Source organism: Solea solea, chromosome 9 (genome assembly GCF_958295425.1).
Source record: "Solea solea chromosome 9, fSolSol10.1, whole genome shotgun sequence".
Classification (NCBI taxonomy): Eukaryota; Metazoa; Chordata; class Actinopteri; order Pleuronectiformes; family Soleidae; genus Solea; species Solea solea.
The window spans coordinates 17,391,284-17,523,757 of NC_081142.1; the positions used below are offsets into that span (position 1 = coordinate 17,391,284).

The 132,474-nt window shown below is 39.9% G+C and overlaps 6 protein-coding genes across 30 annotated transcripts in view; 2 read left to right on the top strand and 4 right to left on the bottom strand.

Annotated features, from left to right (window-relative positions):
• Positions 1-37,437: 37,437 nt before the first annotated feature.
• Positions 37,438-47,481, bottom strand: atg4c (autophagy related 4C, cysteine peptidase). The gene is made up of 11 exons (XM_058639306.1): positions 47,278-47,481; positions 47,021-47,142; positions 46,154-46,237; positions 45,196-45,426; positions 43,791-44,130; positions 43,384-43,454; positions 41,700-41,914; positions 41,390-41,468; positions 40,525-40,601; positions 39,856-39,975; positions 37,438-39,265 (listed from the first exon to the last, which is right to left on the bottom strand). Exons 2-11 carry the CDS (start codon positions 47,094-47,096, stop codon positions 39,098-39,100), a joined length of 1,461 nt encoding a protein of 486 aa, XP_058495289.1. The 5' UTR covers positions 47,097-47,142; positions 47,278-47,481; the 3' UTR covers positions 37,438-39,097.
• A 1,270-nt stretch (positions 47,482-48,751) lies between these two features.
• On the top strand, positions 48,752-90,888 carry dock7 (dedicator of cytokinesis 7). 20 transcript variants are annotated; one of them, XM_058638741.1, is made up of 52 exons: positions 48,752-48,883; positions 52,216-52,315; positions 53,159-53,334; positions 53,683-53,751; positions 53,871-54,000; positions 54,162-54,374; positions 54,616-54,701; positions 54,802-54,868; positions 55,475-55,624; positions 56,017-56,097; positions 56,280-56,442; positions 57,536-57,678; positions 57,804-57,897; positions 58,398-58,560; positions 67,304-67,421; positions 67,684-67,754; positions 69,167-69,305; positions 69,433-69,534; positions 69,729-69,815; positions 70,414-70,645; positions 71,167-71,331; positions 72,200-72,369; positions 73,398-73,490; positions 75,249-75,338; positions 76,276-76,371; positions 76,476-76,616; positions 76,807-76,920; positions 77,206-77,373; positions 77,489-77,628; positions 78,000-78,169; positions 78,270-78,451; positions 78,613-78,795; positions 79,201-79,360; positions 79,557-79,653; positions 80,034-80,051; positions 80,865-80,961; positions 81,049-81,183; positions 81,278-81,430; positions 81,953-82,111; positions 82,364-82,464; positions 82,576-82,768; positions 82,893-83,036; positions 83,306-83,437; positions 84,021-84,035; positions 86,852-86,977; positions 87,686-87,775; positions 87,875-88,111; positions 88,185-88,328; positions 88,463-88,569; positions 89,265-89,432; positions 89,547-89,566; positions 90,079-90,888. In XM_058638741.1, the coding sequence occupies exons 1-51, from the start codon at positions 48,846-48,848 to the stop codon at positions 89,560-89,562; spliced, it is 6,426 nt and encodes a 2,141-aa protein (XP_058494724.1). In that variant the 5' UTR covers positions 48,752-48,845; the 3' UTR covers positions 89,563-89,566; positions 90,079-90,888. The 20 variants fall into 20 exon arrangements, with proteins under 20 accessions (XP_058494724.1, XP_058494715.1, XP_058494721.1 ...); XM_058638732.1 differs by lacking the exon at positions 89,547-89,566; XM_058638738.1 differs by lacking the exon at positions 89,547-89,566 and having other exon boundaries at positions 79,225-79,360.
• On the bottom strand, positions 60,546-63,673 carry angptl3 (angiopoietin-like 3). Its single transcript, XM_058638757.1, has 7 exons — positions 63,023-63,673; positions 62,654-62,764; positions 62,408-62,519; positions 62,195-62,308; positions 61,826-61,921; positions 60,965-61,237; positions 60,546-60,854 (listed from the first exon to the last, which is right to left on the bottom strand). The coding sequence occupies exons 1-7, from the start codon at positions 63,548-63,550 to the stop codon at positions 60,670-60,672; spliced, it is 1,419 nt and encodes a 472-aa protein (XP_058494740.1). The 5' UTR covers positions 63,551-63,673; the 3' UTR covers positions 60,546-60,669.
• Positions 90,889-91,772: 884 nt separating the features above from the next.
• usp1 (ubiquitin specific peptidase 1) lies at positions 91,773-99,427 on the bottom strand. Of its 2 annotated transcripts, none has more exons than XM_058638755.1 (9): positions 99,322-99,427; positions 98,145-98,373; positions 96,776-96,920; positions 96,502-96,603; positions 96,148-96,317; positions 95,082-95,794; positions 94,472-94,633; positions 94,087-94,288; positions 91,773-93,959 (listed from the first exon to the last, which is right to left on the bottom strand). In XM_058638755.1, the coding sequence occupies exons 2-9, from the start codon at positions 98,312-98,314 to the stop codon at positions 93,170-93,172; spliced, it is 2,454 nt and encodes an 817-aa protein (XP_058494738.1). In that variant the 5' UTR covers positions 98,315-98,373; positions 99,322-99,427; the 3' UTR covers positions 91,773-93,169. The 2 variants fall into 2 exon arrangements, with proteins under 2 accessions (XP_058494738.1, XP_058494737.1); XM_058638754.1 differs by lacking the exon at positions 99,322-99,427 and adding an exon at positions 98,895-99,031.
• Positions 99,428-99,563: 136 nt separating this feature from the next.
• Positions 99,564-102,332, bottom strand: LOC131465823 (endoplasmic reticulum membrane adapter protein XK-like). Its single transcript, XM_058638756.1, has one exon. The coding sequence runs from the start codon at positions 101,974-101,976 to the stop codon at positions 100,525-100,527; it is 1,452 nt and encodes a 483-aa protein (XP_058494739.1). The 5' UTR covers positions 101,977-102,332; the 3' UTR covers positions 99,564-100,524.
• A 1,862-nt stretch (positions 102,333-104,194) lies between these two features.
• kank4 (KN motif and ankyrin repeat domains 4) overlaps positions 104,195-132,474 on the top strand; it is a 77,348-nt gene continuing 49,068 nt past the window's right edge. For 3 of the 5 annotated variants that reach the window (XM_058638398.1, XM_058638397.1, XM_058638394.1), the window contains exon 1: positions 107,257-107,567. The gene's annotated coding sequence lies outside the window, so the exon portion shown is untranslated. Of the gene's footprint in view, positions 104,284-104,393; positions 104,488-107,256; positions 107,568-132,474 lie in introns of those variants that run through there. The other 2 variants (XM_058638396.1, XM_058638400.1) reach the window with 2 other exon arrangements.

The window sequence follows — 132,474 nt, forward strand, 5'->3', positions numbered from 1 at the left end:
TGGGTTTGGTTCGAAATAAGGAAAAAGATCGAACAGCAGCAGCACATTTTGTGTTTAAAACGTCACTCAATGCTGTAAATAATTTCAACAATAAAATAGCTATAAATATACTGTCACACAAACCTTCCAAAAAAAGATGATAGCTACTTAGAGAGGGAGTCAAATCTTAGCTTTTGATGTCAATATGTTCAAATAGCACTGTCAGCTGTCGGTGTATTTGCATTTAAACCAGAGCGATGGAAATCCAAACAGCCTGGCAGGCTCTCCAACATCAGACATACATGTGTAACTACTGCTGCCTGTCTTTGCTTAAAGCAGATGCAAAGCAACCTGGGTAGAGACTATACCAACTAACTGAGGAGTGAAAGACCCAGAATGATTTTTAAAATGACAGGGGAGGAAAAAAAGAAAATTAGAGCACATGACAAAGAGAGAGAGAGAGAGCGAGAGGGAGGGAGAGAGAGAAGTAAGGCAAAGGAGAGAGAAATCGAGCCAAAGAGAGAAACAGCAGAATGGCTCTTGTCAGCCGAGGCCCACTGCAGTGAAACACTAACTGTAGCGACAGGCTGATGAGTCAGTGTCTGTTTAAATGGCAGGTTGTCAGGCCTCCAGCTCTGAGGTGGGCTGCCGACCTGTCAGGGCCCTGGCCACATTAACCAGCTGACCCTATCATCCTTAACATTGCTTCACCGCTGAGCTGCCTGTCACTAACTCTGCCATTTGGCTTTCCAGAGATCTGCCAGAGAGGGCAGGCACAGCCACCTCTTAGTGTTGTTTATTGATTTCTGACTCGCCGCTTAATAGTTTTCCCAGTCCCCCTGAATGGCTTTTGTAAGCAATAGGGTTTGTACATCTCGCAGATCAATACCTTTTATATTTACAATAAAATTGAAATGGCTTCTTGGTGGGGCTCGCGGCGCCCCGGCATTTGTCATCCTTCTGCAAGGGAAAACTATGTCATTATCTGAATTAAAACATTTATTTCTGATTAAGAGAGTGTCCTATCTCATTAATTTTCCCCTTTCCAATACGAGGGGAATAGATTCCTATTGATTTTTGTACTTTTTACACGTCTCCACTACTGGGAAGATAATTGAGAAGTTAGCCAGAATAAATGAAGTTTCTAGTCTTGCAGTGCAGCCAATACCTTGGAAATGTGAGGTGTTTTTGTGGGAGCAGGCCTTTAATTTTGTGCCAGCAGTAGACAAGGGGACTGAACAAATTGGATTAAGGCTGGGGATTCAGGGGTCTGAGGAGTCAGCGGGCGGGGTGGTTGGGGGGTGGGGTGTACCAACACTGTGAGTGTGTATGTGTGGGGGAGTAAACTCACTATTTTAGCTATAATAATTCTTTTTACAACAAGGCAGCACAGGAAGCGCAGATTAAAGAATCTTAAGGCCAATAATGATAAGTTGCCTCGTCTCCTCTGCCCCACCCCAGCTTATTGTTGAGGAAGAAATGAAAGACAGTAATCAATGCTTGAACTAGACCTTTTAACACAGCGACGCTCATTGATTAAGCATTATCAAATTAATGAGATTGAATTAAGTTGTGGCTGTTTTTTTCCCCCGTGCTGCAGGATAGGATCCCAGTTTTACAAACATAAAGTTGTTGTTTTCTTAATTTGAAAGTCTCTAAATCATGTGATATATCAATCAATTATTTGAATTTGTGTTATTAATGAGAATAAATGGCTAAACATATTTAAGTCTGCATATAATATATATGTAATATATATATATATATTATATATTATATATAAAATAATAAATAATAGTAATTCTGAATCTGTTTTCAATCTGAAGGAGGAAATCTTATTTTGTGACAGGCCCTGATGTCCTTATATTTAGCGTCCGTTTTTTCTTCTACCTGTTTTGCTCCTGGAGACAAAGAGAAAGAGAGAAAAGTCACAGAGTTGAAATGTGCTTAAATGTTGTTTCGCTCGCCGTGGCACGGCCAGTGTGCAGATTTTGAGGAGGCAGGGCCGTGTGGTCAGCTCCAGTTTGCACAAGCCCAGCACAGCTGATATGGGGGTCGTGAGAGGGGTGACTGAACACAGCAATTGGACCTCACAAACAGTCAAAGAGGCTAACACCGGCCTGCTTATGATCCTGCCCGATCCTGCTTCAGGGACTGAGAGAAAATGTTGTCGGACTCAGAGAGGGCATCGTCCATCATAGCCCCAGTCCACCTGTCAGCTGGCTGATTGTGGAGGAAAAGAGAGTGAAGAGAGAGAGATGAAGAAGAGGGAGGAAAGAAGCCTGGGGGGAGCGTCCACCAGGAAGGCAATTGTAAAAGATACAGGAGGAGAGGAAGAAACAAGAATGGAGAAAGAGAGGAAGACAACCAGAGTATAGCCTTTGCGCTCTTCCACTGACTCACTACCTGGCTTTTGGCCACAGGGTCCCTGAACGGAAACACTCCTCTACTCCGTCTGTCCATTCTTCGGCCTCCTCTCCCCTCCCTCCCCGAGAAAAGAGGGATGTGTACTTGATATTCCCATCCTCTCTATCACTACATCCCTCCATCCCTCCATCCCTTGGTCCTCTGAAGCTTGATCTCTCTCTCTCTTTCTGTCCGGCGAGCCCTCTGTCCTTCTATCTTTCTCTTATGGACAGATGAATGTGAGGCTGATAAGCTGTGGAGTGAGTGGGGCAGCTGCCAGCACCCTGCAGCAGAACCATCTCTGACAGGCCACTAATTCAACCGACAGAAGAGAAACCTCAACCAAACACTCAGATTATTGGTCCAAAGAGGGGAAGAAAAGTTTAGAAAATGAACTAAGAGAGATGGAGTTGGTGGGTAAATGTCTGGGGGAAAATATTCTCTTGTTTTGAAGGGAAACAAGAAAGAAGTGAAGATAATTAGACGCCGCGAAAGAAGAGGAGCAGAGATGGGGAGTAAAATTTCATTTTGTATCTGTTATTTGTTCAGAGTTTTGTTTGTAGGAGTGAACAAAACAACAAAACACCTAAATAATTCAATCAAATCCAAAATCCAATTAAGTTCAGCACAACAACAGCCCTGGGTATTTGAGCAATTATCTTTGAAAGAGAGTTGAGGTGATAATTGATGGGTAGCATCTCAAAACATTTATACTAAATGGACTGTGGTACAAGCTGTGCGTTCACAAATGTGTGCATGAAGCTGGAAAATCACCGTTACTCTCTTCCAGAGCTAAAATATCAACACATAATATTATACTTTTATTAGCAGGTTTTTTTGAGCTAATGCAAAGACAAAATAAAATCATTCCATTTTAATACTTTAGTCTACAGGCTCATGAAGTACATGTAACATGTAAAACATAAAAAAAAAAAAACACAAAAATACAATGTACATACCTCCGCTGGCCAGGCATTAAGAACCACTGCATCACCTCTTTCCATTTGTTTATCTGTATAAACGTACTCATGGCCAGCCACAAGCAGTGTTCAATGAACAGCTTAATTTGTGGATGCATTTCTATGCCTAGAGTAATCCGAGGAGGGATGCAGAAAGGTTGGGTACATTCATCACCAACGCAAGCTTAACATAAGTGAAAAATTACAGGATTCTCAATGACCTTCCAACCAATCAGGCCTGGTAATTACACTCATTCATTACGGAAGGAAGGGAGAGATGGAAGAATACATAGATGACCCTTCAGGACAACAAAAATGTTTATAGATGGGAACAAAGAGGGAAATGCTAATGGCTTGGCTACGTGGCTGGATGGGCCTAAGACGATGCAGAATAATAAGAATTTCCAAGCATAACCTCTGCAGAATTTTACACTCGTATATCAACAGTGTGTGACAGCCTGTCACCATACAACAGATATTTTATACCATGTTACTATCGTAGTATTTCCTCTATATGCTGAACAGCTTAATAATCTTACCACGTTTGAGCTTTTTCATCTTCATCTCATCACCATGAAGATGCCGCCACAATATGTGCTTCACATCCCTTTTGTACCGCCATGACACTGTTGGTTTATCCCTGCATGTTTTAGCACATCTGAATACAATGCCATCATGCTTTTATGTACTATAGAAACTTTGTCAATGTGATCAACAACCAGTCATTCACGAAGCTTCACAATCAAGGCGGCACCTCCTTGGTTTCTCACGAACACATCCCACAAAGTCTGAAGTCTTGAATCCAGTGAACAGATTCTTTATTATCATTAGTATTATTACATCACATCTTAATATGTGTTTTAATCACATGTTGTTCAAAAGTCCAAACAACGCAGACAACATGAGAAATGGTCTGCAATTATGTAATCATGCTTATGTGCGGTTGATTTATATATTCTAATTATGCGGCTGCAGCAAAGCGATGCCAACTATTTAGTACCTGATAGATGAGCGTCAACACTTGATTGGGTAAATAAAGTTAAATTTAATAGCGCAATCGTTGCATTTGATGTGCTTATGTGCTTTAATGGACTGTGATTGTATGTGAGCGCCGCTGCCTCGTCTCATACATAATTTCATGTAAACCATACTTGCGTCGGGGCAGTAAACTTCTCGCTTAATAGCCGAAGCAACCCGCGATACATGTATTTCCCATGGACCAACGTGTTGATTCTTTGCTGACTTTAAATTGAATCACTGTCACTTGTAAATAGCACAATGCTCCGGCACTGAACTTTTAGATTCGTTCCATTTCCTCGACGATGGTGTCTGACTGCATTCCTCTGATTATGCAGATGATATTACTTTTTCTTTTTTTCTTTTCTTCTTTTTTTTACCCGTCGATATGTGTTTAGATGTCATTTGCGGTGGATGATGTTCTCATTCCTCAGTTTACCGCGCCCATAATAAGATCACCTGTGGTACGAATACATTTTCCCACTCTGCTCGTGTATTTGGATTTGTAGGGTAAATGAGTTTCTCTCAGCCTCGGAGAGAGCGGGAGAGACAGAAGGAGAGAGAACACATCAAGCACGTTCTTAGATTCACTTTAGTGCTTGACACCTTGGCGGTCGGTCAGTAAATGGCTTTTCTACAAGAGGAGGTGGGATAGGTCTTGTGTGTGCCCGCTTGCATCAACATCTGTGAAAATCTCTGCGTGCAATTGCAGTGCTGCACACGTGTTTTCTCATGTTTGTGTGTGTTTTTTGTGTCAATGTGTATGTCTTATCTAAATCTAAATCTTACAAGGATTGCAGCTCAACGGGCTTCACAATAAAACACAACACAGGGTGAAATGAAAAGGAAAAGTCTATTGTCAAAAAGTAAAACAACCCAACCTGTTTTAACTGTGAAACAAAACAAAAAGATGCAAATAAAGCAGTAAAATACAACACAGGGTGGAATAAAATAGCAGAAGACTTGAGTCAAGAGGTTAAAACCCTGTAAAATAAACTTAAAATGCAAATAAAACACAACAAAGAGCTAGTTGAAGGCTAGAGTAAAAAGCCAACAGAAAATAAGTCACAAAGACAGGTCCACATGGTGGTATAGTGGTTAGCACTGTTGCCTTGTACCTGTTTTTTCTGCATAGAGTTTGCATGTTGTCCCTGTGTGTGTGCGCGAGTGGGAATGGCGACCTGTCCAGGGTCTGACCGCCACCTTTCTTGGAATGGATGTCACAGACACACTTTGGTCAGTAAAGCCTCTGTGGCCTTCCCTCCCTTAAGGTAGAATTCATTTACCCCTTATCACAAAGGTACACTTTCCCATTTGTACGGAATTTGACAACGCGGCCCACCAGGCTCGTAAAGTTGGTCTAATAACAGATTTCCCGGAACTGGCTATGTTGTGTTTTGCTTGTAACAAGCTGAACAAAAGATTAACCTACTGTTTAGTTTTGTTTAATCCCTCGGAAAGAAATCCCAGGATAAACAATTTAAAGCATAATTTCATTTTCACACCTGTAATATTTAAAAGTACATTCATAACTTCTGTCCAGAAAGTCTGGGTCAGTCTCACAGGCGGTCAATTCATGTGCCCTTTGCTGCACATTGAACACAAACATCTGGGGTACTGAGATCAATTTATTCAACAAGGTTTGATGTTACATAAGTTCTCGTATTGGATTCATTTAAAATGAGAATGAATTGTGTCAGAGCTTTCAAACAAGCTTTCTGCCAGTCCTCACACCACACAAGCCTTTTATTTTCTGAGGATACTTGGGAACTGTGTATAATTGTAGTGTAAAAACATCGACCCCCTCTTGGAGTTGTGCTTCTTCCAGAGAGATGAGGGTAGGCATGGCTAAGGATTTTTGTGTCTTAAATGTAAAGCTTCTATAATCTTTAGATATACAGTATATATAGGAAATGTTTTGGTTGAATATCCTGTCTTTTATAGAGCTTTATCGTACAGTCACATCTGCATCCATTCACCCTCTTTGTATTCCAGTGTGCTGCCCAGGCTCAGGCCTCAGCTGTCATTATTCCCTTTCCATCCACAAAGAAGTTATAGTTGGCAAAAAACCCATCAGGTGGGCAGGACAATGGATAATTGAGGTGATGATCGGAGCTGCTCAAAGACAATTGATAGTGATGGAGACGAGGGAGCTCACTAGCTGACCGCGCTCTCTGGGGGCTCAAAGAGCACCAGATCAGAATGTGAAATAACAACCCCCCACACACCCCCCCCCCCCCACTACTCTTGGAGTCAGATTTTTACTTTTTTGTAAGCTAGAAATCTATCATATTTTTGCTCACAGTCAAATAAAATTATATTTTGCGATGTATTCAAAAAGGGTTATAGGTTTTTCCTTTGACAATAGGAGTCGCACTGGCCCCCAACACCACCTCGGGCTTTGTAAATGGTCCAAATCCATTCACCAACCCAACCTCAATCACACAGCAACGTATTGAACTAGCGGAGAGAGCCGTGACCTGAACATCATATTTCCACCAGCTCCAATCCAAGTGACAAGTTGCCAAACTTCAAAATCCCCCAGAAAACCCAGTTAAGGCAAAGCAAGTTGTAAAGGCGTTTTTCATAAGCCGAGGGACAAGGGGGAACAAATGGAGGTTATTACTTTCTTCCATTCCAAATAACCCCCTACTGTCTGGCTGAAATGGGCCTGGCAAAAAAAATGTCTTTATATTTCACACCCCTACCTGACACTGTACCTCTGGATTTTTCAATTACCCACGGGCAACTTTTTTTTCTCTCCCCCTTCATCTTTTTCAATTTTCTTTGCTCACATGCAAATGTTATCACCCACATGCCATCAATAGTGTACATATAAAATCAGTCCATAGCGACATAATACATAACACGTCAGCTGACTAAGTACTTTCTGAAACATGTATCTTCAAAGTCCTTGGACGCCTTTGCTGGAAACTTTGGATTCTGCCAGCAAACCTATCTGTCGTGTTTTTTTCTTTTTCTGAAACGCGCCACTTTTTATCTGACTTGCATGCGGGTGTCGTGTTTTCTGCGAATCGATGCGTATAGTTTGAGTCCAAGTACATAGTATCAATAACTCCATCACACATACAGTGACACCTCACGCACCGAACAGTCATAGACACACACACACACGCACACATTAATGCACACATTATGCTACACCGGCTCCGTATCAATAGCTCTCTCGTCCGTACAGTGACGCACACACATTGTCACACACTGTGTCACACCCACACAGTGTCTCAGTGAGACACTGTATCGATAACTCAATATTTCACGCGTCAGTCTTGCATGGTGTGCCATGCCCTCTGAGTGGTGGAGGGGGGGCAAGTTGGCAGCAGAGGACAGAGGGGGGACACTTCCTCTGACAAGGCCGTCACACCTTTCAATACCTCCACACTTCCTCTCATTAGCTTATGTGCGCATGTGTGCGTGTGTTTGAGGAAGCTGGAACTGGCAACATTAACAACTATCACTTATACTTGCCTTCCCCTACTTTTTATGCACACACACACATACCTCGTCTTCTCAACATTCTGCAGACTTCAAGTTAAAGCTGGCCTATATCTGAGCATGTGACCTGCTCTAACTCCCCTCTGTACCCCCCCCCCCCCCCCCCCTCTCACCACCACCCTCTACCAGCACCTCAGTATTGACCCAAGCTGTCACCCTGACCGGCACCCCTGACCCCCCTCAGCGGCAGTGGATCCATGGCAGGGACCGAAGGTTCAAATGATTTTCCTCTACCTCATGCGGTCCTGTTTTCCCAGTGAGCTGATTGCTAATGACAACATTAGAAAAGGGCATAATGGAGATTCCACAAACAATTTGCCCCTTGGATTTGCAAACCTAAATGTCTGCAGAAGTTACAAAAGGGAGTGATGGATGGATGATGGGTGTCTTGTTGCACATGCTGGAAAATTCAAACAGGGATAGGAAAGAGACGTGGGTTATTTAAAGGTGCATGTGTCTGCAGGCTTCATTGAGCAGTTTGTTCATATCAAAATAATAAACAATATTAAAATAATAAATAAAATGTTTCACCAGTGTGTAGATATGCAGATGTAGTGAGAAATTGGCACAAAGAAAGGTTAACAATTTATACTTAAAGCACAACAATTGGTGTTTACTTTATTTTAACAATAAGAACATGCAGAGGGCTAAAACAAAAAGCCTGTCTGATATAATAAAACTGTCCCCACAGTCTTCTGTTATGCACCTGGAGGATTAATGCTAATGTAAGTGTTTTTTCCCCTCAGTGCAACCAAGAACATCCTGACATAATACCCTCAAAGGATCCCCTGATGCTCCTCCATTACGGACCTTATAATACCTGAAATACATGTATTTATGTGGCAGGAAATAACATCAGAGTGTGTCGCCATAACAACTTTATAAATCAGGCTGGCACTGGGATACAAGATATAGGAGACAGCGAGAGTAGGAGAGGCAGTGCCAAGGTGGCGTTAATGCTGATGAGAGGTTTCTGAGATGGCATCCACCACCTCCATACGGCAACACATTGTCGGAGGGGTGACCCCCTTTTCATAAAAACAGTGAACGCCATCCTCGTGGAACCCACTGGCCCCGCAGGTCGTCCTGCTCCCCCCATCCACACGGAAAAACACTGCGTTATCTCCCCATTAATCAAAAGTTACAAACAGACTTTGCTGTGTCATAACTCTCGCGATGGGCTTTTCCGTTGATTGATTCCTATACACACATACTGTCTGATTACCATAATGTGTTCTTGTGGGCAAAAATCTGTCGGCAGGGGTGAGTGGGGGTGTAGGGGGGTGGCGGTGTTAGTAAGGGGTTGGGGGGTTGGTTGGGGGGGGTTGCCGTGAAGCGAGCTGCAAGTAAATAACAAATGGCCCAGACCCCACCTCATCCGGCGTGATTTCAATCCAATGTTCCATCATAGCTTGTGGAGAGAGGCGAGTGTTTGGGGTTTGGGCTATCAATTACAGATATGTGTAGGCAGGCAGACACTATCATTTCACTGATTGTCACCAGTCCACCGCAGTGACATCACAAAGTGATTCATCAGTCTATTTCCCGCGACAGCCAGAGAAAGATGACATGCTAGGGTCTGTGGAATTATGAGGGATCCTGAAAGAAGGGCTCTTTAACATGCTCGCGGGGGCAACGCATTCTAATGCAGACATTTAACCTCTCTCTGTCAGCGATTGCTCTTGACTGACTCGGACCATTCATTCATTCATTCCAGCCCCGGTCGGGAGTCTGGCTGTTGATTAAACTATCCGCACTATTTGTGCAGCAACATGTCATGTCAGATAATGTACAGTGGAGTGAATCTGTGGCACAGGGAAGTTGCTTTTTCATGAAAGTGTCAAGAAAGTGTTTACAATCAAAACGGATTACATGGGAAATTATATTAGATAATTACACAGCGAGTCATAATTGATCTTTATCACGGTCAAGTCTAAATAAATCTTCTGTGAAAATGATGTGAAGGCCAAGAAAATGTAAGGAGACACAATGTGGATTTATTATTTTTTATTCTGACCTCTAAACATACTGTTTAAGCTCTTTTTTTCCCCCCATATTCCAACTTATTATATTTTAGTTATAATGCAAAAAGACAAACTAGCCACTGATTTTCACAACATAATGTGGGTCAGACTTCTAGGATGCTTCATATGTAAAAAAAAAACAAACTACCAATAACTAATGACATCATCCAGTAATTTGGCATATGTTTAAATAATTTCATAATTCTTCAACACCCCCCAACCAATGGTAAAAAACTAAAAAATAGCACTTTACAGACACATTAAAGATCATGAATAAATATTCAAAATGAATAAGTTGCCTGTATAGTCATCAATTAATTTTCTGTCCATCAATGAAGCATTTCAACTCTTAAAAGAACATAACAAGGGGAGAAAACACTGTCGTGTGAAATATCATTAGAACAGAATACCACTGAAACTTTATAACCAGTCAATAATGCATGAAAATATGAATCTTAAATATTATTTCATTTATTCTTCTGGCATAGACACAACAACAAGGTCGTGACCATGGTGCCTCCTCACACCACTGCACACACACACATACACACACACACACACATACACAGGGGAAAGGGAAAAATAAAAATATCCCGCGCCTCGTCTTTCTCACAGGTCATCCGTCCTCAGAGATTCATACCAAGCCGGCAGTAAGCACAGATGATACCAGCAGGCCAAACTTTATTCCTCCCGTTACAATTGCGTCTGTGGAGAGTGACTCTATCAATCTGCTGCCTGTTGGGAAGATTTCCTAATCCTGTAGCCGAGGGACTCTTATCATCAGTCTGCCTCTTTGTGTGTGTGTGTGTGTGTGTGGGCCAGTGAGAGCCTCATTGGTGTGAAATGTACATATACAGCTCCTCTGCTTAACATTATCAACCTCATTTGTAAACACGGTCATCCATCAGGCGCCGACCCCCCACTTATCCAAACAGATGAAGGTGTATGTTCTTATAATTTGTGCTCATCTCAGATAGAGAGAGAGCGAGAGAGAGAGAGAGAGGGAATAATAATAATCTCTCCCTGATGTACAGTTGCCCCCCCCTCCCTTTATTCCCCCCCTCCATTTCCATTCTCTCTCTCCTTACGATCTCACTTGTGGATAGTGTATTAATGAAGCGGCCTAATTTGACACCAACCAATGCAATGTAATGGATTTAACACCACACTGCCATCCGTCTGCCAGCCCCAAATAAAACACGCACTCTAAATATTGTGATTCATACCTGTAATAAGAATCATGTTGCCAAATTGTACCTGATTGTGTGTTCACGCTTGTGCTAAAGTCAAAAGAGTCCATTAGAGGATAAACTTCCATTCTTCTTTCAAAACTATGCAGATGTTTTTTTTTTTTTGTGAGGCATTTCATTTGTGGAGCCACTGCTTCTGGGAAAGGTTTCGCCTCGTTCTATATTCTCATATTTAAACAGTGTTCTCGGCGAACTCGCTGTTTCCAACCACATGTTTTTATGTGCAATTCTAATTTCGATATGAAATAGAAATATTTATCTATTTGGAAAGTGGAAAAGTTGTGAAAAGGTGCAAAGAAAAGCCCCCAAAATTCACTCAAGCTTCCATTTAACTCAAAAATGAAGTTTGGCTAATAAAACATCTAAGAAGTGAGGCTGTGATGTGTGTTTTCCCCACATTAGTACTAACATGTTTTTACACATCATGTCTTTGTGTCCTCATCATTTGCAAGCGTGTAATGGCACCTTACTGGAACAATGTTGTTTGTTTTGATAAACCAGCTTTTAACATTAAGATTCACATGAATGCACCGGAGCCAGATTGTGCTAATCAGAGTGGTGGCGAATTGAACAAACATTGTTGAGTGAAAACAAACAAAGAAACTAATAACTTTTAACTGTAGTGGTTCGTCTGCCACGCTACTGGATTAACTGGGTCAAGCAAGGGTGCTTTCATACCTAGCTTTCTGTTCTAAAACCGGACACGTTCTCATCCAGATCAGTTCTGATGGTATATTTAAACAGTGTTGGTTAAGTGCAAGATTGGAACGTATGAGCACCCTGAGTAACGTACAGTACGTTGACTTTTACTTCTGGAGCCAAAGTGTGAGCAAAATAACACAAATCTAACCCCGCAACAACCATCACCACTTCTAGTGATCTCATCCCTCTTTCTTTTTTTTTCATAAAAATCATCTTCATCATCCGCGTCCTCCGTCTTCCTCAATCGCAGCAGGTGTCTTGACTTTAACAACACTTCTCTATAAGCCGCTCAGACAGTCAGCGCTTTAGTCACGCTCTCGCAAGGAGCTTTAGTTCCTCTCTCTTCTGATGAGAGCCGCACCATTGTCCCCTCAGCTTTGTCTGTATAGCCCCACGCGGTTGACACGCTCAGATAGTCATCTGTAACAACTTTATGAAAGGACGCATGACACGTGGCAAGCTGCATGGGAAAAGATCAGCAGGGCAGTTATGAGTGAAGATGTTAGTGCCATCTGGTCAGGCCTCTACAGTCCACAGACCCTTTACTACTGAAGTCTAGTAGAGTTTAGTTTATTAGTTTTACTACGAAATGGACGAATTTGAGCTTCTACTTCTCACCTTGAATGATAAGTTAACATTTTCCTGAGGAGTTATTGGTCTCAGTCTCTTGTTTCAGGTCTTCTTCATCAGCTCATGGTGTCAATTTTGTAACTTATGTTCCCATTAAGAGGAAAACCAATGTCATTGACAGCTGGTACCATGGTTGCAGGTGATGTCAGTGATTTTCTGGTTTCACAAAGTGACGTGGAACTTGTCAAATCACAAATCTAGAGTTCATTTTTCATGTGGGAACACTTGTATCTACAGTCTGTGGTTCTCCTTTATCTTTTTAGAATAAATAACGTGGCATCTGCTGCTGGTATTTGCATTCCTTATGTCTATGAAAGACTATCATATCCAACCGTTACTGCTCTATTTCTGTTCATGCGTTCCAGTTTGCTTATATATATTCTCGTATTACAGCGCCTCTCATGAGGAAATAAATTACTGTTTAACTGCTGAACTGAAACAAAATCAGCATATTCCCCCTCAACAATATGTTGAGATTGTTGTATGGAGACGTGAACCCCTTGTAATAAGTGCTCTTTCAAAGATGGCGTCTCCCAACCGATGCTCTCTGAATAGCAAACATCCCCGCGCCTCCATTTGCAATGTAGATGTGCGTTGTGTGTTCTCCCCTCTCTATTGAATTGTTTTCTTAATCGTTTCCTTTGTGCCAGGAAGTAAAGAAAACAGATTGTGTCTGAGGAGCATTAGAAGTGCCATTGACCTCTGGTCACGTCAGCAGCGTGAGGACTGCCAGGACAGCAGATTAAGAGCCACACAGGTCAACCCGCTCTGTCCTGCCATGATTGCTATCACCAACATTTTGTTAAAAGGTGGCGTATTTGAAATTCTGCTTAGCCTCCTGCATTTTTAAATAATGTGAATTCAACATTTCGTGCCATTAAGCGGCATTGTTTTTTAACATAAGTGCCTCATATCTCTGCTTTTCCTGACACTCTGGATGCTCTCAAAAAGAATACACATTAACGAACACATCTTCTCTTAAAGCCATGTTTCTCAAACCGTGGTACATGTACCACTAGTGGTACACAAGCTTTCTGTAGTTGGTAAGTGGAGGGAAATACTGTTCTATAACGTATATATCAGGGTATGTGACCGGAGTGCGTATAAAATTAACAAATAATAACATTAAATTAAATTATAATTACCCTTTAACACCTAAGCCTCAAAATGTCTGTCTGAACCTTTTTTTGCTTATTTTATCCATAAACGGGCCAGAAAATGTCAAGTGAGTAAGTGCTTTTATCCGTTTTTCCAGAATAACTTTCAATATCGTATTTACAATTTACTGCATGTTAGAATAGTGTGTTAATAATTTAAAATGAAGAACAACAAAAAGTTTTATTGAGAAAAAACACTATCATCCTCCACTGTAGAAATTTAAACAGTATAACTGTAACATATTTAAAATAACATTTGTTTTTATCTCAAAGTCCAAAAGCAGATCAAAAAAGGGTAACTTTGTACAAGCGTCTTTTCCAACTCTCTCCTCTCTGGCAACAAAGAAGCTGATTCACTGGTCAAATTATTGCAATAATACGTTGGAATTTTTCCAATGGCAATAAACCGTCATGTAGTTACGGTAAAGCAGTGTGCTTGTGCAAACGTGACGTCTGCAATATGCTGTTAAAGGGTTAAATTCACCTTATCTCTCGCTTGATCTTAATCTAATTTTGCTATACCAGTGTCTGAAGTATATGTGAGGAAGAGGAGGACGATGAGAGAGTACATTTTCTTAATGGGAATAAATCTGCCTCCTGTGAAAAGTCTGTCACTGAGTTTTCTCGGTCTATTTACGCCACTGTATTTTAACGTTGGCCATAACGGCGTTACTTCGAGAGCTCAGTATTTTCTCAGGTGGTACTGTCTTCACTCACTGTCGTGAAAGATTATTGAAACAGGAGCCAATATTAATGACAGCGCTCTTCTCGTCACAGAGGAAAAAACAAAAAGGCTAATTCCCAATTTATGAATGTACGCAGCCCCGCAGCAGTGATCAAAAGGCCAAATGGTTGTATGATTAGGGAGAAACCTAGTCTTCCTTTCAAACTTTTGTGGCACGTTCTATTTATTACTCTCAAAGTGGTTCCATATCTTGTGGATAATGAAAATCCCCTTTTATAAATATGTATGCAGCGAAGTCACAACATAATAGGGGGCCTGGTGAAAAACAGGAGGCAGCCTGGCGGCTGAAGGATGAGGCGCGAGCCCCGCGGAAAAGAATGTTCCCCGAGCAGAAATTGGTTTAATTAATAGGACATTTTACATAATGATTACATTATAATTGCACCGACTAGCAGAGTGTCATTAAATATATCCTTGCTCCTTTACAACACCCTCCAGCTAAAAATAATGAGTTACATTGGAAATCACTATGCAACAGGTTCATAAATAACATTTAAGCCCATACAAGGCAAGTACTTATAAATAATAAATATTTGCCTTTTGTAATTGAAGAAAAAAATGACTGCCTCTTTTTTTCCCCCCCAGTACATGCTGCTTTGTCCTGTTGTAGCTGCGGAGAGGAGATTTTTCCCCCCATTCCCCCCCTCATGTAAGTGCTGAATAATTTATTTGCCGGCTAATAGTCAACACTGTCAACACCCAGTGGTTAAAATATACCTGTGTCCGGATAAATGCAGCAGCCGGCTGGAAAGTGATTATTCCCTGCTTCCAGATATTTTGTTGGATGCAGTCCCTGTATACACTGCAGTAAATCACCAACTTCCAATTACCTTCCTCCATAAAACAAGGCTCATATTCAAATCAGGCCACAAAAAAAGAGACAGGGATGAGGATAACTGAGCGAATGCCTGGGGCTGCTGACTAAATGTGTACATGCATGAATATGTGTGTGTGTGTGCGTGTGTGTGTGTAATGCTTATTCCATTTTTACTGCAAAGTGGCACTGTTCTCTTTCCTGCGACAGGGGTTTTCTTCCTGGCCGGGTTCTCAATGGCTTAAAAAGTTGGCTCCTGAAATATTTGCATTAGTCTTTCTTGAAACCAAAAAAAAAACCCAAAAGTTTCTCTTGAATGAAATAGAGTGAAAGAGTTAGATCTGCCGTGATCAAGTGCCGTGATTGCAGTATTACCACAGTGGTGTGTAATTGTTCTCGGGGGGATTGTTGTGCTGTAAGTGGACCTATCAGTCATTTTTATGAATTCAGGCCTGGGGGGGGGCAGATATTGGAGGTCCCGCTTAAGTCCTCGCTACTGTTGGATGATTATCTTTCATCTTCAAAGTCAACCTTTCAGGACTTTTTTTTGCCTCAAGCAACTCCTCTCAACCAGTGTGGAACCTCTTCTGTGATCATTTTGAACTACAAAATAATTGATCAAAAACTCTTCTCTTCTGAAACAATGAAAATTAGCTTTGGAATACTTTTTGGAAATGCATAACTATCACTCTTTAGGGTTTATGGTTACATTCCTGCATCAGATGATCAACCAGTGATCACTAAGACCTCTGTGAACACATGATGTACAATGAGTCAGCTGTTTTGATCGCAAACATCTTTTGATTAAAGAGGCAATAGCAGCCCTAGCTCTTCCTGTTTGGTCACTGTCATTAAGACACAGCAGTAGCAAGAAGCCAGTGTTGTGTTGTGTCATAAAACGCACACCGGATATAAGTGAACACTGTTCTCTTCATGGTTTTTACGGAATAATGCAGTTTGCGCTGTCAATCGAGTCATTATTTTTACTCAAATACCTCGTCCTGATGGCCAGGAGAATAATATAGTAAAAGGAAACCTGACAGTGGACCAGTATTAACACTAATGGTGATGTTTTTCAATCGTCATTACACTGTAGAATTAGCTTTAACATCACAATGACAAGACGTTGTCTGTTTCAGCTTTAAACTCCTTAAGAAATGTTACATTTTAAACTGTATAGTAATAATAATAATGATAGATGTAATGCAGAAAAAACTTAATTCTGTTATATTATTTGCATCGCATACACTATAACACTGATATTAAGTCTTCTGGTGGTGTTGAAGGACTCACAGGTGTGGTATATTTGTATGTAAAAGCCATGTTGCTCCTGTTCACACACTTCCCTCTTTCAATGACCTCCTTCATGTTCCCTCATCACCAATCCCCATGGGTGTTTTGGCTCCTGATCTCCTCCCCCCCCCCCCGTTTCCTTGGAGGCAGCATATGGAATCTGATAAATGTCTAGCCAGGTATCATCATCACACATGTAAATTCCCCCTCAAACATGACTCACTTTTGATCAGCTCCCCTGTACGAAGGCGGATAAAAAACATTCAGGATGCTCTCTCCCCGCTGTTCGCCTCCCTGCCTCTTGAGTGTATTAAATACCTCATTTCCACACACACACATTTTCTCACAGCCACCCTTCATACCTATATTCCGGCAGCAGACACCATCACCATGGATTGAATTTATGCAGGATGCATCAATAACCGGAAAAACTAAGAGGCCTTGTCAGGGATGGGGAGTTGTCACAGGCGCAGGCAAACGATTCTACACAGTGCTCATCTGAGCTGCAATCAGCCCATAATCTGAGTATACATCAGGCCTCAGTGACATGGAAATTTCCTGCTCCTCCGCTCTCATTTTTAGAGGCAGTAATCACAGGGAGAGGCGCTCAACCTCACCGAAATGTATAAATAATTTTCATTCAAACATATTAACAGTCAAAATACCAGAATCCATCATGGCAGCGCGAGCAGCTTCTTAAGAAGCAATCAAGGCCTCTGCATGTGTTCTTTGTCTTTGGCAGCTGAGGGACAGGGTGCAGATTACTTGCGCGAGCCCTGTTTTGCATAATGGCCTACCCCCTTGGTGCTTTTAAACTTTCCTGCCGATCCATTACGTTTACCAAGCCCAGTTCCTGTCTTTAATATCATGCTTCCTTGGGAAGAAGATCTGGACGTGGGATTAAAGACCTTTTTATTAAGGCAGGCATGTAAGCCTCCATCCATCTTCCCCCAACTGGCAGGCACGTTTATGTTCCATGGACGGGTTATGTACCGCCATCTTAAAGAGCAAAAACTTGCCCTTTTTACCTCACTGGTAAAAAAAGGACTTTTGGAGACAAGTTGGTAGTTTTCAAGGATGCCTGGCCAGAAATATCCTGTGCAGTAGTGGACTTAAAATATGTCTCAAACTGTGCGGTATGTAAGCCATAAATCATCGTCCTTTAAGAAATTCATTTGGAACATCTGAATAGAGGCGCTGTGCGGCTGCATGGATAATATCATATGCCCAACGCATTTATGTATGAAGATGTAAAATGGCATAAACCAGGCATAACACCATCTCATTAAGGCACAGCAAAATATCCCTTTTTTCATGCCAGATGAGAGAGAGGATGTTAGCGCTATTCACAGGAGGTGAAAATTAAGGCAGTTTGAGCTCTGAAGCCACCCGAGCTTGACAGGACATGCGGCTGCAGTTTTATGTCACGTCGTTTATCTGCAGTTTATATTTTCTATGACCGCATTGTCTCTTTCAAGAACCTTTGGAAAATACACAGGCTGTAAAAAGAGCCACCTTTTGTCTGCAGTGTACCTCACAAATGCTAATGTTTTTGTAACAGTTGCAGCCTCTTAATGATCCACAAACACTTTTGGCAGGATATTTCTTTCTAATGTCGCTCTAAGTGCCTGTTCCTGGGCAGCAGATGTGGGGTCAGTGAAGGTGGAAGCCTTAGGAAAAATGAGAGATTAATGAAACACTTGGAAAACGGTGTAAAGCTAGTGAGGGATGCCCTCATCGTCAACGATAAAGCACACTGAGGCAAGGCAAACACCCATGGATCACAACCCTTTTCATTACAATAGTATAAAAGGATCCATACTTACCATTTCTCAACATCAGCTTAAACATTAAAACCAAAACTTTGATGTAAAGTTCCATAATAAAAAGAATAATAATGGCTTTCTGTGTGCTTACTGATTAATGGGTTGGATCTGAGCTGTGTGCAGACAGAGAGGAGGATGTATTTTCAAAATCCTTCTCTGGTTTTGAATTAAACTCAAAAGGAGTCATTATAGAGCATGTTTGTAGCAGTTGTTTTTATTCAAAAATATGTGGTGCACCCTGCACCCTGTGCCCTGACCACTAACAGATTACCACAACATCTCCTCCAGTACATCATCAGGCAGCTGTCACATTACTAGAAAACACTCCGTCAACATGTAAAACAACCAAGTATGATTCTTCAGAGTGGGAAAATGTCAAAATGTAACCCTTGTGTATACAACCAAAAAGCTATGTTTATGATAATATTAATTTCCTTTTCCTTTGTCCCCTAATCTTGGGTTGATCACTGTTTTTCCACATGTAGTATTTCTCTTTTCCCTCTTCTCTTGGACAAACCTCTGTTGTGTTTCTGTCTTCGGTGGCTTGAATCATTTCAGATTTGGATTAAATGTCCAGCATGCAGGAAATAAGACCTGGGTCTGCGATGCATCAGGTAGGCATCGACGGGTACCTGCAGGTCGTGGCTTTTGAATATTTCACACTTAGCGACTGCCGTCTTGCAAAACTGAAGTGGATAATCTGAATATCATGTCGTGTGAACTAGACACGGAGTGTAATTGATATTCTGTTAGGATACATAAGTGGTTGTCAAAAAAAATTAGAAGCAAAAACAATGAGGATTTGTCTACCAAGAAACAACTAGTCACCCTTTACCATAATAATAATACCAAGTTTATTTTGCCTCTACCTATGACACTCGACAATATATGTTTAGAATATTTTATTTAGCTCTTTTTGTTGTTGAACATAACGAAAGAAAACATTTCCTGCTATACACATCTATCGACAGCATTCATAATAGTAAGGATAACAAAAAACACATACAGTAAATTCAACAAGCAATAATTGTATATAGAATATATATATAAACACAAACACTGCTACGTACCCTCATAAACAAACATAATACACACCCACAACATCATTTCATACACCTACGTCCCTATATACAGTGGCATTAATAACCCAATAAATAATAAATAAATGGTTGAAATTGAAAATTGCCAATACCTACAGTGCATATACATCATATACATCCACATCCTCCTCATTCTTTATACCATTATATACCATACATATATATTTATTTATATATATTTAAATAAAAAATAAATTTTGCGACTTTTTCCATGTCAGTTTTTTGGGTTTTTTTGCTCCCCCTTCCTTTTTGCCCTCGTCCTCCTTCTCTCTGGCCCTGTAGCCTGTGAGGGCAACAAGGAATTATAGCTCAGTGAAGTGCAGTGGCAAAGCCCCAGGGATTCATATACAGTCTCAATGATAAAGTCCCGTCTGGGAGAATCGCTACTAGTGCAATAACAGCGAGAGAGGGTCACAATAAAGTTTAGTTTAATGACAAGAACAAATAACTTTAACATTTGGCCGGGGCACTGGACCCTTTGCTGGGGATCGCATCTGATATATCAGCAGGCAACTGGCCGTGACTGCTGGGCGATTGTGCTCGTCATTCTGGCACTAGTGATGCATGCGCGGTCTCGTGGCAGGTGTCCATTTTATAGAGTTATTCAGTTGGAAATGCCGGACTCTGGCTGAGGCTCCGGATGGGGTGGAGAGGCCTGGCTACATTATTGTTACTACACAGCTGACATCTCCCAGGCTCTTCTCTGGACTATCATTAGACTTTACCTAACTGTTAGGCCCTGAATAGCCAGAAGCCAGAGCCTGAGGCGATAGCAGGGCTACTTGGATAGAGTCCGGGTGACAGGGCCTGTTAGTCACTAATTGCCACACCAATGACGCAGAGCAGAAGAGGAATTATAGGTGACCAGCTGTTAGTCAGTTTATTCTCCTCTCTATGATGCTACCCGGCTATGTGTGTTATGCATTTTATGACTCGTATTAAGCCGTGTTTCATTCATTACTACCTCCTAAATTAATCATTTGATCAAACACAAAGAAGTAATTGATGTGTCTTCAACAACAAAAAAAAACCTGAAGAATATTTGGTACCCAGGTTTTTTTTTTTAACCCTTAGAACACAGAGCATTTTTCAAATACTATGTTAAAATGTACAATATCAACAGAGACTATAAGAGTGTGCAATATAGAGTGTGTTATATCCTTTTTTTTCATTTTCACCAACTATATAAACACACCTGAGCAAAAAGTACTCAAAATTTTTAAAATTGGATTGAATTTGTGAAATTCGGAAATACATCACAGTTCAAAGTTTACTTTTGCTCGTTTTTATGAACAAAAATAAAAGATCGAATTTTGTGACTTCTGCATACAAGTATTGCTACTTTATATCACTCCTAAAAATGCGATATGAAATGATTCATAACTTTGACTCAACAAACACATAATAAGACGAAAATAAACACATTTTTTAAAGCCTGAATATGTGATCTAAAACACACGCCCCCAGGATGTCCATTTAAGGAGTTACCAATTTACCATGGGTGCACCTGCGGCACATATCTGTGCCGCGTGAGCACTAAGGGTTAATGTTCTTAAAAATAACCCACAGGACAATTCTCTAAATAATAACTTGAATTGATATTAAAGTGTGTCATAGTAGCTTATTTCTCTCACGTCTATCACCTGAAAGTACAACTAAAAATCCAAGGCTAGATGTTTTGTCTTACATCAACATGCTGACAACGTGACCATGCACATACTATAGTGCGTTGATGGGAAAAACCTTTGGGTCCTAACAATATTCAATTTGCAGCCACAGCACCCCGTGACAGGCTACTTAGCCCCGGTGAGTGATGAGCACTGACGGCCCTGAGGTGTCGCTGATGGCTGCACGGGTCTGCTGGGCAGCTGCTGGTCTGTGGCTGGATCAGGGGGTTCAGGCTGGCAGCCATATTGTCAAAACCAGCAGGAGTAGAGGCCACGGGGAAAGCAGATAATGGGAGATAGATACTGCGCATCGGGTCATTTTCTCACACCTTAGGAATCAGGCACAGATACCACTGCGTATCTCATAAAGTGCTGGTGTATTTTTTAATGGAAAAGCAGCACCGAGAGAGTAAAAGAACCTCCTACTTTAACTCTAAGCACTCACCATCCCAGAAACCAGAGTGCCGATTATTTGTCGCCACATTTCTAGTTTACACAGAATGAAAAGGCTCATTCAGGACAGCTATTGTTGAACGCCCCGGCCTCAAATGTAGATCCACTCGAGGGTCTATTATCCACACAGAATGTGGGGTGGGGGGGAAGTGAAGACAGGCTAGTGACAAATGATCAACCTGGTAATAGGCTGCGAGACACACTTACCATGCTAACAACACGACGCGCAGAACGGACGCGCCCCCTGTTGAAGACAAACAATGTGCTTCCAATCTATCATCGTTGATCCGTGTCATCGTTACCCCTCGATGGCCATGGGGACATCAACATGACAATGCAACATGCAGCCGCCGCATTAGCGCGATAGATTATTATCGCAGAGAATGTGGCACAAATCTCTTACGGAGCATTACAGCCAGTGTGGAGAGTAACAAACAAACAGATTTATGTCGTGTTTCGCTCTGAGGGGGCAGTGTGGTGTATGTGTGGTGTGTGTGTGTGTTGTAAAGCTTTGTGGGTGAAATGTTGGGCTAATGTCTAGCCCCGTGGGTCCTGTTCTGTTGGCAAGCTGATTGGTGATTAGAGATATAATTAAGAGCAGCTTTGACACAGACACTGTCCTCCACCTCCTCAAGCTCCTTTGTCAACCCCTCCCAACACACACACTCACACACACTCACACACACGCACACACACTCCAGCCACCCAGCCCGCAACCCCCCCAGGCCACATCCCATCACTGTTTATGGTGCTTCCTCCATTATCCGACAACAAAAGGAGTCCTCAACACACAGAAGCCCAGCCAGCTGTGTGCCTGGCATGGTGGAGGATACACAGCCCTCTCTCCAGCGACAATAAAAAGAAACTTGAGTTTAAACAAAAAAAGTTACACCATATTTGCTCAGACTAACTATGATGAAAGGCAATGAAGACAAGGGCTCCTCGTGCAGGTATCAATATAAATATTACTGGAAGGTCAATTAATATGTAAATTAACTCCTCCATTTAATTAGCTATTTAACTATTTTCCAAGGCATGGACATATTAAATCATGCTTAAAGACCCCTCTAACTAGCCTCCTGACAATAGTGCCAGAGAGCCGTGGGCTCATAAACTACCGGCTTGACCTATAAAGAGCCCCGAGTCTGCTAATTCCATCTCAGCCTAATTTTATGACTTGCATAAAATAACCATAGTGCAGCTTTGTAGTTGTAAAGAGGATATGGGTAATAAAATGGAGCCAGGGAAAGCATCAGAAATCTCCTCTTCACTAGTGTCCTCATTTATTATTCTATTATTCTTTGCAGGGTGCCGGGCTCATGTGAAAGACAAATGACCTTATTATATTAAATAATTTGTGAGGATATTAACCGTTAATCACACATAAACAGCATTTAAAAGGTATTGATTTTCCCCGACCGCTCTCAACAGCTTGTTAAATTTACATCCAATAACATGATAATAGATAATCACGGGAATGATACTCATTTGCAGGGGACAAAGGAAAGGTAATGGGCATCAGTGACCCAGACTATGGACCATTCTCTGTCTGCACCTCTCTTTCATAACCTTTTAAGCAAGGTGTGTGTGACCTTGAACGTGTCTGAGAGCAGGTTTTGCGATGACTGACGGACAGGTGTCGGATATTATTAATTCAGCCCTGTTCTGAAAATAATAGACTGACCTTAGAAGTATTTTTTTAAGTGCTTAGCAGAAATTAAATTATTAATCTGGTAACTGATTTTTCACTTAATATTTGTATTTTTATGAAAAAAATTCTGCAGTTGGATTTTAAATAATAGCAAAATATTTTTGGACAGACATATTTGCTTAAACAGTTAATTATTCTGAATCAATCAGCAGAAGATGAGATATGACACCAAGTTGAGATGCCTAATAAATAGTATATTGTGACTTTACCTGCTGAGCTACTATAATGACTTGTGCAGTGTAGCTTTATCAGAGCCAACAAACTTTACAAAACGTAAAAAGTTGCTCACAGTTTTTTTTGTGTGTGTGTTTTTTTTCTTTCTGAAACTGTCTAACACTTCATCAGAGGCATCACTTTTTGTTTGGCACCGTTGACAGCTGTATTCTGATCTCCATGATTACTTTTTGATGCAGCTTTTCCTCTCCTCAATGTGTGTGACAGTCAGTGTGTGTGTGTGTGTGTGGGATTTCTGCGTGTCACCTGACCGCCTGCAGATACCATTTAGGTTTGAAAAGTCCTCCAAGTTGCTGTTGGGGGAAGCTGACTTGCCACAATAATAAATTTGAGGTAGCAGAGAATAGCGAGTGGCATGCAAATCCGTCTGGGTGTCCCTCTGGGGCCCTGATGCTCGCTGCGGGAGAAAATGAAGCCATGCCGCTCCAAACACTGTCTCTCTTTCTCTCCTGGGCCTAAAGTTAATTTCAGTGGCGAGAGCCAAATAGGTTGTCGACCGGTGTCTCTCTCTTCTGCAGCCATGTAGACACACCGAGACTTGTTCCAGAGATGGATATGTGAGAGGATAGACTCACACTACCTACCTGACACTGGCCTTCTTGATTCATTATGACAGGCCAATCTTTTATTAGCCTGGGCTTTATATTCAAACCCTATCAAGGAAAAAAAAAAAGGGAATTTTCTCTGGGTGAATACAGCAGATTTATTATGCAGTGCCTCCTCCCCGACCCCCGATACAGAGGCAGGTAATTATTAGCCTCATGTTTTTGACAGATCTGGTTAGCGGGCTGTTATTTGATATCCATGTTAACCGAGACACCTAGATTGACAGATGAAACCACAAGCGGCCTTACTGCTTTGCAAACGATTATTTTAAAAGAGATATGCCCTTTTTTTCAGCTTGCTCACTCTCTGCTGACTGGACAGGGATTTAAAAATTTAAAAATATCCACTTCTGCTATTACTAGCAACAGCAAATGGATAGAAAGGTGGACAGTGGGGTCATTAAATCACTCAGCTCAGCCACAACTAAATGAATATGACAGCCAGTGGTCATCTGTCACTGTTGTTACTAAACAGCTGGATTTCTTTTTCTATATAGATATGAATAAATCAATATATTTTATTTGCAACAATTGATTTAATGATTTAACTCGTTGTTTAACTTATTTTTCAGTTGTGAAGACTTGCTGTTTTTGTCTAATCAGAAAAAACGAGAAACATTTTTGGATTAAACAAGCCAATTAAAAATGTTACACTGGTCTATAGAGGACTAATGCTATTTTTTCACTTTTGACATTTGATAAATGATTCTAATATGCATTAATAACACATGGATTAATCAATAGAGAAATGCCACAGCAAAGATAGTCCCAGCTCTATTATGTTTATGTATAATATTATAATTTTTTTGATTCTGTGTAACTGCATATTATTGTTCGTATAAGTCTCTCATATGATAATGTAATGCACTTCCCTGTCTGTCCCTGTCTATAGACAGCGGCTACCTATTGTCAATTCTAACCAAATACGAATTTCTTTTACATCACAGAAAGCAGTCCTGTCTGCAAACTCGCAAAAGAAAAATAAAGGTGTGAATCAGCTTTAAATCCCATCTTGGTCTTTCAAAAGCAATGCTGCTGTAAAATAAGTTCAGTCTCAGTATGACAGCGAGCTGGCCTATAGCCTGAGAATCAGCACCTGTGGTGCAGCCGATTCCATGGGCTCGTCTGCTGCGCCGTGAGTGGATGGATGGCGCTCGGGTGTTGGGCAAGTGGGGTAAACTGTATTGATCCTGATCCAGTCTCCTTTTTGTAAGCAGACGGCATTTCACGTTGTGTTTGGGTACCTTTTTGATGGCCCCTGACAGCCTCTGCTGAATGCTGTCGGAGACTATTTGACAGGCTGGACAAGGGTGGGAGGAGGAGGAGGAGGAGGAGCAGCCTATCATTGCAGTTCAGTGCCGGCTGGTGACAATCGCCTCAGCCTTGGAATCAATTTCTTCTGTTTACAGACCATTTCACAGCCCTTTACCTGTAACATCACTTGTGTCAGTCCCATTAATACCCCCAGATATATAATGGTTGAATTAGCATAATGACTAAAGCAAAGGCCGTGGACTGTGAACACATAGCAAATGTCAACATGTTCTCTTCACTAAGCTAATTAGAGGCCATTAACAGGCCTTCTTGGCTGCAAACATCATCAAATTTAAAGACAATTCCAACCGGGATCCCTCCAACCTCCTTTTTTTTTCACCGTTGTAATAGATGAGCCATGGAAACTGAAATGTTAGTAAACAGTCGACCTGCTTAGACTCTCGTCTGTTCATCTTCAGTTTATCTACCTATGTAGTATGACTGAACTACTTAAACTAAACTACTTAAATTAAACCCATTCATTAAATGAACTGATATTAGAACAAAGCATCACTCCAGAGATTATAGACTGAATAATATTTTTGCTCGTTAAAATCACAACGCAGAGACAAAAAAAAAAGGGTAGGCAGGCATTTGCAGATCATTGACTCATATTCAGTGGTGGCCTATTAACTTTTTTTTTTTTTTTTTCAATTAACTGGTTCATAGGATTTCCTTGAATGCACAGTGTCTTTGAACAGCTGCTGATGCTGCATATGGTGGCAAATTAGTGATGAGATGATGAATCCTGCTTTAAGATAAACACGGGGAGGTTTACAACCATTTCTCTCAAGGTTTATTTGTTTTCTAATTGAAGCATGTCAACTCCTGTGAAATTGTGCAACAGTAAGTGGTGAACTGATGAGTGAGTGAACTAATGTAGAGCACAATAATGACGCAAAACATTGTAAGAATAGAAGAGACGATGGCTTTATTTGCTGGAGGACAGAAGAAGCAAAGAAGTGTAACACTTTTGTGGGATCTTGTGGGAGTATTTGGATGAACTAATAATAAATCCTGCAACTATCGTTATTATAACAATAGTCTGACAGTGTTTAAATGTAGCTAAAAGTTGGACAATTGTTCATGGTCTCATTCTCTTCCCACCTAACTTTTAATTTCTCTCCTCCTCCTCCTCCTCACTTTTTCTCCCCCCTTTCTATCCTTTTAACCACACTGATCGAGGCAGATTGTCGTACACGTCAAGTGCTGGCTCATTGTGAGAACTGTCGAAAGTGCCTTGAGAGAATGTGTGTTGTGATTCGTGAATTAAGTTTGAACCGAAGGTGTTTCTGGGTTTGCACATTAATCCGAGCGGTGTGCGCTCACACTTTCTTTGTGTCTTGTTCGCAGATTTTGTCCGCGGTCGGCGTGTATAAAAACCTGAGAGACAATAGTGTAAGTGTTAAGTAAAGGCCTTGAAAGTGTTGTGTCAAAACTGCAGAGGCAAGCAAGACCCGAAGAGACTCCCACTCAGGACCACATATCATCTTGCATGGCCTTCGAGAACAGTTATGGTAGCTGTGTACCGACCAGATTGAAGTTCTCCTGCGAAAACATGAAACATTCTCTCGACGTCAGCAGACAACGCAAGTTTAACAACATTATACAAAAGGCTGTTGGAGACCACGCGGTGCCCCACGTGACTACTAAACATGATGATTTAACACATTATGCATCGCGTATCGTGTGTGTACGTTGGTCATATAGTAAAGTCTTCTGTATCTCGCATGCTTATAGAGCCACATTCTGTAACTGAAGCACATGTATTTGTACACACTGGATACTTTTATTAGTGTCAACCAAATTTAATTCTTCGTTAAAGTGTAATTTAGTGTTCACAGGTCTAGAGCGGTGCATGAAAATGTAGCACGAGCAGTTTTATGTGTTTGTGTGGTTCTCTTTTGCAGTCCACAAAATCATCTCTTTTGTGGACTGCAGGAGTAAATGTCTGGTAGTGGTCGACTGCAAGGATAACGCTGGTTACATCTGTGTTCTGTTGCTATTTATTATTAATAATAATAATAAGAAGAAGAAGAAGAATTATAATCAATCATTATAATACATCAGATAATGTTAAAAAAGAAGCTCCTAATGTTACAATTTGATTCATTTTATCTTCTAATATCATGACTTTCTTCTCATAATATAATGACTTTATTAATATTACGACTTCAGCTTGCCCTAATACTCGTCGTATATGATACAACACATTTACGAAACAGCTTGGATTATCCATAAACAATACGTTTAATTTCATTTTTTTCTCTTTTAAATTATTATATGAAAAATGTTCATAAAAATTTTACATTTGTGCAGACACAAAATATTTAACTATGTGGTGTTGATGTCTCTCTGTATGTTTTTTTTTTGTCATTCGTTCATTCATCGTCTAGCACTTTATCCTCCACATGAGGGTCACGGGGCTGCTGCGAAAGGCGGGGCGAATCCTGGACAGGTCACTTAATTATGTAAGCTTTGTTTTCATCAACACAACGACTGATTCGGTTGATACTTACTGCACAAACAGGGACTGTGCACGTGTTCTCTTATAGTTATTTCTCACCTTCCCTCCCATGTTGCCTCACAACAAATTGGCCAAGTCACCACCAGGCCCCATGTCACATGTGCATCAGGATGCAGCCCACTGTCTCCCGCCCCGCTCGGCTCAGCTCAGTTCAGCTCAGCTCTGCGGCCGGCCTGCAATGATAAGTCACCCAGCCAGCCAGTATTGATCGGGGGTCCTCGAGGCTTATACAAAGGCAAGGAGGGAGGTGACTGATTGTGTTTTACAGAGAACATTATCACTCCACTCAACGCAGGAGGGCCGACAGAATTTCCTCGCCCAAGAAATGGAGACGACCACCCGGGCTGGGAGTATATGACTTGACTCACTGAAGCGCTAAGTCCAATTTGAAAGCCAAATTGTGAGGCTTAGAACAAAGGCGGGAAAAAAGAGGAATGGTTACAGTTTGTCTGGTGATTTTTCTCCCTTTAGCGTTGACCAGTCCATATAATACTACCATTTCTATTTGCTGAATTTTCTATAAATACATAAAAGACCTAACAAATTGCCTTCTTCTCTACGTGCTCTGCATGATTGTGCTTCACAGCCCACACAATAGTAATCTCTGTCAGTGTAACAACAGGTTTTTTTCCCCCTCATTTCTTATTTGTTCTCATATTGGAACAAGTGGCTGCTGGAAAATTCACCATGTCTCCAACACAATTTAACTGCCTTCTCAGTAATGTCTCATAAGGAACGTATTTTCTTCCAGATTATGTTTGTTTTGTTTTGTTTTTGTCATGTGTCTCCAACAGTGGCAAGTATATGAGGGACCAATTCTTACTATGATGAGGAGGGGTTGGTGATGACATGACCAGATTGATTGACGACGGTCTGGTGTGGTTTTAAGGAAAGGATGTTGTGATTCAATGAGGATAGACAGGGGTCTTTTCCCAGTGGTTTTTGTTCCTAATCCGAACCATCTTCATCGTCAGGAAATGGTTTTCTTCACCCTTATTTCCACCGATAGTGGTTAACACACATCTGTAGACATGTTACATACTTTTAGTTCTGAAAAACATGCTTTTTATGAAATCTAATTAACAATGCAATGTATTTATGTAATTTCTTTGGAGACAATGTTGTGTAAAATAGCTCTCAGTGACTTTTAACACACTTTTAACAGTGTGAAATGATAAATCTACATTATTTATGAAGATTTAACTTATTTATCTCATCCAATTTAGAGGATTTAGTGCAATAGTATAAGTCTTGCCACATTTTTTGTCTGTTTTTGTCTACTTGCAGAATACAATGTGTTGAGAGCTGCTCACGCTGAATAATCCACAACAAAACAGCAGCCTCAAGATGCCTCTCCTCTCCTCTCCTCCCCTCTCCTCCCCTCTCTTCTCCTCGCCTCCTATCTTCCACGATCATCATATGCCTAAATAAAGCGTGTATTCTCCACAAGTAATCAGGCAAGAGTATCAGGATCTAATAGACTCACACAAGCTCCCTTATCAGCCAGGTGCAATCTGAGGCTGCTGCTTAACAAGGAATTAAACATTTTTCCATGCTGCTGCCAGCACTTTAATTGATTGATGCTAAAAGTTTGGAAAATAAAAGCCGTCAAGCGCGGCGCTGCTTTCCAGGCCCGGTCAGACCCTGCAGAGAGAGAAGCCCTGGATTAGAAGTGGCAGCTCGCATTTTCAGCATCAAGCGGTCCTGTCATCTCTGCCCAGCCAGGATTTGTGTAGGTGTGTGTGTGTGTGTGCCACGTGTGTGTGTGCCACTTCACATGGAGAGCAGCGGCTGAAAGACACATGTACTCGAAATAAGGGAATCAATAGAACACTTAATGAACAATTAGGAGAACAGCTGTAGGCCTGTCAAACACCCATCTGTACACAGATCTGCTCAGAGAGAGGGAGAGTGAGGCTCTGAGGCTATCGCTTCAGGTCATGTGCAGCCCACCCCCACTTCCCTTCTCTTTACCTTATGTACATCCATTTACACTTTCTCCCTCTACTCCAAGCTGTGCATGCCAGGCCTATTTTAGCCAAGCAGACCTCCATCTCCTTCCATTGCTCACCCCACATTAGCAGGAGAACCCACTAAAGATATGGAAATGGCAGAGGACATCCTTCACGCTCGTGTCAGGGGAGGGTGAAATCGATAAATTTGACAATCCATGGCATTTAATTAAAATGGCTGCCGGAAGCTAGGCAGTTTGTTTTTCTGTGTGGGAGCCAGCCCAGCGTTTATTGCTCAAATGAATACATAAGTGTATTCATAAGCACCCTGTACATTAAATCCACCTCACTCTTTGAGAGGGGTTAGGGGGGCCTTTCAACTTTCAAACCTGAGCAAGCACCCGGACAGATGAATTAATATCTCCTGTGACTTTTAACGTATTCTTGATGCATAAAGAGATATCCTCCTCAACGAGGGCACTGACAAATGAACGTCAGCCACAGTCAGCTCTCCTGATTTGCCTGTCTGTGACAGTGGTGACCTTCTGTGCCAGTCGGGACGAAAAATAGTCAACAGTAAACGCACACTGACAGAGGTGCCGGATAGATTAGTTCAGCCTTCATCTGGGCATCGTAAGTTTTTTACGTGTAGATCAGCAGGATATGACTGACAGCTATTACGCTTAACTAAGCGCGTGGATCTGAGGAGAGGGGAGCATGAGGATGGGCAGAGTCTGATAATTGACCTTGTGCAGCCTCTCAGTCGTTCTTTATTAAAACTTCATTTAAAGAAGAACAACCCCGGGTGCTGAAGACTCTTTATCTCCGACTCCCTCCGCAGCCTTAATGGATTACATAGGAATCCATTATGCATTCCACACAAGAAAAGAGTAGCGACCAAGACCTGCTTAAAAATATATTTTTAGTACTGGAAATTAATGTGTTCACAGAAGCTACTGAATCATTTTAAATGTTCTTTTTTAGTATATTAGGTATATGTGTTGAAAAGACCTATATTTCAATGAGGCTGTGGGCCCAGCAGTGCAAGAGTAATGGGCGTGTTAATTTATTCATGATTTTAGCTGTGTCGTTACATGCTTTTTTTCTCTCCCCCCCCCCCCCGTGGTTGTTATCGTATTGTTTAATAGTGTATACTATGTGCTTTGAAATCAATGTTGTTGTGGAACACCTCTCTCATACACTTCTATGTCTCGCTAAATTTGAACATCAACAAGGACGAAATAATACGCATGCCTTTATGAGACCTTTTTAGTTGTCCGGCTATATTACACACACACACACACACACACACACACCCCTTCTCTGCTCTCTGCTGCGACAACCTACAGACTATATTTAGGTCTCATGGTCTCTGTGCATTTCATAATCCACAGACTAGTTTTAAACCTTGCTTGTATCTGCTGAGCAACTCTGTAAAGGTCCTGCATGGAAATAAAGCTGTGAAGCTGGTTTCACTGTAAAGCTACGGTGGATGTATTGCCACTTCGGTGTTTGGCAGAAAGCTGTCTGAGAAGAATGGAGCTCATTAGACCATTTTCATAGCAGACATTTTAGCAGGAGGTTGCAGACAAAGCACAGGTTTAATTAATGGCGTTATTATTAATGGCTGCTGCGTTACAGTTAGTGTAGCTGTTCCAGCTCGTGGGCCTCACTGTTACGTGCTGATACGTTTATGGAAGATGACCACGGTTGGTGTTGTTATATTGCTATGCATTTTTAGTTAAAATGTTCAGTGAACATTGATTCTTTTCATGTTGTGACACTTTTAAGTGTCTGATTATACCAAAAAATGGCAAATCCTGTCCCAATTCACTTCCGTATACTGTAAGTAGTTGTATACAGAGACAGGTTACTGCATTTGAAACAGCAAGTTTAATTTTCTCCACCTAAGCTTTTCTGTGTCCACTGAGAGCTGCACCTGGACGTCCCACAGTTCATTTCATAATAAAATGAGGGTCCACATTGGTCTGACATCTACTGGTCCTGATCCTACATTCCATTCCATTCCAAAAGTACATTGTGCATGCCCAGTCAATGCATAGTCATGTGGTCACACATTTTGGGGATGTATGCAGTCATCTGGATGTGGTCTGTGTATATTTTAAGTACGATAGCAGATCGCAGCCAACTGGTGGACGTGGAAGCTCTGAATTTGTCCTACGATTGTCCACTTGTTATCACACGCTCAGTCGTCAGTACTGTCAGAATGTTTGGCAGCTGCCTCAGTGCTGCAAATTAATATGTGCGACTTCACCCAGACGTTAATCAGTGTTTGTTAATCAGGTGTTGAGAGAGGAACCGTCTTTTATGCAACTATCTTTCTCTTCTTTCACACACACACACACACACACACACACACATTGACTCGTCGGCACACTCGCACAGACTCCAGCTTGAATATTTGCCTTGGACAATGGTCCACTCGTTGTCCACTCAAGAGTTTCAAAATACAGAATGATTACAAGGTGTATCATTTTTTGCAATTCTAATTTCTGCGATATTAAAAGGTTAGACTGCACCATTAGAATGACTGTGAGCACAGGTGCTGATTAAGTTGATTCACTGAGGCAATTACAGCCAGATCCCCTTTAATTACTGTGGGTTTTATTGCAACTGCGTGATAATGGTGCACAGGGCCTGCAGGAGTTTGAGATGGAGATGAGATTGCAAAGTATCGCACGCAGACACAAATCTGCAGGATGGAGATCTCTCTCTTTCTCTCTCACACACACGCACACACAGAGGTTTGTGCAGCTATTCTTCTCAGGACACTGCACTGACTTTCATTTGTTTGGACAGCATAAACAAAGCGTTATCCCTAACCAAAACCATAACCAGTTAATGCCTAACCCAAACCTTAACTTGACCACAATTCAGATTTCAACCCTAAACTTAACCAGTTCTTCAGAAATTCGGTTTTGCCCCATCAGAACCAGGTTTCTGTCTTCATGAGGACTCCTCGTCATGACAAGGTCACTGTGAAGGCCAGAAAACAACCCAGAGAGATAACAAATAGCAGTGTGCACAAAGAGCAATATGCATTCATAGAATAAAAGAAGAGAAAAGGAAAAAAAAGACAGCTTTTTGTCACTGTTTCTCTTGATTTATCTCCACACACACACATACACACCCGGCGTCATTAAGCAGAAGCATTGAAGAATTCTAACGTGACACAATTTACAGGCCACAGCATGGCAGAGACTGATGGAAGTCACAATCCAAGAGTCAGGGAGCGCTGAGTGTGTGGTGGAATATATACACTCCCTAAACCCATAGCATGTCCTGCCACACACGTTTAGAGACAGGCTGACACCCTCCTCACCTCCACCTCCCACTCACCCACACACACACACACACACACACACACACTTGCTACCCTGCTCAACACAGGCATGCAATAAGAAGCAAGTCGACAGCTACACAGCAGGCAATATCCCCTGCCTTCAGCCTTGGTGCCTGTTTCGGATGCATCTGGTTAGTAAAAGCTGACAGAGGGCCGGCCATGCCTCAGAGGACAGCAGAATGAGGAATTTCGGCATTCTTGCACATCACCTCCGAGATGCAGGAAACACACACAGGCGTGCCCCAGCCTCCATCACACATGCACACACATGCACACACACACACACACACACACACACACAACACCTCTGATGTGCTCCCTAAGATTCCCTGTCACCAGGAATGAAAATCCAAAGAGGCACACACATCCGTTATCTAAATGTTAACTCCAGTGCCCTTCTTGTTGTCACAGCCGGCCAAGGTAAGCCAACACTAGGTGAGGAGCTTCACTTTGGGCCTGTGCTGTGGTCCATGCCTCTGAGTAGAAGGAGAGGAGCTTATTCAAACAGAAGAGGAGGGCGTTCTGTGTTTACACGTTTGGTATAATTCGTAGCATTGTGTGACTATTGTGTCACATATAAATGTTGTGGTTTATGACTTATTCTTAACTGATTCGTTCATGATATTTTGATGTGGTTAAAGATGTAGGGAGTAACTTTTTAAGCATTATTAAGTATCAGGTTGGAAAGTAGTCAAGTACTTTTATTCTCGTTTTTGTAATTGAGTAGGTTTTTTTGTCTAACTAGAAGTACTGTACTTTGTTACATTTTAAATCACATCTGTTGCTGACAAAAAAAATGTTGGCTTGAATTAAAAAAAATCAAATCAAATAAAAAAACATTCATGCACTGGAGACTTTGGCAGTGAATGATGAGGGCAGGTGAATTTGCAGTAATTAAGTTCCCTGAGTGAGAAAGTAAAAGCATTTGTGACCTTTGACCCATGTTGACTGATACATTATGCGTTTACGTATTTTATTTTGTCAGCACTTTCATTGTAAAGGTTTGCTTTTATTTCAAAACACTTCATGTGAGATTTGTGTCCCCTTGTCCTTTTTACTCGACACAAGAAAGAACCCCAAAAAGTAAGATACAAGCTACTTTTTTAGTTTAACTTAGAGTAGAGTAACTTTTACCAGTACTTTTACTGAAGTAATATTTGATCAAAATAGTGGTACATTTACTTACTGTTAAATATCTGTTTGATTCAAATCATTATCAAGTGAGTTCAATGCTGATTAGGCCTCTCACCTCCACACGACTCTGTCATATAGGTGGTGTTTAGATCTTGTGTCACCCAAAGACATCCCCACGTTTCACCTGGGAAGTGATTCTTTTCACTTCGATTTTTTATAGAAATGGATTCAAGCAATGTACAACAACACAGAGGAATTAACATTTTAAAAAACGCCCCCAAGGACTTTGTTCCAGAGAAACATCTTGTCAATATACAGTAAGAACTTTTTTGTTGTACAAATCAAATGAGTGGAAATGTTTTGCCAAGCTCAGTCTCTCTTGAAAGAGCGTAACTTGGGACGATTCCTGAAACATCCAGCATGAGCAAGTTGACGACCAACTGACCCAGTATGTACAGTAGGCCATATGTACATGGTAGAGACAGAAAACCCGCTCCTGTCCTGTGTACTGCTGATTAATCACAGCGTCATGACATCTGTCTGGCTTCAGCCCAGAAGAGATGTGTGAGGCATGCAATGCCTCAGCACTTCTGCAGGAGTTCCTATGCAGGCAGGCAGGCGGGGGGGGGGGGGGCATAGGAGGAGACGGGTGGAGACAAGTGGACAGTTGCGTGGACAGACTTGAGACTCTGAATGCAGTCTGATGCAGCACCGGCACTATTTACGCTCCGACGGCTGCGGGATCTGGGAGCCGGATATATTTAGCCGCCTAGAGATATCACGTCGAGATGAGATTTCAAAGTGAAGTACCTGTTTGAAGATGCATGGCATTCCACAATGGTGGGCAAGGGCTACTGGGAATAAATCTAGCACCCCCTACACCTGGTGTGAAGAAAGGGAGGGAGTGTGACACCTAAGATTTAGAATGACTTCCACACAAGCTGTACATGTGTAAACTACACGCTCATCCATATAAATTTACACACTGCTTATGAATGGAGAGGAGCAGACATCACTTTTTAGCCGTTAAAGGCTTCACTCACACAAACACACACACATACACAGTGCATATTGCATTTCCCCTCCGCGTCTTATCCTTTTTGTTAAATCTAATTCCCTCAATGTTCCCGGTGTCATCCATCATGGTCTGATATTGGCTGGAGGAAATCCTGAGAACCCACGGGGGTGAAGGGGAATAGAAATGACACTCGGTGGAACTATCACAGTCGTCTTCCTCGGCATCGTTAATTGACACAAATTTGATAATATCGTCATGGAAAAGGAAACTGTTTTATATGTTGACACTGTGTGCACGACACTCATAGAGATTATGACACCGCACACACACACACACAGAGCTGAGAATATGTGTCTCGTTCACAGGCCTGGAGGGAAGCTGAGGCTGTTACGAACATCATATTATTACTGTTGTAACCGACATAATACATCCATATGAACTTCTCATTGTGCTTGCGTTTGTTTGTTTTGCTTTTTATTTTATTTTATATCCACTTTTTCCATTTCTGTCACTTTCCAATTAAAGAACTCAACCTAAATAACTTTTATGGCCCAACTTGTTTGTGTATGAACCCGTTGTAGCTAGTGTATGATATTACTTTTATTCCTTTTGCCAACTGATTCCTATAAAGCAGTGTTAACCCAACTTTTATGTGGGGATGATGAACTATTGCAACCCAATTTACAATTTTGCAGCAAATGTGTGCATACTGCCATTTCTGTAACACCTATTATTATTTCGAATAGGTAAACCAGATATTTCCAATTGTCTTTTACATGTTATTTTAAAATACACAAATACATCTTTAAAAAAAGGCTGAAGAAAAGAGGAAAAGGTGTGTGTCCTGACCCAATTTCATGGGAATGACTCCTTTAAAGACTTCATCCTAAAAAGCAAGGTCCTCCTAGAGGTGACAACAAAATCAAATCTTTATTGGGCAACTTCATATTGACCCACTCACACAACCTATATCCACCCAAGAGTGGTGTGGATCTCATTGTAATGAATTTGCCAGGGTGCAGATTAGATTTTCAGTAATCTGCAATATCAGTGACACTTCAGGCAGCTGTGTTAAATGACAGGACATGGTATACATATCTGTGTGTGTGTGAGAGAAGAGAGAGAAATCAGCTTGCTTTGTAAAGCTATATCACCCTCGCCTCACTGCATTTCCCCTGAGCCTGTGACTCATTAATCAAATATTCATACATGCCTTGTAAATACATGAAGAACACATTCAACCCTGGGGGCGCTCTTTGCCCCAAAGCACAAATGCTCTTTCATGTTTTTCGGACAAAAATCCCCAAATGTCTCGTCCCCATCCCCTCGCCTCCCTCCTGTCCATTCAATCATTCCTCTCCCTTTCCATCGTCCAAAGCTGGAGAATGTCACTGCTGCTTTGCTCCTGCATACTTGATGTTCCCGCTTTGTCCACACAGCCAGTCGGCCGTCCATTTAAGAAAAAAAAGAAAAACTTAGATGGACACACGGATCAGACAAGGGATCTAAATGATGCCATTATGTGCTTAGCCGTTGCTTTTTCCGTGGCAGAGAACAGACGGAGGATTCTTCTAACTTTCTGTCCGTCCATCCGTCCTCACCCTTGCCCTGGCTCCGACACAGAGCACAGTCCCCTCCTTTAAAAAGCACGGCTCATCATAATACAAGAATTTGTATTGTACAGGAAAACAGTCCAGCATAGCTCATACTAAGGGGGCAACAGATAGATTATCCATGGTAACAGAGCTTTGCACACAAGGATATTTTCTTTTCCTCACAGAGGAACACAATCGCTGCCAGTGTCAGCGGGTCACATTTTTTCCGGTCCCTGGTTAATGGGCTGTAGAGATGGTTAGCACGTACGATTAGTTTTAATCTGCTACATTTGACTGGAAGAGAAAGGGATTGAATGCAATGCAGCACACCAGTGAGGTTTGTATTTACCACAGAAAATGAAGCAAACTATTTTTTTTTTTCTTGTATTCTGCTTCAGAGTCACTTGAGATTCTTTGTGAGTGAAACAAACCCAAAAGACAAAAGTTGATTAAGAAAGTCAAATGTTTTTACTTTATTCAGCTTCTCCAACCAACAGCATGAGAAACATCTTTTTGGATTTGTTGAGATTAATTTTTGAAAGTTAACTTAAAAAACCAAAAACATGCAGGTCATTGTGATGCAGGAAACCACAGGAGAAAAAATAAATCAGTCTGAAAACCTCAGTGTTTCTTGAAGTGATGGATTAAAGTGCATGGGTTTTGTTGCTTTTACGTGTATCCAAGAGTGCCTCTTCCCTTCTGCTTTATTAAAGTAAAGTTATTGTAAAGTGTGCTAGGGAATATGAATGAGGGAATACATTTGATGAAATATTCAAAAACGCACAATGAAACATCGGGAAATCCCCGTTAGAAAAAGTAAGATCTCAGAAATGCTTTAAATGAAATGGCTAAATTCTTTTAGTTTTAGACAACATACCAACAAGTAGTAGTAATAATAATATTAGGATTAATGAGTACTATTTCCCTTTGCTACTGCAGTTCCTTGAATCTAATCTGTTCTTTAATTATGCAACTTTAAACGTTGTTTTATAAACTGCATGTACAGTACTGTGCAAAGGTCTCAGTGCACCACCAGCTTTGTTGTTTTTCTGTGATCATTGGCATTTGTACTGGAATAATGTGACTGAAAGTTGTCTGATATATGAAGGAGCTGTCAACGAGTAAAGCTCATGTATGTCTTGAATAAACCTGGTGTAAAATACCTTTTTCACAGCAGATATTTGTCAAAAATGATTCAGAAATAATTATATGGTCATTATAGCATTGCTTAAACAACAAATCTAATGGTGGCCTAAGACTCTTGCACAGTACTATAGTCAGTACAGTGCATATTACATGAAGCATCCTATTGTAAATAGGTTAATTCATAACAGATTGTGCTTAGTGAGGTGCAGCAGAATACGTCATTACATCTGTCACATTTTTTAAAGTCAAAATTAATACTACTCAAAAAAAAAAACACACGCAAAGAAAAGCCCACAATTGTAATAATATCCCATAACACCATCATATATTATTGCTCTATTTAGTGTGAATAAAAAAATTAAGAAATGAAGGGTGTACTTTAAAGAACGTGCTTGTTCTTTTGAGGCGTCTCCAACGGGAGAGGAATTAATCTGTTTTAATGAAATGTTGTGATGACATGGCATCTGAGATCTGTTAACAGTACTTGATAAACTCTTCTTGAAATACTACAGGTGTATTATTTAAACATTTAAAAGTGAGCCACCACAGATAGTTTGAGTAATATCTGACACCATCATCCTTGAATTTACTAAGTATGGCAACAGGAGGGTGCTAAATTAAACTGAGCAATCATTATAAGCAAACACCTTTTTTATTATTACTCTTTTTACCAAATACCCCAAAATCTGGTGTTAACATTATAAATATAAACACTGGTGCAAAATGAAATGTTCCCCTAGACTAAATGCTTTTCTTTCCTCAGTGAGTGTATAAAAATGTTAGGTAATTAAATTCAGCAGAGCACCAACAATGTCTTCCATTCCACATTACCAGGCAACTAGCTAACAGCAGTCTGAACAATTGTTTAGCAACAAAGTTTCCCAGATAACATATAAGGTCAGTCTTGAACAGGAGGGCTCTGGATCCTGAGCAGTCTCAGAGTCTCTTAAACAGCGCTGTCAAAGCAGCACAAAGTCCCCAGCAGTGGTGACCGTTCTCCTCGGGTCACGGATGAAGGGCCATTCTCTCTTCTCTGGGGTCAGGCTGGCTGACAGGTCATAATCTCTGCCATGACCTTGCATGAAAGTGAACGCTGGGTATTTCTCCTTCGCTGACGGCTGCAGCACCTGGAACAAGAGGAGTGTTACACCACAATGTACATTTTTGCTACAGTGTTAGGTTAATTTTTATACACGGAAATAAAGTAGCAACATTTATTGATCCCGTTGCGTGTTGTAGCCGAGTATCCCTCACCTTGAGTGAATTGGAGAATCTATGTAGCCTTCAGTGAGCTTTAAAACTCAAAAGAAATTATAAAAACACAGTGTCCCTGATATAAACGCAAAAGGCTCATTCTGGGATAATGAAAAACAACAGTTCTTACAAATAGGTGATAGAATGCTGATGAAGGAATTAAGATCAATTATCTTCAATTTCTGCCTTTACTTTACAAATTGGACCTTTAAAGGAGGGAACATTGGTTTACAGTGTCTTCCCCGTGGACTCACTGGTAAGTAAGCAGCTGAGAAGTGAGTCATATTCGTGGCTAAATGGTGCCACCTACTGGTCATCCATTATACTGACACAACACTCATCATTAAACATAACATACAGTTGTTGATTTACAGTAATTAAAAATAATAATAATAGACTTTATAAAATGGCTGATACATGTGTGACATTTGTGGCGTGATTTTTTAGGATTTGCATCCCTCACCTTTGACAGCTCTTGGCTGATTCTCTCGTAGTCTTGGACACTTCGAGAGTAGAAACCTATGGTGCAGCTTGGGTCCATCTTATTGAAAGGCATCTTCTTTGGTGAGGGGCAGTGATATGACTTGACAAAGAGAGATAAAAAATACATTATCTTATATATACATATATATTTACATATATATATATATATATATATATATATATTTATATATATTCATTCATCAACCTTAAAGGCCTGGTAACCGTGGCACATGCCATACATACACTCTGTGGCAGCGTCGACAAAGAATAAGCTGTGTTCTGCATCAGCTGATGAATGAAATCCTATTTATCTGCTGTCACAGCATCTCTAAATTTACTGCCCTGATGTATGTCACACTGTATAGCACAGCATGCAAAAGCATAAAACAAAGTTGCCGTACACGGAGCCATGTGCTGATTTTTATGTATTGGTGCTGAAATATTCAGGCTCACAGAACTCGATCATGTATTTGCCGTATTTCTCTTAAGTGGCAGCTCCACACATCTGAGCGGCGAATAAATCAGAAGAAAGGGGCTCGGTAATTGGGCTGAGGGCTGCTTTCAGATTCATACCCTTAAGTACTAACAGAAACTATTAAATTCACATTACTGAGGCTCCAGTCAGCTCGTCTGTGTAATTTCACATTACCTGGAGAGGGAAATCGCTGGTGCTGACATCCACAAAAGACTGACAGTAATGAGGGTCCATGTAAATCAAGCTGTCATCTGCAAGGACAAAACAAAAGACAAGTTATTCAAAAACACTGGATTATTACAAAAACGCGCTTCTCTCCAATTTCTCTGCAGAGCGGCTCAAAGTCATTTGCTTTGCCCACTGTTACACTCGCGTGCATCAGATATGCCTCCCAGAACGTTGTTGCTTTTTAATATCCACCGGGGCGGATTAAATTCTGCATAATCAAATTCTTTTGTACAAGCACATCCTTTACGCCCGCGGAAAAAGGGGTTGTCATTTAATTTTTGTGTGGGGGAATTACTTTTATAAACATGCAATTATATTCGATCATTTGCATATGATAAATGAAGCGTTGGGCTGAGCCTTGGCAGGGAGAATGTATTGCTTGTCATTTAGACATCATCCACCACTGTATTTCAAATTGGTAAAATGTAAATGCGTAAATATTGACTGCCAAGATGTACAACTGAAGGTTCCTCCTGGCTCCTGAAGGTGATGAAGAGTGGCTCACTTTGGGGCCGGATGAAATTTAATGCGTGCCTCCTATGGAAATCAATTACAGCTTACAACTTGGGAGGTTTACTTGTGATAAATGGGCGAGGCTTTGATGGGTCAGAGAGAATAAAGTAAGTCCTGCTTCACTTGCTCCCATCTCCACTCCTCTCCGTTTTCCTCATGCAAACAGGAATACATTAACTTACTTTGTCTCTTCCCCGTAAGAAGGGTATATTATGCAAAATAATCTGCTACTCACACCATCCTCTCGCTGTGTGTGAGTGTGTGTCTTTTCTCCATTTTCCATTAAACTAACACTAACCTTGAAATCCTACAAAGTAGCAGGCCTGTTTGGGTTTCCCTCCGATGACACCTATGCAGTACTCCAGGCTCAGTATGCTCTAAATAAAAAGAGGACAGAAAAACATATAAATGTCTAATGGAAAGCCTAAAAACACAAACTATATTTCAACTAATCATTAACCCCAGTGCCATTTCCTATTATCTATATAATTAAGCTTCACCTCCAGTGAAACCACTAACCAGCTCATTGAAGTAAAATCCTGTCTGAAACATTATTTCTCTCAAATCAGAGAAGTTAAAAATCACTTTAACCTCTATGCACACCTCACCTTTACAAAGTCAAAATACTCAGGGTTTGTCTTCTCCCCTCCCAGCCTCACAGGGATGAGGATGATAACCGCTCGGCTGTCTGGCTGAGTGGAGGCAGACGTCGGTTGGTTGTTCTGTGGCGGCGTAGGAGGAGGAGGAGGAGCATCTGATCCCTCAGCAGTGTCCTGCCTCGCTGTTTGTGTCCTGTGGCTATCGATGACATCTGCACTGTACACTATGGAAGATCAATAACACAAAGGTCAGAGTTAGAGAGTGTTTTGTCTGCACTTTAGTCTGCGCCATCAACTTATCAGTCACCGTCTGGTCATTCAGACAGCAGTTATTTATTTTTTTAACATTATGAGCATTTTTTTTGTGTGAGTGTGTGTGAGAGAGAGATACAAAGTTCTTCATTCACCTATTTGTCTGCATATGTGTCTAAATATATTGTATCCATAAGTGTTTGTATACCCCTCTTTTAAATGGTTTCATCTGTAAAAGCTATGGGTTGCAATTAATCAACTCATCAGTCATCAATCAAATTAATCAATAATAACATTCTAAATTGCTTGTTTTGTCTGACAAACAATGCACATGTCCTATAGAGCTCTGGCAGCTGATGTCACACAATCCTGTCTTGCAACAAAACAATGCCATTTTGGCAGGAAGCCGCGCCGTTCCAATCCAATCCATCGACATGTGAAACCAGCAGTGCGTATACCTGGTAATAATGTCAGGGTCTCTTTGTCAGCTGTGTTCAAAAAAAGTGAAGAATGTGGATAAATGTTGTGCCCCGCGATTACAGCAACAAACAGACTGGAAAGCATTTTTGCTAGATCACCAAAGTTACCATCGTTGGATCGCCATAAGATGCACTTGAAGCAAGTATAGAGGTGGAAGCAATGGGAACCCACAGGCAACGGATTCTGTTTGTGTCGTGGTTACTTCATTGATACGGAATCCAAGGCTAACTAACATTAATATTTTCTTTATTTTACAACATGCTTATATTGCAATGCGTAATGTTGTTGGAAGTAGGATGAGGGAAAGCTGAAGATGTCAACTGCAGTCTGGAATAATGTCATCACCCTGGAGCATTATCCAGGTCAGGTATATTCAGCCTGTCAGGTTCTGCCATGTATTGCTCGGTCTACGTGGATTTAAAGTGCGCAGTGAACCCTTGATGCTTGAAACTGACACGGCTGCTAATTTTTGCAGAGGCTTTTCCTGCGTGTAAACATACAGTATAAACTGAGATAATAGGACAAACGGAAAACAATAATTACTTATAATTTCTGCTAAATAATAAATTAAACCATAATAAGTGATCAGAATCAATTTGCTGTTGAATGACATTTAATTAACCAGGTAATCATTTCACCACTATGAACCTAATATTATAATTATAAGTATTGTGCACAGTTACAGTTATTGTTTTTTTCCCCTCGGTGACAATTGTAACACACTACATGAATCAGAACATAGTCCACTGAGGTTAAGAAGAGGCTGGAGTGGGTGGTCATAGATTTGGATTGGATGTGTGTGTTGGGGATAGACACAGTTAAACTCATGTCACTTCTCTTAGCAGCTCTGCAGTTTCTCAGCAACAGCAACGGCAGCAGTTAGAGGGATGGTGGAGAAAGAAGGGTCAGTTGGACTGTGTCCAGTATCCTGGTTTATCATCAACAGACTCATCTTTCATACCTGTGCAGTCCTGGGAGACATAGGCAGTTATACCCGCCAAGCCAGGGTCCATCGCCTCCTCGACAGCTTTCCTAAGAGTGAGTGTAAGAGAATGGAGAGAAGGACGGAGAAAAGAGAGAGTGGTGAGGAAGGGAAATATATATCTGGTAGTTATGCAACTTATTATTGTCATTAATACTGATAAACACTCAAATTAGTTCAAACTATTCAATTATGTGAAAATATGACATTTTAAATTTGTTTACAAGATAAAAAAAAAAAGATCTGTGGATTAATCACTAACAAAAAATTAATTGATAGTTCTTTAAACTCTAAACTAAATCTGTATGTGATTAAACACAGGAGTTGAATAGATGTGATTAATGCACAAAGTGTAATTAATCTCAGAAGAATCCTTTTAGACCTACTTAAGGATGTGTGCCACCACAGCAGGTCCATACCAGTCCCCTGCCTGTTTTCCCATGGTCAGACCTAAGCGCAGCAGCCTGTGCAGGCCGAAATGAGCCAAGGGACTGTCGACAAACCAGGACACCAGTAAGCGGTGGTACATCTCTTTCAGATGAGGGTCTGCCTCCTCTGCAGATCCCAGAGCCTGGGCCTGAGGCATGGGTGGTAAACCCTGATCTGAAGGCCGGGGGGAAACGTGAAGAGAAGCCTCTAAAGAGGCAACCAGACGTTTGGCTGCAGTTGTAGTCCACGTCTCTGTGTCTAAAGGCTGGAGATTCAATGCTTCTGGCCAGGTCCAATCTGAGAGAGAAAAAAGAAATAAACAACAGCTATAACAAATTTTAGAGGCCAAAAGAAACTGAGGACATTGCTTTCAACTTGACAAGACAAGTTTCCTCTCAGCTTCAGATGAAAAAAACACTTACATTTAAGATAAGACAGAGTCAAAACTACTGTAACCCGACAACATAGAAGACTTGTTAAAACTACAAAATGTTGTCTTGAAAACAGAATACAGATATCTAAAACTGATAAAAGCAACAGAAAATAATGAAAGGCAGATATTTGACCAGGAAGGAGGCTGTTACTTTTAAGAAGAAAATGTCTTTCAGAACTTCCACAGACAGCGGCTCGTCCACTTCTGTAAGAGAACATGTGCCATTCTGTTCAATTATAAGGTTGAGTGTCCCATTATTTCACTTTAACTCTGCTTTAGCCTTACAAACAGGGTGGGATCCAGAGGTGGAGAGGATAGGAGTGGCCCAGGCTATAAAATGGGCCAGAATAGAGTCCAAGTCCTGAGCAAAATGACCTTGATCCGGAGGGAATCAAAGTGAAATTGATCAATAAATATCCTTAAGTGGCCATTAGTCACTTTATAGAGAAATATTTCATCAGTGACATATTTTAGATTTGACAGAAGAACAAGTTTTAAATATTGTTTTCTAAATGACTGCATTAAAGTGGCCCTGTCATGTCATTATGTGGAGCCATAAAGTCTAGGACACTTCACTGACTGCATAGATCTCACAAAGATATGAGTAATTCACTCATTTTCAATGACTTGCGTCAACAAAATTACATTTTTCTATTTATGGTTGAGAATGAGACGACTTAAAACTTGTTAGACATTTCCCCTCCATCTTAGAAAAAATGATCTAAACAGGACTAAAGTACGTTAATAAGAGAATGCACTTCAAACTGACCTACAGTATTTCAATTAATCCACCTCCTTTAGGTCAGTATATGTTGATTAGCATTAAAAATGAAACATGAATGAAACATTTGAGGGTATTTTAATACAATTTCATTGTACCAGTGTATTATTTTACTGTAACTCAGCTGTGATAGTGTCACCTCACCCACCTCTGCCTAAGAAGTGTAGAATAAGTGCCTGAGCCAGCATCATCTGTCCGGCTCTCAGCATACATCCCCAGCCACAGTCAGAGGTCAGGGTGGAGCCAGGCAAAGGAGGAAAGTCCTCCCTGTAGGTCAGCCACATTCGAGACGCAAAGTCCCTCCGGAAAGCCTCCACGTTCCCCGCGACAAAGTCGTCATCAGAGTCTTCATAGCAAGTGTCTGTGAGACCATCGTCATCTGAGGCAAACAAATCAGTGTGGCAAGCATTATTCATTTTTCTCACCTAGTTTCCTGAGCAATTAATCAAATATTCCGAGTTCATAATGCAAAATTATGAGGCACACATAAAAAGACAAAAATGTTTGTCCTCTCTGTTACTTGAAATTTTGATGAAAGATGCAAACTCAACAGTGTGCAAAGTTCCTTTCTGACTACTAACCCTAACTACTGAGACAGTAAGGTCCAAGTTAATGGTCTGACAGAAGTCAATACTGAGACTAAAACTGATGGTTAACACAATACAATGCTGGTAAATATTTCACTTTGTGACGAACCAGGCCTGACATGGTTGTTCTTATTCAGAGGTTAAGAAAGGGAGAAAATGCAAAGAAACATTTGATGAAAACACATGGACATGATAAATGTTTGTCTGATGAAAATGTTGCATATTTAAAGCATCTGAACAACATCTCACATAGTTCGGCTTTTCTAAGATTCATGCACTTTTAAAGCACATCCAATGCCCATTTTCAAGAATCTTTAGCACCTTACAGCTGTGGTAAATGACATTTACAGTATATAACTATATACAGTGCATACATTTTTTTTTAAATCACATTAAAAGAGGTGGTCTTGTGCTATTGCTACAACATTAATTATAATCACAGCCGTGTGTGTGTGTGTGTGTGTCTGTGTGTGTGTGTGTGTGTGTGTGTGTGTGTGTGTGTGTGTGTGTGTGATGTACCTTCAGCCTTAAAATGGTAACACTTTCCCAGAAGGAACACTGGAGAATTCCTACTGAATAAAGTCTTTGGTTTCAGGGCCCAACCTAAGACACACAACAAAAAACTATATATTATGATACTTTAAAAAACAAAAAAACAAACACTGATACATTATTTACTTAATAGACGCACACCTTCTCTGCAATATTGTTCATCTCCACTTCCTGTTACATTACTGTGTGGTAATTATCTACAGGGTTTTCTATGAAAACCGAAACAGCCGAGACCTAGTCAAAATGAGCTGAAATAATACACACAAACTCAAGAGGGCATTATGACAAATGTCTATTTCAAGGTCTGACTCAGCAGCAGTGAGGTCTTGTCTCACTGAAATCTGGTCCTTGTTTTTGTTTGTCTTCTGTGCCTGTAAGACATTGTGTTTCCAATAACTACATTTGAATGTGATCAAGTGAACACATTCCTATTTAGACAAAACAACAAAAGTATTTTGTGATTAAGAAAATACAAAGAAAAGCAGTGACACACCATGTATTAGAAAAAGCATTAGAAACAAAGTGGACAGAGAAGACACATGCCTGGGTGACAGAGCTGTGTGTGTGTGTGTGTGTACTAGTAGTTGTTGCCTCCTTAGGACATTTTCTGGCATAAACACTGGCCTTGTCAGGACCAGTCGCCCTCATGGTAAATAAATATAGTTTGAGTTAGGATTGGGCATTTAGTTGTAATGGATAAGGTTAGGGTAAGGGACAAAGGAAAGCACTGTGTCTATGAGTGTCCTTACTGAGATAGCTGTTGTTGTTGTAGTAGTTGTTTGTGTGTGTGTGTGTGTGTGTGTGTGTGTGTGTGGTCACAAGCAAACTACTTACTGTACTTCACATTGTGCCACGCTGATAGAAACTTTGTCTTCAATTTTTCCACTTCGTCGTTCCCTTTATTCTCCATTTGCACCAGGAAGGGATGGGACCCATTCCCACACAGCACACTAACACTGGTCAAACACAGGACACACAGAGACGTGCACGCGCACAGATAAGTAACGAGTGTCAGCGGGATAACGTTACAATTAAAAACTACACCAAATTACAGTTACAGTAGAGTTGTTGTGGAGTGACGTTCGTTTCACCTTTAAGCTCCTTGACTCGGCTGTTTTCCTCTCACGGCCGCTTCGTGGCTTCGTACAAAGGTCCTCGCGCTACATTGTGCATACACATATATATTCAAACAGTCGCTGTGTATCGCCCGTGGCTGACTTGCTCTGGGAAACACTGTCCTGTGTTTACACTTTGAGGAAGTAGACGAGTACAGTCAGCTGATCCCGCCGTGTTTCCGCCGGCCGAACCAAGTCGAGGCGGAAGGAGGGGGCGTGCGTCACTGCTGGCTCGATTGTTAAATTCAGAGTAGCCCGAGCGGGCGGGGCTTAAATCGTTCAACCCCATCTTCGATGAAATTCCCGCTCACTTGGGATATGTCTTGTCTCAAAACAAGCGCCCGTTGTTGCGTGAGGGCAGGACACAAACTGTCATCATCATCACATCATTTCTAATTACTGTAATTTTAACACTCACAGCAGCAGGTCTGTTATTAGGTGTTTGGTGGTCATCTAAAAATGAGTTTGACTATTCATCGCATCAACACCAAAACAAGCACAACAATCATTAACACATTATGGCTATGATTATAGTTGTTAGTGTTGAATTGTGGTGCTTGTTTAATTAAATAAACTGCCCATCATGCAGAAAAAGTCTTTTTAGAAACAAGAAAGGGGACAGAGGATATAAGCATGGGCTGAATAACAAGATGAATCACTGATTAATATACATTTATTTGGCAAATTAATGTATGTAAATACTACATTTTTGTGGTTATTTTGTAGTAAACGCTCCAACTGAAATTAATTACTCTCGACCCTATAAGTCTTAACTTCTACCTTTTAAGATTTTCCATTCCTACTATGAAAGGCTCTCTGTATTATAGGGTTTTACATTAAACCTGTATTCTTGGAAAACGAAAAATGTGTATCATAATTAGAGGGACAGTAGCCTATACAGTACAGTACAATGATTATAAGAAAAGAAAATCGCTTAATTTTGCACACACTCCCACATTTAGTGATAGAGAACAGTAGTGAACAATCCAATCCAACTTTATTTATAAAGTACGTTAAAAACAACAGCTGAAACAAAGTGCTGTACATCAGAGATACATAAAATAAATAAAATATACAAACACTAGACCTAAGAACAAACCGTAAAACATACAATGAAACAATAAAATACGGTAGAACTTATAAATAAACAAGTCATACAATAAAAAAAAGCTGTAAAAATATAAAACCAACATCTCATACTGGGTCTAAAGCCAAAGAGTAAAAACACACATATATGTTTTAGTTTACTATAGGTTAGTGTAAATAAAAATATATATAGTTTGAGTCTATGTTGTAATATTGTAATAAATTAAACTAGTCAACTAACTGTTGGAGGAGAGTATGACTTTACAATACTACAGTGCGCAGCAGCTTTTCGCTGGGTGTGTTACATTGCGCATCGTCATGGTCATTACGGTAACGCTCCCATTCTCCCGTCCCCCCTGTTTTCCCTGAGGTTGTAGTGAGTGAGTGGAAACCAGACACAGTCAGCTTTCTGCGTGCCTGCCTGGGAATCTCGCTTAAACACATCAGCGGCCACTGCCATGGCTGAACGCCGCGCCTTCGCCCAAAAAATCAGCAGGTAAAAACACTCGAGACCTCGAAAACGAGCTTGTGAAACACACACCCACCGAGCCCCGACTCGCTTTAATTTAGGTCGCCCGCAGACCACCGCAAAGGGAATCCTGTGAGGGAGGCCCGGCCGCCAGCGCAGCCTGCCTTTCTCCCAGCTAGCCGCCTGTTAGCCGTGTCGGCGAAGATGCTCAGACCCACCCAGACTCACAGCGACGCTGAAAGTAAACAAAGGGATGAGGTGTTATACCGCTGTAATAAATATAACCCGGTTAGGGAGGCGTTGGGTTTTTACAGAATATTCGCACCCACTGGCTATAACTCTGAATAGTAAACCGTTATTTTTGGACGGCTGGTTGGCTATCTTGCATACAGTAGCTAACGATGGGCAGCTAAGTACTGTTGCCACTGCTAGAGATGTGTCTGAACTTTGTTTAGCGACATAATAAACACGAAATAATTGCAAGGAGAGATCACACATCTGGGAAAAAAAGGCTTTATCAGTAGCTACTGTATCAAACATCATCTTCCCTGCTCCTTCCAAAGATTGAAGTAATCTCTTTAACAAAGGGCTTTGGGCTGGCTGTCAAATGACATAATCTCATAAGATGTATGTATTTAAATGCTTAGAGATGAACTTCTGTCATCACCATTCATATTAAAACCAAAACAAAATATACATTATTGACCACACAGGGGCATCTTTTTTAGCACTAAGGTGCCACAACAGCTGCAAACCAACAACCAGTATTTAAATGTCAAGACAATTTTATTCATATAGCCCAACATCACAAACACAATTTACCTCAAAGGGCTTTACTGTCTGTAAACTGTATGTCTGAAAATAAAAAAATACAAGTTCAGCAGATTACAAACAAAACAATTTTTGTGTGGAGACATGTAAAATGTAGAACATAGCAGGAATTGTAACATAAGATAATAGAACAGAGGCAGATGGTTACACATCACACACAGTATGAATGAATAATACAGTAAGACACACCAAACTTGCTAATTACTTAACTCAGTCATTCAAATAGTTATTAAGCAAAAAGAGTTTTGTGTCAGCTTATTACTTTTCTGAACCAACACTGTATAAAATGATCTAGATTTTATTTGGAAAGAAACGTATAACGCTGTTTTGGGGAGATTATCTTGATGTTTTGAGAAAGGGGAGATGTCTACTATCATTTGTTTACATAGAAACACGGCAAACCTATATACTTGCACATCTACTTCAATACTTATAAACATCTTGAAGGACACATTTGTTGTTGACTGTTACATTGGATTGCATTTAATTTTCTTCACTATTTATTATGGACTCGGTCAGAGTTTCCTTTGCTAACATTTTTCCTGAAGCAGCAAACCTACACCTCTGTAACTGCTTTGGTGTGCATTTAACAATGAAAGGGAGTATGTTTATGTCACATGCTCTGGCAAATTTAGTGACCAGCGATGCAAACACTTTCGTCCAGAGGTTTCATTTGTGCGATTTGCTTATGGCACATTTACCACCAGGTTATTATTCTTCCTGAGGGTTGATTATCTTGAAGCAATAGCCATAAGAGCTGTTTATTTCATAAAATGATTTCTCTGTGCAGTGACCTGTGCTAAGAAGAGGTCCATTAAGGGGCATTGGGGAGGACTGTGTAATGTGTTTGTCAGTTCAGCGCTTCTGCCTTTTTCCACTGGTGACAGCACTGCACTGCAGAGGCTACTGGATCTCCACCACAGACCACTGTCATGTTGAGCTAAAGCTGGCAACTTAAACTATGCAGCTTTTACATCACCTTTCTGCTTAAAATTATCTGCTTTACTTTCTTTGTTTTGCAACCCTGTCTCTGGTTTCTCCTCATGATCACTTGTGTGTAAATTGTGTAGTTTATTAATGATGGAGCAGAGATTAAATAAGCATAGTGGCAGTGGAGAAACCAGACCCTGGTTGATACTTTTTGTCAGGATCTCACTGAGTGGATCATACAGAGTCCTTGCTCTCACTTGCTGTGATAATGGTCAGTATATCAAACTAACAAAGTAGTAACTATTGCTTTCAATATGGAGGTCAAACAGACATTGTACATGGGCAGTTATTGATAAAGAGCAACACATTACTCACTCTCATTGTTTACTGCTTTATACGGGGGGATAGAGCTTATCCCAGCTGACATAGGGCAAAAGGCGGCGTACACCCTGGACAGGTCACTAGTCTACCGCAGGGCCAACAGATAGAGAAGAGAAACCACTCACACTCACAGTCACACCTTCTGTCAATTTAGAGTGTCCAATTAATCTCTGCATGTTTTTAGACTATGAGAGGAAACTACAGTACCTGTAGACCTGTAAACCCATGCACACTCGGGGAGGATGTGCAAACTCCACACAGAAAGGTTCAAACCAGGATTTGAACCGACAAGAAACCGGCAACCTTCTTGCTGTGAGGCAACAGTGCTAGCCACTACGTGTCACTCGTATGACTCAACCTTGAGCCCTTATCCATGTTTCTAATTTGTTGTTTGTTTTTATCACTTTGGGCAACTTGCAGCGTTGTTGTTTTGTTCAAGGTGAAAGTCTCTGAGTGGTTGTGGTGGTTGTTGTGATTTAAAGGACCTGTGTACATGTGTGACTACAGCAGCAGTTGAACACCAAGAGCCTTGTGCTGACCACCAGGGTCCAGAGGTTTTTATTAGTTTCTTTCTGTGTGGGTGTAATATATGATCTTGTTTGATACAACACTTGGATGCTATTAGCTGAGACACACACAAAGAAAATTGTAAAAGGACAAGAAGTGTAATACTTAATCTTGGATTACCTCATCTTTAACAGCCAAAACAATATTATACATTTATTTTAATTACGCTGCTGGCTCAATAAGTGTAACTTTGGACTGGAATTATAAAATGTTTCACAGTGCAATATAATGGGAAATTAGCTACAATAACACTTACATTTTTTCCCCAGCTTTACAGTTTAATGCTGAAAAATGTATTACATTTTATTTCTCATTTATATTTTACTGTCACAACTAAATGGTTAAATCTCACACATGCTCTTTTCAATCCATTAATGAGGTGAAATGATTTTGGAAGCTTCTCTTTTAGTTTTAAGTCCCCATCTCTTCTCTGCCTGATTCCAAAGGAGGTAATGCAGAAACCTGTTCTGCAATACAGTGTTCATAAACTGGCACTAATGTCTCAAATGACTATTCTCTGATGCTGACGCAGTTGCATTTTGTCAGTTTTCACTGCTGATATTTTAGATCTGTCTGCAAAATATTGTGATCATATTGTGTTTATCTGAGATTCTTCTGCCTCTTTTTACATATGTTCTCTCTGATTGCAGGACTGTGGCAGCAGAGGTCAGGAAGCAGATAGCAGGCCAGTATGGTGGCTCACCACAGCTATTTAAAAACCTCAATGTTGGGACCACAACAACCAACACAGTGAGTAGCCTATCACTGACAACTTTGCTTTTTTGTAATACCCAACTGTACCACAATAATATATAATTTAGATGAGCATGTCATTTTCTGTTGGCTTTGTGGCCATTTAAATGTTGTTTACGTCTCGCTAAAGACCATGAGGGATAATTATTGATTAGCTTGGCCGCCACATTCAGTCTCTCCTGCTGTGTCTTGAAAGTTACAAGCAGTATTTGAGCTTAGACACTATGTTTACTAGAAGGGTAGTGCCAATTGACCAGCAGCAGCTAGCAAATATCCCACCTTCTCATCCTTAATTAGGCTACAGTTAGCTTTTAATTAGATTGCGAAAAGTATTTGTGTTCACATTCCTCAAGAGGGAGAGAGTGAGGAAGGGACAGACATAAATAGAGAGAGGGAGGACAAAAACACACACCCTCAGACTTAAATGTGAACCTTCTGACACAATTTAGATTCTTTATTTCAGAAGCAGACTATGATGCATGAAACTTATGCATGAAAATTAGTAGATTCTTCAAGTGGCACACTCATTTGGTTACACTTTCTTTAGAATTGATTGTTTAAAAATAAAGATTATCCAGAGGCTACAACCGCTCTCTTATATGATTAAATAATTGCAGTGTCTCCACATTTTTGGACCCTTTACTTAGCACAGACTCAAAGACTGGCTAATATAACCCATAGCTCTGCTGCTTCATTCTGAGGTTATATGGTGAATCAGTCATCTGCTATGTTGAATACCAAAAAAATAAAAAGTGGGGCAGACAGGAGAGTTGAAAAGCTGACAAAGTCTTCACAACATTTTGACCTGTCCCATTGCTCTTATCCCTTCCTCTCCCGCAGGTTCCCCTCACGGAGGCGGTGGAGCCGGTGGATTTTGAGGAGTACCTCATCACTCACCCTCCCATCGTTGAGTCTGGTCCCCTGAGGGATCTGATTGAGTTTCCCCATGATGACATTGAGGTCATTTACACACCCAGAGAGTGTCGCACTGTGGTACAAGCAGTCCCTGAGGAAGGGTAAGAGTCCTGGGTGGTTGAGAGATGATTTATTGTAGCAAGTGTGGAGATTGAGTACACACACACAAATGCATTTTTTATCTTATTGCATTTTGGTGATTGTACCGTATGTCTGAGAGAGATTCAAAGATTCTAAAGTAAAAAGAGGTGACTTTAAAGGAGGCCACTTCTGATTCATGAACGATGATGACGTTTCTTACTGTAGCCCTGGCCTTTGGTATTTCAACAAAGATGCAAAATCACTGGCATTGTACTTTATAGCTCCATGATGTAAATGGCTAATGTCATCAACGTCTGCATCTTGCAAATAGCATGAACGATAGCATGACTGAGTTTGTCTGGTTGCAGGGACACTGATGCTCACGTCAGAGACTGTGTCCGATCATACACAGAAGACTGGGCCATTGTCAACAGAAAGTAAGGCTTCACTGTGCTTTGACACAAAACATTTGTTTTCCTTTTCAAACTGGGATTTTATCTGTAGAATACAATAAATTGTATAGACCACTCACAGTATTGTGTTTGATAACCTTCAGATATCACAAACTCGGTACGGGCTTTAACCCCAACACCCTGGACAAGCAGAAGGAGCGTCAGAAAGGCCTACCCAAACAAGTGTTTGAGGCTGATGAGATGCCTGACAACAGCAGCTACCAGGATGACCAGGTACTAAATCATTCAGTAGTAAAAAGACCCAACTGCTGGTGTGCACAACACAGCACGAAGGTCACAAGCTGCTCTAGCTCTGTCACAAGTCTGATTGAGTCTGAAATGTACTCACTGTTGTGTTGTCATTGTTTTTATGACATGACTTGATTTTTGTGTAGGATGACCTGAAGCGGCGGTCGATGTCTATAGACGATACACCTCGTGGCAGCTGGGCCTGCAGCATCTTCGACTTGAAGAACTCGCTCCCTGATGCTCTCCTCCCTCACCTGCTCGACCGTGCTCCCAACGAGGAGATTGACAGGCACAACGAAGAGCATCGCAAGGCCAGCCGCCACCGTGAACTCTTTGCTCTGCATCCTGCCCTTGATGAGGTTAATTATATCCCTCTACCTATATAGGAACCTTGTTGTGTGATTGTCCCAAATACATTTACAACATACTTTTGATTTTTAATAGAATTCTTGTGACTTGACATTAATCTTTACCTTTAAAACCAGTCCTATGGTACCAGTATTTTTTTGTCATAACTTTTTCCCTCACACCGTGACTCTACAGCAGTACACAATCATATTGACAGTTTTTACTGTTTCTTTTATTTATGTGAATGTGTAGGAGGAGCCCATTGAACGCCATTGTGTGCCCGAGGTACCTAAAGAACACTTTGGCCAGAGGCTACTCGTCAAGTGCTTGTCCTTGAAGTAAGTGGTGGACAGTCATTCTCAGAAGAAGAAAAAAAGCCTTTTAGCTCTTTTGTTTAACTGCTTCTTTCTGCTGACCTACTCTTTTTTTTCTCTGAAGGTTTGAGATCGAAATTGAACCCATATTTGCTAGTTTGGCCTTATATGATGTCAAGGAAAAGAAAAAGGTAAGCTGTTATGCTTTCCTCTGTGCCTCCATAGCCCTGAGTTGTTGGGTCACTTCTGCAAACCATTAAAAATGTTGGAAGTCCAAAACGTTTTTGATGAGTGGGCTATAAAATTTTATGTTGTGGCCCTGTTATGCTTTTGGGAATGCAATTAAATCATACACTGGAACTATGTATCTATCAGAAGTAGTTGTTTGTTCCACTACCCTCTACCTGACAGACACTAGAGGGTAGCACTTGCTTTTGGAAGTGGTTTTCTCATCTATTTCTGCTCTGTACGGTGCTCTGTTATTTCACAAGTGGGTAATTTGTCACTTAAATGTTTGTCATGATTGCCAGCCACTGTTAATGAGCAGTCAGATTGCCATAATACACCCTGTAATTTAGGGATGTACATTATGAGTTTTTTCCTCACTAGAAAATACCAATACAGCCACTACTGCTGAACAGTTTAACACTTGTTGTGATTGCATATCTAAGTGTTTTGCACTTTTGCTTCTTTGTGTGAAACCCTTTCCCCTCTTGGTAACAGTAATTAATGAACAGTCTCCTCTGTAATTTTATTTTGGGTATTGAAAAGTTTTGTTTTTGTTTGTGTCCCCTCAGATATCAGAGAACTTTTTCTTTGACCTGAACTCTGAGCAGACGAAGGGAATGCTGCGTCCACACATTCAGACAGCGGCCATCTCTACACTGGCACGCTCTGCTATATTTTCTATCACCTATCCCTCTCAGGATGTCTTCCTGGTCATCAAGGTCAGACAGTGATCACATACATTTCTCTATCTTGTATTATCTTGTTTAATATATGTATATATATGTATATATATATGTGTATATGTATATATACATACATATATGTAGATATATACTCCCGATCCTAACTCAAGATTTCCATTTTTCTTAAGTGCGTTCAAGTCTTGTTTGGAAACTTTCCCTCTCCAAAAGAATATCTGATGTTGTAAATGGACCTTAAATATGATATGACTTTGACATTTTCGAATGTTGTTTCCAGAGGAAAGTCATATATGCTGTCCATTTAAATGTGTTTGAAAAAACTATTTGACAGTCAGTCTATGTCCTTTATGATCACTTCACTGGGATGGGAGAGCGTGACACCTATAAACCGTATGTCCTTTTGTCCTCAGTTGGAAAAAGTTCTGCAGCAGGGTGATATTGGAGAGTGTGCGGAGCCTTACATGGTCTTCAAGGAGTCTGATGCTGCCAAGGTACGATTCCTTGTGAATTAGATGTTGGTGTCCACAAAAAACAATAACAATATATTATTTCGGCCACATGTTGTGTTTCAATACTACACAAGTTGTTCTCATTTATTAGAAAATGGCTACACTTTAAAAAAAAAAAAGTTATTTACTTGCCTTTTGCTGTCTTATTTTCTTAATTTTTTTAGAATAAAGAGAAGCTGGAGAAGCTCCGTGGTCAATCAGAACAGTTCTGCCAACGTCTTGGTCGCTATCGAATGCCTTTTGCTTGGACTGCTATTCATCTTATGAATATTGTGAACAGCGCTGGAAGTCTTGAGAGAGATACAGAGCTGGAGATGAGTCTCTCAGGTTTGACATTTTTTTGTTTGTAACTCTAAACAGATAGAAACACATGGGCTGTCTCAGGACATTAGCAGTCACGCCAATGTTGAGCAATGTTTTTATGCTTTTACCCACCTGGTGCAAACACTCATAAGTGATGCTATTACAAGTAGTCAGCTACAAGTTCAGGTGTGAATACACCTTAATGTTTTAAAGAATTAAAGTCTCTCATTCTTCCTCACCCTGACCCACAAGCATTGATAACACACACACACATATGTTTAATTCAGACTATTTTGATGTTTGTAACTATAAATTATGTCTGTTAGAATTGGGAAGTGAGTTCCTCTCCCATGTGGTCACAACGAATCATTTCAGCATGTAATTTAATGCCAGGTGTTAACAGACAAACTTCCGCTCTTGCGATATTATCTCTCAGAACACATGTTTATACCAGATCTGAATGAGGCCATGAGTTGCATATGACTTACTGTTGTGAGTTTATGTTGCCTTAAACTGTTCTGTCCATTACCCTCTGACCTTTTTGGACCAGCAAGGCATTATTTCTGAAAGAACTGCTGCCCATTGGATGCTTTCTCTTTTTAGGAGCGTTCTCTGTAAACCGTTGAGATGGTTGTGAAGCAGCTTCTGAATTACTCACGCCATCTCATCTGGTATTAACAACCATAGCACATTTAAAGTCACTTAAATCTGATACTTAACCATATTTCATGCATAATGCATCAAGTTGCTGCTTGTTAGGTGTTCCTAATAAAGTGGCCAATAAATGTATGTCACTTATAGTTATAAAGAAACAGAAACTGTACGAAATGGCCTGGTGGTCACGCACGAAGCTCATGAGCATGTCAATAACTTACCACACTTAACAGCCTTTATCTAAAAACTGCTTTACATCAACAAATAGTAAGTCAAGCAAATTCAAACAGAGAGCAACGCAAAATATTTAGCCATATTGATCTTTTGTTTGTTATTTTGAGTTTGACCCTTTGGTATTTGTCTAATCCTTGACCTCACAAAGTATCAGTAATGTTGACTATGTTTTTTTTTCCTCAGCAGATCATTGAAACTCACTGATTTTTATTTTTCTGTTTAAATGCAGAGAGAAAAGGCTCCTGGTCAGAACGCAGGAACTCGAGCATTATGGGAAGGCGTTCCCTAGAGAGGACCACCAGTGGAGATGAGGCATGTAGTCTGACAGGTTTCAGACCTGCGACACTTACCATCACCAACTTCTTCAAACAGGTATCCACAGTAGCACATGCTGCATGTTCATAATCATAAACAAGTCTGGGGGGAAATGAGGGATATGTCCATTAGTTTGTTAGAGGGTGCAATTTCACATTTTTTTTTATCCGTGTGTGTTTTAGGAGGGCGACAGGCTAAGTGATGAAGACTTGTATAAGTTCCTAGCAGATATGAGAAGACCTTCATCAGTTCTGAGGAGGCTCAGACCCATCACAGGTATAAAGCTCACAGAACTAAGTGTCCTTTAATGTCCTGTAAATGTCCAATGAAATGGAAAATACAATTCCATGTGTCCTAGTGGTTTTTGATTTCTTTTTCTTTTTTTATTGTCGAATATATGGCAAAAACAACATCACCATATTTTTACTGCAAGCTTGCGATTGTGCCCAATAACTATGGATTCTGCCATTTTGACTTACAGTCTCTATGCGTCAGTCTGATGTTGCTAAGAAGTCACTGTCATCGCTTCCACTGGGGGACAGGACATACATTTAGTGCTGCTGTACACATCAATCAGTATTTGCAACTGTCTCAAATTCCCAAAATAGCTTCATGTTTTAATGACCCACTGTATATAAATATATGAAATCAAATGGCACCCTGGTGATGATTTCAAATGGGCATACGTTTAAGCTTAAAACAAATCTCTTATTACTTTAGTTTCTCTTTTCTTACTTTCACTTACTCCCATTTGTCTTCTGTGATTATCACCACAGCCCAGTTGAAGTTGGACATTTCTCCAGCTCCAGAGAACCCCCACTATTGCTTGACCCCCGACCTCCAGCAGGTGAAACCGTACCCTGACAGCAGAGTACGCCCCACCAGGGAGATCCTGGAGTTTCCTGCAAGGGATGTCTATGTGCCAAACACTACATACAGGTACAGAAAAATAATTTGTCTCTGAACATTTAGGTTATTCAGTTGAATCTAGAGATCATTTCAATTTGTTAAGAGTTTACTCCAAAGTCCACATACTGGATTGCACATGCTTAAGCTGTCGAAAAACATCAATACCAGCCAAAGGTAGGAGCATGAGATAAGAGAGGAGGCAGTAATACAACAGGGCACCAAAGAAGAAAGACGAATGTTAATGCAACTCAAAAATGTATTTCAACACAGCATTTATATTGACTTTCACTCTGGTGCAGCTTCAGAAGGAAGGTTACACAGTAACAGTTGCCAATTAACCTAAAAAACATTGAAAGTTCTGTTCATCGGTTACTTCATTCAAGGGTTTTGAGAGTTTTATACAATCAAATTTTGACAAAAGCTTATCAATGCAGCGCTTCTTTATAGACTTGCATGCAAATACTGTAACATTTCATTAGTTATCATGCTTTGCATTGGCTACAGCTGGATTTTGCCTTGAGTAGATTTTGTTTGGCCCTGAGACTGAGTCACCTACACTTGTTTAATGTGAACAGAGAGGGCACTATGTCACATTCATTTTAAGTAACCCTTAAATCAAAAGACAACAGAAATGCATGTTTGACTTGTCAACATCAGTGCACCTCAGCTCAAGGTCTGCACATTGACACTTTCATGTCTGTCAGCACGCTGTGTAAATGTTCGATCTGACCGAGAGCTATTTTTGTCAAGGTCACTTGCTCTCATTTCCAGACGTGGCTGCTGACATGGTATTGCACTAGCAGGATGTGTTTGTCTGTAGATAACAGGTGTCACCCTCGTCCTATTGTATATTAACTAATATCAGACCCAACTGGTCTTCTGCGGAAAGGGACTGGGTTCAATTCAATTCTAGTATTTTTTCAGTTAAAATGTTTTAAGTCATTTTTGACAAATCTTTTTGCCACAAGACATTAGGTCTTATCAATTAATGTGATCTAGTCACATTTTTCCCATTAAATTTAAACGTTTCTTTCTCTATTCAGACAGTGAGATTCATTCTTTAAACACCCGTTATCTGAGCTCATTAAATTTGAATACTGCTACTAGCTAACCCTGTTCCATTCATACACTGATATATCTATCAATTATAATAATATGGAAATATTGTTATATTGTTTCTTAATTAGTCTTACTTAGACATCATTTTGGTCATGTTGTGTTTAATTGCATCAACATAAATATGATCTTTAAGAGCACATAGCTACTTGACAGTGAGGAATGTTTATGAGGTACATTTACATTACAGTTCAAATAATGGATAAGAGTCAATATGACTCAATAACATAGGAAATACATGGGAATGATGACTAACAACACCAACATTAATCATATAATAGCATGAACATGGTTTAAATACTTAACAGAGTAAAAAAAGTAGAAGAAATCAAAGGGAAAAGCTTACCAGTGCACTGCCAAACCTTTGCATAGCCTTTTCTGTTCTGTATTTGGTGAAGCTCTCGTTCACCAGCATTGACACATACAGTATGACTTGCCTTGACAGTATGTCCTTTACATGCATTTGGAAAACATGCAAGCCAGTTTCACGTCACAAAGTTCTATTTAAAATAAAGTTTAAACTCCCCCAAATAGTCAAATATGCATAACTTAAAAAAAAAGAAGAGACAAATCAGTGCTATCAGTTTTAGAACTAAACTGTAACTGGTGCTGCAATGCTGTGACTTTTGGGTTATTGAGTTGCTTATTATGGATCAATATGTCAATTTTGCAAGTGATTGCAGATGTTGCATAATGACAGTTTTATTGTCCTTGCTGGATCCAACTCAGTAGGTTAATGACCCATGTAGCTCGAGTAACCCGAGTTGCATCATGGTGGCCGTTCAGCACTTCTGACTTGTGGCATTTTTTGCTGCAGTTTTTCTGCACCAGTCTGTGATAAGGTGGTGTTAGGGATCATGTCAGTTTTGGAAATACATTTAAAAATTGTTTGCCATCGATATCTCTGATGTCTGATTTATTTCACATTACCCTTCTATTAAAACCTTTTGGTGGAACACTAGATATTATTACTGTTTGTTAAAGACGCCTGTAGTGTTGTGAAAGAGGATGCAAGTTGTGTATTCAGTTGAGGGTTTTAGGTGAGAGGACCGGTCGTAGGCTGATCTTGGTCATCTTGAGGGAGTATGAAGACCCCATGCCAGGCCTCCAGTGAATGCCCCTTCTCCTTGAAGAGCGACCTTTTGTCCTCAGCCACAAATATCGTCCATTAAGATTAGTCTCGCCGCAGCCATTGAACCACCAACCACCTGCCGAAGGATCAGAACAAGAGGCATAATTTAACACATTTATCCATGTCTTATCACCAAACAAGCCATTATTTTAGTGGTATCTAACAAGTTAGTACATAACTCTTTACCTGTGTAACTACGAGTGCAGTTGGGATTTCGGTTTTTATCATTATTTCTGTCTTTGGTGGAGAATCTAATGCCTGTTATGTTGGCCATGGCATCAGCTAGGTCACCAGAAAAGTTGCTGACTTGAAGAGCGTAGTCCTTGGAGGGACCCTCCAATGAGAAACGGTACTCAGCCCAGTGCTTATCCTCCTTCCAGTCCTCCATATCTACTCGTAGGATGTAAGCTCCCTGCTGTGCAAGACTGTGGATCTTCTTTAAGCCCAGCCAGAAGTCCTCTGTGTGAAAAATACAGTATATGTATCAATTTAAATCTTATTTAGACATTTCACGTGTAAAAAAAAAAAACCTTCTGCCTGTTATCCTAAACATTTATCAATTTCAAATAAATCTTCCATAGGCATTTAGTCACCTTTCCACATATACATGTCTTAGTCTTCCTTGGCCTGAGGTAGCAGGGTGCGGTAAGTTGTAAGTTATAATTCTAAGCCAGGTAGTTGTAAAAGAGTGATCTGATATTCATTGCTGCAGGTGGTATTTCTTTTGGAACGCAGCACGACTGCACCTATTTTCATCTGAATGCGACATGACAAGTTATCATTTCATCTAGTCAGAGTTACTATATAAGAGTATTCTATTTTCTATGACAAGGCTTTACAGGAAAGACTTGCACCATTATTCTATTTTGTAATAATAGTTTAATAGTTTTATTTTCTCAAGATTTGCACAAAGGAGATTCTTTCCTACAAACCCAGTACTCTACATACATGTGTCACAACCATACATATTTTAATTAATATTCCATTAAAGGATATTATTTAATGTGTATTTGTTATAGATACGACAAAGTGTAAAAAAGTACTCACTTTCCAGATCTCCAAAACCTTTCTCATATTTCACCCATGTCTGGTCAAAATCCACTGACCCATCGATCCTCTGCTGGATGACGGTTGAACCTCCATCTGGTGAAAGAGAAATGTATTCCAAGTCACACACATGTTTACCCAAGGATCAGGGAGCTTCCCTATCATGGATAATTGTGTTTATCTAACCTTCAGTCTGGCCTTTATGATAACCTGTTCCTGCGGCTGACTAGTTTGATAACCTTCTCTTTTTGTTCCTTGCCCCTGAATGTATGAGCATGCCAGTGTTCCTTCTTGTGAATGCAGTTGAACAACAAAACATGGTTGATGCTTTTCCCTGAGAACTTAGTTGATTGTTGTGGTCTCACCCACCTGAATCCATTTCACAGTAAACGTTGAATGGCTCTGATTGGTTTGGCTTGATCACATGGATTCCACTCTTTGTCTCGCCTTTGTGAAACAGCTCACTGCAGTCCATGGGGATGTCTGCACACATAACCAACATAAACCTAAACTTAAGTTTTTCAATTTCTCTAGGACTTACATATTAATACATAAAGTATTTTGAACAACTGATAATTGTACCTTTTGTATCTAGGCCAGTTGCATTTTCTGTCAGATATTCAAACATATCAGGAACTGCAGTGTCTGAATCCATTGGCTTGTTGACTGTATCTTGAAAAATGTCATCACTTAGCTGCAAGAAAATGCAAATTAATCTGCTGTTTGTTAAATGTTTTTAAACATATTAGTAAATTTCCATCTCACAGATAGCAGATGTTTGGCTCTGAAAGTCAAAATAAGGTGAAATCACGATGAACAGTTGTCTACCTTTTCCTCCAGGTTTTTGATCTTGTTTTTCTGGTGGTCGAGTTGATCGTGCTGCTCTTGCACAGCTTTCAGTAGATTGTTGATTGTTTTCTCTTGTGCTTCAATCACTTGCTGAAAATGCCATAATGGAAGAATTGGTTTTACATTGTATTTATACATTTTACAGCTGTAGGTTGAATCTTGATTTCTTATAAATGTTTTAAAAATAATTGATTTATTTTAGCAGTAACAGTATACATTTGCACAAGTGGTTTTGGTAATTGTAATTAGATTTGTAGGGAGACTTTTCATGCTGTTTTTACTTCTTTTGATGTGCAAAGTTTAATAACATAGTCAGATTAATTGCATAAGCATCCACTAGTTGCTTACCTTGAGTGTTGTGATTTCACTGAGTTGTTCAGCGGGGACAATGCTCTCTGACAGTCCCTTCAGCCTCTCCTCGAGGCTCCCCACCTTGCTCTGCAGCTGTGTGCGCTCCTGCATGATGCCGTTGATCTTAGTGTTGATTTCCAGTGACAAGTTCTTGATCTCCTCATTGTTGGCCTTCAAGAAATTGGTGGTTTTCTTCAGCTCCTCCTCTTCCTCCTTGATCTCTGAAGTGACGACTGAAAGCTGGTAGAAAGAGCGGTCGAAGATGTTAAGCTTCTGAAAGATATCGTTGATTTGGGCCTTGGTCTTGTGCACAAACTCCCGTAAACTCTGGCCAAGCTGAAGGAGGCCGTTTGCAAGTAGTCGAACATCATCCAGCATGGCAAAGCGTGACTTTGTCTCGGTTGGGCTTGGTTCCATGGTAAAGACCTGTGTGGGCAGGGTGGGCTGCCTTTCTTGACTTGAGGTTTCCACACGGACAGCAGCAGTGAAACTAGCAAGTAGCAGCACTAGACAAAACAGCTTCATGATGATGTTGCCGTAAAATTCTTGGTTGTAGAATAACTCTGTTCTCTCATCATAAGCCTCACTGCTGTTAAAATGATGTGAGAGCAGCCGGCTGCTCTGTGTTATATATACTGCCCCCTCAGCAGAGGAGGGGAGATTTGCTGATCATTAACCCCTACTACTTTTTAGCTGTTTACCCCACCTCCTCCCAAATCCCCCTTTGAGCCCTCCCTTCCCTGAACAAACAAATCACAGCAGTGAGCAAATTACATTTACCCCCCCGCCTCCTCTACTGTCCATTTAATCCCAATCCCCTTTCCATATCATGCCCCACCCTACACTGTTTTCTACCCGTGGTGCAGCGCTTTAGCTGATCAGCAAAATGCCAACAATGGCCATCACAGGTTTCTGATGTATTGTCAGCCTGATCAATTTCAAACCATATAACCTTGCACACACTTTGCTCTGATTGATAAGGCTGCATGTAATTAATGCCCTTAGGTTTGATTTAGCATGGTGCTGAATCAGCCTAGCACCAAGCGGTTTTTTTTTCTTCTCACCCCTTCTCTCTTAGCGTGGGGAAGGGTGTGTTACTGACATCTGTGTTAGGGTTAAGCTCCTTAGCATGAATGATGTCATAGAGGGTGAACGTTTACTTATCATCTTGGTTTTATTGCTCAGGTTTATCATAACTTTGATTGTGTTTGTTATACCTGATGTAATAACTAATTGTCCCCCCCAACATAATATGAGGAATATACTGGACATTTAATGAGCTCTTTACTAGGAACACCAAACTCAAATTGGGGAGAGCTGCATCTGTGACAGTCCTCAGTGATCCAGGCCACGGCATCTTCAGAAGCTGCGCATAAATGTACAGATGTAATTGAACTTGTGTATCAAAACAGCCTCAATCCTTTGTGTCATGAAATCAGAAACAACAGTTCTGAAACATCTCATCACAAAATTCTTGCAGATTTGTGAACTGTGCATTTATGCGGGATAATCTCCTGCTCTACCAAATCCAAAAGGGGTTCTATTAGAGTTGGACTGACATATGGGTTTGTTGGTCAGCTCAGTGCTGGAGCTTAAGCTGGTTTAATTTGTCCATACATGCAGTCATACAGCCAAGCTAATGCTGGTTACCCACAGTAGACCACCATTTTAGTCGGAGAAGAGATTTACGCACCTGGTGAATGTTGTATACTGTACTTTTTTTTAATTTGAGTGATAATGAGAGGGGAACATGGCAAAGTGTGGCAAAACTTGAAGCCAAAAAAATGGAATGGTGGTCGTGAAACAGTCACTCAGTTATGCTGTTGATTATGATACTTTTTCCTCTCTGCTTCCACTGCTTTCTTAATTTATTTTATTTATTAATCTATTTTATTATGGAACCAGTTGCAATGTCCCTCATTCTAATGCTTGATTTGACCAATAACTAAAACCCAGACCAATATCTGCATGGGTTCATGCTTTTCACTGCTGCCAGTGCCTCAATGATTGGCTGATTGAATGTTTGCATGAATGAGAAAGTGTTTTCCTAATGAAATGCTTAGTGATTAGATTTTAAATAATCATTCCTGTCTTGTCGTAAAATAAACAATTTTTTATGGAAATACTGCGTTATATATTACCTCCTCGGCAGAGTGGGGAAGTAAGTTTGTGCAAGCAAACTTGCAGTGTTGGTAAAATATGCTCAGAAGAGGGGGAGAAAGTAATCGCTGAAATGACTTGCTGTAGTATATAATAGGATATAAATATTTATCCTTTTGGCAGTACTTCTTTCACGATTCCCGACCTCTAAGTTGAGCTAAAATGTGTCCTGCTCTTTGATGTGATAAATAAAATTGCTTTGACACGGAGTCACTCCCATTTGTTTTGAATTAGTTTTTATTCACATAGGAATGTCTCCATTGAAAATGAGCCGAACCGCCACTGTGCATAGCATACAAAACTAATGTTGCGTCGTTACATTTACATTATGATAAATAGCAGAAGATTACCGTGTATTTGACCCATTACCTCTAGCATTCGGTTGTTGCAGTGCACCTAAATACCATGGTCATCTTAATGAGCTCTTTCTAGTGATTTGCAGTTATACGGATGGATTACCTCATAAATGAAGGACCACTGTGTTTTTTCATATGAATCGAGCAGAAAGAAAAGGCCCTTTGGAAATGAAAGAAATGGCCATAGACTGAATGAATGAACCAGGAATGCTTTATCAGCATAACACTGGTAATGATCTTCAGTATCCTTTATTCCAGCACAGTGGTTTGCAGTGAGGCTTAACAGTGATAATGTGTTAAGGGTTTGAACCTGACCTGACCCTTTGGGGCTTTTCTCTGCACAGCCGGGATGTTTGTCTCCAAGTTCAAATAAGCAGTTTTTAACGAACTGCAAACACATTTGTTAAATAGCCTCACCCATCAGTAATTATTGGGATGTCTATGTTTGTTTATTAACTTCAGAGTTGTGTGTTCTAATTTAAATAAAAAGTTGATTTTATGAGGAAACCTACTTCTAACTGCAGTCGATTTAATGTCTTAAATGTTATTCCATCCTCCCTAAGATTTCTTTGTTTTATTCCATGATTTTTATTATCATATACATACAATCAGTTTACTCATCTGTCCCCTTATGTGTGGAGATGTTTTTTACACACAAAACTTCACAGTTTATCAGGTAGTGAAATTTTCCACATTAATGTTGCAGACTTGCTCTTTATCTACCACTCCTCCTCTCCATGCTTCTGACCAGTGAATAACTTTGTTTCTTTTTTCTCTTTTGTTAAATGGGAATAGTGTGGACCTGCTGTGTTACAGTTTCAAGACCTGTAAAGTTAAGAACTGGTTTGAAGGAGATATACACAGTACTGCTTTGCCACAGTAAAGCCATCTTTGGGTCTATTATAAGATCAAGCTCAACAATTACTTTGAAGCGGCCATTAAAATTGTTAGGACAAGCTACATGACAGCAAAATCTCATCATCAGATGATTCCCACGCTTCACTGTCAGTTGTGGTCCCAGCTGTGGTCTCTGGGGGCCCGCCCCCCACTGACTCTACTACGTCATTGTGGTTTGTCAGCTGATCCCATGTTACTTTACACTTCCTATTTCAAGTTGTCCTCCATCTTCTCTGTAGTGTTGTTGGGAAGGATGAGATGGCTTTTACAACACATCTGCTGGCAATAACTGGAAATACACAAACTCAAGTTGTGCTGAACAAACAGCTGATGTCTACTATTTTTTAAGTTTGTTTTCTAATGTTTTGGAGAGGTTTATCCTATAATTGTCCTGTAATTCATGTGTTTTCCTTTTATGTTGTTGACATTACACTGTAGCTTTGTTGTGGTTATAATTTCCCCTAAACCCCTCTCATTATCAGATTTTCTTTGGCATATAGCACGTATCCGTTTCACTCTTCACCTCCCTGCTCTGAAAGCTGATTCAGGATTTTTAGGCTGTACCTTCCATGGTTACTGATAGACTGGCCAAGCCTCCTGTATTCACCAATCAGAGTGTGGTTTACACACCATGGCTTTTCCCCTTAAATGTATCAGCTCATGCATCTGATGTAACTATGCAAGCAAACTAGGCCAAGCATGAACTATGTTTGATTTTATAATCTTTTCACTTGTGTTTTTTAAATGATTATTACCTTCTTGCACAACACAAAAGGTGTTTATTATATGTATTTTAGTTTGCTCTCATTGGACTTAATCATTGATGTGGCTTGTTTTTCTCTGTACATGTATGTGTTTTTTTCAGGAATCTGCTGTATGTGAACCCACAGAGTCTTAACTTCGCCAACCGCCAAGGGTCTGCCCGCAACATCACTGTGAAAGTGCAATTTATGAACGGAGAGGATCCAAACAATGCAATGCCGGTATGCTGTGATAACTTGAAATAATCAGTACTTGTGAATTATTCTTGGTTTCCTCAATATTATCAGGTGCCTTGACTCTGCTGAATGTAGCAGCTGATGATTTTTTTTATATATATATATATTTGTATGTTTCATATTGATTTATAGTGATAGATAAATTGTTGTGCAAGTAAATACCACTGCATTAATCTCTGACTGTGCTCATTGAAACAGATACACTCAAATGCCATTGAATGATAATAGTGTGTTTATGGTCCCTCAGGTGATATTTGGGAAGTCCAGCTGTGCAGATTTCGCTAAAGAGGCCTACACTGCTGTTGTGTATCATAACAGGCAAGTCATTGTCATATTTTGCTCAATTTGGTTTTAATCGTCTCTGCCATATGAATACCATTAATCAAAAAGCACCTAAAACATTCATGAAACAAGTCAATAGAAAGTTTCAGTGACTGGAAAGTAAGTCAAATTACATTTCTCTTGAGATCCCAAAAAAAAACATATGTTTATTTGTGTTTCTTACTGTTTTTAATGTCTATCATTATGCATTTTATTGCAGTATGATTTATTTAATGGCGTACCCTGGCCAGCGATATGTTAACCGTAGATTCTAAAAGTCGGAAATGTCTCGCCAGTTATGGATGATTGGTAATTACACTCACACATGTTTCACCTTCTAATTCAACTTTATCATGACATCTACTCTTACACCTTCACTACCCTGCGTTTGATGGCATTCATTAAAGAAAGAGTTGAGTCAACCTTCTGGGTATTGTCATGTGGTGTCCTTGGCGCAAGTTTCCTCCATCTGTACATAAGAGTTGAGGGGTCTCTAATATTTTATCACCACTATTAGGTGTTTTTTACGACACCCAGTGGTTTGTCATTTGTCACCCAGGGGTCAAACATTCAAGGCCAAAATTAATCAACCTGTGAATAATGTACCACTGTGAGTAGGACAATCAGACCTGAGACCCTTATACCCAGCCTGCATAGGTACTTATAGTTAATGGTCAATTATAGTCCACATTTCGCTCAGAAATGGCACAATATTTCTTTTGTCAGTCCCTTAAAGACAAATGAGAGAAAAAAAATGAACGACACTGCTCTCCTTTACAAGATTTGTAGGGCTGCTGCAAATGATTATTTTCACTATCAATCAATCTTGATTTTATTTTAAACAGATTTATTGATTATCAAAGTAGTTGGTGATTCATTTTGTCATGGATTTCTAATCCATTTAATCTATTCATTCTTACAGCCCTAAAGAATTCTCCTGTAAACGTGGAACACTTCTACCTTTTTTGCTTGTCTGCTTTAATCCATTTTCCTGTTATTTCTTTTTGAGGATTTTTCTTTTTATGGTACGTGATAAAAAAAAATTGTTCCCATGTGAATTGAGGATCGTTCTCTGACCCTTTCTTCCTCAGGCTAATGGTTTTGTTGGTGGGCTGGCTGTAGTTGTTTTTTTTTTTGTTTTTTTCTGGGCATCAACTTACAGTTTCCTCATGCAATAACATGAGGAATTCAACAGAAGTATATTATAAAGTGTAGATTACTTGATTTCCACTATGAACTCTATGCTCTGACAGAGATAACCACGTTATATATGTACACACAGACAAACCATGTGATTAAATTTGTCTGTGTAGTTGTTTTTAGTGGAGATTCTCTTTCCTAAACACTCTGTCCTAAAGTTGCTTGTTGTATCCATATCTTTATATCTTGTTTCTTATTGCTGTGTTCAGATCACCTGACTTTCATGATGAGGTCAAGATCAAGTTGCCTGCCTCCCTGTCGGACCACCATCACATTCTCTTCACCTTTTACCATGTCAGCTGCCAGCAGAAGCAGAATACACCTCTGGAGACGCCTGTGGGATACACGGTACGTAACAGTCACTGGTACAGTTACAGTAGTTACAGCATCACTGATGATTAACATGTACTGTCCATCTGAAGCTTTGAGAACTGTGCATTTTGTCCTTCGGGTCTTAAACTTCCTTTCTCTTTAGTGGATCCCCATGTTGCAGAATGGGCGTCTCCGGACGGGACACTTCTGCCTTCCTGTGTCTCTGGAAAAGCCTCCACAATCCTACTCTGTTCTCTCACCAGATGTAAGACTGCAACCACATTTTTTGTACATAAATATCAAGGGGAAGTTACAATATTTGTATTAGTTAGTTTTATTCGTTATTTCCCATTTATGGTTGGGAACTGTGTGCTACAGATGTCTCAAGATAAGTGTTTAAACCTAGGAGTGTAAAAGGATAGACTATTAGCTTCTTAACCAATCAGCATTTTTCCTCAGGTCCCTCTCCCAGGGATGAAGTGGGTGGACAACCATCGAGGAGTATTTAATGTGGAAGTGGTGGCTGTTTCTGCCATCCACACACAGGTAACACCATTCTTTTAATTACCAAAAATGTTTTTGATGATTTACATACATACATAGTCATGTTTAATTCCATCTAGAGTTAAGTGAAACAACATGTAATGTAAAATTAAATTAGTAATTAATGAATGAATGAATTAATGTAAACAGGAATCCCTTTCTAACACCTGTTTAGTATTTGGTGGATTTCACATTTTGTTATTGAGATCTACTCCGTCTCTGTGTCAGCTGTGGTGTGGGCTGCTTGACTATGTTTCCCAGGAGCCTAACTGGGAATAATGTGCTCATAAATCACTGCTTTGGTATAGATTAGACTTACTGTGTTCCTGCAGTAATGTTTGTTTTGCAGGATTTCACAGTTACAGACCAGTAAATCATGGTTTATATTCAAATAATGTCTCCAAGATTATTTTGATTGTACATGAATTTAGTTGGATGACACCCCTGCCACAGCCTTAGCAGGTCTGCATTACCTGTACTGGCAATATGCAACTTCTGTCTTCTGGTTTTTTTCTGGTCTGTTACTTTCCATCTCTTTGTTTACCCTGTTTGTTTTCGCGATTCTCCTTTGCACCAAATGCCTCACTCTCTCCCACTTTAGGACCAGTACCTGGATAAGTTCTTTGCCTTGGTCCATGCCCTGGATGAGCACATGTTCCCAGTCAGGATAGGAGACATGCGTATCATGGAGAACAACCTGGAGGCAGAGCTTAAGACCAGCATCGCAGCTCTCAACTCTTCCCAGCTGGAACCAGTGGTCCGATTCCTTCACCTCCTACTTGACAAGTTGGTGTTGCTTGTAGTGCGGCCGCCGGTCATTGCTGGACAGATAGGTACGGTAAATCATCACAAAATGCCTTGTGCTGAGGGGTGATGTTAAGCAAATAACATTATTTGTTCTCGTTCACAGTGCAGTCTGACACTGCAATGTACTTGTGTTATAGTTTTGTTGATCACTGTCATACAAAGTACACTTTTTTTTTTTTTTTTTTTTTTAAATAAAAGCAAAGATAAAATATTATATTGAGCAAAGTTAAATATCCAAGACTGAGGATCAGACAAATATGGGCATAAGGTAAGCGCCTCCTGTAGTGCAAAGTCCATTGTTTTAGCGTGTATTGATTGTTTTACTTTACTCCCTCTATATCAAATATGATTCACTTGAATCATATTTACAGTAGCACTATTTATATTGATATGAAGAAGGGCTATAAATATTTATGCTAAAAAATAACTACTTTTGTGTTTGTGCGTCATGCCATATAGCTTTATTTACATAATTCTTTGACCATGTCTACATGTACATGTATGTCAATTTGCACCTGTCTGTGTGCCTACATGTTTGTATGTTTAGTGAATCTGGGCCAGGCATCCTTCGAGGTCATGGCATCCATAGTGAACCGGCTTCATAAGTACCTGGACACCAGCCAAGACATGCATGGCCGTAACAGCCTGCTGTCCTCTTATATCCACTATGTTTTCCGCTTGCCCAGCAATGACCCCAACTCACCATCGCCAGGTATTTCGTCACAGTTTACCTACTCACATTCTTCCTCATTCTTTATCTGTTTTTCTCTACTACATTATTATAACCTCCATCTCTTCGTCACTGGGTGTCTATTATCAAGCCTACCCACCATAACTTCTCCTTTTTTTTAATCTTTATTTTACCCACCTCTGTTTTGTCCTCTGCCAAACTCAGACCCCAACTCATCCGTAACAGGTAGATATGCACTGCTGTGCATTTTTAATTTGTGTACAATTGTTTTTCCTTAAAAATATGTTCGTATGTGTAGTAGACTAGACAATTTCCTTCAGACTCTATATTGGCTCACAAACCATCCACTGCCGAGACATATTGGTTGCTTCACAAAACCAACATAATTTATGATTTATATTTTTTGCATTCTCAAGTCCGGAGAGGTCTGCTGTGGTCTGTGTAACATAAATGTTTTCATCCACTCATGTCCACAGCAGTACACACGAACCATATGTGGATATACATGGATGTAGTTTTGAGGTTGGAAAAGTGAAGCCCAAGGACTGAGAAAGCAGCTAACTACTAGGGGGTGACTCTGCTGGTTGCAAAATAAACTCCATTTTAATGGCAGTCTATTTGCACTCCATTTATAAACTCAATCGCGTTTCATGTCAATTTGGTAAGTTTTTCTCAATTTTCCATTAAGAGGAAAATTAAATTAAAGCACAGCAAATACGAGTGGACACCAGTGTGATTGACAAAAACTGACACAGCTCCTGTAAAATCTTGATTCGCAAGAGTCCATTTCGCCTCCGGAAGACTACATCCATTTTTATATACAGTACAGTCTATGTCCCATAATAGCTTGGTTGCCTTAATTTCCATCTCGTCCTTTGTGTTGTCCCAGGCCCGGGGGGTTTAGGAGGTTCGGTACATTATGCCACCATGGCTCGCTCAGCTGTTCGACCAGCCAGCCTCAACCTCAACCGCTCACGTAGCCTCAGCAACAGTAACCCTGACATTTCTGGTACGCCCACCTCTCCTGATGATGAGGTCCGTTCTATCATTGGCAGCAAGGTAAGGTCATCAGTAACTGTCTATGGTTGCATTTTTTTTTTAATCTCAGTTCAATAAAGGTTCCTGTTAAATGATAAGAGAATCTCAAAAGTCAAAATTTTACATGTGTTCCTCTTAATGTGGACAGAACAAGCAGTGATAGTTACTTTGTATTGGGACACTTGTCCCCATTGCACTTTTTGCCCTTTTCACACTGGACGTGGATGCAGTGTGAAATACTTTGACATGGAGATGTTCTAGCAGCTTTGTTGATTTGTGATGCGTTTAAGATGCTGATTACACTGGATCTATAGTTCTTAACTCACATCACAGTAGCAGCCTTCCGTGTGCATAGTGACCATGGGGCATATTTTATCTTTTTTAGTAAACTGTATAGCCAATGCGTAAACATAAGCTTGGACATCTTATCTCTCTAACCGCTGTAACAGCAACCTGTCACACACACACAATGCTCAGTCTGTGCAGGTTGTGAAATGCATACATGACATACAGTCGGTACATCAGATGCTGAAAGAAGATATAACTGCACATTGTTTCAGTAGGACACTGATGATAGCGTAGTCTTTTGCTTTGATTGATGTGATGTTATTCATTTTGTGTGGTTTAATTTGTAATTTCCTTTAATGTAACCCAACATGTGAGTGAATGGTGCAGTCTGCCTTTTACTGATGATCTTGCTCTACCTTTAACGATGATGTGATGGATGCAGCCCTGTTGATTAATGAATGTTCCCTCTGCTGCTAATACTTAACTAAACCTTTCTTCTCTTGTCTCTGAAGGAGATTAAATTATTTCTGACACAGAGAGAAAGGGAAAGAGAGAGAGAACCTATTTGTGCTTTGATCCTCTGTGGTGATGATTTGGGCTTTTAGTTTACTGACAGCTAACCTTGTTTGGCCCTTGGCATCTTCCAGCAGTCCTGACCTCTGAACCTCTGTCATTATGCCTTCCCTCCTCCTTTCCCCCGTGCTGCTTGCTTATCCCCTCGACTCCTGCCTGCCCTTGTGTCTTTTGACCTTGGCACCTAGGGCTTAGACCGCTCCAACTCGTGGGTGAACACCATGGGGTGTAAGAATTCTCCCTGGGGATCCAGCCCTGGGTCCGCACCAGAAACCATGCAGGTGGTTTTTGAATGCCCTGTTCTCCACCTTGCCTCACTACGGAAAAAAAATCACTCTATTCACCTTGAAGGGATACTGGGATATTTGGAGTTTTGGTTTATTATGTTAAGAGTAAAGTAATTGTTGGGGCCTGGGGGGGGATTCATATCCTTATTAAGTATTTTATTTATTGATGAACTTGTTTTTATGTTGTTACTTAAAGGGGCTGTTTGTAAGCTTATTCATTCATTAATAATTTTTTTAATTCCAATAAATGAACAGCGAAAAATGAGCACTTCTACAAACAAATGGCCAATAGACGGGTCCGGTTTCTTTTCTTTCTTTTTTTTTCTTTTTTCTTTTTAAACTTCCGCTAAATTCTGCTCACTGTTACTAAAGCAGTGAATTAAATATAGCGAGGGAGTTGTTGAAGTTTGCATAGGAATGGAGTCTGCTAATATAAACAAACAAGCGCTTCCCAGCACAACACAGACTCCAACAGAAACCCCATAGAAACAGTATGTGTTGCTTTTGTTACTTTATCAGTGGAGCTCACATTTAGCCCCTTTAACACATGATTTAGTACTTTTAGTGGTTACAGTTACTTGTATAATGTTTTGATTATAACATTGAAAAAACACCTAGCATAGTACAAGAACAAAAGATGCCAAAACTTTAAATATTGCAGTATTCTGGTACAATAATAACTCTCCCATTATCCCATACATGGGAGTCACAGTCGCCTCCATGATCCTGTATATTTCATGCTAGAGTCACAGGTGTCATCCAACTGAAATAATCACACCTAACAACACCTCCCTTTTTCTCAACAACCTGCTGCTTTGGGTTTACACTGATCAAATTACAACTTAAATTTAAGACATAGTCTTTCTGTGAGTATTTCACTGAAAGCGCAGGAATGGTGGAGAAAAAGGGCAGTGTTCGAAATAACCTTCATCAGCAGAGTAGACTTTTTTTTTTCTTTCATTTTATTTCATCTGTCATTTCCTTTTTTCCTCATTTATTCACTCACTGCTTTTGTCCCATGGTCCTTCACTCTCACCTAGTGGCCCTGCATGACTTACTAACCCTATGTAGCACTCACTTTACCACTGGTGCATGGTATGAATGTGTGTCCAAATGTGAGTTCATTGTCCATCGTCATGATGTTACGTCCTTGTCACTTTTAAGTTGCCGTGACATAAGCCTTTTACTAATTTACATGTATAATATTATCAATGCCAAAGAACCAAGATAAAATTCATTTTGCATCTTGTAAAAAATCACAGATTACCACGTTAAATGTGATTACATTGTCAAAGATGAATAATGTGTGTAACATTATTTGAATTTGACCTGCAATGGAACTTAGCTATCATTTTCCTACTTGTAATAAACATTTGATTCTGTAGGATATTTTTCCTTTGTAAATTTACATCTCTGGATTAATGTGTTCACCTTGAGGGAAACAAAATGGCCTATCATTAAGCAATGGCTGTTAAGTCCTTACTTGTTCTTTGTGCAACCATTTTGCATCCCTCCCTCAAGGAACTCAAACTACAGATGTATCTGACTGTTCTAGATTATGGGTACAACACTTAGGTGTTGTGTTCTGTCCTGTGTTTTACCGTTTTGTGCTTCATGTGTGACGACTCTGTGCGCGTGTGACCCAGCAGACACATTTCTCTGTGTGTGCTGAGGGGGGGAAAAAAGGGGCAACCCCACCTCGTTGTTCCTCCACTAACCTTGTTGTCACCGTTCCATTCATCCCACCCATAGGCCATGGAGCGCTGTGGCAATCGCATGTCTTCGCACACTGAGAGCGCCAGTTTCTTGCAAACTTTAACTGGACGGTTACCCACAAAAAAGGTAGAGCCACTGCCGCTGGGAGAGGAGCCAACCCTGCCCACCTCTTCTCTCTTTTTTTTGCCTCGTCACCTGTCTTGTCTGTGGACGTGTGCCTCTGGACTGGTTGATGTCGTATTTGGTGGTTGTGGAGTCTTGTTGAATGCTGAATGTCAATGATCAGCCTCTTGTTCTGAATGTGTGGAGGAGTTTTTTACGTGACATCGATGTTGGCTATAGTCTGGCTAACACTGACTGTGTGTTACAGAATGTTGTGCACACATTGTCTGGGAAGTCTTCCTGCATTGTGGTTCATTTGCTAAATCAGTGAGTTTTACTTTTCATGCAATGATACCAGCATTATCCACCTTTTATCCTCATGCCCCCACAATTCCCTCAGATCTCAGTCAGGTCTTGTCTATTACCCACATTTATTAATTAAGAAATACTTTCCAGACTGGACTAAAGTCAGTGTGTTAGCCGGACTGTGTTTGATGCTGGTTCTGCATTAAAATAAATAAATAAATGCATTTCAACACTTGGAAGAAATGAAGAAGACTCTCTTCCTTCTCCTTCATTTCTTATAAGTGAAAAGTGAAGCACACAGTTGAAAACTATATTCTTTGATAAAATTTGTGTTAAAATGCTTCTTTTTTTTTTTTCCACTTAACCTCACTTTGTCCTTATAGAATTTATCAGTTATGGGGTTGCTGGAGCTTTTCTGGACCAGACTGGATAGAGATTGTTACCGCTTGTCATTTTTATAGTTGGAGGTTTTAAATCTGATCATCTCCTTTGGATCAATTTGATTTGTTAAATTATATATATATTTTATGCAAAGATAAAGAGTTTCTTTTTCTGCTGCTTCACAATTATTATGTCTGTCTCTGTTGCTTTCATTCCCCCACCTCCCTCTCTTTCTTATCCTCTTTGTCTCTATGTCTTCTACTGTCCCACTCAGCTCTTCCATGAGGAGTTGGCCCTCCAGTGGGTGGTGAGCAGTGGGAGCGTCAGAGAGGGAGCTCTACAGCAGGCCTGGTTTTTCTTTGAACTCATGGTGGGAAACAATCTTGACACAGACAAAAGTTAAGTTTTCATCAGTCGTTACTGTACAGTCAATATGTAAAATACTATATCTTGTATTGAACACCTTGTCCACAGGTGAAGAGCATTATCCACCACCTTTACTTCACTGAACGCCTAGAGTCGCCCAGGAAGAACCGTTTCCCGGAACGCTTCATGGATGATATTACAGCTCTGGTCAGCACAATTGCTGGGGACATTGTGTCTCGTTTCCAGAAGGTAATTATTGACCAAATCAAGTTTCTTTTTGTCAGCAGTGGGTTCTAATTGGGCATGCTATTTGTGGAATATCAAAAATCAGCATAACACAATAAATGAGGCTAGAATCTGTGTCCGTTTCACTGACCCTATATATGATCGAACCACCAATTCTATATCCTTTTTTAAGATGTGTTTCTTATCCAATTAGGACCTGGAGCTTGTGGAGAGACTCAACACAAGTCTGGCCTTCTTTGTCAACGACTTACTGTCAGTGATGGACCGAGGCTTTGTCTTTACCCTAATCAGGGCATACTGGAAACAGGTAAATTATTTATTTTGTGCCATATATATATCGTTGACAGCTGGTAATGATTAATGGTGATGCAATTCAAGCAGCATCAGTAGAAAGAAAGAGAAAGCAGATGAGGTATGTTTAGGTATCTGATCAACTTCTAGCAACAGATGGCAGAAAGTGCAGAAATGTATGACTTCTTTTTTCTTGAAAGCAATTACCAGATATTGTCCTTTGATATTTGTAGTTATTTTGGTGGCACAAACCATGTGTTTACTTATAAGGATGTGTTTCCCATTGTTTCCCTCTCTCCAGGTCTCCACAAAGCTTTATGCTCTGCAGAACCCAACCCTGGAGTCTTTAAGGCTGGATTTCCTGAGAATCGTTTGCAGCCATGAACACTACGTCACCCTCAATCTGCCCTGCAGCCTCCTCACACCACCCGCCTCTCCTTCCCCCTCTGTATCCTCAGCAACTTCACAGGTCAGACTCAGACACAGAAATGAAGGGATGTTGTACACTGTTTTGTGAGTCAGAGATAAGTAGTATCTCGCTGTTAAAATGTTAATGTTCTCACTCACTCTCTTCTTTGCTGCAGAGTTCTGGGTTCTCCACACATGTCCAGGACCAAAAGATAGCCAACATGTTTGAGCTGTCCGTCCCCTTCAGAGAGCAACACTATCTGGCTGGACTGGTTCTCTCTGAACTGTCTGTAATACTGGACCCAGACAATGAGGGGTTTGTATGTTTTGGATTTTGGGAATTGCCCATTTACTGAATGTTAGTGATTAAGCAATTCACTAAAAACATTCCACCATAATGAATGGGTTTTATTGTGTCTGTATGTTTACCTAGTAATCTGCCAAGTGTTGTAGTGAAAGATTCTTCAGTTTATAGCCCCCATATCTGTTGGTGAGAGATAAGCCTGTATGCATAGTGACTTGTAAATAAGCACATGTTGAACAAGCATGGCAGTAAATTATGGTCATGCAGTAGTAGCTTTATGTGAATAGGTTTTTGTTCCATTTCCTTTTCATATTTGAAATGAAATATTTGATAATTTTCTCCCCTTTTTTCATGTTTCTTATGTGTTTTTTTTTTTATTGCAGAATGTTTGGTCTACATAAGAAAGTGGTGAATGTTGTTCATAACCTCCTGTCCAGCCATGACTCTGATCCACGCTATGCAGATCCTGAGGTCAAGGCCCGTGTTGCCATGCTTTACCTGCCTCTAATTGGCATAATCATGGAAACACTGCCTCAGCTCCATGACTTTACAGGTAAATTAACAACAAATGGTATTTTTGTGGTCTTGTATTTTGTCCCTAATGCCACTTAATTAGTAAGTGCGAAATACATTTTCCATTCATTCCTCCTCAGTAGAGTCCCACAACCAGTGGGGTCGGCCAGGTGGTCCCCAGGGAGCAGCAGTGGGCAACAGTGGAGAAGAAATGGAAGGAGATGGTAACAGCATGATAAGTCAGACTGTTGCCATGGCGATAGCAGGCACGTCTACTTCCTCTCCAATGTCCCGACCAAGCAGCTTCCTGCTCAACTCGCAGGTAAGTTATTGTTTATGACATGTATTGCTTCAGAATATTCTACGGCGAGCTATATGCTGTACTGAACATAAAAATATTGTATAATTTTATCAAATCTTAAACTTAAATATTTTGAAAAATCCATTCTTACCCTCTTGACTTCTCCTTGTCCATATCTCTAGGCGAGTCGTCAGCATGGAAGCTTTTCGGCCGAATCGAGTCGTAGTCTTCTCATCTGTCTGCTGTGGGTGCTGAAGAACGCTGATGAGCTGGTGTTACAGAAATGGTTCACAGACCTGTCTGTGTCACAGCTCAACCGCCTGCTGGATCTCCTCTACCTCTGTGTCTCCTGCTTCGAATACAAGGTAATAACGACATGCATTGTTCTGCTGTCCTTTTTACTGTTGCTTATTCATTTTGAACTAACAAATAGGGAATCCCCTGGGCTGATACAATGTATTCTCGATATAAGGAAGCTTAACATTTTGTGAGTCACCTGTGGATGATCTGATGTGTACTGCTACTGCTGTCCCTTTGCTACTAAATGTGAGCATTAAATAGTACACACTGCTTTCTCTTCCATTATCAATGTTACTTTATTTGTATACCTACCTCTTCCTGTTTTGCTATTTGCCTTTTAATGCTTGCACATTTTGCACATCTTGTGCCTCTAACCTGCTTTTGCATGCGTGGTGCTGTGCTGCAAATAACTTTCCCGCTGTGCATTCTCTTGTCTTGTCCACTCACCCCCTCTGCCTCATGGATACAAGGCCCATGTTGTGTTCACCATGCAGGGGAAGAAAGCGTTTGAACGAATGAACAGCCTGACCTTTAAGAAGTCCAAAGACATGAAAGCCAAGCTCGAGGAAGCCATACTGGGCAGCATCGGGGCCCGACAGGAGATGGTGCGACGCAGCCGTGGGCAGCTCGGTGAGAGCACACACACTCAGGATATGCTTTACATTGACATGCAAGACATTCCTTGCATTTGTAGATAGAGGTGCAGAAGTGCTGTTTGTCTCCTGTTCGCTTTCACTATCGTTAATGAAGTTATTACCATCCATGTAGACAGCTGTAGTTTTTTCACACTGTTAAAGAAAGTGCATTATTGTTTCTTCATATTTAGAACGAAGTCCATCTGGCAGTGCATTTGGCAGTCAGGAGAACCTGCGATGGAGGAAGGACATGACCCACTGGAGACAGAACAGTGAGAAGTTGGACAAGTACGCTCTTTTCAACTTTTCAATACAATTTGATTATCAGCAAAAAAGATCATGAGAATTTCCCATTGATTATAGAATCAATCATCTACAAAGAAAGTCATTGTTCTGTGTTCAAATGTGAAAATGACATCCTTAAATCTTTTTTGTATCTCATATCATGCCATCACAAACCCAAATCATTGTTTTCTATATAGTTAGCTGGATTTATAGCCTTACCAAATTTAACCCTAAACCCTGTTTTTCCAAACTTTTGTCACAGATTTTTGTCAAATGATGACAAAAATCTTGCTTTAACTTTACTTTCTTAAGTAAATTCAGCTCCAGACTTTGTTTTCTGTTAATTTCCCTGTGTTCTTTTATGTTGCTGTGTGTTTATGTAGGAGTCACAGATCAGTCAGGTATTGTATGGTCCACATTTGCTGTGTGCTTTTTTTGAAACCCTACCCCCAATCAAGTTCCTCATTTATGATGTATTCTCATGCATGTGGAAAGACAGTTGAAATTGACAAGTTATTTGTTTGTATAATCTTTAATTTGTAGTAAAAAAAAAAAGGATACAACTATTCCATATTTTTGTGAGCTCTTGATGCATCTCTATTATAAATTAATTGCTTCTCCATTTTGACTCTCTGAATTCACACATGCAATTGAAGAATCCTCCCTGATCCTGGTTCTTACCTTTGATCCCCCCCCTCCCCATTCCATCCCATCATTCTGTCTCCCTTGGTAACAATGTCTGTCTCAGGATTGGTAGTGGTTGCAGTGGGTCTGTTTTTGCTTTTTAACCAGTGGGCTTCTTGTTTTTGGGATTCTGGCTTGTGTGTCTCCCTCATTGCTACTGGAGCAAAAAAACAAGACAGTTCTAGCCGTAGCTATTGTTTGTCAGGGATTATTTATTTATTTTTTGAATAACCTAAGTGTCACCTAATAAACACATAGTTTTAAATGCTTAATATACAACATGAAAGTGTACAACATTTAACCCTAGAGTTCCAGGTACTGACCATAACTCAAAGGACTTGGGCAACTGTGTATGACACCAATTTTCTGCTATGGATCATTTGAAAAGGTTGAGGTTTATGCCATGTAGTCATCATTCGTGATTACGTGCTGTAGTTTTGAGTTTGGTGACTGGAAGCTTTTGCATCATCCAAGGATATATCAGCAATTTTGGAGTTTTGTGACACGATCCTCTGCTGCATTTATTACAGGACCAGAGCAGAGTTGGAACATGAAGCCCTTATTGATGGCAACCTCGCAACAGAGGCCAACATAATTATTCTTGACACCTTGGAGATCATTGTGCAGGTATGCAAGAGAAGATTTAACTATATTTACTTTACATGCTTGAGGGAATCATAAATGTTGATGTTGTGCGTGTCCCTCTTCCTTCAGACTGTATCTCTGACTGAGTCCAAAGAGAGTATCTTGGGTGGAGTGCTAAAGGTGTTGCTCCACAGCATGGCCTGCAACCAGAGCGCCCTCTACCTGCAGCACTGTTTTGCCACACAGAGAGCACTGGTGTCAAAGGTTTGAGCAATGCACCGTTAGTTTATCATTTCATGTCATCATTACAGTTTTTACTGGATTTATAACTTGTTTATTTTTCTCTGTGTCTGTGTAGTTCCCTGAACTGCTGTTTGAGGAGGAGACAGAGCAGTGTGCTGACCTGTGTTTGCGACTACTAAGGAGTTGCAGCAGCAGCATAAGTACCATCAGGGCCCATGCCAGCGCTTCCCTCTACCTCCTCATGAGGCAAAACTTTGAGATTGGCAACGTGAGTACAGCACCAAAACTTACCATTCACAAATAACGCTGTGTCTTTTTTGTAGTGCTCCTAAGCACCAGTCTCTACTTTTACAAGCTTCAAGGAAATACCTCAAATGAAGTTACAAGGAAGGCCTTGTGAAGCCTCGTGCTTTGCAAGCACATATTCCAGAAACAAATTACTCTAATATATTTGATTACTTAAAAATGCTGCTATTTAAATAGTCAGTTAATAAGGAGAACAAAGTAACTGTTGTTTGGCCAATTCAGAGCAAGTATCTTTCATTGGTTTGCTACTATTTTTCTTTCACTTAACATCTCCATATTTAGTGCAAAACCAAATGCTGCTGCCAGGCATCCAATTTAGGCACAATTACTCGTGTATGCTTCATTTCTTTTGTTCTAGTGCAGCCAGACCTTCTCAAAATAGGTTGTAAGAGAGGAGATGAGCTCTGCACAGTGTAATGGTCCAGTTCTCTTTACAGAGCATCATTTGTTCAATCCTCATGCATCTGTGTGGCCGCTTTTTCAGAACTTTGCCAGAGTGAAGATGCAGGTGACCATGTCTCTTTCCTCGCTGGTGGGAACCTCTCAGAATTTCAATGAGGAGTTCCTGCGACGTTCTCTCAAGACCATTCTTACGTACGCAGAGGAGGACCTGGAGCTGAGGGAGACCACGTTCCCGGACCAGGTTCACGTTTCATCATTGACTTATTTTGTGTTTCAATGTTCTCCCTGTGTGTGCATGGGTTCTCTATGGGCTTCCTCCCACAGTCCAAAAACATGCAAATTGGGGATTCAGTTAATTGGGAGTGAATGGTTTTTCGTCTATGTACGTTGGTGGTACGGAGAGAAGACTGTAGATAAACTCACATCCTTACATCATTACTGGTTGTTGATTTTATTTATTGAAGTTAGTGTTTTTTTTTTTAACTCCCTTTAGGTCCAGGACCTTGTGTTTAACCTGCACATGATCCTCTCTGACACAGTGAAAATGAAGGAGCACCAGGAAGATCCTGAGATGCTGATAGATCTCATGTACAGGTACAGAATACATTTGCATTCTAACAAAAAAGTTTCTGTCAAGCGTCTTCTGTGTGATCATCATCATTTTGTTATCTGTAAAATGGGTGTTGTGTCTGTCCTTGCGTCCAGGATTGCAAAGGGTTACCAGACGTCTCCAGACCTGCGACTGACATGGCTCCAGAACATGGCTGGAAAACACTCTGAGAGGAATAACCACGCGGAGGCTGCTCAGTGTCTTGTGCACAGTGCTGCTCTGGTTGCTGAATACCTGAGCATGCTGGAGGACCGCAAGTATCTGCCTGTTGGCTGTGTCACCTTCCAGGTAAGGACAGCTCATATAGTAATGTTTGTACACTTCCCTCTGAAGAAATCTACATAAGATCTTGGGCCAAGTAATGTCAGCCTTGATGTTTGTGTGTGTTTGTGTGTGCGCTTGTGCTTCTCAGAACATTTCCTCAAATGTACTGGAGGAATCAGCAGTCTCCGATGATGTGGTGTCTCCAGATGAAGAGGGCATTTGCTCAGGCAAATACTTCACTGAGATTGGTCTGGTGGGACTCCTGGAGCAGGCTGCTGCCTCTTTCTCCATGGTAAGAAGTAGAGGATGGTTCATTAGATGGAGGGATTTCACAGATAAATAGCTGTATATATACATATAAGCTTTCAAATGGTTATATAACATTACATACATGACTCAATTTAGTAATTTTAGATCTTCTCTCAGTTTTAATAAAAATTAAAGTCTGACTAAAGTTAGATTTTTACCGTCTTTGACTCAATATACAGTATATTTTTTGCTGTGGTGTTTTTTAGTATTTTAGGTGATGAACTGCAAAATTTGCTTTGATATTCGTTCCAGGCTGGCATGTACGAGGCAGTAAACGAAGTGTACAAGGTACTGATCCCTATCCACGAAGCCAACAGGGATGCAAAAAAGCTGGCCACCATTCATGGTAAACTACAGGAAGCCTTTGGGAAAATAGTTCACCAGGTAAACACACACACACACGTGTGATGTAGATTTCTTCTTTCCCCCTTAGCTTGAGGTGCAAAACTTCATTTTTACAAGTCAAATGAGAATTAAGTCATTTGTATGCGCGTGTGTTTGAGAGAGAGATACCCAGACTTGATGTTTTATATTTACTCTGTCAGTCTCCTCACATTTGGGTTAAAGAAGGTTACAAATATGAAAAGCTTCACCAGCATATTCACATGCATTTTTTGAAGTTACGATTTCTTTTAGACACATTTCTTCTGTTACCTATACGAGGCAGTGCAGGCATGGGGTAGAATAAAGCCTTACCCACACTGCATCTGAACTTTCCCTATTTGATTGTTCTCTTACTCATTCCTAAAAAGTTGCCGTAAACACAGCATTATTTCAAGAAATGTCTTCATGCACACGCAACGCCTCAAAATGACTCTAAACGTTGTAGTATATATGCCAGGCCTGTATGTGGCGCTATAACGCTGCCACAGAAATACACCAAAAACAGAGAAGGTGGCGTGGAGCATGTGTGGATGTGTGTTGGTGTGTTTTTGTTCACATGTCCTGTATTCTCTTTGTCACACAGAGTACTGGCTGGGAGGTAGGTGACTCAATGGTTCCTGCTTGGCCCTGCTCACATTTATTTTCATTTATTCTCATTTTTTTTATTTGCCAGCCGTGGGCATTCTGTTACTATCTCCGCTTTGTTACACACATCAAATTCATTAACACCTGCAGACAAAGTCATCTGTCTGCCCCCACTAGGGGACATTTGCTCTACGAGCAGCAACACCCGTCTTCCTCTCTCCTCCCCCCTCTTACTGAGCAAGAGGAGCTTGTTTTGTTTTGTTTTCCGTGACAGTGTTGGCAGGCTGTGCATGGGAGCCACAGTGTGTATGTGTCACACTAATGCCAAACGTCTCCATGAATGCATCACTCGCACAATCTGCACTTTTTTTCTCATCCTCACCTCCTGTCTGTCTGCTAGTGTGTCGGTCAGAACACACACTCATTGACTGGCACTGTCTGCTGTCACACTCAGTTTCATCTCATCCTCAAACACAGGGCTCGATTTCAGTGCACTGTTTCTACTTGAAGGTTATCAGTTAGCATCGCTGCTCTTGTAAATGGGCCATTCTCTTCATATTTATTTAAATGAGTCTTCTCAAACACAAATTGTTGTTGTATTGGATTGAAATAGCCACAAAGAAATGTCTGAGGTAGTCATGTTTTTCCCAAGAGGGTTCATCTTACAGTAATCTCAGGATTACTTGATTTATGCCTTTTGATTTTGATTACTTCAATTACTTGCCCCGTTTTTTAATAGCTCAAACTAAATCGACCCCTGATATATTTTTTCATCCATTCTGTTCTTTTGTTAAAAGTATTAACACCAGAGGTTTGTGTAGTTATTTTTTTTGTTGCATGAATTGGACTGGGCACTTTTTGTTTGTATGGAAATGCACTGTGATGTGCATGGTGTGTTTCTGAAGGTTGTGGATCTTTATTTTCCTATTTTGTCTGTTCTGTTTTTAACCGTCTGCCTCTGCATGGTCCAGACCCTGCTCAATGACTTTGTTTTTCCTTCCTTTTTTTTTTTTTGTTTTAAATCGGTAGATAATTTTGCTGTTGTCTGCTGGTATGTTTTGTTTTTAAAATTCTCTGGAACAAACCCATCCTGATTAAAATTTGTTCTGTTTTCTCCTTTTTTGATTTCCCCGGTTGCTGACCCTTCCCACTTTACTTAATTGTGTCTTGTGGTAAGTTCTTTAGTTTTCGGGGCTTCTTAAATTTCTACTTAAGTTTCTTTTTTGTCAGCTTTTTTGGAGTCAGCAGTTAATGTGATTTGTTTTCCCCTTTTAAGATTTGCCCTAAACTTTGCTCTTAGCATTAGCATTTATCTAAATATTTAATTACAATCTAGAGGCCACTCTAGTCACTTCAGCTTCCCCCAAACACATATTGTCTTTAGCGTTAGAAAGCAACACCAGTGTCAACCTTTGCTTCTGCTTTTTTCTACTCTACTGAAGTTTCCATACTATCCTATGAGCCCTGGTCTAGTATATCCTGTCTCATAATCCTACTTTGCAGTTATGAGTCAGTGTAGTATTTAGTTTGCCTCCATTCCAACATGATGAGGACATAGCCGTGCCCAGAATACGTACAGTATTCCCAATGTCTAAAAGCTACAATAGCTGAACTTCTTGGTCACAATTATTACCATCATTCCTGGCAAGAAACTAAATGTGTCTCTAGTCAAAAATGTATATATAGCAACCTTGTTTATCTAGTTTACAGTTGAGCTACTCAACAGATGTTCCATCCAACATATTTTATTGGTGTTTTTCCCCCATCATTGAATGTCAGTGCTTACTAATAAGAAAGGTTAGGGAAGAGGTGATTCCATACTCGGTGTAAATATCAGTCTGATATTGGCTACAATCACCGGATCGGATATTGGAAAAAGAGAAAAGGAAAACCTAATATGATAAAATATATAAATAAAATATGACATAAATGGTTGAATAAGCACATACATCATGCTAAAAGGAGAGATGGCAGTCAAAACATTCTAGTTTTGTTTGTTTATTTAATGAGTTTTTAGCTTTGCGGTAAATGCATCAGCTTAAATGTCCTTTTAAACAAGCTTACTTGTTTAAAAGAGGTGAAAGACTGTATCTGGTAGAAATTCAAGGTTGTGATATCAGTAGGAGACACGAACAAGTGATGGCGACCTGTCCCTGAAGAAGGCGGATGAGTTTAGGCATCTGCTTGTGGGTGCTTAGTTGCAGTTGAAAGCTGCCTCTTCTTCAATTTGATTGTGGAAAACAGACCTGTGCCGCTCATGTACTGAGTTCATGTTGGGCAGTTGATTGAATGCTGTGCAGATATTCATCATGACATCAATCAGATATTCTGCTCTCAGGTCAAGAAGGCTGTTAGTTGTTGACCTTTGTTTCTCTTTGCCTGATATTGTTGGGTGTCAGTTAGGTTAAGCACTTTGTCATTCCCGGTTTGGTTGTTGAGCTCCTTTTGGCTGCGTTCTGTCTGATACTGACTGCTGTATACCGACTTATTGTCTTATATCTACATTAGTTTTGTTGAAAGATTATAATTCTTGCTGTTGTTACACAACTGCAGCCCCTCATCTCTTCCTTTGTTTCTTTGTGCAATACAATTAGCTGAAATCTGTTATTTTTGTCCATCAGAAAACAAAGCAAAAACACTCAAACAAATAAAGGTGAATCAATATTGGCTCCACTTTCTTTTTCAGCATTTAACAATATTTTGTAATAGTTGAGAATCTGATTTGGACTGTGACTCTTCAGACCTGTACACATAAACAGTAGTTATAGTTGTCTATTCCCATTACTTCAAGTGCTAATATTGCATTTCTTTTGCTTGCAGGTTGGGAAGAGGATGTTTGGTACGTATTTCAGAGTTGGATTTTACGGTTCGAAATTTGGCGACTTGGATGAGCAGGAGTTTGTGTACAAAGAGCCTGCGATCACAAAGCTGGCAGAGATCTCTCACCGGCTGGAGGTAAAGTGAAATAAACTGTTATACAGAAGCCACAAACAGTCATGGCCACTACTATATTTATGCATTCCTTTGTATCAAGATCTCAGCATAATCATTTCATTATCATGGCATAACAAGGCTTGTTTTCTCAGCATAGGGGAAAACAAATAGTGGATAATAAGGTTTGCTCCCTCTTAGCTAATATTTTTTCTATCAGAGATAGATACTGCCAGCAGCAGCATGCAGGCTCTGACACCTGCCAGCAGCAGAACATGTCACAAAATGGAGAAACTACTGATCAGGGCCTGATGGCTGTACATCTGAACACAAGCAGAAGTGATTGCAAGATAAACCAGAAAAATAACTGTGTCACCGTGGAGAAACAAATCTCATAATCCCGACATAAAGCATTGATTTCTTGTTATCGCGAGAAAATGATCCTCGTTATCTTGCAATAATGCGTTAATTATCACGCTATCATGAGATAATAGGCCATTATCCTGTGATCTGTTATCTCAAGATAACAGAATGAAAATATGTAGTAGTGACCGTGGCTGCTCACGGCTTTTGTAATTCCATTTTTTCCCAAGAACCTTCTGACCTTAATTTAGGGTTCGGTTTTTCGAGGAAACTGTCTTTAGCAGCTGTTATCTTGATTTTAAAGATTAGATTTGTGTATTCTGAGCCTTAACAGCATTTCATGAGACTCGTTGTCGTGTTTCCTCTCAGGGTTTCTATGGGGAGCGATTTGGAGAGGAGCAGGTAGAAGTTATAAAGGACTCCAACCCAGTGGACAAATGCAAGCTGGACCCAAATAAGGTCAGTGTCAGGCAGTGTGTCCATATTGTTGGATGAATGCATGATTTTGTTCACACTGTGTCTAAATCTCGATGTTAAAACTTGTGTTCCCTCCTGCAGGCATTTATTCAGATCACGTACGTGGAGCCGTATTTTGACACGTACGAGATGAAGGACCGCATCACTTACTTTGACAAGAATTACAATTTGCGCCGCTTCGTATATTGCACCCCCTTCACGCTGGATGGCCGGGCACATGGGGATCTGCACGAACAGTTCAAACGAAAGACCATCCTCACCACCTCCCATGCCTTCCCGTACATCAAGACACGGATCAACATCATCCACAAAGAGGAAGTCAGTGAATCGTCTTAAACTCGTTCATGAAATAATTTTAATCCTGATCACTAAAACCAATGTAATGTTCCAGATTATTTCCACACCCATCGAGGTGGCAATAGAAGACATGCAAAAGAAGACTCAGGAGTTGGCCTTTGCCACCCACCAGGACCCTGCTGACGCCAAGATGCTGCAGATGGTCCTACAGGGATCAGTTGGTACAACTGTCAACCAGGTGAAGTTTCATGATGCTAGGTGTATCCGTCTCATAAAACAGTACAGAGTTCCACAAAAGTAAAGTATTACAAACGCCCAAGTGAAGTTGATCTGTAGATGGATAATTATTGTTGCTGTGTGGTTGTTCCTCAGGGTCCTTTAGAGGTGGCTCAGGTGTTCCTGTCAGAAATCCCCAGTGACCCCAAACTGTACAGACACCATAATAAGCTACGGCTCTGCTTCAAAGACTTCACCAAGAGGTAATGATTATTGTATCTGTACATACTATATGTGTTTATTGGAGTTACTGTTTTCTCTCTATCATCTCAAACCAGTCTGCTTGTTCTCCTCTCACCTCTGGGATCAACAAGGTATTTTCGACCAAAGAACTGTCGCTCACAGGATATTTTCTCTTTTCAGAGCATTCTTTGTAAACCCTAAAGATGGTGCAATAGATCAGACGTTTCTGCTTTGACACATTCAGAGTCACTTAAATCACCTTTCCGATGCTCAGTTTAAATTGTAGAAAGTTGTCTTGACCATGTCTGCATGCCTAAATGCAGTTGCTGCCATGTGATTGGCTGATAAGAAGAAAAACAAACAGGTGTACCTAAGAAAGTCACCCGTCAGTGAACCTGTAAAGTGCTTCCAGGAAATTTTAAAACATAAATAAGAAAATGATGTCACAGTGATGTGATCAGTGTTTCAGAATAATGAGAAAAGTGTGAAGTCCAAAACCTGCTAATAAGGATTTTTCAAAAACTTGATTTTGCCATAGAGTGCTTTGAGCTTCACCTATAGGTGACACCTTCATGCTCCAGTAAGATATGCAACAAAACAACAGCCGAAGCAGAGCTCTATCTAGCAGACATCCTCTAACTGTCCCTGTCAGTGTGAAGATAGTGAAGCACAGAAAGTACATGATGGCAGCGTTTGAGGGATTTCTCTGTTGCAGGTGTGAAGATGCTCTGCGTAAGAACAAGAGTCTGATCGGTCCCGACCAGAAGGAGTACCAGAGGGAACTGGAGAGGAATTACCACCGACTGAAGGAGGCGCTGCAGCCCCTCATCAACAGAAAGATCCCTCAGCTTTATAAGCCTGTTCTGCAGGTCAACTCACACAGGTAATGTGACAGCGCCAACTCTCCATGTGTGAGAGAAAAGTGAGGATGTTTTTGGATGGTAAATTAAACAAAGAGTTCTTTGCTTTTTTTTATTGCTTTTGTAAACTCATGCAGCAAACGGACAGCTTGACAAGGTAGTTTGGATTTCTTCAGACATTTTGTGTTTAGTTTTTATCATTTGTGAAGTTTTACACTTTTCACCTCATTTCAAGTAACAAGGGATCCCACAGTAGAGCAAACCATGTCACATATCCTATTTATTAAATCAACAATAACCAATAATCAATCAATAATATAGATCCTAATGTAGCAACCTATAAAAGGGGCGACATGGTGGTGCTGTGGTTAGCACTCCCCATGTCTGCATGGGTTTCCCCCGGGCTCTCCGGTTTCCTCCCACCATCAAAAACACATTAGAATGTTAGTTACATTCGGTCAGGTTGCTCCCTTGTGGCGGCGCGCTCAGTCGCAGCGGCTCTGATCAACCCTCCATCTGACCTCACCATTTCGTTGTGCAATACCAGTTGTTGTATAATGACAATGAAGATCCTTTCCTTTCCTAAATAAACAAATCTCCTGCAGGACATTTGCTTTTCAAATCCTTTGCCTGTGCAAATAAAAATCTGTTTTGTTTTTCTGTCTCCAGAGATTCCTTCAGCAGAATGAGCCTTCGCAAGTTTGACCTTTGAAGAGGGAGAGAACACGGACACACGCTCCACCGAAAAATTGCAATATTAATTTATTCTCAAGTGTAAATAGGAGTTTGTCTCCAGAGTTGGATAGTGTTTGTGAGAACGAGCTTAAAAAAGAAAGGCTAAAAGTGTTGGTACGTCATTCCAGTGTCTTAATTTGTTTACAGACAGACTGTTTCACAGTCAAGAGGGACGAACAACTTCAAGATGAAAGGGACACCTTGGCTTTTACATTTTTTTTATTTGCTGGCCATATGTTACAGCGGGGAACAGATGTTTTTGAGTATTTGTCCCTGTGCTACCTTAAGAAAAAATCCTAATGTGCGCCTTCACTCTTCTTTAGCTGAAAGCCATCAAACTACAGAATACAGAGAATCTCCAGATTCCTATATCGACAACGTGCCAAAAGTTTTATTCACGCCAAATGTTGACAAGTGACTGTAAAAAAGGTACAATTTTAAAAGTCAAGGTGTCTTTTAATAATGTACGATGTGTCAAAAAAAGAAGAAAATAATCTGTATTCAATATTGTGTGCACTTTTTTTATTACGGTGTAGCAAACGCATTTTACAAACTTGAAACTTTATGTAAAACAAAATGGGGGTGGGCGGGGCGGGGCTAAAAAAACGTGCAAAATTAACTTCTACCATTATTTATCTCGATGCTTTATCACTTTGAGTTGAAGCGTACTTTAAACATGCTTGTATAATTTTATGTTGTTTTGTTTATTTTAAATATTTTACTAAATAAATATTTTAATGTTCAGTTTGTGTGTTTGCTGGTAATTCTCTTGTTTTGTATAGTCTCCAGGAACTCAGGCGCCATCATCACTGATCACTGCCGCGTTTTGACGGAGCATTTGTGTTTTAAGAGGTGCAGCTTTTCCAAGAGTCACAAGCGTCTGCACTGCTGAGCGTCTCGCTTCGTTTCAGGTCAGGTCACATGATCACAGCAGCCACACTGGTTTTGTAGGGATTAAAGCCCTTGTTCTATTTTTAGCAACAAACCACAGCGACAACCAGTCACACATCCCAACATTGCAATCTGCCACGTATGCTACAAACACAACAATGTATTCTGTTCTTGTTTCAAAGTAAAAGCACTTGGTTTCAATTTCCTGCACAATAATTTTTTTTAACAAGGTTTTTAACTTTTATTGTAAAATATTTGCATGGTTGACAGATTTGCTGTTTCATACATAATCTTGTTGATTCGAGTGGTATTTAAACATACTTTATAGCATTATCAAAGACAAACCCTGAGAAAAGTTACTTTACATGGTGTGATCTAAGAAATGTAGTTTTAGTCAAAACCAATATAGTTTTTAGTTAATGAAAACATGTTAATATAGTGTAATTAATGCACACTTTTTATTTACGTCCCCAAAATATTTTTTATATAACGGTTTTATTTAACTTTTTGTTTTGCTGATCAGTCTTATTTTTCACCTTAGACCAGAATGTTTATAACCCCTCCACTCCACTACAAATTGACAAAAAACATTTTAAAATATTATATTTTAATCTGATTTGAATTTCTTTTTGACTACACACTTGTTAGATATCATGATCTGATGCAGTTGTTAAACTGATGAACATAATAATGTTGTGTTGGTTGGCAGCAGTGGATGCGACCGCCAAGACAGGACATGAAAAAGGTAAAAACTTTATTGCTTATAGAACTAGATCGTCATCATTAATGTCATTACAGCTGGAATGGGTTACAGTTTAAAAGACACACTTGTTTTCATGTTGGATTAAGTCGACAACTATTCTGTCACACACAAAAAAACACTTGTCCTGGAAAGCTTTACTCAGTTAAATATGATTTATGGTGACATAAGTGAATATGGCTCATGATGATGTTTCACTCATTAACACAGCACACAGTCAATCCCTGAAACAAATATTGGACTTATGCTTTTTCTTAAAAAAATGTTTTGTTTTCATAATTGATTATTTCCCAAGCTCATTCCAACAATTCTGTAAACTGAAAGATATTTGGATCATGTTGAGCTTCAGGAAAATTAACAGAATAGACTGAACTTAAAATAAACCCCTTGAATGCCTTCTAGATCACACACCTGGTTTACACACAAAAAAGATTAGGCGTTAAAACATTTTATAAAAACCTTAGCTTATTTTGAGTTCAGGTTTTTACATATTTTCTTGGTACTGCTGATGCCAATTCAGCTTGAATAAAACCTTATGTATTATATTAGGGCTGCAAATGACAAATATGTTCACAATCAATTCATCTGTCCATTATTTTCTCAATTATGTACTTGTTTGGTCCATAATGTAATAATGTCAGAAAATGTCTGAGAGATTGTCTTAATTAGTGGGGGGACAAAAACACATTCAAACTAATCAAATGTAAAAATAGTTGACGATTAATTTAGTTCCGTCGACTAATTGTTGCAGCCCCAATTGCATTTTATTGTATCTAGTGAAAGAGTTAAGACTTCATGGTTCACTTGCATCATCTCATTAGTTTCAGGCTTGTTACACAAACGTGTTCATGTTTGAGTGAAATCTAAACAAGGATTATGACACATTCCAGAATTACAGTGTGTATCACTTCAGGTTGTCAGTGGAGAGGATTTGTTGTTTATTTGGCTTTTTAAAGTTGCATAATCAGTCCAAATACACAGCAGTGACAAACTCCTCTACACCCAATTCAATGAAACATAAAAAAAAAAGAAAAAAACAAACAAAAACATTCAGCACATTATATTCTGATTTAGTTTAAAAGTGCTTTTTCCAATCTGGAAAAAAAAGAAAACATACATGACAAATCAAAAAGAGAACTTTGTGAAGGCAGACTGCAAAAATACAGCGTACGACAAAGTCTAAAAAAGGTTTAGTCATCCCTGATGTGAAGAAAATCACATCCTCATTCATCGAGATAGTTCTCAATTTAACTACATGAGGCAATGTGAGCAGATGGATTCTGACCTGAAAGTCACTTAAATATGGCAACCACAGTATTTTTGGCACTGTCCCTTTTTCTGAGCACTTGCCAGGCACAATCCCGTGTGTTTATGTTAGCGTCCAGCTCCGGGCATCCTCCTGTAGAAGAGCAGGTATGGTGTTGATGAGGAGCACGTCTCAGGAGAGCAAGCTTGTAGGAAATCCTCCTCCTCAAACAAACGCACCTCGGAGTCGTCAAACAGCATCCATTTGCCTTCATACTCCAGGAGGTTGTTCAAAGCCTGCTGCTCTGTGGAAGCCGCCACGCCACAGGAAGCTGCGGACACCTCCTCGCCTTCCTCCGGCTCCTTTTTAAGTCCAGCTTCTTTATTTTTGCCCAAACTGCTGATCATCTTTCTCCGTTTAGATCCATCTGTTGCTCTACTGTTGGATTTTTCTGTGTGTTTGTTGCTGCTACTGGCAACCTCGTAACTGGACAAACTCCTCTGACCCCCCAACAGTCCAACCCCACCCTCACACAGCTTTTTGCCTGCCATTTTGCCATTAGCCAGACTGGCACCTCTCTGCCCCCTCGCCTTCAGGCTGAAAGAAACTTCTCCATCATCGTAGTCCAGGGCTTCATCTTTCGCCTGTGTTCCCTCCCTGCTTTCCTTCGGCTCTTCCTCCTTTTCCGTTTCCTCTCTGTCCTGCGGGCAGAGCTTCACGTCTTTCAGGTCAGACATGCGGACGTAGGCGGTGTAGTGGCCGCTGCTGATAGTGATGCCACTGTGCATGACCACAGCAAACAGCTGGTAACGTTGACCTTCTGTGGATGAGGGACGGGTGCACCACTCGTCCAGAGACAAGGTCAGAGGGGTCTGCAGGGGAGTGTTCACTTTAGAGAGGCCGGCATACGGGTCCAAGCTGACAGGAAAACAAACGGAGACGAGTTAATGCCACATACTTGTTTACATGTCAAAACAGAAATTTAAAACTTCTAACAAGTTATCCTAATAGTTATCTTTTTAAAATGCAAATGTCGTTGACTCACTCTAAACTGTTGGCAGAGAAGCGCTTGAGATGAATGGTGATCACTTCAGGAGTCTTGTCAAACAGGAGGCTTCTCTCCGCCTCTGTGTAATGATGACAGGTCTCACAGAAGTATTTGTCCTCTCCAAAGATGCGCTCCACTGAAGCAAACTGGGCGATGGCCCATTTCAGAGTCTTCAGCTCCGGTTTTGGATCTGGAGACACTGGAGAATAAAGTATTAATTCAAGTGTGAGTAAATCCAGGTATAACACATTTCCAAATTTGTGAAGAGGAGAAAGTATGCATTTACACACACACACACGTGTAAAATGACAATAACACATTTAAAACTTGCTTTTGGGCCTGAAAAAGTTAACATTTATGAGGTCAGTTGCTATCTTCTCACCCTCTGAGAGATCGTCTGGGCTGCAGGGCTGATCATCGAGCACCGGGACACTGATGTCGTGGAAGTTCTCCCTCCTCTCTGTGAAGCTCTCACACTCCAGGCAACGTGTCCTCAGAACCAGCTGACCCTGGAACAAGCGCTCCATCAGGTCCAGGCCTAAAACTAAAATACAACAGCGACACAAACACACTTCTTTGTAAATGATTGGTTCAGTTTCATGAGTCCAGTCAAAACCGATCAATCCATTTTACAGTCTTGAAAGTAGGGCTGAACAATTTAGGGAAAATATCCATCTGCAATTTATCTGACAAATATTGCGATTTATTTGATTTGCTAAATATAAGGCAAGCTTCAGTTTGATATACATTAAAATAAAGAATTCCTACAAGAACGAGATTATTGAGACAATCTTCAACATTGAAAAAACTGGGTCAAACCCACTAACAGTAAAATATAGACCCTTGTCAAGCTCTTGCCACCATCTAAATGTATTACCTTTGTTATTTGTATTGGTTCAAATGTGATTTTGAAAACAAATTCTCCAGCCATTCTTAAAATCTATCTTCTTCTCTTACCTACCATTCCTAAAATATCAGTAACTATCACATACCGTGGTGTTTTGCAGTCTTCTCTTCAGCCACGTTCAGTGGTGATTTCTTATTACTGTCTTTCTTCTGACTCTTCTGATCGCTCTGTCCATTCTCCGGCTTCTCTTGATTCTTCACAGAAATGGAGCTGATTCTTCCAACGCTGCGGAACTTGGAGAAAATACTTGGCTGTTTCACAGAGGGCATCAGCCAGCTCAGCTTAGCTCGTTTCTTCTTCTTCCCATCCGTCTCTTTAGAGGTTTTTTCACCCTTTCCCTCATTATCACTCCCTCCTTCCTCCTCCCCATTTAGCTTCTTCATTCCCTCCTTCTCTGAACTATCATCTCCAGCTTTATCCTGGATGCCATTTATCGTGATGTCACTTGACGACTTTCTTTTGGAGCGAGTGAGGGGTTTATTGATTTCCTCCACGTCGGACTTCTTAGACTTGACAGATTTTGGCTTCTTCTTGGCATTTCCCACCTCTGTGTCGCTCTTTCTCTTGCCAGTGACTTGACCATCCTCTTCTGTCAGACTTTTGGATTCTGCTGTAGAGGTGCCTGAACCCAAATGAGCGTCATTCTCTATTTTGACTTCTGCAGCTTTGTCATCCTCACTCTCCAACTGCTGCTCCTTCCTGATGGTGTCACAGGCCTCTTGGATGTATCCCAGGATGCACTGCAACACCTCCTGGGCATCATGCTGAAGATAGCCTTCATACATGGGGTTCAACTGCCTGAAACACATGACAGAAAGAGATTACTAGTCAGATAATAACATCAGTTTAATGAAACAATTGTTTTTTTGCTGGTCACAAAAATGTGATAAATGTATGACCAGATGAGTCCTCCAAATAACTAATTCATAGAAACTGGACTATAAATAGTTTCTTTAATAATTTATTTTTTAGGAACTATAACAGTCAAATGGTTTGGTATTAATATTTAATGGTATAACTTGAACCGATGTAAAGACAAAATGTAGAAACTTCTGACCTAAATCACAACTCACTGATCACAGTATAAATAAACTACTACTTCTAAGTCAACCCATAACCATAACAGACATTGTACAGATCATATCGTTTACCTGAGGGTGTGCAGTATTTTTCGAGGCGGTGTGGCGAGCTCTCCGTCACTGCAGCTATCGGGGTTGAGCAGGAAGCTGGACTGCAGCTGCTCCACTGATGTTATCAGACTGTTGAAGCTTCCAAGGAGCTCAATGTGAGCCGGCAGGGATTCTGCTGCGTCTTCCGACTCCTGAGGTAAAACAATTCAACAGAATCAAAACAAAAGGAAGGCTTAATTTCTGTCATTTCAATTCACTTCAGGTCTGGATACATTTATTTTTATTATATCGCCCAACCTACAATTCTTAACAAATGATGCTAATAACTTTGCTAATGTAAAATATGTAATATAAGTCATTTGTATTTGCACCAACTTCTTCGCTTTTATCCGTTTCTTCCTTGGGTTTGTCTATTCCCTTTGACAAATCGTACAGTTTCTTTATGCCCGGTCTGAGTCCTGGACAGTAGTAGAGAACCTTCAGGAGCAACCAAACAGAAACAAGATTAGTCATATTTCTTGACTTTTTCCAAGTCAAATAAATGTTGGCAAAAAGTCCAATATTGTTAACTTCATGAAAGATATCATGTATATAAATATGAAAGAATTATTATTAATATTATTACAGTTTGTCTCTCATAATGACCCACCTGTAAGATACTGTTCAAATAGCAGGTGTTGCCGAGATTATTGAGCCCCACAAATGGCAACAAGCTCTCTCTCTTCTCACATGGCAGAAGGAGGCCAGGGGAGGCTGGACATGGTGAAGGACCAAAGGCCACGTCATCACAGGTACTGAACAATGAAGAAGAAAACACACTTAACACACACTGTTAAACGACAACTACTTATTTAGTTCTTGTAATTTTATAAAGGCTGGGCCATAGGATTGCAATCAATATCCACTGTTGTTAAGGACATATTAATGAACTCCTGATTTGCATGGACCAAAACTTGACTGACCACATACTTAATATCCATGCAGTGTACTCAGAAGAAGAGGTGGAATTTCTACAAATAAATGTGTGATTTGGCTAAAAGCTGATTAATTATAACAGTGAAATATTACCCAACACCACAGTTCAAATCACTATTGTCAGAATTTTCAGAACGTAAAACACATGAATAGTATCACCATGAATATTTTAGGTTGAACTAATCATTCTACAACTGTATAAAATATTGAACATTTGAACTCCTTAAATTATTTAAAACATCAAATTTTAGCAAGCTTATGTGGTTGAAAATCAAATTTGCAGAACCTCAAATAGCACTTGATTGGGTTCCACGACATCTCTCACATATTGCCGTGTTTCCAACATGGTAGTGTGACGTCAGTTTGTCTCAACAAAACATCAAGCTTTGTATGAGAATAGACTGCGGGTGTTAAAGAAACACCGGTCACAAGAGAGTGATGTTTTTCTGACACAATCTTACTTAAATCATATAGTCTGACTTTGCCATCAACCCCAAATTGTTCCTGGTGATTGAGCCAGGAGCATGTGAATAATGCCTGACAGAAAAGTGTGCATGTGAAAGGGTGAATGGCATCACTGGAGTGTTAAGCAGTTTGAATGGTTGTCAAGACTAGAAAAGCACTGTTTAAATACAAATCTTTAACCTTACTAGATAAAGTAGTGTGTTAACACTTTGGGAAAAATGGGCAGACTTGATGAAAGTTTGCCCCCTCAAGTGGTTTCTCTAGTTTCACTTTTGCTTTGATCAGCTGGGAGGGCTCCTAATGTGACTCCCAACTCTTGTTTTCATTATTGAAACTTGGTAAATTTAATGGCTTTGCCTCCATGTTTTGTTTCTCTTGTTTCTGTTTCTGTTTTTTGCTTTATCTGCCAAAGCATTTTGTGAACTTGTGTTTTTAACTTGCTGTGTAAATCAAACTATGCCAGAATGAGAAGATATGCTCCTGGTCACTCTCAGACACCACTTTCCAGAAATGTGGGATAATAAAAGGACATATTCATGTGACCTCAGACCAATCACACATAGACAGCACAGACTCACCTGGCCTCTTGCTCCACTGGATCAGCTGTTTTAGGTTCATCTGTTTGGGGTTCAGAGAAATCCAGCGCCCTTTTGGTTTCTTTCTTCTGGAAGAACTTCAGAGACAGTTTACTCCTCTTGATGGGGCTCCCCAGAGCCGCCACAACATTTTCACCCTGCAGACCTGGCATCTTCACTCTGGCAGCTTCAGGGTGATTACTTGTCTACCTAGTTGCAGCAGCGCCCCTCACTGGCAAGAGAAGGAGAAGCATGTTTTACTTTCAAAGGGCGCCATCAGAGTTCAGCGAACATGGAAGTAGCTACGCACTTCACGTTGGTGAACAGTGATGTTACTTCAAGCTGTAATATGAATTTGAATAGTGTCAACAAAGTTGGTGTACAGTCCAACGGTTACAAACGGCGCATTACATAACATGTTAGCGCGGCTGGCTAACGTTGAGCCTCCTGTTTTCATTGTTCCCACCAACATTTAAATCCCACTCGTCCTTGTTAGAAATCGTTGACTGTTTGACGCCAAGAAGCGGTTACGATTCAAAGAGTGGCGCGTTGCAAACTGGTGTTGTTGAGCAGTTAGCAGACAACGCGGCGGAGAAACTAGGTCAAAACGGCGAGGTGAGGAGAACAAGCAGCAGCACGCCTCAACTAACAGTTCACTTCAAGATAAAAAACCAACTAACTCACTTCAAGATAAAAAACCAACTAACAAACTACTACGACCCCGAGAGTGTCTTGGTCTCATTTAACTCTTACCGGAACGAGTCATCCCACGTTTAAGCTCAGTATATGTTAGTGAAAGTCCCGTTTTAAAGCCATTTGCAGAGAATTTGACCAAGGTGCTGCATAAGTTGGCGCTTTTTCCTGCTCGAAGACCCACTGTCTGATACACCGCCGGTGAAACTCCGTCACGACGTCAAAACATCCGGAAAAAAAGCCCAATAAAAAATAAGCCCACGCCGAAAAGATATTTTATTTAAATACGTTGACATTTTAAAATACACATTCATGTCTAAAAAAGATACAACCACAGACATTTGCATGCAAAATATCAGGCATATATTGAAACACCTATATTTTGGGTCCCTCCGTGTACTTTCGGAAGCCATTTCTGTAGTCATTTGTCAAGTTAGCGCTCGAGAGAATCGTGTTCATGTATATATTTTGTTAAATGGCCACTTACTCAGAATGTGAAATGTGTTGGTTGGTCTTGGTGTTTGGCGAACGGCAGTTGATATTCATAACGTGATACGAAAGGAAGTCAGTACTTTCCCCCCCACCATTAGTGAATGCTTGCTTTGAAGATCCAAGCCTCAGCGATTACTATCCGTTGTTTTCACGTTCTTCATCTTTCTTTTGTTTTTCATCTTCTGCCAAAATGTCGTCATGAAACTTGTCCCGACATTTTGGGTTTCAGTGTACTTAAAATGAGTACATATTTTTTATTATTAAATATTTTTCACTGCACCTTAATGCTGACTTGAAATAGTACAGTCAAGTACATTACAATATATTTCAGTATAAACAATTAATACACTTAGTACATTGTCACTGAGTTGCTGTCTTTTTTTTCCACCAAACTTTCCTTCACTAACCCCCTTCCCTTCCTCCTCCTTTCTCTCCTCTCTCCTACCCTTACCACTTGTCCAGGCAGATGATCTTACATCAGTAGTCTGGTTCTGTTGGGGATTTATTTCTGTTAAATGGGAGTTTTTATCTCCACTGTTGCTCATTGTGTTCCCGTTTTGTAAAACCAAAAGTCAAAATTTTGGTTTTAACTTTCAGAATTCTTGACTACCTCCCTTCTTTACCCAATCTGCCCCTACGGTCATCTGATCAAAACTTATTTGCTGTCCCCCGGACCCATTCCCCCGGTCCCCTGATCAAAATCCTCCTTTTGTTTTTAACTGATAATTGCTTTTGTATAATGTTGCTTTTAATTTGTGCACTTATTTTATTGTACAGCACTTTGTGATTTTGTACCTCTGCAATTTACTTTTCTTACATACAACATTTAGGTGTAATTTACTCACAAGTTTATTTTCCAGTGTAAGCAAACATTCCAAGTATGCAGTCTCACTTACTCTCTTGCTTTATCCTTTGTGTAGAATTGTACAGTTCCCTCTAATGGTCAAACTATAAACTAAATACATCAAAAAGACCCAAAATAAACACGGGAAAATCAAATAATAAAAAGGCTTTTACATGAACTTAATAATCATCAAATGTTAACCTATCTCTTAAAGCGGAAAAAAGAAAAGGTTTGTTCTCTACAATGTTACACGCATACACAAATTCTAGTTTTTGTGCAAACCTTCTCAACGCCTTGTTCAGGGATGAACCCTGCAGTGTCAGCATTGTGCTTTAGTATTCCCCGGATGCATCTCTAAATAGAACTTGGATGTTGACTAAATTTGGCAGAATGCCATCTATAAGCTCCTTCCACCATGTCAACAAGAACAGTCTCCTTGCCCTGCTCAAAGAAGTGAGAGTTTTGGGGGTCTTGCAGCTCATGTGGCTGCTCCGTCACATGCACCATGGTGGCAGCAGTGGAGGATGGGGTTGGTAGTTGAGGGTGAAAAAGGCAGCCATGTCCGACTCCCTCTTCAGCTGCTATTCTACTTACTCTACTGCAGCAGACACAGCTCAGGAAGTCTTTGATGTTGTGCTTGAAGAGGCTCCTACAGGGGTGGCAGTACTGAAAGAAAAGCAGCATGAAGAACACGGCCAGGCTGTAGCAGATGACCAGCTGGATACACAGCAGTGTGGCGCTAAAAAACACAAAGTCAGACTTAAAGAGGAACCAGATGCCGATGAGGATGATGTTCTCAATAAAGCGTCCCAAGTAGTAGGTGGTCAGGAGGTACCAGGTCTGCTTTCTCCTGATGAGGTCCTCATTGTAAAGGTCAAGCTGCAACGCTGACCAGCAAAAGACATTGATACAGGCATAGAGCAATGTAAAAACACACAGCACCACTATGGTGCCAAGCTGAGTCAGATCCTTATCCACATTGTGATTCATCGAGCCCCTCTTAGTCCAGAATTCTACCCAGGGCAGGAAGAAGAATATGAGCAGGTTAACCATGGCAACAAGGACAACCCAGTGTGAGAGAGCCGTGCTGAAGAGAACCAGAATGATGATCCGGGTGGAAATCTCCAGAAACCTCCACATGATCATGCACAGGTAGGCTGTAGGACGCCACTGTAGCTTGTAGTCTTCATATCTTATCTGGATGGCCAGAACACTGCAGACGAGAGCCCCATATGTGATGGAGATCAGGTTGATAATCATCAGGATCAGTCTTAAAGGCATCACATATGACTGCTGAATGGTGACATACAGCTGGAGTGTCAGTTGAGGAGTGGAGCCCAGAAACGCCTGAATGACTGTGGTGCGTTTGAAGGCATCCCTGTGAGTGGTCAGTTTGCTCTCTGACTGGCTCTCTTCCCACTCTTTGTGCATCTTGTGTCCTTTCTCCAGATGGATCTTCCTGCAGATGGTGAAATAGGGCTCCTCTCTCTCACCCACCCTGTAATAGAGCCAGAGAGCCTCAATACACCTGTGGACGGGTCCGAGTAACACTAGGTGCAGAAAGAATACCAGAGGCCGATCTCGACCCAGGTCTCTGTGTATGAACGTCAACGTTAACTGACTGAGCACGGCAGGCAGCAGCAGGAAGATGACTGAATAGCTCATCCAGAACACATGGCCGTTTCTGTCAAACTTGGTGCAGACCACGGTAGTGATGATGAACTCTGAGACGTAGAGCAAGGTGGCCAGCACAATGCTGAAGGGCGGTTGGACCTTGCTTTGATCTTTCATGATCACCTCACACATGTTTTCAATATGAAGTCAGATTTCTGCACCGAAACTGTAGCTCTAAAGCTCTGATGCCAGTGATGGCACTTGGAAATGAATTTGTCTTGCCTTACAACTGGCTAAAAACCTCACTTGTAAAAAAAACAATGAACTTTACTGCTCAGGCAGTCTAAACTTTATCCCAAGCTGATCATGGCAGTTTACTCTTGGACTTCATCTTTAGTATTCGACTGTGTCACTGTTCCACCAAATATCTTCTACCGCAGGCTGCTACCGTCTACAGTTCCAAGCTCCCAAACCACGCATATCAAAAGGCTGAATATCTGTATGTACCTAAAACCTTCTAAATCCTTTCCTTTCATCCTTTGATTGACTACATCACTCCAGACAAGGTCCCAATTTTGTAACTGTTTTTGAAATGCACTATTATTGTAGATACAAAGTAAAGAGCAATATTGAGAGAAATAGGGGTGGTGTGCAACATGTTAAATGGGATGTGTGTTGTGGTTTAGATTTTTGAAATAATTTTCTTTTTTTATTAGTTTAGTGAACCAATCCAGGGTTTTCAAAAGACATTTTTCATCTTCATTTGAAGCACAATTCCTTTCAGGTTTAGTGTAAAGGCTCACATTTGATCCAAGTCCTGTTTTAAGAGGCTCTATTCATTGTGGCCTCATATTTAATTTTCTTTTTTAAATAAAACGTAATAAATAATGAAACAACATGAAATACAAATGTATTATGTTAGAAAATGTAAAAATTAGCCATGTAAATGCAAAGTAAACTTGCAAAGACAAATCAGCATCACCTCAAAAATGTGCATTTCCATTAAACAAATGCACTTTTTGAAAGTTGATTGCTCAAGTCTTGGTCTTTGATCCTTGCACAATCTGCCTACCATGGCAAACCAGGGACACATTAAAGGCAGGTTCCATTCATTTTCGAGGGAAGAAAATTAAATATTTTAAATAGAATAAATAGTTGAAGAAAGAAAAGTCATAGCAGGAGAAAACCATAAAAACTGAAGCACAAACACTGAGGCATTAATGCCTGCTGGTGTGCTCGGCCCTTTATTATCATCAAGTAAACATTTTAAAGGGATAGTTCAAAGTATAGGATACAGTGACAAAGTAACAAAGCACAAATACTTCATCCATCCGCCCCCTCGACTGCTTTATGGCACGTATTTATGGCAACTTTTACTTTGACGCAACTACATTTCCTCTAACTATCTTTGTTACTTGTTACAACCAAATAAAATCAGAAGAAGAAGTGTTGGTTATGGTCTGTATTTATATAGAGCTTTTCTAGTCTTGATGAGCTGCTTTACACTGCAGTTTTCACCCATTCAAACATCTTACATACCCATTCACACTCTTCAACATTGGGTTAAGTGCCAGGAATTGAACACACAACCTTCTAGTTGAACGGCAACTCACCATACCACTGAGCTACCATTGCTCTACTCCTCACTTTTTTTTGTTTATTCTTTTACTTTTACTTCAAGTACATTTGTGAGATATCCATTTGTGAGATATCCAAGTACATGAGAGATCCCACTCACCCGGCACACACACTGTTCACCCACCTCCCCTCAGGCAGGAGGCTACGGAGCATTAAGAGCAGAACTACGAGACTGAGGAACAGCTTCTTCCCTGGAGCTGTCAGACTCCTGAACTCTCTGTAGCCCCCATAGCCCTGCTGCCCCCACCCCCCAACGTACTGTACTTTGCACATGCCCCCAGTACCGTACACACCCTTGCACCAATTCTTTTTTGCACAGCACCTTACCTCCAGAGGTTTAAAGTTTTGATCTCTTTTAAGTTATATTTGTTAAGTTAAACTGTCGGTTCTTATTTCTTATTTCTTATTTCTTATTTTATTATTCTTCTTATTGCTGGGCCGACCGGGTTCTGGAGAGACTGATTTTCGTTCTGACCTCATGTCTAATGTGTGTTGGTATGACAATAAAGAAATCTTGAATCTTGAATCTTGAATCTTGAATTTGTATCAGAAAATAACTTTTGATACTTAAGTACAGCAAATGTCATATCCTTTAAGTTTAAGACTTTTACTTAGGTGACTTCAACTTCTACCAAAGTAATTTTCTGGTCAGATACTTATTTTTTACTCATGTATCCCTTGACTGCAACACAGACAGGCGAATACAGAACAGGCTGACATGACTGCTGAGAGGCGGCTCACCGGCAGGGGGCGGCATTGCCCATGGAAACTGATGCGCGAGTGTCCGTCAGCATCCGTCCCCCCTTCACTGAGCATCTCCACCTCTTGTCAGCAGAGGCTGATCCTTCAGGGACTTTCACGGTAAGATACTGTTGACGATTCCCGTTCATTTTTACAGAAACAGATAAACCTACTGTGTTCACGTTCACTGTTTAGTTCGAGCTCGCGCTTGAGTTACACTGTGCTGGTTTTAATGAGGCTACAGCGCGTTAACGCTGTGTTTTTCTTCACGACACGGAGAGGATGTGCTGCACCTGGATGCAGCGCAGACATGAGCAATGACAGGTGTGATGTTTCATCCATGCATGATGTAGGCAGTTGGGTTAAAACCGACGGTAGTGTGTGAATGCAGCACGTTCCGATGCTGCAGCTGCAGCTGCTGCTGCTGCTCCGGATGCGGAGTGTGGTGTGTGCTGCCTGCTTGGTCAGCAGCAAACAAACACGCACACTGTCGATGGATGTGAGCCACACACAGCTCCGGCTTCCAACTGTCCACTCGTGTGTTTTCTGGCTTAGTGATCAAGTGATGTTGCAGGACAGGATGCTGATGCTGGGTCGTTAGGTTGCACCCGAAAAGTGTAGGTGACGATGGAGCCACTGCATGCCACCACTACCACCACCATCATCATCATCATCATCCTCTGTCCTGAAGCATCATCACCATTTGTTATCTCAACCATCTCCAGCTCTGCTGCTGGTTGTAGCTGCACAGTTCGCCAGAACGAGTGCACCTTCACACCACAGGCCCCATTAATTGTATAATTGAAATGTATTTTGCTTAATGAAAAAGGTGCTGTAACCAGCAGGTGATTTATCCAGATTTAACAGGGGTGTGTGTGTGTTAGTGTGTGTGTGTAGGGGAGGTGTGTTATGCCCCCTCACTTCCAATCTTAAAGGAATAGTAACAATGTTTTGAAGTGTGTTTGTAAGAAGTAGTAGCATGCTCCATGCTAGATACTTGCTTTTAGTGATGATGAGGGCTGCCAGTTGGGAGAGAAGGAAAAACTGATTTTAACCACATGAGAAAAGGCTACACGGGCCACGCGGTTGGTGTCGTGGCTAGCACTCCTGCCTTTGTGACCTGGTCGGAACAAGGGCCTTTCTGCATGGAGTTTGCATGATCTCCAGGTGAAATGCAGATTTTGGGGATTAGTCCAAATTTAGGACACTCTAAATTGACTGTAAGTGTGAGAGTGGATGGTTGTCTGTCTGTATGTGTGGCCCTATGATGGATTGACGACATGAATTACGCTCTATCTCTAACCCTCATGTGGAGGATAAAGCAGTAGAAGATGAATGAGTGAGTGAGAAAAGGCTCACCTAACAAAATGTACAACTGCTTAAGTCTATGATATCTTAAGAACATGTTGGTCGCTTTATGTGGCCCTTACACAGCCTTTTTTCCATCTGGAAATTAAAGCTTGTAAACCACTCGCTCTCCCACACCAAAGTCCATAGAGGAAATCATCCTTTCTAGCTTTGTGTCACAGGTGAATTCAATCTAAAGATTTCAAACACCAAAGTCACAAGATAACACCTTTGAAGCTACTGATGGAGGCAGCAGTAGATTAACAACTCACTGTGTGCCAGGATCTAAAATCACTGATTTTCTCTATGGGCTTTGGTGAAGGAGAGTGTACAGTTAGTAATGGCAAACGAAGAATAAGAAGACTTGAGCAGATTTGAACTGAATTTAGTTTTTTGGACAAAACAAGACATTTAAGAACATCATTGTTTTAAGGTTTGGGAAACATTTTTCAACATTTTCTGACATGTTATGGACCAAAACACTTTTGGGTTAATTGAGAAATGAATTGTTGTAGTTACAGCTCTTGTATTCCTGCACAAGACATTTTCCATTTATTAATGGCACCAAACGAAAAACGGCCACCTTGTTGAACGTAGACAAACTGACCTCGACTGCGATGAATGCAAATATGTTAGAGATGCCACCTACTAACAGATCCAGCAGGAATGTAACCTCTAACCTGTAGTAGTAATGAGGATCATTCTCCATCCAATGAGCTGTATAGAATTGGCTTTTATCAAAGCGGGCTTTGTCTCAAGAGGCACGAAGCTCTCACGGCCAGAGCAGGAGAGGTGGGTGGTGAAGCAGCTCAAAACTGTGGCCCATGACATGAGAGCACCCACACCCACACCCACCCACCGTTTCTCCCAGAAAACTGGAGGGAAAATGAAGGCATGTTGAGCGACGAGCAATAGTGCGCTCCAAGAATGACAAGCATGTCCTGAAGTCTAGTATAGTTTACCTCCGGACGACAAACCCCCTTCTGTACACATACTGTATGTATGCACTGATAATCTTACAGGCCAGTAAAGTTACGAAGTTATTAACTATTCGATCACACGTGTTTCTAGAGTTGCTTGGAGTTACTTCTCATTTTGATAATTGATTCATCGATTTAAGTGGGTTTTTTTTTCAATAATTTTTTTACCAAGAATTTAAACACATTTTCTAGGTTTTCAGACTTTAAGATGTGTATATTTTCTGGTTTCTTTGCAAGAAGCAAAGAAATCATTAAAAACTGAATCATTTTGGTTTGTGGACTACTATTAGAGTAGTAGTGGTGATGGTAGTGGTAGAAGTAGAAGTAGTAGTGTTGATGGTAGTGGTAGAAGTGGTAGAAGTAGTGGTAGTAGTAGTAGTAGTAGTGGTGGTAGTAGTGGTAGAAGTAGAAGTAGTAGTAGTAGTAGTAGTGGTGGTGATGGTAGCAGTAATGGAAAATGGATTTAATGAGATTCTCTGTGAGTCAGTGTATGCATGGTTGCTTATCCCTGCATGCACATGAGCATGTTTCAGATTAGATCAGATCTCACACTGCACATATTTCTCTCTCCCTGTCTCTCTCTCTCCCTGTCTCTCTCTCGCCCCGTCTCTCTCTCTCCCTGTCTCTCTCTCTCTCTCCCCGTCTCTCTCTCCCTGTCTCTCTCTCTCTCTCTCGCTCTCTGCATACTTCAGAGCATCTGAGCAGCTCCCATTCGATGCATGCTGAAGAGGTGGGTGTATCCAGCTCAGCTGCTCTGATGTTAGGAAGCAGTGACTCCACCATCCTACTCAGTCTGCTCTCTCCTCTCCCCGCTGCTCTCCTGTTTCAGCCCAGCCAGTCTGTCTGCTCTCTGCCACTGTAGTAGTACTTCTCTCTTTTTACTCACCACTAGTCATCACCATCTAGGATACATTTACACAAACCCACACAGGTAGACTGAGGACCATCGTAGTAAACTGAGGTGTTCCCCTTGACTGGTAGGTAGAGATACTCAGTCACTACCTCGGAAAGAAGTAGAAAAGGTGGAAGTTTCCTCTACGTTTTGTGTCAGAAAGGATACTACACACAGCTGCAGAGGTAAGGGAATATAATTGATTTAGTCCTCACTTATTCCTGTGGCTTTTTTCTTCATTTATTCTCTTTCTTCCTTTCAAAGCCCTTTCTTCTTCTTCTAAGATATTTTTACCATATCGTCCATCCTTTTCATTACTATATTTTTACATATTCCGTCTTCTAATATCTCCCCATTTATTATGAATTGTGCCAAGAGGGAAAATACAGAGAAATAAAAATAGAGGCACACTTTATTTCCGGAAAATCTACATTTTCATACCACAGCAAAAGCGTTTATATGATAAATAATATATTTTATTCATAAAATCTCAAAGTGCTACAGGTTAAGAACATAAAAACACTCCACATTCCTGCCTTCAGGATCCTCAGCATCTGTGTGTGTGTGTGGATCAGATACTGCAAGTCTGGCATGCATATACATAGTTGTGCTTGTGTGCACTATCACGCTGACCAATCTTTATCTCTAGTTTTCTTCCTTTGCTCCTTCTGCTATCTGTCTCTTTTATGTCCCTTGATACCAGTTGATCCGTTCACTAAAGTATTTCATTAATTGGGGCCAGATTTCAGTAAAAATGTTGATGCACACAGTCGCTGTATATTTCACACAAACTGTAGAGCGGTATGGTTCGGCTGGGCAGAGGATGGTTTTAAGAAGAAAAAGCAAGGTGTGTTGTTTTAATCTCAGTGATCTGATCATTCTTGCGTCGCCTCTCTACCGGTCTGTGTCTCTGTCTCTCTCACAGTAGCTGGTTAGTCCTGGTCACTTGTTAACTGCAGCTACACAACATGTTGACAGGGTGCCACATGTGTGTGTATAGTGTGGTGCTGTGTTCACTGACATTAAGAAAGCGCTCTCCTGCCATGCTCGGTTTAAAGGGCACATTCTTATTTACATACTACACATGTACACACACACATTTAGGGCTGCAGTGATGCATCGATGAATAATTGGTAAGGAAATGAATCGCCAACTATTTTAATGATCAATTCATCGGTTTCAGCGTTTTTTTAAATAAATAAAACAAGTTATCATCCATAAAACAAATAAATCATTCAAATCATCAACATTTTCTGACGAGTATGAACCAAACAAAAAAAGAAAATAAACGCCAAATGATCTCTTTGTTGCATGATTTGGTTAGAATATCTAGTGTCCTTTTTTCATACATGTCACTGCATTATTTTGTATATATAATGTAAAAACCTAATTTGGCTTTTATTATATTGTTTGCTCTTAACAATTACAATAAATCTCTCCTACTACTATTATATTTCAATCTGATTTGCAATTAGTGATGTGAAAATATACTATATATTATCACTTATCATGATTAAAAGCTCTTACAGTAAGTTAACCGTGGTGAATTTCTGTTATTGTGATCATCATGGCTGGAGAAAAACATTAATATTTCACGTGAGAGACTTGAAAATCACCAACGTACAGTCCTTAACGTTAACGTGCCACAATGGGGAGCTTATGATTGTTATCATTGTTGCATTGCAAACAGAAGTCTACACCGTTTAAGTTTAAGAATCTAAAATTTTTTAAATGGCTTCTTTTTTAGGATTTGCTAATTATGTAGTTTTATTTTATCGCACGTGCACACTGTCCTCTGAGGTCTGTCACCAATAGACTGGAGTACTACATGTGCTGATGTTTCTGTGTGTGTGTCAGTGTGATTTCCTTGTGGATGCAGAGAAATGAGTCACGCCAGCTCACATGTTGACGGCTCTCAGGGTCGTTCTCTGTGATGATACCTCAATGTGCGATTTGATAATTGACACTGTCTGATATAACGAAGACCAACAGAACTGTCTGCAAATCTGTGAGATTAGCTAATGACATTTTAGGAGGCTGTATAATCCCAGCTGTTGAGCAAATTTGCTCAACGCTCCGAGGAGCTTGTAATCTTTTGAATCGTGTTAAAATATTAACGGCAGAGATACGAGCGTTGCCTTTCATTGTCGGCGTCATCGTGATACAATGTTTACAACTGATCTTTCGAGTGACTCTTGCAGGATTCTGTGTCAAAGAGGCTGTTAATGTGGTTCACGCTGCTGTGATGTTGCTGAATCAAAGCAGCGAATGACAAATACATTCAAGCAGGAAGTGCATTTGATGATTTGCTTTCTTTGATGCTTTGGTGATTCCAGGACCTTTTCTCCACGGCCACTATGAGGTTGACATTTATAATTTAGAGTGTAATGTTTGAGGATTAGGTAAAGTGGACAAAGTGGATGGTTGTATGTCTGTCTCTATATTAGAGCTGCAACTAAAGATTTTTTTCAAAATCGATTCATTTGTCGATTATTTTCTCGATTAATCGTTTGGTCCATAAAATATCAGAAAACCTTAAAAAATGTTGATCGGTGTTCGTCAAACCTGGAAATGATGATGTTCTCAAATGTCTTGTCTTGTCCACAAACAAAAATGATTAACTTTGAATGATTTCTTTCTTATCCAGAGCAAAGAAATGAAGAAAATACTCACATTTAAGAACCTTAAACACTCAGAAATCTTGTTTTAATCATAAAAAAAGCTTCAAACCGATTAATCAATTATCAAAATAGTTGTCAATTAATTTAGTAATCGATTAATAATCGATTCATCAATTAATTGTTTCAGCTCTACTCTATATGTCTCTGTGATGGACTGGTGACCTGTCCAGGGTGCACCCCGCCTTTCACCCTATGTCAATTGGGATTGGCACTAATCGCCCCCACAACGCTGATGTGGAGGATAAAGTGGCAGAAGATGAATGAATGAATGTCTCAGTCTCTCTTTGGTCAGGGCTAATTAGTAAATACTCACTTTACAGCATGCATTAGAGCAGACATCAGCAAATAAATGTGATCAAGGGCCAATTCTTTTGTAAGCAATGGAATATTTAGACCAAAACATCTTATCTTCATCAGGCAAAGTGCTTTAAAACGTCTTCATTCAGAAACAAAAACCCACGTTTGCTGCCTGAGGCTAACCAAATGTGCACGTTGTCTTTAATCACCAGCTTGTTACGAAGACAAATGTGTGTGAGATACATACTTGTGCTGTTAATATTTATTGTGCATCATTTCAGTTCTAAGAATTAGTGCCTAATTTATTAATAAGTAGTTATTTTATGGAAATTTACTCCCCAAAACTATCTGTCCATGACAACAGCAGTGTCTTTATTTTGGACTTTAGATTTTTTTCAATTCTAGCAACAGAATCTATTTGCATAAGTTTGTATGTTGTTTTTCAGAATAAAAGCTCTGCACTTGATATGAAATAAAAAAATTTTTGTGAAGAAATAATCAAATAATTTCAGATCAGCATCAGCAGATACTGATGCTGGCGGGCCAGTTTTGGCCCACGGGCCACCAATTGCTGACTTAGCATTAGAGGTTGAGCCATAGGTCGAGCTGTGAGCTATAGGGAACATGAAGCAGCTTAATCTGATGGAAAGTGTATTCAAGGGTAGGAATCTACACACACACACACACACACACACACACACACACACACAGGCCCACCCAGAATCAGCTGCAGTCCAGTGAGCATCTTAGGTTGGCTGCTTCACAATATAGAGCCTAACATGCTATGTGTTCCTTCGCTCGCCACCACACATACATGGACACATGTTCACGTGTCGGGCAAGAGCAGCCCGCCCTCTTAATTTCTGTTACATCACACATATATTTGTAAAGATTGCTGTCAGCACGGAAACAACTGGGCACAAACCACACGGCATGTAACACAGCCAGAGTGTAGTGATGTGTGCGTGTCTAGAGTGTCTGGATCAGTGTGCTGCAGGTTGTTTTCTCACCGAGTGAGAACTAGATGAACACCATGTGTGTGTGTGCGAGTGTGTGTGTGCATGGGTGTGAAGTTGACCGGTGCCAGTCATTGCCAGTCTGTGCTCTGTCTCGCCTGGCTGAGCGCCCGGTGCTCCCATGTGGTTCGTATTCTCGAGACTTTAACATCCACTGACTCCTCCTCAGGCTTTGCTGAACCTGCAAATGGCTCTGTTGGCCCACACTGCACGGGTGTGTTGGTGCACTAATGTGTGTACTGAGACGGTTGCTTAAAAGGGATAAATGTGGTGTTGTTTTTTTTTACCAGATGAAATACAGACAAGAAAGAAAAAGAAAGAGTGAGGTATGTGCTTTCAAACTCGCTTCCATGCAAGTGTGCGTAAAGCTGGAACGTGGAACTTTTTGTTTTTGAACAGAAATGAGGTTACATTATTTGTATCCACCAGGGGTTACACGATCTCGATTGTAAAACTAATATTGATCGAAACGACGTCACGGTCTCGACCTTCGTAAGGAGAATTTGGAGCGAAACTTCCACAAAATGCGACTCGGTGTAAAGCGATAACTGGTGCTTCAGAACTGGTGGTTTTTGACCTTAGTGTGGTACATTGCAAACACATGATGGACATTATATCACTCATGACACTGTGGAGACAATCGAGGTTTTTGAGCAATAGAATTCATATCTGAAACCCTTCTCCATTTTTTCAGTAGTACTCCAGTCTATTGGTGACCGTCTCGCTTTACAAACACAATGTTGCTGTTGCCTTGACGTAAAACCAATCACTCCGTGTTTTGCAGCGTGGGAACGTCACCAGGTGACTCCACATCCAAACCCTGCTTTACTGAGAAACACAGAGAGCGCTGATCGGTTTATTCAGCATCGTGGGAACTCATTTGACAAACTGTTTGAATCTAACTGATGTGTTTATATTTAAAAGATATACGCACTATTGTTTTTAAAATGACCATGGCAGAGTAACACTATGTAGAAATGTTCATTGTTTTAGATTTTGTGTCGTCAAACTTGTGGCGGCGTCTGGGTAAAGGAGCTTTAGGGTGTCTTAGCTGTGCTGTGGGAGGGAGAGGGACTCCCCGCACTCTCTGTCTGTGTCCATCAAAAGAAGCCAGAAAAACCCTCACTGAGAACAGACAATTCCATGAAAGCCATGTCTGCACTCACACACACACACACACACACACACACACCAGCTGAGCGAACGCCTAGGGATAGTAATACTAATCTCATTCTCTGTTGACACACTATTTCTCAGCTGTGCCATGCTTCTGCAGCTCTCTCTACCACCATGTTAGCATCCCGAAGCTGGAGGTATATTCCTTGCTATCAGTGTCACACACTGAGCCAGAGGTGTATGTTTACGTGTGCGTGAATACTTTGTGCCTGTAGCTCAGCAAACAGCAGCGTCCCAGCGACTGCATGCCTCAAAAAGCAGTGGGACTTTGCAGGAGTTAAGATAAAGTGGCTCAGTGGTCCTCTGTGGTTTAGAGTGGGTATAGGAGAAATTCTTTCAGGTTACCTAATTCATCAGATGGTCCAACACTAGTGAATACACTGAGGACAAAATCTACCATATTCAGATTGTAAAGAAAGTACATCTTAAAAGATATAAACAAGCTGCGAAATTAAATTTCACACGGAGTTCACTGCTTTCATTCTTTTTGCAAAATGAGAATTTTGTAAACATCAGCACTGTGATAATATATGAGTTTATCGAGCCCATTTCTTTGGACCTCACCCAAGCAACATTGAAGCGACTGCCAAGGTGGGCAGATTTCTTTATTTGCCCTGAAAGCACATGTTGTGTTTAAAGGAATGTCAGCTGCCTTAGATCTGTGCATCAAATTCACTGCACTCTGTGAACCCATTTAACCCTCAGTCTGGTTCTGTTGGCAAACAAACTTGAATCGTTCAGTTTAGTGTTGTTCCACTGACATCATGATTCAGGGACCTTATCTTTGCCAGTGTTCATCCACCTCTGTCCAGGTGGGGATTGATCTTTATGCTCTTACACTGTTAAACTGAGGAGAAATACTACAGTCGTAAACTGCTCCAGAGGTAACTTGCAACCGCTATTTTGGTTGTATGATCGATGTTCACACCGACCCAAAAGAACTGTACTATGGGGTAAAAACGCCGGGGTGTGATTCAACCCCACTAAATGAAGCTTGTGTGAACCAGTGGTGATTGCTCTAAAACAGCAAGGGAAGCTCAATTTAGAGAACTCAACGTCCTCTAAATTGTTGTCAAATTATGTTCTGTGTTGTATTCACATTTCAGTACTAAACGTGCACTAGAACACGATTAGAACGTGTCACTAGTTTGTTCAGAATCTGCTGTTTTATCACAGATGACGGATCGTCTTACGTGATTTTCATTTTCCCGTAGCAGCCCCTGCATTAAAACCACTTGAAGCTCAGCTTTTCTATGGGATGGCACAGAATAGGTTTTCGAGCTCGACTTCCACAGAAGCTCAGCTTCTCTGGATGCTGGGCTTCTGCATGACGATTGGAGGAAGTGTCTGAAAGGCGGAACCAGTTTTTGATTGACAGCATTGCAGAAACATACAGCAGAGCCTATTCTGCCTCAGTCATGCTTGTTCTAGTTGTTCATTTGCAGAATTCATGTAAGAAGTTATGTTTAAATAACTGTGCCTGAAATGAGTTCCCCTTTGTCAAAGACCAGCTACAGCCACTCGTGTGAACTCACCCTAAAACGGCACAAAATGAAAGTTTGTCGTATTTCATGCAGGACAAAGTATTCATATGCCCCAGCTGTAGATGGCTGAGAGCTTGTTGACCACAGTCCATTAGTCCTGCTCCAAACACAGCCACTCTCACGATGGTCCACTTTAATCAAGACGCCTTCCTTACTCATTTATGCTACAACAGTGCTGCCTCACATTTTTCAGCTGCTGCTGGCAAAACTTTGTTGCCACCACTAACTTTCACCTTTCTAGTTCAGAGTTTAGCTGGCTCAAGAGTTTAAAAGGTAATTCAGTTCAACTTGCTTTGGCTCTTGTATGGGGTTTGCTGCAGGTTAACTGTGTTTTGGCTTTGTATGCTTCACGGCCAATTCAGGGCCTAAGTCTAATTGCATTTCTAAATGGTTTAATTATGTTCCTGACTGAATTAAGCTTGCTGCATCATCCAGCACCATGATGTGCCCAGGCTCATCAGACATGAGCTTTTTTGGAAGAGCCCGTTTTTTAATTTTTTCTCGTGCAGTATATTCAAACTCGCCAAGTCTGGATGAGAACACTGCTCGTACGCAGTGAAAGTTTCCAAACTGAAAAGACAAAAAAAAAAAAAAAAAGTTGAGTCAGTTCCAAACTAATTTACATCGGCTTTAAAATTTAAAATCTCACTGTAATTGGATTGTCGTTCTCTTGTGCCTCAAACCACATTTAGTTTATGAGCCAGAACATGTAAAACCACAGCTTTGATGCTCTGAGGCTGGTGGTGGGGATGTCAAACACAGAAATCATTTATACATGCAGGGTTTTCAGGTTAGAACGTGGAGGTGGGTCATGCACTGCAGGTTGAGCCAGAAGTCATGTAATACAACCGGACATTTTCTTAAAGAAGCAACACTCAGAAACAATGACCAGGTCCATCCTTTCATTGTTTCCCCGCATCGTGTCCCCTCTACTGCTCCTTAATGGGTTCCTGGCATTGACAGGCAGGAAAAAACAGAGTCTGTCGTGAAAGGAGTTGCGAGTGCTGAGGGTAATGTGGGACTTCCTTAATGGAACCTTTAGCATTAAATACTTTGTTGTGATTGGCTGGATGTAGGAGGCAGGATCTCCCAGTCCGAGTGTTGTTGAAAGAGACCTCTCCCTAAACAGGCAAAAGGCATTCTGGTGTGCATGTGTGTGTGGTAGAATCCTCCTTAATCTTAAATAACCTATACTAAATAACCTGTATATATATATATATATATAGTGTGTGTTTGAAATAAAAGGAGAGGCTTTGAAATGGAGCAGAGTTGATGAGAAAGTTCCAGTGCTCACACGCCTACTTTATTCACTGAAGCATTATGCAAATGCACCTGTATTGCAAGTCCTCAGTTTTCCACATTTGCTTAATTTAACCTCTCAGCTCAGCTCGTACTGCACCAGTGTTCACTGACTCTACGGCATATTCTGACGTGCAGTATTATGCTGCCAGTGTGCTGCCTTAAAGTTCTTTTGTCAGAGCCCCTTGAATTAAATGAAACTAACAATTGAGGAGAGCAACGCTGCTCACCGAGACATGGTCAGATACAGTATATGCAGTCTTGTGAGAGTGTGACAGTGTGTGCGGTGTTATTATCTCTAATTATACAGTTCTTCAAACAACTCTTTGTCAGCAGATGTTTGACCCTCTCCGCGAGTGTAAAGGCAAACAACGCTGATTTTATTCAATTAAATCACACGTTCACAGCATTTAATTAATTCCACTTCCCACTCATTATCACGTTGTGAATTGATGACACGCCTCTCCCTCATATTGATGTTTACTCTTCTTGGCTGCATGTAGTTTGTGTAGTATTTTCAGCTCTTTTTGTTTTGTGAGTTATTTTAGTGTTTGTTTTTTTATGAAATGTCTCTATCCTTTCCAAAGTTTCATACCGGCCTTTTCTGCCTTCTCTCTCTCCATTGTGCCATCAATATGATCTCTTTAATTAGTGAATGCAGTTTTATTTATTCAATACCAGATACCAGTACTAATATCATAAACTCTATGAGTCTAAGAAATAAGAAATAAGCACGACTCACCTTAAATGTTGTTACTGGTTTTTATCTACATTTTTACAGTGCATATTAAATTTTTATCTGTCCAATAGCCGATCATGTGATTTTGACCAGTTTTTGACTGATACTGAGTATTATATCGTCTCATTTCCATAATATGTGACATGTAAACATCCAAATCTAGCGTCAGTGTTTTTCATTTAATCAACATCATTGATTAGGTCCACTAACTAGTGGTAACTTTATCATGTGAACTTTAGAGTGAGTCATAAGCAGCAAAAAATGTCCTATTTCTCGCTCTCTGAATATATATGCTCTGATGTCATTTATTTGAAGGTTCTGTGTGACTCTGAGCTACAGGTGCTGTGGCTTTTGATGCATTCATCCCTCTTGTGTATGGGATGTGTTGTCATTTTCACTTTGCACCCTATTGTGTTGCTGAAGGTGTCGGCAAAGCTGTGTTTGAGTATTGTTTTAGCCTGGTGTGCCTTTGTGTGCAGCCCGACAGCATTGAATAAGGTCCCCAAAGCCCCCAAACACATTATCAGGACATCCTCAACACATGCATGATGACTCATTTTCTCTCATAAAGTCACATAAAAAGTTGCACGGTCAGCATGCCCACATGATGCACCTTTGCTGTTTGTTGATGGTATTTCCCAAGGATTGAAGTACATGTCTGAGATGAAAGATGTAAGAAAGGCAGAGCTAAAACAAACAAAGATGAAAAGAGAGAGAAGAAAAGTGATGAGATGACTGAGAGTGAGTAGATGGGCAATTTTTCAGTGCAAGCAAGGAAATGGGAATGTGTGTGTGTGTGTGTGCGTAAAGGTTGTTTGATGTTCTTCCCATCTTTCAAACTAACTGTGGTAAGATTGCTCTAATGGGTTGCATGAAGCTGAGGAATGTAGTGGAACAGATGAATGCTTCACTGCTGCATATAACTGTCTGTGTATTTGTGTGTGAGAGTGTGAAACAACACTGTGTCATCCACACACACACACACACACACACAGATGATTGCAAGTGACCATGGCTGTACGACTGCAGTGTTGCATCTGTGGAGCTGCTGCCTCACTGTGTTCCTCCACCTGTGAGTATGTGTTCTGCACATTTCTTGCTACTATGATTCCCTGCGGGGACCATGAAGCTGCCACTTGTAATTCTTCATATTTACTGTTTATCTAATCTAATGTTTTTTTTAGTTTGAAACGGTTTCTGTTTGGTCTTCATGAACAGAAAAGACATTATTTGCAAGCTCCGTCCTTTATCTGCAAACGGGCTCTGTCAAGCAAAACTATCAGTCCTGTCAGAGGGAGCATGTGTGTGTACAGGCGGTGGGGGCAGGAAGAGCTTATCCGTTTAATTTGCTGAATGTTTTCCTGAACAGCACAATTTACTTTCTTTGTGGTTTTTAATCATATACTCCAACCTGTTTGTAGTCATCTCGTACCAGAATGTTGCTGGGCGACGCAAGAACCAAACACAGCTACACTGAGAAACATAGAGAGTCACATGGAGCTGATTGTGCATTGTATGAATTTGTATTGTTTGAATCTTTTACGCACCACAGTTTAATAAGCCAAAACTCTAGGAAATCATTCATTCATTTCGTCCTAAAACTGTGGGTTGATACTGATAAGGGAATCTGCGAAAGAGCAAGAGAAGCATATACATAAGAGGAGTGGGGACAGGAAGAGATGTGTCACTGTGACACAGTCATGTTAGATTGCAGCACTTGAACTAGCGCACCCATCATGAAAGGCTGCAATCAGCAGGGTAGCGTCGTTCACAAAGCCTTTTCTGACTGCCAATCAGGACCGATTCTCGGCATTTCCTCCATGTATCTTTGTTGAAGAGTGGTATTTGGGTAATACTTATTTCTCTTTTATTCGCAGTGCACACAATGGGATACGTAAAAACATGTATGGCAGAGGTTTTTGTGAATGTGGGAAAGCCGGTCATTTTGTTAAAAGATGAAAGGAAATAGTGATTCTTACACTTGCCCTTAAATGTAGTGCTTGTGTGTATGTGTATAGTATTACTTATACTGTTTCACTCACATCTCTCAACCAAATGCATTAAAAAAACCTATATAAAGCCTTTTCTCACTTTAGTACATGATTGACCGTTCTATTTTACTCTATTATCACCTCCAGGAGTCGTGGATGTGATGCCACTATCTCTCTGCTCCCACCGGTAACCAAAAAGTCCACAGACGGCTCTCTATGCCAGCCAATCAGATAACAGATAGCCGCTGATTTCGGGTCAGCGTAGCATGCCTTTAATCCTACTAGAAAGCATTTTGCTGGAGAGAGATAGGAGTCTGCGGAGTTTTGTCTTCGTGCAGCATCTGAGAAAATGGAAGAAGAAAAAAGCCCAGGAAAGAGACAGAGAGATGATTTTGCGCTTAGTTTTAAGGGGGAGGCAGAAAAGAGCAGGATAAGGTCTGTGTTTGGACGAAAACAAGGGCTGAATAGGACTGAAGGAGAGGGGTTAATGGCAGGAGGGAAACAGAAACCTCTTTCACGGCTCCTCTCCCCCTATGTCCGCTATAAGGAGGCCTGGTAAGAGACACATTAAAGGAATGAATGTGCTTAAGCAGGTACAGCATTCCAGAGGCCATGAATTCCCTGCTATCTATTTATCTTTTGGCCTGTATGTCTCAGCAGTGGCTCCCCGGAAAACACAGGAGCATTTCTTTTTGCATCCAATAAATGAGATGCAGGGTTATGGGGGAGAGGAGGTCGAGAGCGGAAGAGGCGTGAGATGTGAACTCAGTGCAATTTGCATCTCTAATATGTTTGGCATCTTAAATGAGGGTTTGGGTAGCACACCGCCACATAGACTCTGTGGCGTATAGTATTTCATTACGCCAGTCATATTTTTTTTAGCACCATTATTGGCTTATTGAAACTATCGTCAGAGCCCAAGAGCCACAGAATAAATTAGTTTTCCGCTCCACAACAGTCGCTGGTTGTGTGCTGCACAATTGCAGCGGAGAGAGAGAGAGAAAAGGCTTTCCTGTTCAAATTAGTCTGCTTGGTCAGCTGTCACTGTGAATTATCTTAACCATCAGGTGAAAAATGTTTCAGACATTGGCAGCAAGGGAGCGGACATACTGTAGTGACAGCTTGCAGTTTCTCAGTGCTCACCGGCACAAACATAAGAAGCAGAAAGGAGTAGAATCAATATCTCGCTCCCAATGCAGCACAGAGTAGTTGCAGCCTCACAGAACTCACTTCAGCATTTCAGGCATAATGGAAGATACTGTATACACACTGACCGGAAAAACAGCAAGTCTTGTGTTTTTGCATATACTGTATATATGTTATACATATATATATAATGTAGACAATGTATATATACATATATACGTATATATGTATATATCTATATATAGATATATACAGTATATCTATATATATATATATATATATATATTTGTATATAAGGGTATAATTTGCTTTATATATATATATATATATATTTATATGAAGCAATGATACCCTTTTTACAAACATATGTACAGTACGCGTAGTAAATGCAACCTTTAGATGCGAGGTGATGCGAGGTTTCTGTTGTGTTGAACCTGCACTTCAGCACGTTAATGTGTTTTTGGGTGACTATAAAAACACCCACAAGGACTTTGAAAATGAACAACTGCTCACTTGTCAAAGCACAGCCATAATACCTCTATTCAGTCTGTCTATTCAGTACAGACTGCATACCAAATATAAACAGACAACCTGGGGAAAGAATGTGGCTATATGTACTAAGGCTGCAACCAACAATTATTTTGATAATCAATTAATCTGTCAATTATTTTCTTGATCAGTGTTTCTGAAGCCTCAAAATGACTGTAAATTAGACATTTTTACTGTACAGTTTTAGAGAAATTTTAGGTTAAAACTCCCAAATTAGGACTTTTTAAAAATGATGAAAATATTTGATATTATTACTTTACTTCTTGGAGTGAAGTAATGTTTTTGGTGGCTCTGTGTGTCTGTGCTTCCGCACTTGCCAATATAAGCAACAGAGGCTTGTGAGAATGTGTGATAGACACACATCCTAGGCACATGTTTCTGCACGTTCCCCATGTCGTCATAGTAGAGTATGTCGTCCAAAATCACCCAAAAATGTCATAGTATAGTATGTGGTCCAAAATCACCCAAAATAGTCATAGTATAGTATGTTGTCCAAAATCACCCAAAAAAGTCATAGTATAGTATGTCGTCCAAAATCACCAAAAAAGTCATAAATAGTATGTGGTCCAAAATCACTCAAAAAAGTCATAGTATAGTATGTCGTCCAAAACACCCAAAAAAGTCATAGTATAGTATGTGGTCCAAAATCACCCAAAATAGTCATAGTATAGTATGTGGTCCAAAATCACCCAAAAAAGTCATAGTATAATATGTCGTCCAAAATAACCCAAAAACGTCATAGTATAGTATGTCGTCCCAAATCACCCGAAAAAGTCATAGTATAGTATGTCATCCAAAATCACCCAAAAATGTCATAGTATATAGTATGTGGTCCAAAATCACCCAAAAACGTCATAGTATTGTATGTGGTCCAAATTCACTCAAAAATGTCATAGTATAGTATGTGGTCCAAACTCACTCAAAAAAGTCATAGTTTAGTATGTCGTCCAAAATCACCCAAAAAAGTCATAGTATAGTATGTCATCCAAAATCACCCAAAAAAGTTATAGTATAGTATGTGCTCCAAAATTACCCAAAAACGTCATAGTATAGTATGTCGTCCAAAATCACCCAAAAATGTCATAGTATAGTATGTGGTCCAAACTCACTCAAAAAAGTCATAGTATAGTATGTCGTCCAAAATCACCCAAAAAAGTCATAGTATAGTATGTGGTCCAAAATTACCCAAAAACGTCATAGTATAGTATGTCGTCCAAAATCACCCAAAAACGTCATAGTATCGTATGTGCTCCAAAATAGTCACGTATGTCGTAGAGCACACCAAATCATTACTTAGAGCATCTGCTTTAAGTGGGGCTTGATCCCTGGTGTTTCAGGTGAAAGTCAGGAGAGATAACCGCTGCACTAACCATTAACCCGAACTTCTTGTTACCCAAAAACATTACACTCTAGTATGTTGTCTAAAATTTAAAAAAAAAAGTCATAGTATAGTATGTGGTCCAAAATAACCCAAAAACGTCATAGTATAGTATGTCGTCCAAAATCACCCAAAAAAGTCATAGTATAGTATGTGCTCCAAAATTACCCAAAAACGTCATAGTATAGTATGTCGTCCAAAATCACTCAAAAACGTCATAGTATAGCATGTCGTCCAAAATAACTCAAAAAAGTCATAGTATAGTATGTCGTCCAAAATCACTCAAAAACGTCATAGTATAGTATGTCGTCTAAAATAACTCAAAAAAATCATAGTATAGTATGTGGTCCAAAATCACCCAAAAAAGTCATAGTATAGTATGTCGTCCAAAAACGTCATAGTATAGTATGTCGTCCAAAATCACCCAAAAACGTCATAGTATAGTATGTCGTCCAAAATCACTCAAAAACGTCATAGTATAGCATGTCGTCCAAAATAACTCAAAAAAGTCATAGTATAGTATGTCGTCCAAACAGGGCCGGCTCTTGGCATAGGCGATATAGGCGGTCGCCTAGAGCGCCATCTGCTGGAGGGGCGCCGCGAGGCCCCCCTTCCAGCAGAAAAAAAAAAAAAAAATTAAAAAAAAAAAAATAAAAAAAAAAAATAAATTTTTTTTTTTAAAACAATGAAAATAAAAATGATTTTCTATTCCCAGTCGCCCTCATTTGTGTGTTCTCTCTTGAAAATAATAAATATTAACAAATGAATAAACAATAATGTTCCTAAAATGTGGTGCTGCTGAATCACATGACGGGTGACCTCAGGGTCAGAGCAGGGATCAGAGGTCAGGTCACAGACAGGTGAAGCTTTTGTTATTAACGACATGAAAAGGCCATCCAAGCCCTCGGGAGCGCAAAACCGCTAGAGACGAAAAGAAGAGGAGAAGAGGAAATTACAATATAAAGGTAACATTAGCCTGTACAATTTTTTTTAATTGTGCCGTTTTGTGTGAAGACGTTTTATTAACGCTATTTATTTAAAACAATAAATGTTTTCATATTTCTGCTTGCTAGCTACATCGTGTTTAATGTGAAAATGCGCACTGCATCAGCGCTGTTTATATTTGTGATGAGTTTTCATTAGTTTTCAGAAAAGTAATGAAAACTCATCACAAACATAAACAGCGGTGATGATAACTGTTATCATCTCTGCCTGCCTGGATGTCCAGTCTGATTTGGTATTTTATTTCAGTTTCATCACGTCATCATTATGTTTGAGTGTGTTGAAAATTAATTTTACCATAGTCATCACTAGTATATTAACACCTGTGTGCCCACTGACACAGTTGTGGTGCTGGTGCTTAGTTCTACTATTGTCTTATCACGTTTGATATTGTGTTGAAAATCATGTGTGTGATTGTTCATTTGGCTGGTGTAATTCGTGTGTGTGTGTGGGGGGGGGGGGGGGGGGGCACCGGAGGGCAATCTCGCCTAGGGCACAAAATTAGGTAGAGCCGGCCCTGCGTCCAAAATCACTCAAAAACGTCATAGTATAGTATGTCGTCCAAAATCACTCAAAAAAGTCATAGTATAGTATGTGGTCCAAAATAACCCAAAAACGTCATAGTATAGTATGTGGTCCAAAATTACCCAAAAACGTCATAGTATAGTATGTCATTCAAAATCACCCAAAATCGTCATAGTATAGTATGTCGTCCAAAATCACCCAAAAAAGTCATAGTATTGTATGTGGTCCAAATTCACTCAAAAATGTCATAGTATAGTTTGTGGTCCAAACTCACTCAAAAAAGTCATAGTATAGTATGTCGTCCAAAATCACCCAAAAAAATCATAGTATAGTATGTCGTCCAAAAACGTCATAGTATAGTATGTCGTCCAAAATCACCCAAAAAAGTCATAGTATAGTATGTGCTCCAAAATTACCCAAAAACGTCATAGTATAGTATGTCGTCCAAAATCACTCAAAAACGTCATAGTATAGTATGTCGTCCAAAATCCCCCAAAAACGTCATAGTATAGTATGTCGTCCAAAATCACCCAAAAAAGTCATAGTATAGTATGTGGTCCAAAATAACCCAAAAACGTCATCGTATAGTATGTGGTCCAAAATCACTCAAAAAAGTCATAGTATAGTATGTCGTCCAAAATGACCCAAAAAAGTCATAGTATCGTATGTGCTCCAAAATAGTCACGTAAGTCATAGAACACACCAAATCATTATTTAGAGGATCTGCTTTAAGTGGGGCTTGATCCCTGGTGTTTCAGGTGAAAGTCAGGAGGATAACCGCTACACTAACCATTAACCCAAACTTCTTGTTACCCAAAAACATTACACTCTAGTATGTTGTCTAAAATTTAAAAAAAAAAGTCATAGTATTGTATGTGGTCCAAAAACACCCAAAAAAGTCATAGTATAGTATGTCGTCCAAAATCACCCAAAAAAGTCATAGTATAGTATGTCGTCCAAAAAAGTCATAGTATAGTATGTCGTCCAAAAACGTCATAGTATAGCATGTCGTCCAAAATAACTCAAAAACGTCATAGTATAGCATGTCGTCCAAAATAACTCAAAAAAGTCATAGTATAGTATGTGGTCCAAAATAACCCAAAAACGTCATAGTATAGTATGTGGTCCAAAATTACCCAAAAACGTCATAGTATAGTATGTCGTCCAAAATCACCCAAAAAAGTCATAGTATTGTATGTGGTCCAAATTCACTCAAAAACGTCATAGTATAGTATGTCGTCCAAAATCACTCAAAAATGTCATAGTATAGTATGTGGTCCAAAATCACCCAAAAAAGTCATAGTATAGTATGTGGTCCAAAATAACCCAAAAACGTCATAGTATAGTATGTGGTCCAAAATCACTCAAAAAAGTCATAGTATAGTATGTGGTCCAAAATCACCCAAAAAAGTCATAGTATAGTATGTGGTCCAAAATCACTCAAAAAAGTCATAGTATAGTATGTGGTCCAAAATCACTCAAAAACGTCATAGTATAGTATGTGGTCCAAAATCACTCAAAAACGTCATAGTATAGTATGTGGTCCAAAATCACCCAAAATAGTCATAGTATAGTACGTGGTCCAAAATCACCCAAAAAAGTCATAGTATAGTATGTGGTCCAAAATCATTAAAAAAAGTCATAGTATAATATGTGGTCCAAAATCACTCAAAAACGTCATAGTATAGTATGTCGTCCCAAAATCACTCAAAATAGTCATAGTATAGTATGTGCTCCAAAATTACCCAAAAACTTCATAGTATAGTATGTGGTCCAAAATAACCCAAAAACGTCATAGTATAGTATGTGGTCCAAAATCACTCAAAAAAGTCATAGTATAGTATGTCGTCCAAAATGACCCAAAAAAGTTATAGTATCGTATGTGCTCCAAAATAGTCACGTATGTCGTAGAACACACCAAATCATTACTTAGAGCATCTGCTTTCAGTGGGGCTTGATCCCTGGTGTTTCAGGTGAAAGTCAGGAGAGATAATAGCTACACTAACCATTAAAACAAACTTCTTGTTACCCAAAAACAATACACTCTAGTATGTTGTCTAAAATTAAAAAAAAAAAGTCATAGTATAGTATGTGGTCCAAAATAACCCAAAAACGTCATAGTATAGTATGTCGTCCAAAAACACCCAAAAAAGTCAGAGTATAGTATGTCGTCCAAAATCATCCAAAAAAGTCATAGTATAGTATGTGCTCCAAAATTACCCAAAAACGTCATAGTATAGTATGTCGTCCAAAATCACCCAAAAACGTCATAGTATAGTATGTGGTCCAAAATAACCCAAAAACGTCATAGTATAGTATGTGGTCCAAAATTACCCAAAAACGTCATAGTATAGTATGTCGTCCAAAATCACCCAAAAAAGTCATAGTATTGTATGTGGTCCAAATTCACTCAAAAATGTCATAGTATAGTTTGTGGTCCAAACTCACTCAAAAAAGTCATAGTATAGTATGTCGTCCAAAATCAACCAAAAAAGTCATAGTATAGTATGTGCTCCAAAATTACCCAAAAACGTCATAGTATAGTATGTCGTCCAAAATCACTCAAAAATGTCATAGTATAGTATGTGGTCCAAAATCACCCAAAAAAGTCATAGTATAGTATGTGGTCCAAAATAACCCAAAAACGTCATAGTATAGTATGTGGTCCAAAATCACCCAAAATCGTCATAGTACAGTATGTGGTCCAAAATCACCCAAAAAAGTCATAGTATAGTATGTGGTCCAAAATCATTAAAAAAAGTCATAGTATAATATGTGGTCCAAAATCACTCAAAAACGTCATAGTATAGTATGTCTTCCAAAATCACTCAAAATTGTCATAGTATAGTATGTGGTCCAAAAACGTCATAGTAAAGTATGTCGTCCAAAATCACTCAAAAAAGTCATAGTATAGTATGTCGTCCAAAATCACCCAAAAAAGTCATAGTATAGTATGTGCTCCAAAATCACTCAAAAACGTCATTGTATAGTATGTTGTCCAAAATCACTCAAAAATGTCATAGTATAGTATGTCGTCCAAAATCACTGAAAAACGTCATAGTATAGTATGTCGTCCAAAATAACTCAAAAAAGTCATAGTATAGTATGTGGTCCAAAATCACCCAAAAAAGTCATAGTATAGTATGTCGTCCAAAAACGTCATAGTATAGTATGTCGTCCAAAATCACCCAAAAAAGTCATAGTATAGTATGTCGTCCAAAATTACCCAAAAACGTCATAGTATAGTATGTCGTCCAAAATCTCCCAAAAACGTCATAGTATAGAATGTCGTCCAAAATCACTCAAAAACGTCATAGTATAGCATGTCGTCCAAAATAACTCAAAAAAGTCATAGTATAGTATGTCGTCCAAAATCACTCAAAAACGTCATAGTATAGTATGTCGTCCAAAATCTCCCAAAAACGTCATAGTATAGAATGTCGTCCAAAATCACTCAAAAACGTCATAGTATAGTATGTGCTCCAAAATGACCCAAAAACGTCATAGCATATTATGTCGTCCAAAATCTCCCAAAAACGTCATAGTATAGTATGTCGTCCCAAATCACTCAAAAACGTCATAGTAAAGCATGTCGTCCAAAATCACTCAAAAATGTCATAGTATAGTATGTCGTCCAAAATCACTCAAAAACGTCATAGTATAGTATGTCGTCCAAAATAACTCAAAAAAGTCATAGTATAGTATGTGGTCCAAAATCACCCAAAAAAGTCATAGTATAGTATGTCGTCCAAAAACGTCATAGTACAGTATGTCGTCCAAAATCACCCAAAAAAGTCATAGTATAGTATGTGCTCCAAAATCACTCAAAAACGTCATTGTATAGTATGTCGTCCAAAATCACTCAAAAATGTCATAGTATAGTATGTCGTCCAAAATCACTCAAAAACGTCATAGTATAGTATGTCGTCCAAAATAACTCAAAAAAGTCATAGTATAGTATGTCGTCCAAAAACGTCATAGTACAGTATGTCGTCCAAAGTCACCCAAAAAAGTCATAGTATAGTATGTGCTCCAAAATTACCCAAAAACGTCATAGTATAGCATGTCGTCCAAAATCACTCAAAAACGTCATAGTATAGTATGTGGTCCAAAATAAACCAAAAACGTCATAGTATAGTATGTGGTCCAAAATTACCCAAAAACGGCATAGTATAGTATGTCATTCAAAATCACCCAAAAATGTCATAGTATAGTATGTGGTCCAAAATCACCCAAAAAAGTCATAGTATAGTATGTCGTCCAAAAACGTCATAGTATAGTATGTCGTCCAAAATCACTCAAAAACGTCATAGTATAGCATGTCGTCCAAAATAACTCAAAAAAGTCATAGTATAGTATGTCGTCCAAACTCACTCAAAAAAGTCATAGTATAGTATGTCGTCCAAAATCACCTAAAAAAAGTCATAGTATAGTATGTCGTCCAAAAACGTCATAGTATAGTATGTCGTCCAAAATCACCCAAAAAAGTCATAGTATAGTATGTGCTCCAAAATTACCCAAAAACGTCATAGTATAGTATGTCGTCCAAAATCACCCAAAAACGTCATAGTATAGTATGTGGTCCAAAATCACCCAAAAACGTCATAGTATAGTATGTGGTCCAAAATTACCCAAAAACGTCATAGTATAGTATGTCATTCAAAATCACCCAAAAACGTCATAGTATAGTATGTCGTCCAAAATCACCCAAAAAAGTCATAGTATTGTATGTGGTCCAAATTCACTCAAAAATGTCATAGTATAGTTTGTGGTCCAAACTCACTCAAAAAAGTTATAGTATAGTATGTCGTCCAAAATTACCCAAAAAAGTCATAGTATAGTATGTCGTCCAAAAACGTCATAGTATAGTATGTCGTCCAAAATCACCCAAAAAAGTCATAGTATAGTATGTGCTCCAAAATCACTCAAAAACGTCATTGTATAGTATGTTGTCCAAAATCACTCAAAAATGTCATAGTATAGTATGTCGTCCAAAATCACTGAAAAACGTCATAGTATAGTATGTCGTCCAAAATAACTCAAAAAAGTCATAGTATAGTATGTGGTCCAAAATCACCCAAAAAAGTCATAGTATAGTATGTCGTCCAAAAACGTCATAGTATAGTATGTCGTCCAAAATCACCCAAAAAAGTCATAGTATAGTATGTGCTCCAAAATTACCCAAAAACGTCATAGTATAGTATGTCGTCCAAAATCTCCCAAAAACGTCATAGTATAGTATGTCGTCCAAAATCACTCAAAAACGTCATAGTATAGCATGTCGTCCAAAATAACTCAAAAAAGTCATAGTATAGTATGTCGTCCAAAATCACTCAAAAAAGTCATAGTATAGTATGTAGTCCAAAATCACCCAAAAAAGTCATAGTATAGTATGTCGTCCAAAAACGTCATAGTATAGTATGTCGTCCAAAATCACCCAAAAAAGTCATAGTATAGTATGTGCTCCAAAATTACCCAAAAACGTCATAGTATAGTATGTCGTCCAAAATCTCCCAAAAACGTCATAGTATAGAATGTCGTCCAAAATCACTCAAAAACGTCATAGTATAGCATGTCGTCCAAAATAACTCAAAAAAGTCATAGTATAGTATGTCGTCCAAAATCACTCAAAAACGTCATAGTATAGTATGTCGTCCAAAATCTCCCAAAAACGTCATAGTATAGAATGTCGTCCAAAATCACTCAAAAACGTCATAGTATAGTATGTGCTCCAAAATTACCCAAAAACGTCATAGTATATTATGTCGTCCAAAATCTCCCAAAAACGTCATAGTATAGTATGTCGTCCCAAATCACTCAAAAACGTCATAGTATAGCATGTCGTCCAAAATCACTCAAAAATGTCATAGTATAGTATGTCGTCCAAAATCACTCAAAAACGTCATAGTATAGTATGTCGTCCAAAATAACTCAAAAAAGTCATAGTATAGTATGTGGTCCAAAATCACCCAAAAAAGTCATAGTATAGTATGTCGTCCAAAAACGTCATAGTACAGTATGTCGTCCAAAATCACCCAAAAAAGTCATAGTATAGTATGTCGTCCAAAAACGTCATAGTACAGTATGTCGTCCAAAATCACCCAAAAAAGTCATAGTATAGTATGTGCTCCAAAATCACTCAAAAACGTCATTGTATAGTATGTCATCCAAAATCACTCAAAAATGTCATAGTATAGTATGTCGTCCAAAATCACTCAAAAACGTCATAGTATAGTATGTCGTCCAAAATAACTCAAAAAAGTCATAGTATAGTATGTGGTCCAAAATCACCCAAAAAAGTCATAGTATAGTATGTCGTCCAAAAACGTCATAGTACAGTATGTCGTCCAAAGTCACCCAAAAAAGTCATAGTATAGTATGTGCTCCAAAATTACCCAAAAACGTCATAGTATAGCATGTCGTCCAAAATCACTCAAAAACGTCATAGTATAGTATGTGGTCCAAAATAAACCAAAAACGTCATAGTATAGTATGTGGTCCAAAATTACCCAAAAACGGCATAGTATAGTATGTCATTCAAAATCACCCAAAAATGTCATAGTATAGTATGTGGTCCAAAATCACCCAAAAAAGTCATAGTATAGTATGTCGTCCAAAAACGTCATAGTATAGTATGTCGTCCAAAATCACTCAAAAACGTCATAGTATAGCATGTCGTCCAAAATAACTCAAAAAAGTCATAGTATAGTATGTCGTCCAAACTCACTCAAAAAAGTCATAGTATAGTATGTCGTCCAAAATCACCTAAAAAAAGTCATAGTATAGTATGTCGTCCAAAAACGTCATAGTATAGTATGTCGTCCAAAATCACTCAAAAACGTCATAGTATAGCATGTCGTCCAAAATAACTCAAAAAAGTCATAGTATAGTATGTCGTCCAAACTCACTCAAAAAAGTCATAGTATAGTATGTCGTCCAAAATCACCTAAAAAAAGTCATAGTATAGTATGTTGTCCAAAAACGTCATAGTATAGTATGTCGTCCAAAATCACCCAAAAACGTCATAGTTTCGTATGTCGTCCAAAATCACTCAAAAACGTCATAGTATAGCATGTCGTCCAAAATAACTCAAAAAAGTCATAGTATAGTATGTCGTCCAAAATCACTCAAAAAAGTCATAGTATAGTATGTCGTCCAAAATCACCCAAAAAAGTCATAGTATAGTATGTCCTCCAAAATCACTCAAAAAAGTCATAGTATAGTATGTCGTCCAAAATCACTCAAAAAAGTCATAGTATAGTATGTGGTCCAAAATAACCCAAAAAGGTCATAGTATAGTATGTGGTCCAAAATCACCCAAAAAAGTCATAGTATAGTATGTGGTCCAAAATCACCCAAAAAAGTCATAGTATAGTATGTCGTCCAAAATCACTCAAAAACGTCATAGTATAGTATGTCGTCCAAAATCTCCCAAAAACGTCATAGTATAGTATGTCGTCCAAAATCACTCAAAAACGTCATAGTATAGTATGTGGTCCAAAATAACTCAAAAAAGTCATAGTATAGTATGTGGTCCAAAATCACCCAAAAACATCATAGTATAGTATGTGGTCCAAAATTACCCAAAAACGTCATAGTATAGTATGTCGTCCAAAATCACTCAAAAACGTCATAGTATAGTATGTGGTCCAAAATAACCCAAAAACGTCATAGTATAGTATGTGGTCCAAAATTACCCAAAAACGTCATAGTATAGTATGTCATTCAAAATCACCCAAAAACGTCATAGTATAGTATGTCGTCCAAAATCACCCAAAAAAGTCATAGTATTGTATGTGGTCCAAATTCACTCATAAATGTCATAGTATTGTTTGTGGTCCAAACTCACTCAAAAAAGTCATAGTATAGTATGTCGTCCAAAATCACCTAAAAAAAGTCATAGTATAGTATGTCGTCCAAAAACGTCATAGTATAGTATGTCGTCCAAAATCACCCAAAAAAGTCATAGTATAGTATGTGCTCCAAAATTACCCAAAAACGTCATAGTATAGTATGTCGTCCAAAATCACCCAAAAACGTCATAGTATAGCATGTCGTCCAAAATAACTCAAAAAAGTCATAGTATAGCATGTCGTCCAAAATAACTCAAAAAAGTCATAGTATAGTATGTCGTCCAAAATCACTCAAAAAAGTCATAGTATAGTATGTCGTCCAAAATCACCCAAAAAAGTCATAGTATAGTATGTCCTCCAAAATCACTCAAAAAAGTCATAGTATAGTATGTCGTCCAAAATCACTCAAAAAAGTCATAGTATAGTATGTGGTCCAAAATCACCCAAAAAAGTCATAGTATAGTATGTCGTCCAAAATAACTCAAAAAAGTCATAGTATAGTATGTGGTCCAAAATAACTCAAAAAAGTCATAGTATAGTATGTGGTCCAAAATCACCCAAAAACGTCATAGTATAGTATGTGGTCCAAAATAACCCAAAAACGTCATAGTATAGTATGTCGTCCAAAATCACCCAAAAAAGTCATAGTATAGTATGTGGTCCAAAATAACCCAAAAACTGCATAGTATTGTATGTGGTCCAAATTCACTCAAAAATGTCATAGTATAGTTTGTGGTCCAAACTCACTCAAAAAAGTCATAGTATAGTATGTCGTCCAAAATCACCCAAAAAAGTCATAGTATAGTATGTCGTCCAAAAACGTCATAGTATAGTATGTCGTCCAAAATCACCCAAAAAAGTCATAGTATAGTATGTCGTCCAAAAATGTCATAGTATAGTATGTCGTCCAAAATCACCCAAAAAAGTCATAGTATAGTATGTGCTCCAAAATTACCCAAAAAAGTCATAGTATAGTATGTGGTCCAAAATAACCCAAAAACGTCATAGTATAGTATGTGGTCCAAAATTACCCAAAAACGTCACAGTATAGTATGTCATTCAAAATCACCCAAAAAAAGTCATAGTATTGTATGTGGTCCAAATTCACTCAAAAACGTCATAGTATATAGTATGTTGTCCAAAATAACTCAAAAAAGTCATAGTATAGTATGTGGTCCAAAATCACCCAAAAAAGTCATAGTATAGTATGTGGTCCAAAATCACTCAAAAAAGTCATAGTATAGTATGCAGTCCAAAATCACTCAAAAACGTCATAGTATATAGTATGTTGTCCAAAATAACTCAAAAAAGTCATAGTATAGTATGTGGTCCAAAATCACCCAAAAAAGTCATAGTATAGTATGTGGTCCAAAATCACTCAAAAATGTCATAGTATAGTATGTGGTCCAAAATCACTCAAAATTGTCACAGTATAGTATGTGGTCCAAAATCACCCAAAAAAGTCATAGTATAGTATGTCGTCCAAAATCCCCCAAAAACCGTCATAGTATAGTATGTGGTCCAAAATAACCCAAAAACGTCATAGTATAGTATGTCGTCCAAAATCACCCAAAAAAGTCATAGTATAGTATGTGGTCCAAAATAACCCAAAAACTGCATAGTATTGTATGTGGTCCAAATTCACTCAAAAATGTCATAGTATAGTTTGTGGTCCAAACTCACTCAAAAAAGTCATAGTATAGTATGTCGTCCAAAATCACCCAAAAAAGTCATAGTATAGTACGTGGTCCAAAATGTCAACGAACACACCTCAACATCACCAAAGGTCTTTGAGTGGGGCTTGAACTCAAGTCACACTGCTAGAAGTAAGGAGTGCTTCCCGCTACACTAACCATAAGTCAACAAATTCTACCTAGCCAAAAAAAATCATAGTTT

Coding starts and splice junctions, on each gene's coding strand:
- atg4c (XM_058639306.1), bottom strand. CDS start 47,096: ATGGAGAATAAAGGGAACGACGAAGTGGAAAAATTGAAGACAAAGTTT. Junction 44,131..45,195: donor TCTACACTTCTTAGGCAGAG/GTGGGTGAGGTG, acceptor TTTCTCTCTCAG/ATTGGACCTGGCCAGAAGCA. Junction 39,976..40,524: donor CCAGCGATTTCCCTCTCCAG/GTAATGTGAAAT, acceptor CTCTTTGTCAAG/TCATATCACTGCCCCTCACC.
- dock7 (XM_058638732.1), top strand. CDS start 48,846: ATGGCTGAACGCCGCGCCTTCGCCCAAAAAATCAGCAG. Junction 57,898..58,397: donor GAGGCTCAGACCCATCACAG/GTATAAAGCTCA, acceptor TTATCACCACAG/CCCAGTTGAAGTTGGACATT. Junction 82,465..82,575: donor CTGATAGATCTCATGTACAG/GTACAGAATACA, acceptor CCTTGCGTCCAG/GATTGCAAAGGGTTACCAGA.
- angptl3 (XM_058638757.1), bottom strand. CDS start 63,550: ATGAAGCTGTTTTGTCTAGTGCTGCTACTTGCTAGTTTCACTGCTGCT. Junction 61,238..61,825: donor AGGTTTTGGAGATCTGGAAA/GTGAGTACTTTT, acceptor TTTTTCACACAG/AGGACTTCTGGCTGGGCTTA. Junction 60,855..60,964: donor CTGCACTCGTAGTTACACAG/GTAAAGAGTTAT, acceptor ATCCTTCGGCAG/GTGGTTGGTGGTTCAATGGC.
- usp1 (XM_058638755.1), bottom strand. CDS start 98,314: ATGCCAGGTCTGCAGGGTGAAAATGTTGTGGCGGCTCTGGGGAGCCCC. Junction 96,318..96,501: donor AAACGGATAAAAGCGAAGAA/GTTGGTGCAAAT, acceptor GTTTTACCTCAG/GAGTCGGAAGACGCAGCAGA. Junction 94,634..95,081: donor GAAGACTGCAAAACACCACG/GTATGTGATAGT, acceptor GTTGTATTTTAG/TTTTAGGCCTGGACCTGATG.
- LOC131465823 (XM_058638756.1), bottom strand. CDS start 101,976: ATGTGTGAGGTGATCATGAAAGATCAAAGCAAGGTCCAACCGCCCTTC.